The following is a 117,000-nucleotide window of genomic DNA, read 5'->3' as shown; positions in this document are numbered from 1 at the left end:
TTATCCAAAACCTTATCAGCTCTAAGTAAGTACTGTTATTACATAAAGAATACAAATTTTCAGCTTGATACGTTCAGGGGTGTGCAAGGAATCGTGGTCACAACATATTTGACTTTTCTAAGATTAAAAAATCCCACTTCCGGTTTATGAAATTAAATAATTTTTTTTTATTTTCTTCACATTAATACAAGGATTGCACTTGGATATTTTTGTGAAGATCACACATTTTTAAGGGGTGGAAGAAAAATTGAACAAGAGTAAACTGTCACTTCCGATTGACGGATGCTTACCAAATTTTATACATAGCTTGGTGTTATGGTTAAACTTCTAGATATGAAATTTCAGTTGAATAAACCAAACGGTTTCTGAGAAAAACATAAAAAACCCCGATTCTCTAGAGTAAAAGTACTACTTCCGGTTCAGATAAAAATATTTAAAAAATAAAAAGTTATAAAGATTATTATGGAGGATGAACGAATGAGACGACTGGCATGTTAATGCACGTGTTTATTATATGACAGCTGAAGACAGAGTGGGTAGTGGCTCTCCGAACCCAGCCGGGTTGGTCCCCACTCGCAGGAAGGCAACCAAACTCGACCATGTCGTATAAGCGAGCCGCCACATCACTCCCCCCCCAGCATCAGCGATACCAAAATTACAAAGAAACAAATTTTACAATAGAAAAAAAATTATTGTTACACAAAGAAAGAGAAAAAAATTATTGAGTGGGGAGAAAAAAAATTGTTGACGTGGGTCATCCGCTGTGTAGGTGTACCGCCCTGAATGGTCGGTAGATTCGAGGGCGGTGACGTCGCGAGCAGGACGGTGGCTGGTCCGATGGTCGCGCCGATGCGATGCTGCGGCGGCGCCGCTCTTCCGAGGCTGATGTCGGTTGGTGGGGCGGCGGGGGCGGCAGGGGCATCGATGTGGTTGATGATACTCCGAGCTGGACTGTGAGTCGTTGTGGCTCGTGGAGGTGTTGTAGCGCTACCGCCCTTCTCGGCGTGACGACGCTCGTGGGGACGGACGGGGCCTTGATGATGATGATGATGATGGTGCTGAGGTGGTGTATGTCTTATTTTTTATTTTATTTTTATTTTATTTTATTTTATTTTACGGTCAAGAAAAAATTGACCATTTTACATGTTGGAAATAGAGAAAGAAAAAGAAAAAAAAATTAAAATGAAATATAAAAGAAAAATACACATACATTCATATACTACAAAATAAATTACATTATATTAAAAAAATATTTAAATAAAATAGATTTCATGTTATATTTACTAACAATGAATAAATCGACCATGGATAATTCGTTTCCAACTCTGTGCAGTCTCAACATAGCTGAGTTCAATGAGTAATTAGTGGTAAACCTGGGCATATCAAAAAGATGGTTACATCTAATTGATCTACCCGGCACATGGAAGCACACTAAACTCACCAAGTCAGAGCATTTAATAGTGCCATTAAGAAGACCACACAGAACTGAAATATCGTTAATTTTCCTTCTGTCATATAATTTTAGCAAATTAAGTTTCCTATAAATAATAACGTTACTGACATAGTGATTATGACTTTTAAAAAATTTAAATTTGATGAATCTAGTGAACTTTATTTGCACTGACTCTATTATGTTAATTTGTTTCATTAAATAAGGAGACCAAATGGTAGAATTGTACTCTAATTGGTTTCTAACCAGAGTGGTGTATAAAATTTTAATCGTATTTACATTTTTGAAGTGAGTACTATTTCTTATTAAGAAACCAAGTGTTTTGATGGCATTTTTTGTGATAAAATTTATATGAGAATTAAAAGTTAATTTGTCGTCAAAAATAACTCCTAGATCTTTAATTAGCGATGATGATGGTAATGATTCATTATTTATATGATAATTATAAATAATTTTGTTATTTGACCTACTGAACCTGACAACAGAACACTTCTTAATGTTTAAATATAATTTATTAAAAGAACACCAATCGTTTAATGAGTTTAAATTAGTTTGTAAAGTAGCACAATCGTTAGTGTCTTTTATACATTTAAATATTTTTAAATCGTCTGCAAATAAGAGCACTTTAATATCATTAAATATATTTATAATATTATGGGGGATGAACGAATGAGACGACTGGCATGTTAATGCACGTGTTTATTATATGACAGCTGAAGACAGAGCGAGTAGTAGCTCTCCGAACCCAGCCGAGTTGGTTCCCACTCGCAGGAAGGCAACCAAACTCGACCATGTCGTATAAGCGAGCCGCCACATCACTCCCCCCCCAGCATCAGCGATACCAAAATTACAAAGAAACAAATTTTACAATAGAAAAAAAATTATTGTTACACAAAGAGAAAAAAAAATTATTGAGTGGGGAGAAAAAAAATGTTGACGTGGGTCATCCGCTGTGTACATAGGTGTACCGCCCTGAATGGTCGGTAGATTCGAGGGCGGTGACGTCGCGAGCAGGACGGTGGGTGGTCCGATGGTCGCGCCGATGCGATGCGATGCTGCGGCGGCGCCGCTCTTCCGAGGCTGATGTCGGTTGGTGGGGCGGCGGGGGCGGCAGGGGCATCGATGTGGTTGATGATACTCCGAGCTGGACTGTGAGTCGTTGTGGCTCGTGGAGGTGTTGTAGCGCTTCCGCCCGTCTCGGCGTGACGACGCTCGTGGGGACGGACGGGGCCTTGATGATGATGATGATGATGGTGCTGAGGTGGTGTATGTCTTGTGGTGCTGGATGACCGTTCTATGTGTAGTGGATCGCGCATGACTCCACATCCAGCTGTCAAGATCGTCGTCTCATTCGCTCCCCCATTTTTTTAAGCACCTGTCATCGACGTTGTGGCTGGACGTCGGTAGGTAGGTAGGTAGGTAGGTAGGTAGCCGTGTCTGCTCGTTTATTGTCACCCGCGGGCCGCGGCGTGCTGTGTTGATGGCGATGAGGGCGCGGCGGGTAGCTTCCCCGCCTGGCTCGGCGAGGCAGGGATGAGCGGCATGTTGAAATTGATCGAGGCTGCGTGGCTCGATGTCGGGGGTCACCAGTATGGAGGATGAACGAATGAGACGACTGGCATGTTAATGCACGTGTTTATTATATGACAGCTGAAGACAGAGTTAGTAGTAGCTCTCCGAACCCAGCCGAGTTGGTTCCCACTCGCAGGAAGGCAACCAAACTCGACCATGTCGTATAAGCGAGCCGCCACAATATCATTTATAAAAATATTGAATAGGACTGGTCCCATGAGAGATCCTTGGGGAACGCCACTAGTTGGATTAAAGGAGTAAGATTTAGAATGGCCGATTTTAACTAATAATGATCTATTGGACAAATAGCTCCGAAACCAGTTTAGTAATACACCGCTGATTCCGATACTGTTTAGTTTATATAATAAAATCTCAATATCAACTTTGTCAAATGCTTTACTGAAATCAGTGTAAATTGAGTCAACTTGCAATTTAACAGATAAGGCACTAGAAATAAAATTTTCATATAATAATAAATTGGATAAGGTAGATCTACCAGAAGTAAAACCATGTTGTTGTGGAATAATAATGTTATTAATGAAAGGAATAAATTCGTCTAATACTAAACTTTCAAAAAGTTTTGGAATAGTTGATAGTTGACAGATGGCTCTATAGTTCATTACATTATGTTTATCCCCATTTTTATGGAGAGGCATTAAATAGCCAGACTTCCAAGAATTGGGAAATATACCAGTGGAAATAGATTGATTAAAGAGATTAAAAAGAGGATAAGTTAATACATTGGCACAATTCTTGATAAAAATTGGGGGTATGTTGTCAGGACCCGCAGATTTAGATATATCTAAGGCATTTATTTTGTTAATCAATTTTTGAATAGATATATTTATAGAATGTAAAGGTGAAATCAGGACATTATTATTTACAATGCTTGTAAATAATAATGTCCTGTGGTGCTGGATGACCGTTCTATGTGTAGTGGATCGCGCATGACTCCACATCCAGCTGTCAAGATCGTCGTCTCATTCGCTCCCCCATTTTTTTGCACCTGTCATCGACGTTGTGGCTGGACTCCAGTCGATAGGTAGGTAGGTAGGTAGCCGTGTCTGCTCGTTTATTGTCACCCGCGGGCCGCGACGCGTGTTGATGGCGATGGGGGCGCGGCGGGTAGCTTCCCCGCCTGGCTCAGCGAGGCAGGGATGAGCGGCATGTTGAAATTGATCGAGGCTGCGTGACTTGATGTCGGGGGTCACCAATATGGAGGATAAACGAATGAGACGACTGGCATATTAATGCACGTGTTTATTATATGACAGCTGAAGACAGAGTGAGTAGTGGCTCTCCGAACCCAGCCGGGTTGGTCCCCACTCGCAGGAAGGCAACCAAACTCGACCATGTCGTATAAGCGAGCCGCCACATTATTATTTCTATTACATATAAGGGGAGGTACCATTTTCAGTCAACTTAAAAATTAGCGTGGTGTCGATAAAAATTTCAGTAACCGATACTAAGTTTCAGTTTGATAGGACTAACAGTGTTCAAAAAATCCCCAAAATACACACACACAGACACACATTTTTTCTAGATCATGAAAATGTGATCAGTAATCGATTTTGAATACTAATCAGTCAAAATCTCGAGTTCGAATTTTCGCATGATCACAAAACTTCATCTATTGTTACTACGTACATAGATAAAGTAAAAACATGGGATACATTTTTATAAGTAAATTGATCATTTAAGTAACATATTATTCAATTAACATCGTATATGAAAACGTCATGGCGACCGCTAGCATTCGGCAATAGTGTAGCGGCTCTACGACATGGTCGAGTTTCGGTCACCATCCTGGGAGCTGGTACCAACTCGGCCATGTTGCTCGCTGCTGAACTACTTCTTTCCCAACCGTCATATTAAATAGTCGTGTGTACATCACTCCGTCGTTTCATTCCCTTACACCACCTTAATAGCATACGCATACGCGTACAATATTGCGTAGTTATGGAAACGGTACGCGTGTTATTGAAACAAGAAATGTATTCGAAAGGGCGCTTCTATTATTACATATAACATTACTCTGGATAGAACGCGCTGGCGCGACACAGTGCGTCAAAGTTGCTTATTGTATCAACTCTGATGTGCTGCGCTGCATCGCTGCAGCACACTGTCACCTAATGCGGTCAGACCTTAAGTTTTGTAGGACCAGCTCCAGTGTCCGTCCGGTGTGCACCCGAGGAAGCCTGGTCTGTCTTTTTACAGAAGGCAGACAACTGAGCTACGCGTGGCTTCTTTGTTTACTCTCCCCCCCCTTGCCCCCCTGCTTGATCTCTGTATAACTTATACAAAATACAGTCGCAATACATAAACAGATTTATGTCCTGTTTTCATTGGTTTACAATTTCCCGCCCTTGTCCCGTATCACACTCACATACGCACACTGTACGAGAGGGAGATAGAGCAGAGCCGACATCAGCAGAGACCAGACCGCAGACGACGACCTACAGATTCCGCGGATTGAGTAAGACAACGCGCCGCGCTTTACCACTGAGCAACATCACAAAACCGACGCAGGCGGCGTCTCGATTGAGAACCCCTGGCGTCTGTACACATACCTTGCACACGAACCGCATACAGCGGACTATTATATAAACCCGCACAGCGGGCTCAACATCAGTCAACAGCCAGCAGCAGACCATGCTATTCCAACAACCAGTCAGCTAGAAGTAGCCGACCAGCAACACAGCCAGACTCACTCAACCTGCAACAAAAACATGGAAGAACCGCTCCAGAACACAGCCGAATCCAGCCGCTTCTAGAACTTTTAGAACTTCCAGAACATATCCGCTTCAACAACATATTTATACACTTGTATACCCAAACTAAATAATAAAATAAAATAATTCAAACAAACACAACAGTGTTTCGTTAGGCTGGGTACGGTCAACACTTCCTACCCCCGCCTACAGTTTGATAGCAATTTTTTTAAATCGAAAGAGAATGATTATTTGAATTTTAGTTAGACAAACATAAGCTTACAACATTAGTGAATGTATTTTGTGCCAACGGCGTTCCTATTTACTACTGACTGGTAGCAATGTATTAATTCACCGGCAATTGTATTTAGCTTGTTATTGATATTGATTTAAAAGAAAATATTGAGCGAATGAGAGGGTATGCGGTCGAATTGAGAGGAGCGCGTATCTATGGTGCATTGGCAGCAGTGGGCGAGCACCGACCGGGCGAGTGGGTGTGAATTAGTTGGGCGTCTCTTGTGTCGTCGTAGGTTTGGTTTGTCCCGAATGGCTTGATCGTCGCGCTTCATCTCATCGTTTGCGGAGTGGCAATGGGTCCTCGACCCTCGTCCGACGACCCTCTCACCATTCACTCTCCAACGTATGTCACCCCCTCACTCCCCCATACAGATTTTTTACTTACCACTATACTTTTATATGTGTGTATACACACACACCTGATCCATGACTAATTAATGAATGCCAAGGTACCATATTTGTTCATATTTGGTATGAACAATTCTATCTACAATATATACTTATTTCATTCAAATTATAAATCGCCAACTCAATTATTGATCGTTTTTAAGTCAAAACTTCATACATGTATATTTGTACAAATTTTCACTATTTCATTATTTTTAATGATAAGTTTATATTAATACATACTAATTTGCCAATTGTGAGTCAAATTGTAATTTTTAGAAAATATATTTGATTTTTTTTGTCAAGAAATTAAAAGATGTGTAATGTTTTTATAAAAAAATTTGTTTCACAATTTCTGTCAAAAATATTGCAACCAAATTCTTTCAATAGAAATATTTATACAAAAACCATTTTTAAAATCTTTCGATTATTGTCATATTATACTTCTATATATGAATACATACATAATATCAAAGTATATACATATGTATCTATAGTAACACTTTAGAATAAAAACCAATTTTGTGATTTAATTATGTTCCAATAATCATGCTGCCATAGGCGAATATCCAGAGACATGTAATTAGATTACAAGTTATGTATATATAGATTTTTAAATAAAATATTATTGTAATCGTATCAAAATATCTCCGATAACCTGTTTCGTTTTTAAAATTGATGCTCGGTGACATTTTCACCATGTTTAATTTGACATGAATTTATCTCTAGTCATTAGGAGGGTCATGTAGAAATACATAGCTATTAGCACAATTTGCTTTAAGGGTAATAAATCAACCAGTTTAAGATCCAGATCCAGATTAGGAGGACTACATATTTATCTTTTGTTCAAAAAAGTCTATTATCAATCATTTAATAACACATTATGTATGAAGAAATTTCACAACAAATTCGGAAATCCTTTCTGAATGAATTCATATGTATATTTTTTTGATTTTCTATCGAAGATTCATAACCAGCAGCGCAGACTAGTGGTTAGCATATAATGCTTTCGAACAAAATGGTCAAAGGATTCAATCCCACCAATTGCTGCTAGCCAGATCTTGAATATGCGACTTCAAACAAATTGGCAAATTTCTCACAAATTTCAAATTTTCAATATCTTGAATTTCGTTGATTTGTATAAAATGCTGCAAATTTGACCATGGATGTTAATTGATATTTGCATTTGCCTTGTATAATACTTGCAATACTTCTGTACAATGTTTGACCATAGATGTCGTGTTTAATGTAAAAAAAAAAAAAATATATCTGTAGGATCTTGGATGCAGGGGGTTCCAAATGATACACGCGGAGTAGTTTAGTTCGTCGGTTGAGAATGATCTAAGAACTAGAACAGCATTTATCAAAATGAAGACATCTCAATTTTCGTACACGGTTGAGATTCGCGAAGAGCTACGTCTGGACAGTATTACTACACGGATGTGAGACGTGGGCTCTGAAGACCAGGATGATCAGCCGCATCGAAGCTTTTGAGATGTGGGTCTACAGGCGTATGCTGACGATCCCGTGGACTAAAAAAGTATCAAATGAAGCTGTCCTCGGCATGATAGGGAGAGGCACGGAACTTGTTTCTGTCATCAAGATGGAGACATGATACGGGGTCCAAAATACGAATTTTTCCGTTTGATAACCATGGGGAAAATAGAAGGTAAAAAATGGATTGGCTTCGAAACATGTGCATGCGGACCGATATGAGCGCTGAAGAGCTGTTCCGAGCCGCTGAAGACCGATGTGGATATCTTCAAATAATCGACGAGGAGGTCAGCAACGTCCAGATGCGGACATGGCATTGAGAAGAAGAAGAAGATAACTAATATGTTTATATTTATAATAAATAAAATAATCTTGAGGACTATGCGGAATAAAAAACTTTACTTTTTTACTCTTTCCAAACATTTTCTTTTTCCTAACTTAACAATAGAATGAGATCCTCAAACGTAATTCAGTCCCGGCTTCGATATATAAACACAAATATGTACGTATTGTTATTACATATACAAGTCGCCTTTATCATGAATTTCGTCACCGTTTATGTATTTTATTGTTTTTAGAATTGAAGAGTAGTTTGATTATTATTCACCTCTCATATCTATTGTATTTGAAAAGTGAGAAGAAATCAGATTTACACTGATTATCTTATTGTATTAATTAGTTCCCGACCACCGACTTGGATCACTCGGTTCCGGATCAGAGCTACATGTTAAATTCTAATTGTTTATATTTGAATTTGGCGTAATTTAGTACTGTATGACCTTTCTTAATCAGTTGTACTCTTTCCGATTGTAAAGTAATTGGCTATTTTGGCTCGGAACATCCCATGTATGCATGGTACAGATCATCAGCGTACATATGTACGCCACATTCGATCGGTGTAAGTTCGACTCCGTTCCCAACTTCCTCGGTGCTCTCGTGGGTCCCTTTTTAAACACATACTTTCAAAGGAATTGATGAATTCAACGAGTGTATTGTATTACTTTCTCCGAGACTATTTTTGTTCCTATCTTTGCATTTATTATCGCCCTTTCTACAGTAATCGAACGAAAACAATTTTGCTTAATTGAATTAACCCATAAGTGTATGATATCTACAATTGTGAATTATTTACTATTAAATGTAATAATAGTAAATAGCGGCATTGCTTGATAAGACTAAGGAATGTACGTATATTATTTTGTGCCATTCTGGATGATTGAGAATATATTTGCATATCTTGCTGGTAACTCTTTGTCGATTCTACTGTTGATCTTGGGGTTGCATGATCAGAGAGTGACCTAAATTTCTCTGATCATATTGACTCTGTGTGTTGCTCTGCCTCACGACTGCTTGGGTTTGTCATTCGTAATTCTCGACACTATCATAATCCCGCTGTTTTGAGGCTGCTGTACAGTGCTCTAGTTACGAGCATCTTGGAATACGCCTCTATGATCTGGAATCCTTCCACTAAATCTCTATCTATGAAACTTGAACTTATCCAAAGACGCTTTCTCCAACTGCTGTATAAGGAGCAATATGGGATTTACCCATATTTATTTCCTTTACAATTCGTCATGGGTATGGTCAGCTACACTTATCTTGGACACAGGAGGAGTGTTGCCCTCATCAAGTTCTTGTTGTCCTATTTAGAGGCTATATCTCCTGTCCGTCTATCCTGGCTGAGTTGGGCCTTCATGCTCCGGAGAGTGTGATATGGACCCGCCATCGTCCCCCTTTTCACACTCCTCTGGCTAGAACTGTGGCTTTTAGTTATTCTCCCATTCCTCGTGGCCTCCGTTTCTTAAATTCACCAGATGGTGCCATTGACATTTGTCACATCTCTCTTCATTCTCTGCACCATTCCCTAAGTTACGGAAGTCGCGACCATTTAGAAAGGTTGAGTTAGTTTTTTTAAGATTTTTTTTTTACGTCATGTTAATTTATTTATCTTTATTTAAGCATTCTTAATTGTAAAATTTCATATACTTTTTTTCCTTTTGTCCTTTCTTAATATTTTTAGCACACTCGTCGCTTTGGAGCAATCTGTTAGACGAGTGTGCTTGATTAATTGATGTTGTATAATAAAAAATAATAAAAACAAAATATATTTAACTAACGGCATATATGCTTTCGGACATTCGAGTCCCACTAGAGTCCCGCTGCCGGTCAGATCTTTGGTTTTTGACTCCAGGTCGATCGTTTCCTATCAGAATTTGTCAATTTATCTGATTTTCATCGAAACGGTTCCATACAAATTGGTAATGGTGCTCTTGATCACTGTTCGATTCGATATCGGCATGCAGATATTCATAAATGTAGTTTTCCATTAAGGTTTTCAGTATGCGGTATAGTTTTCCGATCGCTAGACATGATAATTTGTTTCACCGTCAATTTGTGTAAATATACAGTATGGCTAATTGACTTTGATGTTATGAACAGATCCCGAAGGATGCATTGGAATCTACACGTGTCGACTCTGCCCACTCCAAAGACATTCAATCAAACTTCACTTTTTGTTGGTAAGTCGATGATATATTAATATTACAGAAATTTTAAAAAGAGTATAAATACATATTACCTTTTTCCGAAACTAAATCTGATTTAATGTGTATGTATTATCAATAGAGACGCGTATTTTGGGCATTTTGCTATTAATGCTTAATTGATGCTAAAATTCGGAATAGATGCTGAAATAACAAACAAAAGTGAAATTTGCATTAAATTTATAAAATTAATAGACAATATAGAAGGGTGTTCTTATGCCTTTGCCCATTTATTATGTGAAGAAATTGAGGGGATAAAACAGAGCTTGCAGTTTACCAAGCAACTGCTTTCTGTCTACTACTGTAAATAGTAGACAAAAGTGTGGATGCTGAAAGATATTTTAGTAAATACAATATAATTATTACCGATCGTCGCACAAATCTCAAAAAATAATCTAGAAATATAGAAACATGTTGAGTTTCAATAAATTTTAATTGGTATTATATTTTTATATTCATTGTAATTTTAATTCCAAAACATTTTTGAATTTTTCTATTATTTTTTAATTGTTGTGTTGTCTTTAAATCGTATGTATGTATGTATATAAATTTTATTAAAATTCATCGAAGTGTTTTATTATTTAAAATCAAACTCTTCATAAAAATAGATGCTAAACTTGAACATTTTTAATGCCTTAAAATGCTAAAATTGCCAAAAATAGATGCCCAAAATAGGGGTCTCTAATTATCACATACCGTACCACTAGTGGATTTTGTATACAATATACAATAGAAACGAACTGCAAATATTTATGTTGGAAGTACGGCTGCAGTTTGGTGGTATTGGCCGCGTTTGTGAAACCTTTCAAATTGTCACCACATACCGATTGTTACCGCACGCACGTAATTGAATAATACACGCGATCAACTTTTTTTTTTGCGTTCAATCTCAAATAACAATGGACGATTTGGACAAAATCGTTCTGCGAAAACGATCCAGGCCAAATGAGTAATGTACATACATGTGTACCTAGACGGTGGAAAATCGTCCTTGTAACGGTTGGATCTAAGCCAACGTTGGCCTTGTTATTATATTCCGTTATATACTAAATCTCTTGGAAAAGCTCTTGGAAAACGTAAATAAAAGGGGGCAAATTCCGCTCAAGTCTACACATGTTTATGTGTACATAAATCACCAAACAGTGCTCGTTTCTTTTTTGAACACTGTTAGTCCTATCGAACTGAAATTTACATACTATCAGTTAATACGATACGACTTTCATTTTTTTCAAATTTTTAAATCCGTCAACCGGAAGTGGTTCGATTTTTCTTCCATTATTTTTTTCGAAATGGTCCTCCAGCTTTTTCATAAAAAGAGAGAGCTTCTTGTGTGCCATAAGATGGAATATTTTGGTATTGAACTTTTCACTTAAAACTGTTTCAACAATGAAATCAGATAAATTGGCAAACTGTGATAGGAAAAGATCGACTTGGAATTGTAAATATCCGTGTCTGACCAGCCATATTTTATATTATTTAATTGATACCAATACAAATACACTGTGAACATTTTGTTATCTTAATTTTCAGAGGAAACTTCTTGCAATCGCTCTGGCTTTCACATATACAAAACGGCGCAATTGTTGTGTATTTTATCTTTTATCTATTTGGTATCCGGACTGTGGCTCGGCGGACAAGTCAACATACCCCGTGGATCTTTCTTCCTGTACGGAGGGTTGATCCTATCGATCTGGTGGCTGCTGAGAGATTACGTCCTGAAGGTCGTCTCATCCAAGAAGTCTAAAAAGCTACAGGTGGTTTTACTTTTCTCCGTCTACCTATGCTTCTTATCCCCCACATACATATGTATACTTGAGATAAATTTGATTGATTGACCGGCGTTTGATTCCAGATATGGATCTATTGCTTGGTGCCGTGGTGCAGACTTAGTAAATGGTGGGGTAAACTTGCAGGTAAATTTGCATCATGAATGTGTCGGCGATAATATTTATCTATTTGCAAATATGCGAGACATTTGTTAATATTTTTTAGTGCGATTTTATATGTATGTGTGTAAATATTATGTTTGTGTATCCAAATCAGTGTAATGATTCACTGTCAGAATTTTGCGTTCATGTTTTTGAATAATTTCAGCGTAACTAAAATTTTATCGCACGGTGAAAAGTAATCAACGGATGCCGCCATCGCCGATACTCCACATGTGAACCACGACTCTTAAATCAATATTTATTTTATGTGGATTTCAGTTAAACAATCTATTTATTAAACTATATAGCTTTGTGGTTTACTATTATTTGTTTTTAATTGCGGTCGGTTGGTTTTTTTTTTTTAACACTTGCTTTTATGCGCGTTTTAAGTATACATTGTATATGAAATTAGGCAAAAATCTGTTTTAGCATGTGCAATTTACATATATGTATGTATTTCTTGGCAAATATATCGCATTCTTCATTAAAGCTCAAAGATGATAACTCAACCGACGTTCATTTCACTGATTTTACAAGTGTTGAGATTTCAACGGGTGATTTTGAATAGGAATCGGAATGTAATTTGAATAACGGACGTTGAAACATGACTTTAGCACGTTGTATTGTCAAATATGTATGCATAAAAGCTTATAAAAATGGATTATTATCTAATACATATGTATTTTGAAAAGTTACTAATGTGCTCTAATAGAATATGAAAACTTATTGTCATATTGTGGAAAAGGTATTAACCTTTGTGTTGGAAGGATGCGATATATATATATGTATGTATGTATGCAGATTCAATACAGTTCTACGGAAAATGTCAATGTACATTATTTTATTAAGCAGTCTATTTGTTTTTATTAAGCAGTCAATTTGATAAAAAAAAAAAAAATGGCTATGATAAATTGTTTCCGTATAACACGGTTCAGATCCATATGGCCAGTTTCTGAACTTTGAGTTCTGTCTATAGTGTGATATCACACCATAGTTTATGGATACAATCGATAACTAATCTGCATAAGTGAAAACACGCCATATTTTTGTTTACCCGAGTGGCGGATATCCATCAAAAGATAATACATTTACATAATATATTAAAAATTATATCGTACGATACGCATAGAGTGTGTTCCAATTTGTTTATAATATTGTTCTTTTTTTTTCATTCAATTTAGGGTTGCATCTTCCGGTTGTAATTAGGGTCTACGTCTTTATCGTCTATTGTAAATGTTTTAGTGTAAATATAAGGGAAATTGAGTATCCTTTGAAATGTTACACATCGCTGTCGTCGTTTTTCACCAGGTAATTAATTGGTGTTATGTATTTTTGAATGTGCGATTGTGTTTTCGATTCGATGTTGTAATTTGTGATTGTTGTCTTTAAGGCGACTTACGAGAAACGCTAGAAATATCGATCCTTCCGGATGTCTCGTGATTCCTTGTGACGGCACTGTCGTTTATTGTGGAAATTTGTTTGGAAAGCAAATAAAACAGGTTCGGCTGACTATATTTTTATATTATTTACATACATATCTCTCGTTACTTTACTTTGAAAAGGTTCTAACTTACAGTTAGAACCCTTTTAAAATAAGGTAACGAAGTCATTTTTATTTCTATATTTATAAATTTTGTTACAATGAAAGTTGACTCATTGTAGACCGCGTGAATTTTCCGAAAACTCTTTATAAGCGTCTTTGTTTGTTTCGATAAGTAACGGAAATTAAATATTACTCCTAAACCTTTCATTCAATTAAATTGGAAATTTGAATAAAGCTTCTTTACAGTTGTCTTCAACTGAATAAATGATTGGATCAGTATTTTTCAAACTGTGGTGATTGCTGTTTTTTAATTTTGTATAAATTTACGTACATAACTATATCTATATTTTAGATCATTCGTCTTATTAACACATAGGATACCACGGGCTATTGCTAAAGAAACAGGCGTGCGGCGGTGAGAATTGGCGCTAATCTTTGCATAAAACTGTAACTGTTTAAAATGTCATATCTCTTTTACCAGTAAACGTATAAAAGTAAAATTTGAAATGCAGTTTCGTATGGACTATCTTAAAATTTCGTAATTGTAAAATCAGTAAAAGTCAAACTGTGAGTCGCGTACTAATAAAATAAATAATTAAAATGTGTATAAATATGGCAAATATACATATTTTATAAATAAACAAAAAAATTCTAACAGCAGTGAACCTTTGTGTAACAAAAACAACAAATGTCGTTATTTGAAACCTATAAATACAATGCAGTCAGATGCAATTCCATATGCGCTTTGAAATTGCCGACATCCAACAAGGTTAATCCTCTTTCTTCGAATTGTGTCATAAATAACAATATCAGTGAGAGAATTTTAGGACATCTGCAAAATCTAAGAGGAACATAAAACAGATGTGAGAAAAAAAAAGGTCCCCCCAAAATGTGTTTATTACCTAATGCAGTGGTTAGTAACCAGGAGTCAAGTGTAGGCAATAAATTACCGAAGAAATATAAAAGGGCACATAATAAACAATGGTGATATTTTCTTCAGAACATGAATATAAAAAAAATCAAACATATTTATTCAACTAAAACACAAAAAAAGCATTCACCCAGCAAACTGCACCCCTTATGTAGATATTCACATTTGATTGATTGGTAGATATTTACACAATATTTATTTAAAAGTTTCCTTTCGATAAACTCACTTTATGGTTTTTGATAGTATTACATATTTTTTTATTATTTACACACACACACACACGTTATTTAAACACAATATGAAATTCGTACACTAACGAAATTTTCGCTGGTTTCGAACCTCTGAGAAGGTGGATGACGATCTGTTCTATTATTTTTACAAACCTCCTATACGCTTTAGTTAAATAAAATAAAATTTGAGACATCTTCAGCATAACCAAAGAAATATTTTGTAAATTTAAAGAAATATTTGGTACATTTGCTATAGTCCAGTTTCTAACCTTCTGGATTTTTCAATATCGACTTTTTTTAAATTATTTTAGTTAAATATCACCAACGACATCTTTTACTAAGCCCCGATATGAATACATTACAAGAAATATAAGGTTCAACGTGTTTTTTCTTTATATGAAGTAGGAGTGACGCAACGCACAAATTTGTGCACACTGTAGCCAAAGGAAGTTTTTCAAACGCACAATTTGTGCGCACGGTATCCTGTGTGTTAATTTCAATGAAAGATTCAATTTGCGTGTGGCTACGCTCCATAGAGAGTTAACATTTGTTTCAAACGGTTGCACATTTTCGAGATATAGTTATTCTTAAGATAAAATCACATTTTCGGTATAAAAACTAAAATTTTAGAGCTAAAATCATAATATAGAAATATAATTACATTTTTAGGATAATCATATTTTTGGAATAAAACCACATTCATTAAAAATAATCCATGGCGGCCGCTGACTCATATATATTTGTATTATGTTGGGTGCACAACGCTTACTGGCCACTGGTACATATGTATATGATTTACGACTGCGCAAACTCTTTCTATGATATATTTTTGTATCACGTTGTCGTCAATCGTTTGTGGCCAATGATACCATTTTGTATTGTTTATGATGAAAACGCGATACAAACATATATCAGCGGAATGTCACAAAAATAAGGGCTAGCATTCAAATGAAAGTTGATAATATTTCAATAAAAAATTTACATCCAATGCTCATTAAACGAATAAATACAAAACAGGTGAAGGGCATCGACTATTACGTGAACAATTTCCTTGGCTACAATCCGATGACTATAAAAACGAAAACCGACACTGGAATTTCAACCCGACTTTATCATTGCGTTTTGTATTTGGCTCCCGGCGACTATCACAGGTACTATATCACTATATACACCTATAATAAGTGCTTTTCATGTACGTTTTCAAATTACGTATATAATAATATGTGTGTTCATTCAGGTTTCATTCCCCGTGCAACTGGACCGTATTGAAACGTTCACACTTTCACGGTCAGCTGCTGTCTGTTGCCCCAAAACTGGTCAAATGGTTTCCGAGCTTACTATCGTTGAACGAGAGAGTCGTCTATTCAGGTCGTTGGAAACACGGATTTTTTAGTTACACTGCTGTCGGTAAGAACACCCCCCTGTGTATATATATGTACATATATATATATATATATATATATATATATATATATATATATATATATATATATATATATATATATATAATTTTTTGTGATTGAGTTTTATGTACGTACAATATGTATGTTGAACAGGAGCTACTAATGTGGGATCGATAATAGTGCACAAGGATCCCGATTTGAACACCAACAAGTCGAAGAAGAACACGGGTGATCACGTGGTATTCAATTCGCCGTATGGCCTCGTCAAAGGCGAAGAGATGGGCCTGTTCACCATGGGCTCCACCATCGTGCTTATTTTCGAAGCTCCGGAAACATTCCACTTCTCGTACAATATCAACGACAGGGTAAAACTCGGATCCAAGTTCGGAACGCTGAAGAAGGTCGACGCAAACGGCAGCTATGGGGCTTACGAGTGTCACGAATGCAACGCCACATCATTTTCTAACATCGACAGTTTCACTAAGTGACATTGTCATCAATCTCAAATTTATTTTTTTCAATTCTTCTTCATTTTATTTTTCATCGCTAATATTATTTGCATTGAAAAAGAAATTTATTCTTTTTGAAATTTCCCCTCGTTTCAAGTATCGAGGCACTGTGGAGATTCAGCACTCGGCACTGTTGCCTCTTATTTCGGAATCAATCAAACATTGTAATGTTAGCCAGTCGTGCGAAGCTCCATATTGCCTTTTTTTATGTAATTGAACACAATAACTGTTCTAAATGTAAGTTTGAATCATTAATTATATAAATGAATTGTTTCAGAAAGGAATAATTACTGCAAATAATTGCATACAATATACAGAATGTGGCGGAAGCAATTACATGAAAACGAACATTTTCATCCGAGAAGTAAATATCAAATAATAAAACCAAACTATTAAGTATAGCATTTTGCTTAGAAAGTAGTTGCTTTGAACATGATATCACTCGGGCGAGCTCAATACTTAAAATTTTGCATAGTTTGAGGTCAATGATTATACAATCACTCTTTCTCTCGAAAGAAATAGCACACTTTTCAATCAATCAATGTCTTCAGATGACTTCAGTGTGCATTTATTCAGTTGTATTGCATCCTGTTTGGAACCAAACCACAGTCTAAAAGATCATGAAAAAAATGTTAATCAGCAGGTCTCATCTGGGTGATATTATCTTCAAAAATGCTATATACTTTTAAATTAAAGTGTTCATTTTCAAGCTACTAATTGCTTCCACTCCAACCTGACGTGATCAAAAAAAATATGACGATAGAGTTAGAGTATTAGATAGAGATACCATCACATTAGCATCGATTCATATCCGAATACCTTACCCGATCTTACCGGCCGATTATGAGTGTTCATTATGAGAAATCATTTTCTCAAAAGCGTGGTGATTCCATCCGATTGCCGATTATATGTATATGTATGTTTGTAATGAAAGCTGACACTCGTATCCTATGAGTGTATGTATGTGATTGAAGTGGGTCTACGTGACGAGCCAGAATGTTAAATTACAGAAAACACAAATATCGGAAGGCAAAGATCGAAAATCGAAAGATCTTAAGTCGAAAGATCAAATTAAGTGAGTATGTACCCTTTTTTTTGATTTTTCGACTTAAGATCTTTCCATTTTCGATCTTTGCCTTCCGATATTTGCGTTTTCTGTAATTTAACATTCTGGCTCGTCACGGAGACTGGATTGAAATATATGGGATCCGGTATTTTGGATATAAACGATGCATCGATTCCACTGAGTAAAGTATATATACATAAATAAATATATATACAGATCAGCTGATAGCTGGAATCCGATTTCACATATTATATTAAATATTAGTATAAATCGATTGTGCATTCACCGTGTGCGCTATGTAAAGATTTACGCATTAATATGCAAATTTTTATATTATCATTTTAATTGTTGTTGTCGAATGTATAAAGAATATGATTTCAATTTGTATGTTTCGGAATACGCTTTGCATTTTTCGTTTGAAGTTATTTTCGCGCTGATTTCTGTTGCATCGTAGTTTAGAAAATAACGATTTCCTGTGATTAGTACAATATTGATCGTAACATATTATATTATATATATATATATATATATATATATATATATATATATATATATATATATATATATATATATATATATATATATATATATAATATAATATGTTACGATCATATATATATATATATATATATATATATATATATATATATATATATATATATATATATATAATATAATATGTTACGATCATATATATATATATATATATATATATATATATATATATATATACACAACAGCAGTCACATAAAACGGAACGCTAAAGCGAAACATGCTTTTGCGTGAAATTTCGGTAATCTTATATAAAACCAAAACCGAAAGTCATTTAAATGATAGTTTGTACCATAGTGCATTCTTGTAACACCAAAAGTGAAAAAAAAGGTCATAAAAATGAGTTGGGGACAAATTTAATGGAGGGCAGATTTTACGACCGTGCGTTGACTTCATGGTTAAATGAAATTTGAAATGAAAATAACACTATACATATACATTTTTAATTTTATTACAGTCACAGATTATTATCTACAAATTATAAAAAATAAATTAATATTTTGTAGCGGCTCCTTTCGATTTTATAACTTCTTTTATTCGGTTTGACATAGAATCTACTAAAGTTTTTAAATTTTCGATTGTGAAGTCTTCGTACCATATATTTTCTATTATTTCTTTCAACGATTTAAAAGTAGTAACATTGTTCTTCTGTATCCTGTACTTGATACACATCCTTAAATTTTCGATTGGATTTAAATCGGGACTATTGCCAGGCCATGGTAGTGTCTTTACACCCATTTCTTGTAAATAGTCCCGAGCCTAAAAAAAGTAAAAAAAAAATTCCAGTTTTTTTATTGAAATTTTGTAATTTATATTCAATGCTATCAAATAAAATGAATACTCACAATTTAGCTCGATGACAAGGGGTAGAGTCATCTTGAAAGATTATATATCATCGGAATATGAAAGGTGGTTTTCCATCGATGGGACGAAGCTTTTTTCTAAAGATTTTTTATATCTTTTTCCATCGATGACACCTTGTAGAAACTCCAATTGTCCAATACTATGGTACGAAAAGTATCCCCAGACCATTTGACTTGGAGGATGCTTAACAGTTTTAAGGATACAATTTTCATTATACCTTTCGCCAACTTTTCTTCGGACGTACGGAAAACCATCAGGACTATAGAGGTTAAATTTTGATTCGTCGGAAAATATCACTCGTTGCCAATCTGATGGACTCCAATTTTCACGTGCTTTCGCTCATTCCAATCGATTGTTTTTCATTCTCTTGGTTAGTAGTAGTTTTTTTTGCAGCTTTCCGACCGTAGAGTCAGTCCAGCTTCTCTGAGTCGCCTTCTTACTGTTGAGTCGCTGATTTCCATGGAAAATTGTGACGATACATCTGTTCTTATTTCTACAGCAGTTTTGAATCGCTGCTGTAAAGATAATCTGGTTATTACACCGTCTTGCCTCTTTGATGTGCGTCTTTTCAGTCCGGTCTCCTTCTTATGTTCAAAACTTCCAGATTCTCTTTTTTTTTTTTCAGTATTCTCGAAACAGTCGATGTAGAACATCCCATTTTCTTGGAAATTGACCGAAAGGAAAACCCTGAACTCGCTAATGTCGTGATTTTTACGCTCTTCTCCAATGATAACTGAGCGCGTTTTGTCATGTTGACGTGTTAAAATTCGAATTTGATGCTTTATCCTCGAAAATCCACACTAAACTGAACTCAAATCTTTGAAAACAATCATATTTAAAATATTTGTTCGTTAAAAACCCTACACATAAAGGGATAATCCTATTATTGCCTCGAAGTCGTAAAATTCACAAGCGTTTTATGTGACTGCTGGTGTATATATATATATATATTAGTTAAATTATCTATTTTAATGTATAGACGTTGATTCTTTCCAAAGTATTATAGTTTTGCATTCGATTGTGTTGTCTTCGTACAGTTTTCGCATTAGAATAGTTTTTCTTTTTCACCAGATGTATTTGGAAACTGTACGTGTTTTTTTTGTGTGTGTAGAAATTTACGTACAAACGCTGAGCATATGTGATCTATTATTTGACTTTTATTTACACTTTTGTATGTGTGTGTGTGTGTGTGTTGATCGAAATTGTTGACACGAGTGCAGCGGCGAATCTGGAGATTAAAATAATAAAAAAAATGGGTAACGAAAATGAGACACCGTGACAGATTTAGATGGAGAATAGACGCGTCTATTTCAGAAGTACATAAGTTTGAATTTACGTACCGTATGAATGTATGCATATAGTATAATAGTAATAGTTATTTTACAACAGTAAAGTCACCGCTCTCTAGTCATAGACGGTACATGTTCCGATGGTGGTGATCAAGAATCCGTCACTGCACTTGTGTGTGTGTGTGTGTGTGTGTGTGTGTTGAAAAATAAATTTTGACTTAAGTTCCGGCATAGCTCAGAATTGGTAAAATCCCAATGCGTACGTATGCATTTATCAAATGCAAACACTTGTTTGTTTGCACCTACAATGTAATGTAATGTTTATGTCCATATATATGAATATACCTAATTTTTTGTACTTTATTTACTGATAGGGTACCAAAGTTGAGTAGGTGACTTATTTTCCAATAAATATATTGAATGTATTTTGTTTATGTACACGTACTTCATTCCATGTCTCAATATTGAAGATGACAAGAATTTAATTTGCAATAAACCAGTGTAATATAACAATTTTGATGTGTGTTTGTAACCAATATGATTTACTTTTGGCCGTTTTTCTAACGTTTTTAACAAAAAAAAATTTTATACCTTTATGCCAAGCTAGTGCTTAATTCATATCAGCAATATAAAAAAGTTCAAAATATATATATGTATGTATGTGTATATTGTATGTAAAATGCACAGTGAAATAAATTGACCTGTATATTGTAGAGGTTTTCAAATTATGTGTGTCGGCTCTTTGAGAAGCAATACTTGAATCATTAGTTTATAAATTTATCTCATTATATAATACGTGGCCTTTACGAGGTAGTAAGTAAGACCAACATTTTGCAATCATTATTCAAATGTAATTTAAATTTTATTTTTGAACAAACGTTCAAACTTGGCTTGCTTTTGGGAACAAATGTTCTTTGAATGTGTTCGCCGGCTCAATTGGGGATTAGAAAAGGCTCATTTTTATTATTACTTGGAAGATTCGCCACAATTTACATATAAGTTAAAGTGAGTTGATCCGACAAGTTTGAAACCCTCTACTTTATCGTGTATTAAAAATAATATATATGCCAAAGATAGAAGAATCTCGGATGAATTATGTAGACTTTATTTAAAATCAAAATTTTCCTTTTACGGGTACAATTTTTCATAACACTGACTGTCCTACAAATATGTATTATATGTAGTTATGTATACATTTGTTGTGTTGAAAATCTGCATATTGTCTGAAATATGTAGGCCTGCTCCAAGAGCTGTCACATATAATTCGATCTATCGCCTAGGAGCTGGCCTATCTATGACAGGGTTCGTTACAATTGAAACTAATTGAACGGAGAATCAAAGGCATTGTTCATATGAATTGTTTATTTTTTTTAGATATAAGTTAACGTACCTACAAAAAAATTATATTTATTTTTGTAAGTATTTCTCAAGTGATTATGTGATCTGATTATAGGAAATATCCGATATAATATTTGCCATAATATTCGTATCGATAATGAGAAGTGTATAATTTCATTATAGTTATTGGTGCTTTAGAAAGAAGCTTAATTTTTTAGATTTTTAAATAACACATACCTACGTATACGTATATATCTATATTTGTGTATGTTTATGTTGAATGTGATTGATTGGAAGTTGTGTATACTATCAGTGATTAATTGTACGTAAAAATGACGACCAAATTTATCACATTTATTGTAACGTATGCGGCCATATAGTGTGTATGTATGTGTATTCTCAATTTTTATGCCATTTTTGTATCTGTAATTAACGATTAAATTATATATAGTTGCACTTTTTGCAAAATGAAATAAATTTTAATTTCATTGTCACCGTTGTTATTATTATTTCGCCCCCTTCCCCCTATCACATATGTATATGTGGATACTTTGCATAAAATATTTGTAATATTTAAAAAAAAACATTTAGCTATGTATTGTTATTATTATAATTAGAATTATTGTAATTACAGATGTTTTCAGTGTGTTCAGCTTGGATTGATCCAAAGTGAACTGTGAAGAAGTAGCCGGTACACTTTCCTTGAAAGACATTGTTTGCTGATTATATCAGGGATGTGGAGTCAGATCAAAGTTACTTGGTATGAACATAAACATTCAACGATTTTCATTAAGGCGTTGTCCTACAAAGCAAAAGAGCAAAAAATAAAAAGGAACCATTTTTTTGGACAAAAGCAACTTGTTCGCCGATCTCTGCATTTCATTTTTTATTTATTTATTTAGCTAAAAATAGTCATACAATTATTTAATAAAACACATATAAACAAACAGACCTAAATTACCATGAATTTTAACAATCTTATGAATAAATGGCAGTCGAAATTAAACAAAATACTTAATAACTATGAAATAATAACAATATACATGAGACTATGAAACTAATGCAACAACAAATCACCTAATCTTTTCCTGGAAATAAATGTATAGGAAAATATATCAAGGTCATTCAAAACTTTATTAAAATGTAAACAGGACCGTCTGAAAAAGGTATTTTTCGCGTAGTTCGTATGAAAAGAGGGGATATATTATAGAATGTATCTTTTGAACGTGAGGAGGAAGACCTTGGAATTTTAAAAATAATTTTGCCCAAAAGGGGTGCACAGTTGATATTATGGGGGATGAATGAATGAGACGACTGGCATGCTAATGCACGTGTTTTATTTATGACAGCTGAAGGCAGAGCGAGTAGCCGCTCTCCGAACCCAGCCGAGTTGGTCCCCACTCGCAGGAAGGTAACCAAACTCGACCATGTCGTATAGCGAGCCGCCACAATATGATTATTTAGAATTTTGTAAAGGAAGATGCTATCTAAGAATTAAATATATATATACATATATATATATATATATATATATATATATATACATATATATATATATATATATATATATATATATATATATATATATATATATATATATATATTAATATATCTGTGTTTATACATCCATGAAAGGTAGACATATCTTTGTAGGAATGCAGTACAGCAATTGTAGAGATGCATTGTATCTCCAAATTTACAGTTACACACCCAGATGTGTGAACCACGACCACACGACCCTTCCCGGAAAGAAATGGTAAATGCGTGAAACCATCCGGAACCCGTGAGCAAACATAAAATGCGGCCACAAGACGACCTCTAAAAGTTGACCCAAAACATACATAAATGTAAAGACCCTTTGTACATTGCATCAATTCATCTGGAGCCCGAGAATGCACCCAGTTCGAGGAATCCATATATTCCCCTGTCGAACTAAAGCCGCAATTAAGTACTTCCAGATGTTTACCCCATCACACTGATGTAATGCACCCTTCTGAATTCCTAGGAACTCGACCAGGGACCAAGATGCAGTTCGACCCTCAGGCAATGACATTTTCACACGGTCGTGTTTTCAACTGCAATATATTCAGTGGCGGCTCGTGATAATTTTTAGTGGCGGGGCTGCACTGAAATGATATCTAAAAAATGTCACCATAATTATTCTATCATGTCATAACAGGACAAAATAAGCACAATTTTTGGCGTACGACCACTTACATGTGGATTTAAGTATTATTGAAAAAAAACTAGCAAAATTCACCACCCATTAAAGGGGTGCGTCCAAACGCGATGAAGATTTCGAAAAATACGCTGGTACTCCAGTAAGATTGCTAAAAAAAATTCGTTCTTGCTGGTTTCGCGACGCGGATTAAAAAAAACCCCAAAACCTTTCAAAAACTTAACCCCTTAATTCGTAACGAAAAACATTAACCTGTTGACAATGCATCGATACATCGGTTGTTTCATCGGTTCGGTGATTACTAGTCAAATGTGAACCTGTCACAGGACAACTGGTCGCTCTAGATCGGTCACTCGTGATCATCCGTCACGCTAAAACTGGTCACGAGAAAACTAGTCACACGCTAAAACTGGTCACACGCTAAAACTGGTCACGAGAAAACTGGTCACACGCTGAAACTGGTCACGAGAAAACTGGTCACACCCAAAAATTTAAAATTGGTCACACAAACAAAAATATTCTCAAATACTTTTTATTTACGAAATTTTTATTATTATCGACTATACATATGTTCGAGCCAAAGGCCCTGGTGGCCGTTGTTTGTGGTCTTCGCGAGGAGTTCGCGGGTATCTGTCAGCCCATCTGACGTTCGCATCGCTCGCATTCGAGAAGGTTCGCATGGCAATCGCTTTTGCGTTCATTTCACTTTGACAGTTCGAATGTCAAATCAAAATTTAATCTTAATTCACCGCGGTAAATGTACCGCGGGGAGGTCTACGAAAACACTGATTGTGTACTAACACTAAGAGGATCCTTTATTTATGTTCACTTGTTACAATAGTAATTATATGTAAAAAAGAAGGTCGTTTTGTTTTCTCAGCTTCGGAGCCAATGGGACGTTGCCGGAGATTCATTCTGCATGTTTTGTACAACAGCGATGATTATGCCATCGGCTTCATCTTTAATATGGACGGTATCTAAAAGTGAATTCGTCATTTTATAATGAACTTGTTACATCTCATCTACATAAATAAATCGTCGGTAACATTATTCGTTTATCTGTGTTACATTGTAAAACATTTTCTATATGTCATCTATATATTATAATATATATATATATATATATATATATATATATATATATATATATATATATATATATATATATATATATATATATATATATATATATATATATATATATATATATATATATATATATTCAATTGTAAATAGGTTTTTGAGCTCTTTCTCCTATTATGCTGTGCATTAACATTAGAATAATATAATACTATGATTACTAACCAAATAAAATAAAATTGCAAAATATAAAATGATCAGTAGATTAGTAGCTATTAAAATATGTAGATATAAGATGTATTGTGAACATAATTTCGTAATAATAAAAAGCATTTAAAAATCAAACCAAATAATATATATTCAAGAATATTGTCCGAGCCAAAAAACCCACATGGCCGTGTTTTGGGCTCTTACGGGCGCGCTCTTCTGTCAAACCTGACGCCCGCCATCCGCCGTCAAGCCGAGACGGTCTTGGCGTGGCTGGTCTACCTTGCCTGACCAGTGACCAGTGACCAGTGACCAGTGACCAGCTGCAGCCAGCCAGCCAGTACTCATCCACAGCCCCCGCCATAAAGGGGCACAGGCGAGAGGCGAGAGGCGAGAGGCGCCGAGAAACTCCCCGGCTCGCCATCTACTCCTTAATAAATCGAGGATAAAACCGAATTGACGTGTCGTCGATCCCATGACTGACATGCGCGGTCATTGTGGCAGTGAACGAAAATTTGGTTCACGTGTGGATCGAAAGATCGTCAGACTGGTAACCAGGAATCGCTTTGCCACAAATAAAATGATTCGAGACACATTAAAAAACGATCAAATTTATATATCGGCCAAAACAATTCAACGACGCCTCAAAGAAATCGGGCTTAGCACAAGGCGACCGGCGAAAAAGCCAATTTTGACCAAACGAATGATAAAATCACGTCTTAATTGGGCTAAACAACATCGGCACTTTACTCTGGAAGAATGGAAAACGGTAATTTTATTATAAATAAGATTATTGTGAAATTATTGTATATAAGAAAAATAGTTAATATGTATGCAAATTTCAAGGTACACTTTTCGGATGAATCTTCTATTCGTATAACAAAGGAAGATCATCTATACGTTCGAAGAAGGGTCGAAGAAAGGTATAAAGAAGGATGCACTATAAAAACTACTAAACATCCCCCATCAATCATGGTGTGGGCTTCAATTAGCGTCGAAGGTCCGGGTCCCCTCTATTTTGTGAACGGTTCCATGAACAAAGAGCAGTACCTAAAGGTCTTAAAAGATACTTTTTTACCCTCAATGCAAACTAAAATAAATAATGGCGATAGATGGCACTTCATTCAAGACAATGCTTCTTGCCATACAGCTAAATCAATTAAAAAATTTATGTCCGATCACCAAATTCCACTTCTTCCCTGGCCTGGTAATTCTCCCGACTTAAATCCAATTGAAAACGTTTGGCACATTCTAAAATCTAAAGTAAATAAACTTCCATGTTCTAATTTAACCACCCTGAAAGAAAATATCCTGTCAGTGTGGCAGGGAGACTCTGATATTAAAAATACCATCACAGCTTGCATTGAGAGCATGCCTAAAAGAGTATCTCTTTGCCTTAAAAATAACGGTGGCATCTCTAAATATTAACTTATGTATTGTTTTTTTTATATATTTTTATTTTCAATAAACTATGTAACAACAAAAATACCAATTTGTTTTAAATTCGTTACCGTATTTCTGATAATACACCATTAAATATAGAATACGTGAAATTTGCGCGTTGTCCCCATTTCACTGACCAGGGACTGTATGTAGGTGTTGTAAATATTGAGTAATTTGTTTATATACACAAATACTTTCAGGCTTCTCTTGAATGTGGAGCAGTTGTTGTTTTGACGAAGACAGATTTTGTACAAATTATTATATTTGTTTAGGAAAAACCGAGTCTACAAGAGAAGTTTTCATTTTGATTATTAAAAGATTTGATTTTATTGTTCATATATGTATATGATCGACTTCTTCGCAACTTAATATCTAAGATTGCAAATGTTTATACCACATACATATGTACAATACCACTTGCTTGGTAATTATACAATTTCAATTTTATGCAAAGTACTTCAAATCGCCGAGTGTTATTAGCATAAGATGAAATGTACAATAAAACAAAAATAAAATATTATATATTTTTTTTATATGTGTATAATATTTTATAATAAAAATATAAAATAATGATTTTAAACTGATTTTATTATTATTTTAAGAATTTTTATTTACATTTTTTTTTTACATATTACACGTTGCAGTTCTTTATAGGACACTTTATTGTATCATAATTTAACTTTAACATGAAATGTATCTTATGAAAAAAAAAATACCTGTGAGAACACCGACAATATTGGCTACTATATTATAATTGTATGATATATGTACTTTCAAATAAATTTTAAAATATATACCTAAATCTAAATTACAGGGACAAAATTAAAAAAAAAACCTTTTATGCACAGTAAATACAATGATTTATTATGTTTTCAACACATTATACATAAACATATTCTTGAATACATAAAATATAAAAATAAGATAGCGTTCAAAAACATTCAGTGAATCGTTGGGATACTCCTCGGTGCCTCCACATACATACACTAATCCGTCAAAAACTGCAGCCGTCGAGCCTGATCGCTTATATTTCATCGGGAGCAATTGAGTTCGTAGCTTTGAGATAAGATCCATGCACCAGACCTATATTTTCATGTTTCGTACATACATATATAAAACATTGCTAATTGTTGAATATCAGTAAATTGAGTAATTGTTGAATATGAGAAGTGAAAAATATGGAATAGTACAAGTGATATTGTTTTGAGTTGCTGACTATCACCGATTTAATTACCAATGTATTGATTTAATTTTATTTAATTACCAATTCGTTGTTTTGGGCGATCCATCAATGGCTGCCGAGTGTTGGTTCCACAATTCTACCCACCTGACGAAGTGAATACAATTTTTTCGATGCTTCATGGGGAGTTTCCAGACGAGGCCATTTATCCAGATGTCGCGACATATTTTTTTACGACCTATATTGGAGGCATTGCGGGACGAACTCCACCATTCCCTATAGAATTGTACCAATTCTACCAATTATCATAGATATTACGATAGAAACACGATTATCCGTTTTCAACACATTATACATAAACATATTTGAACGATAGCTTCAGGAGCTGCAATGTGTGTATATATATATGGGTGACCAATGGCTGTGTGTGTGTGTCGTCGCTCTGTGTGTGTTCAGCTCGCTCTGGAGCACGTGCTGGAACAGGGCGGGGTGGGGAATTAGACACGTCAATTCGGTTTTATCCTCGTTTATTAAGGAGTAGATGGCGAGCCGGGGAGTTTCTCGGCGCCTCTCGCCTGTGCCCCTTTATGGCGGGGGCTGTGGATGAGTACTGGCTGGCTGGCTGCAGCTGGTCACTGGTCACTGGTCACTGGTCACTGGTCAGGCAAGGTAGACCAGCCACGCCAAGACCGTCTCGGCTTGACGGCGGATGGCGGGCGTCAGGTTTGACAGATGAGCGCGCCCGTAAGAGCCCAAAACACGGCCATGTGGGTTTTTTGGCTCGGACAATATTCTTGAATATATATTATTTGGTTTGATTTTTAAATGCTTTTTATTATTACGAAATTATGTTCACAATACATCTTATATCTACATATTTTAATAGCTACTGAACTACTGATCATTTTATATTTTGCAATTTTATTTTATTTGGTTAGTAATCATAGTATTATATTATTCTAATGTTAATGCACAGCATAATAGTAGAAAGAGCTCAAAAACCTATTTACAATTGAATATATATATATATATATATATATATATATATATATATATATATATATATATATATATATATATATATATATATATATATATATATATATATATATACAGTGGCGGACTGGGACTGAAATCAGTGCATGCCAGGAGTCAAAGGGGGCCCCACCCAGGGTTAAAATAATTTGTCCCCCCCCCTCCATATAACAAAATTTTCTTCTTTCCATAACGCTAAAAATCAAGGGAAATTTTTTTTTTTCAAAATTGGGAATAAACAAATTTAGGTACAAGAAAAATGGCAAAAGCAAAATAGATCCATAAATTATATTGTATATTTCGTTTTAACCCTTGTCCTAGGTAAATATAATGCATCATAAAAGAATGCGGCATAAAAGCGGCTTTTACTTTCGGTAGAAAACAATCAGGGACGTCATTTCAGCTTTTTCTTTGGGGGGCAGGGCAGGCAAAGATTGGTCAAATTGAATTTTTTTTCAAAAAATCTTTTTTATATCGGAATAAAAATGGACAATATTCTTTACCTTATTGAGTTATAAAATATGAAAAAAAGTAAGCTTATTTTTGAAAAAGTAATTATAAAAAAATATTATGTAAAAAGAGAAAAAAGCGCCGCAGGCGAAAATTTTTTTCCACCAATCTTTACATAGTCAACATTAATCGACCATCAAACTGATTCTCCAAAAAATATCAATCAATCAACTTAATTTCTACCGACTGTCTTGTCACTTTATCTATGTACATATATGTACGTAATAACATTAGATAAAGTTTTGTTTTGTTTTTTTTCAAAGCACATAGCAGCGATTATTTTATTAGTTACCCAAAAGTAACATACATAAGAAATACACGTAGCATTCATAGATCCATAGTATCTCATTAATCATTAAATTCATAATATTTTCTAAATTCACACTATTCCTTAATTTAGGCGAGTGCCCCCCTATGGCCCCCCCAAATTACGTCCCTGAAAAAAATGCATAATATTTTCAATTAATGTTAATCGAAAATCGGGATTTTGGGGAGGGGGCCCCTATCCTATATTTCTATTTACATGGATGTGTCTAGATTAGGAATAGATTTTATATTCGGAAACTGTTTAAAATTGTGTATTTAAATCTTACTATATCATCGAAGTATAATCAAATGTTATTTTGAAAGTATGAAGTAAATTTAAATCGCTGGTTGATGATGAATCGTCCTATCAAAATTGTTTTGAGCAGTTCAGTTTATATTATTCACGAAAATTTGTTTATTCCCATTTTTATTTCAGTAGTTAATTGTTACATAGGTATTGGTATATACATAATCTTGACGTTGGAATAGGCCCGGCAAAAGGGCCCACGCAAATGTTGAAACTTACATTTCAAGCCTAATAAAAAAAGTTAACCGATCCTTGGGCTGTTAAAGCAGGTATTAGTTATTTGTGTATATCGTAAGAAATTTGTTTTGTTGAAATACCCAAACTTTAGGTCCTAAAGTTGCAATATCCTATACATTTTTACACACGTGAAATAGTTAAAAAGTTATTTAATTTTACTGAGGGCCCATATTTTCTAACAGATAGTGGGGCCCACATGCCATCGGGCATGTTCGCTTGTATGGCCAGTCCGCCACTGTATATATATATATATATATATATATATATATATATATATATATATATATATATATATATATATATATTATAATATATAGATGACATATAGAAAATGTTTTACAATGTAACACAGATAAACAAATAATGTTACCGACGATTTATTTATGTAGATGAGATGTAACAAGTTCATTATAAAATGACGAATTCAATTTTAGATACCGTCCATATTAAAGATGAAGCCGATGGCATAATCATCGCTCTTGTACAAAACATGCAGAATGAATCTCCGGCAACGTCCCATTGGCTCCGAAGCTGGAGAAAACAAAACGACCTTCTTTTTTACATATAATTACTATTGTAACAAGTGAACATAAATAAAGGATCCTCTTAGTGTTAGTACACAATCAGTGTTTTCGTAAAACACTGATTGTGTACGAAATTGTGTGTTGAAATTGTGTGTGAAAACGAATAAAGCTGTGATCGTGCGATTCAACTAATCAAATGTAAGATCAAGCGCGCGAAATCTTAAACAAACTGACAGATGAATGTCGTTTAACAGGCGAAGGCTGCCGACTGTCCAGCCCAAAACGGCAGAGTGAGTGAAAGAGAAAGAACTATCTGCACTTGCAAATAGCTCTTTCTCTTTCTCGTTCCGAAACTCCGGGCTGCGCAGCGCTGTAACACTTTACAGCCAGTACAGCAACATTTTAATTCATCTGTCACCATATAAGTTAGTGGGGTCTTCGAAACGGTCAACATTACTTACAATATCACCCTTTTGGATATGGGTGATATTGTAAGTAACATTTACTCTGTCGAAGGCCCCAATAGTTCGTCCATCCAACTAATAAAAAAAATATCATTAATAAATAAAATATTAAATGTATTATTAAACATATATCTTAGAATTTTATAGGAGGGGCTGCAGCCCAGCAGCCCATTAGGACGAGCCGCCACTGAATAGATTATATATGTAAACCCCCGGAACGGATTCAACAAGCAGTTCAGTCAGACCTTCCACCGAAGACAAACAACTAGCCTTCTTCGCTGCGATTACACTGTACTAAACACTTGTATTACTCTACATACAATGAAGTACTCTTAAAAACTCAACCGAGTTTCCATAGGCCGGAAAACGGTCTCCCGTTAATCACCCGTTCTATATCTTGTTGCAAACATCAAGACCACTAAGTTATCAGTGACTCTCGTAAAATCTCCTAGTTAGTTTATTAATAACTAGTGGTTTTACCCGGCTTCGATCGATATTTGTAATATAAACTGTTTAAACATGGCTAATCTAATGGTAAAAATTATATTAAATTTATTTGAATAGTTTTATTTTATTTTTTGAATATTCATTTGTTTTTGTTTATTAAATTGAACGTCAAGAATTCCACGCGTTAGTGATCCTCTTTTCTATTTCTGCTTCCATGTGGTCATTGAAAGACACAATGTGCCCGAGATATACATAGGACTCCATATACTCAAAAGGCTCACTGTCTACCTTGATGATACTCTTGGCTTGGTTTGTCATAGCCTTTATTTTTGTTTTGTTCAATGTAAGCCCTACTTTTTTACTCTTTGTTGCAAGGTCTTGTAGCATTACTTGTAGGGTTTCTGAGTTGTCAGTAAAAAGTACAAGATGATTCAAATTACATAGATCCGTTTATGTTAATGCCAAATTTGCTCCAATCCATCTCTTTGAATATTTCTTGAAGCACTGCTGAGAATAGTTTTGGTGAAAGTGGGTCTCCCTGCCTTACACCTCTCTCTATTGGGAATATGTCTCCTAATGTTTCCATTTCCACTTGGGCTGAGCTATTTGTGAAGATATTTTTTATTATTCTAATATATTTATGCTCGATATTCTGTCTTGCTAGTGGTTTCCACATGTTAGAATGATGTATGGAGTCGAATGCCTTATTATAGTCGACGAATGCTGCATGCAAGCAGAAACCGTACTCTTGGCATTTCTCGATCATATGTGGTACAATAACCAGATCTGAAACCCGCCTGTTCCTTAGGTTGTTGTTCGTCCAATTTTTTTGTGATGCGGTTGAGGATTATCTTGGAAAATACCTTGTAGACATTAGACATTCGACATTAGACTGGTGGGCCGGTAATTATTGATGTCATCTCTGTCTCCTTTCTTATGAATCAGAGTTAAGGTGCTCGTTGTCCATTGTGTGGGTATACATACATATATTCCGAGATTCTAAGATTTTATTGTACAGTTATTGTTTCTGGCAGTGTACCTAAGCTTCATTGTCTCGTTTAAGATGCGTCGGGTCCAGGTGCTTTATTGTTTTCTGCGTTGGCACGGCGTTTTTCACTTCATCTTTTAGAATTGGTGGGATTGGGTCTTCATTTACGATGTCATTTCAGTATTTCTTCATGTGCCACTTGATAGGAGTAAAGTTTTTTATAGAAGCTTGTTGCAATTTCCAAAATAGATTTCCGTTTAGTTTCTTCTGTTTTGTCTTTCTTTTTCATTTTTGGGATCCACGTTTTGCATTCTAGTAGTTCTTTAAGGGTTTTTTTGATACCTCCTGTTCTCGCTACATGGAAGTTGATGCAATCAATTTTTGCTCTATTTTTGTCTTGTTAATACATATTGTTGCTAATTTTCGTACTCATTATTGCAATCTTTTTTAGAGTCGGTACGCTCGTCTTGTTTGAGAGTAGATTTCTTCTTTGTTGTATCAGTTCTTTTGTTTCTGAGCTTAAGATTGTTTTTGTGGTTCTATACATTTCCCCGATTTCCCTATCATACATATTTACATATATGCAGGCGCGGCTCGTGCATAGGAACTGCGGCGCTGCAGCACCCCTAGAAAAATTACAAAAAAATCGCATTTACAACTGGTGTTTAGATATGTATATTTGACATACTCATTAATAATGATTATGTCAAATATCTAATCATTCTTATTTAAATTATATTCACAAGTTGTAAATATTTGTATACAAATGTGATTTTTTGTATTTTTTCTGGGTGTGCTGCAGCGCCGCAGTTCCTATGCACTATGTATGTATGTCCTGAATGATATTCTGAATGTCCTGAATATATAGTCGATCTCATTGCGGAATTTTCAATCTCCCCTGATCCAGATCCATCGCCTAGTCTCTTTCTTTTTGAAACAACTGTTCATCAACTTGAGGTTGTTTTCTAAGGCCATGTTTACCATCCTTTTGCCATTTTCCGTCCTTTTCGATGATCCATATTTTCCTATTATAGTTTCTTCTCCTTGTCTTTGTTTGCCAATTCTACCATTAAAGTCACCCATGACAATGACATATTTACTAGTATTCTCGAGTGTTTTAGATACTAGTTCGTAGAAGTCGTCTTTGGTTGCATCAGTCTGTGCGTAGATCTGTATTATAGTTAGAGGTAGGATAGCCAAGGTGCCGCTCATTGTTCCATTGTTGTAAATCCTTTGTAAAAAAGGTTCGGCAAACCTCTAACAATGCATTTACAACATTTGAACAATAAGCGGCACCCTCTGGGTCCGGGCTTTAATTATAGTCCAGTCTTCCTTGTATCCTGGTAATTTTTTTGTTAATGTTGCAATTCTCTCCGATATACCGTTAAACTCTACAATATATTTCTTTAGGTGTTTTTTTTTTATTAAGAATCCTATTCCATATAGTCCCTTCGTTTCTCCTTTGTAGTAGAATATATATATGTAGTTGTCGTGTTCCTCTATTTGTTCGCCCAATCTCCTCACCTCGCTGAGTCCTATTACGTCCCATTTGATGTTTTTTTTTAGAGCGATTTCAAATTCTAAGAGTTTTTTAGACTTTAGATTAAAAAATATCCGGATACGGAAATGATTAAAGAATCTGGAGCAGGAACTGAAAAAGGAATCGAAATCGAAGTTGATATCGATATGGTCGTCGTAGAAAATTATATTTTTTCGATAACGTCTCGGATTCTATCACAAACCTTACAGTCTCTTTCGAAATTATATATTAGATGAATTAATGTTATTAGTTGTTTTGTTTCTTCTATGTAGAACCCTCCATAGGCTGTTCCATTTGACACAGTCGAAAGTCCAGCTTGCTCTTCTGGAATTGGCCAGTCAAGGCAGTGTTTCAATACTTGACTTGGATGAGATATTAGTGAAACTGTTCTAGTATATTTCTGGTAATAATCAGTCAAATTAAATCTTGGATGCCCCACCAGTTACTCGTCTCAACGTGAATGGGGCCCTTAAAAATCGAATGTAGAGTGACTTCCGGGTGGGGCTGGTATAAGAGATGACACAATGAAATACAAAGAAAAAATGAAAAAAATAAACAACACATACATTAAACATACACCTATCCCTCGATTTGCACGGTAGATTGGTTATGCAAAATCGCCGTGTAACTTAAAACCGTATAAATCGTGACTATGTAAAATGGTAGATTGGTTCCAAAATAATACATTATATGTACTAGAGAAGTTTGTGTGACGGCAAAAGAAAATAAGTGAAGCAATCACGGTTAGAGATTTCGAACATTTTAGAAGAACCCTGTGACAATAACTACATAATAAGTGCACATATGTACATATGTATATGTACGAGTATAAACCTGTAGGTTTAGTGTTTTTGTTTACTAATAATTATTCGCCTCACTTCGATAAGTGCTTCCACAACTTATTTTCCCTTATCCCCATGAAATTTGTTTTCAGGTACATACATACAATGTATGTACATTCTAAACTTGGACTATTACTTTTCACTTACACACTTTAAATGAAACCGAATCGTCTTGTCTATGAAATTGCGCTTAAGATTATCTTGCACTCCTATGTTTGGTCGGATGAGAAACGTGGACGCTGTTAGTGGCATTCATGAACAGGATAGAGTCCTTTGAAATGTGGTGTTAACGGAGGATGCTAAAGATCTCGTAGAAGGAGCATGTAAGAAACGAAACAGTCCTCCAGCTCCAGTTCATAATAAAAAGAGAGAGCTTCTTGACACGGTGAAGCGCCGTAAGATGGATACTTTGGCCCCAAATATCTCCTTCTATGTACAAACAATCATAGAGGGGAAAATTGAAGGCAGGCTAGCGGTGGCTTGGGGGAAAGAAGCTCTCTTGGCTCCGGAACTGATCAGGACTCGGTCTCGAAAAGTTATATCGGCTTGCCCATGATAGGGAGGAATTCGCACGGGCCATAAACGATATCTGCCCATGGTCCGAATACGTAATCGGCATTAGAGGAAGAAGAATCTAATATATCTGTGTTTGCTGGGAACATTGAAGTTCAATTCAGCAAGAATTTGACAAGTACATACATAGTTGAGTAGTTAATAAAAATGCTTCCCAGATATGTATATACTCCACGCCGTGACTCGAGGGAATTATAACCTAGTGCTCTCCTAGTGTAAGATAGGCACTTGGATAGAGCCAGGGATAGCGGGCGTAAACAACCACATTGTGATAACATATCTGAGAATCCTTTTCTGCAATCACTTGGTGGTACGCGAAAAAATATCAGTAATGGCGGACTTGAATAAACATTATCTTAATTAATAATCATAGTCAACGTCAAATTGTAGAGTCGATGATCCGGCAATCGATACCGTTTTAAATTTACCGCGTTAGCGCTCCAATTGTTTATATTTTGGCATAATTATTTTGATGGCGCTGTACAATATGTTTGTGGTTGCATTATCTTTCTTTTATTTATTGCTTGCGTTCATTGCTTGCAATAATGGATTTAAAAACAAAGCAGTAATTATTATCTCTTTTGAATTTGATCTATTACCGAGTCCTTATCAGGACACGCCTGAAAATTCAGTACAAATTATACAGTCTTCAGTTCTTCAAAGAGGTATTAAGAGAAAATACTGTGGTGAATATGTACGTATATATAAAATATGGATTTTCACACACAGGAGACGAAGACTGTCCTAAACTCAAGTGTACATATAGTTTGTGGGGTAGTGCTGTCAAATGGATGAAATGAAACCTTCATTCCTTTCAAGACATAAAAAAACATACGGACTATAAAACCAACGAACGTGAACGTGAGCAACATGAGAATATGTCCATTCTCAAATCTTACATTCCACATATCTGCAAATAAAGATAATAACCAACGTGCAGTATAAGCTAATTATCGTATTAGTCACCGTAATGTCAAATGTGGTAAAAATCATACAATAGCAGAAACATTCATTTTTCCTTGTTTAGTGAATGTCCAAAAAATTAATAATATTCCTCTTTCGAATACGTTCGGAAGTTGAAGAAAACCTTACACTGTCATCATTTTTTCTGCCCGAACGCATAACGGCTGAACACATATTTAATGCTGACGACTATGACTATTATCAAAGAGAAGGGTATTCATTGGTCAAATTGTTGTGGATCGTGTACTGATGTCAGGTTTATATTCTGGTATCCGTGGTCGGGTCTTGAATGTATGTACATAGCTTCTAATGTACATAAGTTGGAGCCACTGCTGTATTCACAGGCAAAATCTAGTATCAAAGCGCCTTCCTGAAGAATTAAAACTCGTTCTTGATGAGGTAGTGAAGATTATTAATTTTATAAAGTCCTGTGCGAAGATATGATGGGTCTTCATTCTTCTCTACTCTTTTATACAGAAGTGAGATGGCTGGATCTCGTGGTAAGGTGCTTACCCGCTTGTTCGAACTTAGACATGAAGTACAGGTTTTGTTTGAAGACTATCCTTTCAATCTTTCTTCAAAAGTCCATGACTTTAATTTGCTTCAGGCGCTGCTTGCATATTTATCTGATATTTTTTTACAAATAAATAACTTGAATTTGGCATTATGTACAGAACAGCTCGATAACGATCTTTAAGAGGGCTGGACACCAGCGCCTTGTCCATACAAACGTCTTACACTTCTCCCTTCCTCAATTATGGCACTAGACAAATTATTTTTTAATATGCTATAGATATCCACCATTGGCATGCATCTGTGCTTTTATTTTTTTGATTAGTTATTTTTAATAGGAGCTAGGAGCCGCTGAACATCTATAAAATCGCCTCTTTTTTACACCCACGAAAAGAGTCCAGCGTGCTTATTTAACGGTCGATTTAAAAAAAATACGCACACAGTTGCATAGAAAATATCTTTCTCATACCGATAATGAAATTTTTTTAAAAATTGGTCCATTTTCGGAGGAGAAAACTGGAGAATATGAAGCTTCGATTTTGTCGATTTAAAATACGTATTATCTGGTCGAAGTGAAACTGTCGCATTCACTCAATATATGTATGTATATATTGATATATGTATATTGTCGCCTCGCATTCACTAAATATATACATATATCGAAGAAAGGAACGGCAACAAAATTAGGGTTTCGGGTGTACAGCCCTCTTAATGTTGCGGATAAAATTTAAAGTACATATGCTTAAAAAATTAGATGTTTGGAAGCTGTGTATCGAAAATGATCAACCTGAAGTATTTGAAACCTTACATAATTTCTTATCTGAAAACAAGATTCGTTTGTCTCGGGATATACGTGAAAAAAATAGTTGAACATTTACATAATAGGGCTGAATTCGTTTTTTACGCAGTACTTCCCCAATCCCGAAGAAGCAAACAATTGGATTTCAAACCCCTTTGAAAATGAACATTTTCGGATAGCTACGTCAATCCAATCAATCAAGGAAAAGTTAAACTTGATTGAACTTTCAAATGAATTAAGGTTTATTGAACAGTTTGCTGACAAAGCGCTTAAATTTCTGTTGCCTTGTACTAGCACTGAACTCGTTGAGAGAGCTTTTTCTTCATATATTTTTATAAAAAACAAACATAGAAATAGATTAAATGCAGCTTCAGACTTAAAGGTACATATATCTCGCATCATTTGAATCGAATTTTAAAAAACTATGTTCCTCTAAACAAGCAAAAGGATCTCATTAAATTTATTTTGTAAATATTTGTAAGATTTAATTAAGGAAAGAAAATATATTATATGTATTTTGTAATTTTGTGTTTTTATTATAACCATCTATCAGTAATAGAAGTATGACGAAATAGTAGATACATATGTACATATATCTACTACAATTTTGAACATATTATAATTGTGACTCCTCAAATATCTTTTCTCCACAAAATTTCTTAACAAAACATCCATTACGTCTACCCGTGTTCATATTCAATACCATTCAAATACTATATATCTATACACTTGCAATAACAAATTTCATGAAATACAATCATTTTTATATGGTGGTACAATTTAGCGTAATGTACATATGTACTCGCGTACCAAGTGGTACGCGAGTCAAAAAAGATTGGGAAACGCTGATATATGTATATCATTAAATATATTTTTTATATATTTAAATGCCCGATTAAATATATTTAATCGGGCACAACACTAGTATTTTTATAATCTTTTAGCGGTAATTCGATTATTAGTTCCATTGCGATCGCCCAAAAGACAATTTTCGCCATGAAAATTGCGAATACGGGATATTTGGCACTTGAGTTCTCGTTAGTATGATGGAATTTTCGGCTGCCAGATGTTCCATTATACAGATTTTAGTGACTTTGCAATCAATAATCACCGAACCCTTTAGCATTGGAAATGCGAAATCTACATTTTACATTTGAAAGAAGAGCCTTGAAAAAGGCGGAGACCGCTAGGTCGGAAGGGAGGCTCGGTCGACCCGCTCCTTCCTGTCATTGGCTACTCTTAGCGTTGCCAATAGTATTGCCGTGCCCTGAATTAACTCGACTTTTGTGCCCTGATGAAATACTCCGACATATACTGCCTGGTTCGTTATAATTTCGTGGATACATACGCAAAATGTGGATGCGTGTGAAAAGAAAGATGAGGCGTCAATTTGGCACATCGCGTACCCATTTTGATTCATATTTAGATGCATTTGTATTGAACCACAAACGAATGCGTGTATATTCCATTCGCAATATGTGGAATATTTCCGTACGCCGCCCAACCGTCCGAAATTAGATGCGAACCAGGCAGTATTTCATCAGGGCACGGCAATACTATTGGCATCGCAAAGAGTAGCCAATGACAGGAAGGAACGGGTCGACCGAGCCTCCCTTCAGACCTAGCGGTCTCCGCCCCTGTCGACAATTCCGACTTTTACCAATTACATACGTATGTAAGTGGTAAATAAATGTAAATTTGAATTTTGATAATGATTAAAATAAAAGTGAATCCGATGTAGCGCCCTTGGCAATCGCCCCCCGCTATGGCACTGATCGGTACACATACCTCGTTATGGATAAACACAATATAAAATGGTACCTACACACACAGTGTGTATGCAGACAACGCGTCTGCTGCGTTTGTCACGTGCGAAACTAGCACAATTGGCAACTACCGGAACTCGCCTGATCCTTCGTAGCAACATCTCTCATTTGTATCCTTTCCTCTTCCTATTTTAATTGCACCTTCATCAATTGTGAATTCATTGTCTGCATTGTTGCATACAATGCATATAATGAATTCTTACGTGCGCTGATAAAGCACATATGCAGAGTAAGCTGCCACTTATCAATGTCTGTACGCGTATATAAGATGTCACTTAGCAGCCTAAGCCACACTATACTTCAATCCTCTCCCAACGACGTACGTAAGTAATTACAATTCTTTTTTCTTTTTTTCCCACCTACATACATACATATAATATCACCATCACGCCTGCATTATTAAATTTACATTCGTTATGCACGACTTGGATAATTACTATTCATTTCTTTTCTTTCAGGAGTACTCTACTCGAAGCATTCATATATTGTACAATCAATTGCAGATTCTTCAGGTGAGTTCGTGTTACACTATTAAATATACGGGGGGCTGGGGTACATATTACACATAGATCAAAAAATCTTTGGGGAGTGAATACAATAGGTTATTAATAGCTAGTTAATAGTTAATACTTACCTTACTACAAAGTCTTGCGGTTTTCAAGATAATCCTATTAATATAATAAGGGATGATCTTGATAATGATAGTATATTTAATTTGTATTATTCTTACTTTATCCATGTGCGTGTAAACAATAGATGAAGTTTTTTTTCGATGGATAGCGAGTAACTTTTACACAGAAATTCATTGATAATAGTTTATGATAAGTACGTGTATTAATTTGAAAATATGCGATTGGAGGCGGATAATGTGTATGTATACATATGTGTAACTAACGGACCAAATCAAGTTAATTCACTGAGCAAATTTTATTTTGATTTTTAAATGCTTTTCATTGTTACTCTAAATTATGTGCACAATGCGTCTTATATCTATTTACTGATCATTTTCTATTTTATTTTTGTTAGTAATTATAGTATTATATTATTCTAACGTTAATGTACAGCATAATAGGAAAAAGAGCGCATAAACCTATTTACAATTTCACTGACAAAATAAATACTGGCCATTATATAAGTTTGCTTTTATATTATACTAGTATTGTGCCCGATGTAATTAATATCATCGCATGGGTTATGGCATATTAAGCTATACGTTTAAAAAAATGTGTCGGTCCTGTTTTTTTTAAATACCTTTTGAATATATTTAATTGTTTAATATGAAAAGAAAAATGGTAAAATCTACCTATTTACCTACGTAGAAACAATAGAGAAAATAAATAAATCAATTAATATAATTAAATACACTTTCAATACATAGATGGTGGTAAATGCTCAGAGACTTCACTTAACTTGATTTTGCTCAGAGGTTTAACTTGACTCGCCTAGAGGAAACATTGGTAATACATACAGAAGTCTTTTTATTTTGCTATTTTATTCGTACGTTTTTTTGGCATTGTTTTAGCTGCGACGTATATATGTAAGTCGAATCGAAATGACTAGTATTGCGAGCATTATCTTACACAGACACACAGAATAGCGATATTATATATTATATTATAGGCAAAGGAAAGCAAAGTTTACAACTTAGTTGTCCGCCCCTGTCGCAATCAATACTATGTATTAGTAAAAATTATATTTACAATCATAAATATTCATTCAAGTTGGAATCCAATTATCAACTTTCAAAAATGTAAGTTCCGAGTTTCAAAAAAGAGGACTGCTTCTAGAGCGCCGTCTATATTTCTAATCATAAAATATTTATAAATTCTGTATTTCTAATCATAATATATGAATTCAAAGCATTCCTTATCTGTCGGAGTCCAATTGTATACGCCCATCTAAGAAACAAAGTTGTAAATAGTCCCTAGTTTCAGATCGATCGCAAGACTGTAGGATACTGAATCGTTAGCGAAGTGAAATATACTTAGAAGAGGCTTGTAAAAAAGAAAATCATTGTATAATTGTCGTTGAAATATGTACGAAGTACTGTGCGTACACGTGCACGCACACGAAACAGATCAATTAAATGGCCGAGGCAAGGGTTTAGTACAAGAGCACACCAGTTAGATTCTGGATGAATCCCGAACGAGCCAGTCGCACCCATTATTATATGTATATATGTAATACATATGCGTATACACAAAACGACATGACGATCCATTCACAATCACATTTGCAGTGTATGTTAAGAGAGACGGTCCACTAACAATATTTGTACACCTCCAGCAGGTAGACGAGATGGAAAACCAAAGTGTGGTGACTGTGGCGATGGTGATGGCGATGATGGTGGGGTGTGTGTTGGGCGATGCTTCAGGATCGAAACTCTTGAACGAGTTCTCGTGGCAGGACTATTCGGTGCTGGTGGGGATGTTGGTGATTTCGTGCTGCATCGGACTCTTCTACGGCTTCTTCAGCAAGAAGCAGACGAGCAGCGATGACTTTCTGCTGGGTGGGTCGTCGATGGGCACTGCTCCTATGGCCATGAGCTTGGCTACAAGGTAACAACACACTCGCACATACATAATTAATATTCAATATCGCAAACGACACAAGTGCGTTGAACTAACCGTTAATAATACTCCTCCTCCTCCTCCTTTTTTAATTAATTAAACGCTCACTTCTAATTTCTGACAACATACTATTGTAGTCATGTACGAATCCTCAGTTTCAAACCCAAGATCGCCAAATTCGGTATAGGTTCGGTAGCTCAATTTAAACTTACTTGTGAAGGTGTCTAGAAGTCTTTTCAAAACCTCTGTGGCTTATTACATATCTTACTAACACTTGAAACTATCGAGTATTTTTTATCTTTATTTTTAGATTCTTTTCTCTTCTAAACTACGTCATATGTACATAGATTAAGCTGAAACTTTTGTATATTCATACGAGGATTCGGTATAGTGAATTTCGCACAACTCTCACACGTGAATTGAGTTTTTTTTTTTCTGAAACCGTTTGATATGAGCTCAGGGTGCATTAACTTAGGAAGTAGGTGGGTTTTGAAAAGGGTAGGAGCCTTTCCAAGACCACGGTTGCTTACTATCTTACTAACATTTGAGACGATCGAGTATTTTTAACCTTTCTTTAGATTCTTTTCACTTCGAAACTACGTCATATGTACATACATATGTAGATTTAGCTGAAACTTTTGTATATTCATACGTATTTAGATTCGGTATAGTGAATTTCACACAACTTTCACACGTGAGTTTTGAGTTTTTTTTTCTGAAACCGTTTGGTATGCCGAATTGAAATTTCATGTCTATGAATTTCAGTTTAAGATTTAGTAACAATAAAGGATTCGTCAACTTAAAATTGTGCTTTAGTATTGATCACATTTTCTTCCACTACATACATACATACATACATACAAACAAATATTCAAATGCTTGAATACTTCATATAAAAAAATAAATAAAATACTCAATTAAATACATTAATGCAAATATTCAAACACTTCACCATTTTACCATTAATTAATCTCCAAGATAGCATTAAATAATAATCCATATACCATTTTTTTTGTTTGTTTAAATGCCACTAATATACATATATGTATGTATGTAGATTTTACTGTAAATTGGTAAAATGAAATGCGATTAAGTTGCGAATCTTCACAAAACTGATTATTATGTTACTTAATATTAAATTGAAAATTACATATATATGTAGATATGAAATACTTTTTAAAAAAAATCAGAAATCGGTACTAGATACAAATCAGTCAAATTCTTCAGGATGAATTTATTCACGATCACAAAACTTCATAAAAAAGTAAAAAAAAAATATTACTTCCGGTTTACGAATTCTAACAAAAACTTTATCAATTCTAAGTTAGTACATAAAGAATACAAATATAAATGTTCAGTTCGATACGTTAAGTAATGTGGAAAAAATAGTGTGGTCACAACATTTTATGACTTTTCTAAGAGGAAAAAGTCCCACTTTCGGTTTATTAAATTTAATGGTTATTTTTTATTTTCATCACATTGATACAAATAATATAGCTGAATTTTCTCGTGAAGGGCATACGTATTTAAAGGGTCATTTTGAAAAAAATAGTGGAAGAGTAAACTATGTATTACTTATAAAACGTGATCAGTAATCGAGTTGATCAGAGTTCGAATCAGTCAAAATCTCGAGTTGGAATTTTCGTATGATCACAAAACTTCATCTATTGTTACTACGTACATATATGTATGTACATAGATACAGTAAAAATTGGATTAGAATCTTTAGAAGAAGTTAAAAATAGTGTGTTGTTTTTGTTTCTGAGTACATATGTACATTTATCAGCACGTACGTTCCATTCCAAAGAAATCGTACATATTATCTTACATACATACATATATACAATTGAATGGCAAAACGAATTAGCTTTTCACGATTTGAATAGCTGGAGATTGTTTTTAAAATACACCCATCTACATAAAGAAACACCCAGTGCTTTAGTTCGATAGTGTTTTTAATGTATGTATATACATGTATGTGTAGCGGAAAATCACGCAATGTTGTCATTTTTTAACGATTTTTTTGACTGAAGCGAAAAAAAGTAAATGAAATTCGGTAAGAAAAATGTCTCGACTACATATTTTGAATATTTTAGCGAATTTTTGCATACCTACTCATCCAACATGACTTGATCCATATGAATAATAATTAGGTAATTAACATTTCAAATATTATGCGGAACTTGTTCAATATGAAAATCCATTAATAATCAAGTAAGTAGATAAACTCTAATGGCTGATTTTTTAAATCAGAAGGCGAGTAGATCTAGGAAGCCGTGTTTAGAATAGAACATATGTATTTAGCAAAAGAGTTGGCACTGTTTTGATTTGTACGCATCTTTCAGTGTTCATATCTACATAGATATTTAATCTTTTTCCTCCACTTTTGGTGATCACAGCTCAGATTTATGCATGAATGTACATACATGAAACCATTTTTGGTCCGGAAAGTAGCTGGAAACAGTGATCGAAGGGCCAGTTGAGCTGTGGACGCGAACGCTCAAATGCGGCCTCAATTGGTGAACCAGTAACAACCAAATTTTCTTCGTAAAAACTGGTATTCGTTAGTTAGATGGAACTAGATTATTCTCAACAACAATTGAAAAATTTCCTATCCCCGGGTTTCCGTATTTATTTTTCATTCATTCGCTGTACTAGTTGAATGTAATAGTGTTTATTTTTTCAATTCATGTCAAACTGTCATTACATACATACTATTTAATACATATGTACATACATACTAGTGACAGGCCAGATGAAATATCATCGAGCGCAAAATTAGACTAAAATTTTGAAATTTATATTCATATGATCAACTTTTTGAGAGTCTATAAAAAATATATTGAAATGATGTCAGTAGGAGGATCACAAGCTCCACACCATTCCCATTTTTTTCTCTGGTATTTATATACATGTTATGTATATTCAGTGGCAGCTCGTCTATATGGGCTGCGGGGCTACAGCCCTCCCAGTATAGTACAAATGCATGATTTTTTTGCCGTCAGGCAGGGTCCCTATTTGAGCGGGACTGTCCCGAGTTCAGCAGACAAATCCCGAGTCCCGCATTGCCTCTGAAAATCCCGACTTGACAAAATTTGTATATGTTCAAAAATGTATGTAAATAGAAATGGTTTGACTTCAAAAGTAACAAATTTCAATCCATTAAAGTCTTGTCCTTAAACCAAACTTGAATTGAATTGAATTTTCATCAATTGTAGAACTAACAAAATTATTTAATATTATTTGCAATGTTGACCTTTTATACGAAGATGTCTGTTGAAACAAATTTTTACTGAAACAAACGAGAACAAAAATGAGAAATAGACAATATTTTTTAAAGATCATTCCGCTTGCAATAATGTGTATAAAATTGTAGCACACATCCTTTCATCTCCATATTCTGTTGCAATTTGCGAAATAATATTCAGTTTAATGAGTGCAACCTGGAGGAGGGAGAGAAACAGATTATTGTTAGAAACCGTAGAAGCTGAATTAATGCAAAGCTGGCGAACATATTTTGAAACAAGTTAAAAGCTAGGAAAAAAACTTTTAATAAAACTTTTAATAAACCAAATTATAATTCCTGTAATTGTATCCATTATATTTGAATAACTGTGATTTCTGTGGATTATTAAGGGACTATTTTTTACATGTTCTCTTCTACATACATATGTATGTACTTATTTACATACATTATAATTTAATTAAAAATATTTTTTTGGTAATTTCTTCATTAATCCTTTTTGATCGTTCGAAATAGTGAATATCCTGATCTATAATGTTGGAAATCTAGCAACCCTGGCTGCAGGGCTGCGAACCTCCCAATATAGTACATATGCATGCTATTTTTGTCTGTATTTGAATTATCACGAGCCGACACTGGTTATATTATATTATATATCAAAGAAAGACTTGGGGTATTACACACAATATAATATTTGCCATGTACATAGTAGAACGAACTAGGCAAAACACTAGTAGGTGAATATTTAGATAAAGCAGCGTGAAATAAACTTTTTATCGTGGATCTTTTTATTAATTTTCTGATCTGCTAGAAACGATAAAAATTCTAACCCACCACCCTCCGAGTCATGGGTTAGAATGCACTGTGAGTAGAAATACATATGTACATATGTATTGGTGTAGTCAAATTAACAGTGTGATGGATATCTATAGCGTGAGAAGACAATATTGCAAGTTGACCGGACCAAGCAAGGCCAATTGCTAGACACGTGAGCACGTGTACGTAATTGATTGTTTTGATTGCTACGTTTCAGTTTCATCACGGCCATTGAACTACTCGGGAATCCAGCAGAAATGTACCAACATGGCTCCCAGTATTGGCTGATATGCTTGGCGTTTATATTTGTCATGCCCATCACCAGCAACTTCTACTTGCCGGTCTTCATGAAGCTCAGGCTGACTTCGTGCTTTCAATATTTGGTAAGTGTACCTACTTCACATTACATGAAATCGATGTAAATGATACGTTACATACATGTGATTTGTCAAAGAAAACACATGACAAAAACAGTTAATTAACGTCTTTATTATCAACTCGGATAAACAACAGGCTCTCTTTCCCGCTATTTGTCTATGTACCAGCGTGGTGTGTTTCGGAACACATGCATGCTCGCGACCATATTCCATCGTCACGTGTTCGTAAACCAAATCCTACACTCGCCTACTCCTGAAATATTAGGGCAAAATCACACTGGGAAGAACGGCACGTCGTGTGCTTGGCTCCCCGCTGTGGGGGCTCTCCAATATTTCTTCAAATATGGGATACACCGTTATAGATCACCGTCAAGCTAGGATAAAATTTTACCGAAAACACACCAGAGGGTGATTTTGGGACGGTATATGCTGGGCGTGCCATGAATATGTGCACGGCATGCCACATCTAAAAAAAAATCACACATTCCTGTGTGATTTCGCCCTTATTCGCCCTCGATTGACAATCATCGTCTCCCATACTCTGCAATGCTTCATTTCCACTCTTAACATTTTTCATCTTTTATTATTTCAAGCATCAAGACAAATTAAAACAAGATTCAATTTAACAATAATTTATTGCAATCATTAGACATATTAAAATTTAATCATAAGGTACTTCACCAGTAACTATAAAACAACAACGTAGTTACATCAAAATCTTGAAATATTTTTAATTTCATACGTTTTATATGTTTTAACATAATCAAGTTAAAACATTTAAATGAGGAGATATCTTACCTCAAAATATAAACTCATAAATAAATACTAAACAGAATATTTTTAATCATCAAAATTGTCAAATAATAAACGTTAATACCTCTTACATCTACATTTCTACTCATAATCTAATACAATGACAATATTTAAATCTTAAACATCTTAAATTAAGAACATGGATAAACACACATCGCGTCCGTTTTTATATACATACATATATATTATTATATGATGAGTATGGGGTATTGTTACAGAGAATCTATTAAATTATTTTATCAATTGTAGGAAAATATACATATATTTAATTGTTGGAAAAATAAAAAAGTATATATGTATGTAATTTTTGAAAATTGTGTGGCGGCTCGCTTATACGACATGGTCGAGTTTGGTTGCCTTCCTGCGAGTGGGGACCAACCCGGCTGGGTTCGGAGAGCCGCTACTCACTCTGTCTTCAGCTGTCATATAATAAACACGTGCATTAACATGCCAGTCGTCTCATTCGTTCATCCTCCATAATTGTTTACATGTTATGAAAATTCTTTGAAATTTGACGTTTAGGTCGCGTGGCATACCTACATACATAGGTTCTCTGCCACTTCGTTCATTTTTTTCCTTTTTAAAACATCAACGTGCATAGTATGTATTAGTTTTCTCATAATAACACTTAGGTTGGTTGCTTTTCAGGAATTGAGGTTTTCAAAAAGTGTCCGAATTGTGGCCAGCGCCCTATACATCTTTCAAATGGTCCTCTATACATCAGTAGCAGTCTACGCACCAGCATTGGCACTTAGTAATGGTAAATATTATATAAAGATCTATGTACCATTATATTAATAAAAACGGTAAACATTTCAAATATATTAATATTTTGCTTGCGAAAATAGCTATATACATATGTATATGCGAAAATAAATATGTATGTACATGTCTATGCGAATATTGTGCGGTTTAAATTTCAATCTACATATGTTTTTACAAGGTTCTTCTATATTTCACTTCACTCATTGGTCTGACAACATATTATATTACATCCTACATTCTTCCGATCGTTTTGAAACTTTGCAATTTTTACGATTTCAGATTTTAGCTTTGAGCGACTGTTTTATCTCAATAATGACAGCATTTAGCGTTTACATGTAGTAAATATAAAAATATATAAGGGAAAGATCAAACTGTGCATTGTTTGCAACATGCTACTTATTTAATTTGATTTGATCTAAACATATGTATTAGAATTTCTCATTGAAAATAATATCATATATTAGGAGAAGAAAAAAATTATAATTAAATAATTTATATTTTATAAATAATTTCAGTTACTGGCCTCAACACGTACATTGCAGTATCTTTAGTATACGTAGTATGCATATTTTATGCATCACAGGTAAATACATAAACATCATATAATACAGAAATACATTTACAATACTAAAATCATAAAGAGTGAACCAATGATTACAGCGAAATTTTTCTTAAATATAAAAACACATTTTATGGGGTAAACTTTACAGCATCATACCTTACTTTTCAAATTAGTTGAATCTCACGATCGTGAAGGCTGATTTACAGCCATTTTATTCAATTTAAATCATAAAAATGTTCAGATAAACGAAACCGTGGTGATCATATGAACGATATTGCATTTGACTTAGGTACACCTATTTGCCGTACCGAGCTTTCAGATATATGTAGGTACAATAAAGTTTTACTCATAAAATATGCGTTTCATTGAAGAAAAACTTTCAATATAACCATTGGTACACGTGTATACATATGTACATATAATATATGTAATATTAATTTAATTGTGTTTATAAATAGGGTGGCATGAAAGCAGTGATCATGACTGACACATTCCAAACAGCAGTCTTGGTAGGATCTCTACTTCTAGTGCTGGTGTTCGGAGAATCAATGGTAGGAGGCCCAGCAGTCATATGGTCTCATTCATACAATACTGATCGACTCGAGCTGTTCAAGTAAAACTCGACAACCATTCATTTGCCTTGCTCTTTTCTCATGAGTTTCCTCTCAATTGTAATAATAATTTTCGTGCAAATATTTCAGTATGGACCCCGACCCTACGGTACGTCACAGCTTCTGGTCGGTGGTTATCGGTGGCACATTCTATTGGACGGCCATGTTTTGTGCCAATCAAGCTTCCATTCAAAAGTATCTCTCGGTGCAAAAGATATCCCAAGCTAGAAGGTAAGAGCAACACTTGAAGCAAGCTGTTTTCAACCTATGTGATGACATTTTTCAAGTAACTATAGTGTAAAACTACTAAAGTTACAAGTGCACTCACTAAAGCCCTTTGGTTATATAATACATACCTAATAAAGATAAACTGTCAATTTCAGTTTCTTTCAAGGTTTTAAAAAGCTGATCGAAAGCTAACTTCATATGTACATACATGTAATAAATTCGGGAATTGTTACTCGCGCCAATGTTGCAATATATCGCATTCGTATTAGACCGAACGGCGGGAATTAGAAAACGGTGTTGCCAGTCGTAAAAAATACTGCTTGAACTAAAAACTTCGGCTCAGTGATTATTTCGCACAAATTGATCCCGCATACCGGGCATACGTCACTAAAATCTCGAACCCAAAAAACTCCGTCAATCGAAAGGTACCCGTGCGAAATATTGTATTAACGAGAACTCGAGTGCCAGATGTTTTATGATCGAGATTTTAGTGACTTGCTGACTTTCATGGATTTTTAATGCAATAATGTGCTTGTAAAAATATTTATGTACATACATAATTCGCTATAAAATATTAAACGATATATCGGTAATGCTTTGGTCGGGGGCAGGTTGAACTCAAATTTTTATAAAATATTGTATTGTCATGGGAAACCCTAAAGTGAATCCTAAAGGGAAAATTTTAAGTTACCTTTTGTGTACATCATAATATTATCAGCATATTTATGTATTATACATATATTGAATACTCACACGTACACGTTTGTTATTTTATTTTCAGCGCACTGTGGTTTTCATCGATTTGCCTTATATTTGTTTACACTGTAAACTTTTACACTGGGATGATAATGACGGCGCATTACAGAGACTGCGATCCGATAAAGGTACATTCAAATAATTTAATTATGAGTAAAAAATATATAATATATGCAAGGTGCTACAGATTATTTAGTTGAAAATGAATACTTGAATTTTAAAAATTTATATTCACTACAAAAGAAACCTCCATGTATTGTTACTATGTACATAAAGCAAAAAAGCAAATTACATAGGATATGATTAGTGTAGTCATTTATGAATATTACACCAATCAGATAAGATATACCGGAAACCAAGCAAATCTTTGACCTTTCATCGAATTTCTGAAATGGTTTGAATGAAGACTGCACAAAGTTATCTTTGTGCATACTATATGAAAGAGAAGGCGCATTTTTATCGACCTTAAATTATCTAGGAGTTGAAAGACAACATCTAAGAATGAATTCAATAATTTTTCAGAGATTATGCCAAGTAGAGTGATTGCTGAAATTCGACAACGTTCTGAGTTCATATTTTCAAAAGAGTGACTTTGTGGTAGAATGCTATACTGTTGCATTTAGCTAGTGAATGTTTGCTTTTGTGATTAAACTTTACATTGTCAAGATACTAATCGTTTAATTTATAGTAACACTAGTGTTGTACCCGTTGATTTCAACGGGTGACTTCGGGAAGGAATTGATACACGAATTAAAATAAAGTTATATATCGTTCACCCGTTCAAAAATAATGAATGTGTGTGTGTCACTCGTCGCTCGGCCTGACGTCACACGACGCTTCACCCCCCCACTTCCCGCGTCTCCTCAACCACTTCATTCTAATTGGCTGTGTTTTGACGGTCTGACACAAACACAAATACCCACACACATTGCGTCCGTTTTTTATGTATAATATATTATTATATACAAACGTATTGTTTTAGAGTGGAATAATATCTGCATCGGATCAATTGCTTCCACTGTATGTTCTGAACGTGATGGGTCACATGAAAGGAGTGCCTGGGTTCTTCGTAGCAGGAGTGTTTGCCGCTAGTTTGGGGTAAAAATTGAAACTTCACCGTCAACTGTTAGAAATTTTGATTGAAAATAACACATGTTTTTGATTTTACAGAACGGTAGCGGCAGCTTTGACTTCGATTTCAGCTGCTGTTTGTCAAGATTTTATCATTTCCGCATTCAACATAACTTTACCAGACTCCAAAGGAGCAACGGTAATATATATTCATATAACTCATACAGCAGTCATTTCAAAATAACTCTTTAATAGTGTGCTGGCAGCACCAGATTAAATGTAAGGTTGGCAACACTGGTAACGATGCTGAACCTCTTTGCCCTTCGAATTTGTAGCCAGCACTTGAATCTACCTCTATAGGTAGATCGCTTTCAATCGATCTTTTCTCTGATTGACTAATGGCTTTAATTTTTTTTCACGTGTTACATATGAATTTCCAATAATTTACAGGTGGCCAAATGGATTTCTTTGGTTGCCGGCTTGATATCGTTTTGCTTGGTGTTTGTCGTCGAGCGACTTGGTTCCGTTTTACAAGTTGCGCTGAGTTTCAACGGTATGGTTGGCGGTATCACTTTGGGTCTATTCACTCTTGGCATGTTCTTCCCTAAGGCGAATTCAAAGGTTTGTATTTTAAATAATATAAAACCTTTACAAATGTATCATAATGAATCAAAAATGAATGATAATATTAACGGATAAAAAATGTTGTTGACAGGGAGCCGTAATAGGATCCATCGTAGGTATGATTCTCGTTTTGTGGATAGGAATAGGAGCTCAGATAGCCATAGCGAGAGGCGATATCGTAGAAGAATCCAAACCAGTATCAACTATCAACTGCTCGAATTATAACCATACTGAATATGATGATAATCAAGAATTTTCAGCCTTGAAAGAGTAAGTTGAAATCTTTGGTCCCCACCCCCTGACAAAGTTTTTGTATTTGCAAATAGAACGATATCTGAAATTAAACTTCGTGTATATTAACGTTTTGAACATTTACAGAGAGGTGTTCTTTTTGTACCGAATCTCCTATTTGTGGTATTCGGCGATAGGATGCGTGGTAACCGTTGTGCTCGGCTGGATCGTCTCAATGTTCACATACTCCAAGGAATCTCTGGCCGTCGACGTGGACTTACTGTCACCTCCTATCGTCCGCATGATTGAACGTCTGCCGTCAATAATGAAGGTACGTTCTTCAAATCGCTTAGTTTTTACGAAGTGCACATTTGAACAACTGAACTGTGCTTTTTCTCCTGTCTGAATGTTAATGAAAGTGATTACGTTTGCAGATAAACTTTGGGTCCAAGGGGAAGCACACGTTCGAAATCAACGGAAACTCAGACGCCGTCAGGACCATCTCGAGCACCCTCAAGACAAATGAGGAAGAGCTGAGCGGAAATATCAACTGCACGTTTTCGATCGATGACGAGAACAGGACGTAGAAAAATCACTTTTCCGATTGAGCGAGACGTTTTTAAACTTTATGTTTGTATATATAATATTATGGGTACCCAAAAAGGACGGTTTTATTTAAAATCCCTCCCCCAACGTTCGTTTGTAAAAATGTGGCTTTGATCTAAAAAGGGCTGTTTTCACTTTAGTGTCAGTATTAATTTTTTCTCATCTAAATTGTGTTGTAAAGATCTGAACAATAGATAATACAATTGCGAGTAATAGTTTTCCATCCGATTATATAAGGTTTTTATTAGTTTCACTTCACCAATCGGTCGGTCTGGTAATATTCCTACATTCTTCTGATCGCTTTAAAAATTGGCGAGGTTTGGCCGCGAATAGATTTCTATTGCTTCCGCTGGTTCGATGGTGAAATAGAATCGTAATAAACACGTTTTAAGAATACAAAAATTTTAGAGACAGTGACAGCTAGCCCTTCGCCAGTCTTATATTTTTGACTTTCCGCCCCCTACTCGTTTTGTCAGAATTTAATTGTGTATCTCACCGGTAAATGGATTACTAGTCACAGGACAACCGGTCGCTCTAGATCGGTCACGAGAAAACTGGTTAGCCGATTTTAGGGTGTGACCAGTTTTAGTGTGACGGGTGACCGATCTAGAGCGACCGGTTCACATTTGACTAGTAATCACCGAACCATCTCACCATGTCTCGATCAATTCTAACTTCTTTGAATGCTGGACCAATAAAATCTTGTCTTATCAGTTAATTGGCAACAACACATGCAGTTATGCGCTCTTAATCACTTCTAGCCTTGTCTTCTATGTAAACAAAAAAATTCTCAAATAATTTTGTCATACAATGCAAAGTGCTTGTTTAACACGAAGTCTTCCTTGTAAAAAACGTGGTTTCCTCCGGATGTTGATTCACATTGCCAAACAGTCGGTCCAGATTTGTCCAAATCGTCAATATCATTAATGTCAAAATGCGTCCTCCTTTTGTGGGTATACCTTTTATAATATAGGGGAATTTGCTTAAAATGGTATATGTATTTTTTTTAAAGAAAAATTTTTATATTGTTTTGATTTTCTGTGCAAATTATTGCAGAACATCGTGCATGTTTTATCGAACACCCAATAAATACAACAAATTTCTGCCGCTTCTACTACTATACATAGGTACATATGTAGTACTATGAAATTTGAAAATATACTAATATGTTACTACCTAAATATGTCATCTTAAGCAGAATTCTTAGTAATAATGTATAACTTTGGTTGTGATGCGAGAAGCAAGGACGGGTAATGTGATTTACCGAAGAGCTTAGTTACCTCAACACGCATTATGTACTTGTTTGCGCACAAGCGTGTACACTTATACACTGCAACTTATTAATTTGTAAGATTTCATTGATCTCAATGTACATATTTTAATTGATTTTAAAATAAAAATTTATTTTTAATATATTATACATATATCAAAAGTATATTATTATCCTATTTATTTCGTCACACGTAAAGCCGTCCGTACAGACGTTACACCTACAATGCGCATGCGCAGTCTTTCAACTAACTGACATCATATTGCTCACTTTATTTTATAGTTGTATAATGAAACCGCACAAATAAACGCAAACATGAAAGAGGCGCACTTGTGTATCTGTGATATACTCAATTTGGACAACCAGAACCCTAAAGAAGTGTTAAACAAGTGACGATACAGTTGGTTGCTCAGTTGTAATAAAATCAGCGTACGGGACCAGACCCAACGCCGGCAACTGATCTCGACAGCCGGGTGACCAGTGAGTTTCCTGGTGTGGCATACATTTGATCTGCACGCGCAACCTTTGTCTCGCGGTGTGGCCAGGCTTACAGTTCCTCACATATTGGGTTATATACCTACCAATTACTGGCGGCTCCAGGAGGTTAAAGCCCCCTACATTTTTTCAAAAAAAAATTTACTTACTATACCATCAGTAACATATTATGCAAGTAGAATGACTTTTTTTTCTTGGGTCTTTTTTTCTCTGCCTTGACTGACTGCAATACTTCTGAAGCTGGCGAACACAGGACCACGGAAGATAAGCGAATTAAAAAACCAGTTCTGTTCACTGTGTAGTGAGCTGGATAAAGAAACACTTGTCGACTCTTGACAAGTCACCAACAATATACGGAATTTCTTTTTTTTTTTTTATTGGTTAGGAGAAATGTGTGTGGAGCAGCAATACATTAATTATACATTCGCAAAATAAAATACGTCATCTCTCGCTGGCGCAAAGCAATGCAAAAATTAAATAAATGTTAAAGGAATTGGGATAAACAGATGAACATGGCACTGCAAAAAAAAAAAACACATCCATCGAGTAACATATAACACGGACTACTTTGAATATTTTTTATATAAAATGTTATCAATGTGGATTGGATCCATCTTGCAGAGCCACACCCAAACGCGCACACATGGAGAATAAATAATAAAAACGCTCAAATATCGCAATATGTGGTTATAATTAATGTATATTTATATTCAATAATAATTTCAAACAATGAGTGTTATTAATTATATAAATGCACATGTCTACGTTGAAAATTGTTTATGCATTTTGAAAACACATGCGCAGAATACAAATTAAATACATACATCAGAATTTATGTGGAAAATTATAAAAGTAAACGCCAAATGCAACCTTATTCAAAAAAAAATATGCTATATTAAATGAACGCAGTTTCGCCCAAAGGTGCCAACCCACGCGAATCATTATTCGCACAATACAAAAGCAAACCAAAACATATAAAAATGTTTACTATTTAGTTGGCTCTTTTGGGGCAAAATCACTTTCGATTTTATACAGGAGAAAACCATATATATACATACACTAAGTAAGATTAAAAGAAATGAATCGCCACTAACCGCTGAAATGATGATTAAAATAGAAATGCGATTTTGTTTTTAGATTTTTCAACTCTATGAGGGCATCTTTGGCGCAGAGACTAAATTTTAAATATCTCAAAATAATTGCGCAATTAATGAATTTTCGTTGTATTATTTAATGATAATTTGTAGTCAATTATCCGAATCTTTAATTTCAAAACCACGAGTTAAAAAAAACAACAAAATGATAAATTAATTACATATTTCAGTGCCGTTTCTGGCTGCTCTTTGAACTATGAAGATGCCCTCCATATATAAACGTATATATTATTATAAAATTATTTCCAATTCCAACCGTTAATTAGCAAATTATAACATTTGGAATTGGCGATTACTAAGAACGATGAAAAATTAAATCTGCAAATGCACGTACGTGTATAATATGATACAATGAATGCTTTTAAAATCTATCGTACAAAGTATAAACTAAGTATAAGATTACATCTACGTACGACATTACCATTTATGATCTGGAGCGTCTTATATTAATACGTTTAGATCACGTAAATCTCTCATCGATGATGAATTGAAGCTCCAGCCAGTAAAATTACTCTCTAAGCGCCTTAATTTATATTTTTGTAATTAAAAATCAATCAAAAATGTAAAAAATATATATCATAGCATATGTATGTATATTGAACCATCTCGCGTGACCATTCCCATAAGTATTTCAACATTGTCGTGAATCGCAGCAACCACTTGTGCCTACAATTTACGACACACACACATATTAATACAAAAAAAATTAAAATAAACGCCAGCATCGGAAAAGCACGAAAATAAAAGAAAAACACACACCGACACATTTAAAGTTACATAGAAAATCAGACATACAATTACATGATGAATTTGTTAAGACGAAATAGAGCTTTTTTCCATTAATCACTAAAACACATAAATAAAACCTATCCGTAGATAGATATAATACATACATATACATATGTATATATATATATATTGTAAATATTCAATCTAATAAAGGATTAAGGAATAATCATCTTGTTAGTTTTTTTTTTTTTAAGTAGTTATATTTAAAGTTTGTTTTTCTAATTATTATATTTTATTTGTAATAACAATACCATGTTATTAATGTTTTATTTTTACTTCTGATGCCTAAATATAATTACAGCATTACAAAAAAATGCTTAAAAACATGAGAAATACTATTTCAATAGATTACAAAATATTACATAGTCCTTATAAAATAGATAATCCATAAACTTCACTGTAGGCCTTTAATTGCTATTATTTACACATAGGCAGTATAGATTACTATAATTATACATAAAAAATATATATATATATATATATCACATAAGACAAAATAAAACAAAAAGAAACAATAATTTTACTCAATTGTAAAATATCGTTTTTTTTTTTTTTAATCTAAAATATATATATGTATATACTTATACGTTACGGGAATCTGTGAAGTGTCCATTACACGGAGTAGGCGAAGAGTCCGTAAAATGAACTAAGCATGGACATCTTTTCGATCGACAGATTCAGAGTAACGTATATATTTATACGATAATAAGTAAATTCGGAGTGAGCAGAATTTCACGTCATGGAACATTTCTACGGCAAGTCTTACGTAATTTAAAATAATACTTTATGCGTAATAATATTTCATTACATACAATATAAAATATATTTAATTTAATATAATATTATCTAAAAACAAAAAACCAATAATAATGAAAAAAAAAAAAAACAGTTTTGTTTTGCCGAAGACTAAAGTGCTGAGAGCCGACAAACGAAATTGTATAATAAAAAAATTTCAGTCTTCGATTGAATGAAAAGTACGAACTATGTTTTACGATTCGCGAGAGATTCAGATAAGAAATCCAATTAATTTACACATTTATTACAAAAATGGAAAGTTGGCACTTTAGCCTTGCATATATAAATACATATGTATGAAAAATGACCTAATATACATAAAATACATATATATATATATATATATATATATATATATAAAATGCGCCACTACACAACACATAACATGATACAGTTAAAATCAAACCAAAAAAGTTCGTAATTATAAAATCTACTAAATATATTACATGTGTTATGAAACATCCCCAGATTAACTTTATATTCTTTTGATAACCAAACCAAAGACAACATAAACATTGGACATTTCAAGACACATTTAAAAATCTATATATAATATGTATAGTAATAATAATAAAAATAAATGCATAAATTAAGTTACGAGCAAAAACTATATATTAAATTAATATTTGACTTGGAATGTTATCGTTATACTGAATATGTGTGTAAATGCGTGAAAATATTAATTATAACACTACTTGTACTTATGAATTGCAAATGTCAATAGAAACAAACGGACGAGCAAATCTTTCAATTTTGAGAATGATTTTACCATCGAGAGTTCTTCCACATTAAAAAAATATAGTTTATGCACATTGAAATTCTCACTTACAAACGACATTCATATATTTTTCAAAGATTATTGCATTGTCGTTCAAAGAAATGTTAATATTTACAAATATATTTATTGCACAAAACGAATAACATAGAAACATGAAAGATGAACATGTATTGAGCATTTCACTGGGATTTTTCATGATATAACTGGGATATTAAATACAATTAAATAGTAAGTACCTGGACCATTGCACAAACAATGATTATATAATGATAAGTAAAAAAAAAAAAAAAAAAAAATGGGAACATTACAAACGAAAAATCGTATTACGTATACGTAACAGCAAATGTGTAAATTCAGCAGACATATGCACTCACTAGTCGATATACACACACACACACACACACACACACAAACATATTAATTGCGGTCACCAGCGAATGTGAACTAAAATTTACACTTTTACTGCGACATTATACACTACACACTATGCATAATCAATATTTGTTAGTTTGTTACGAGATACGTAAGTACGTGTATAATAAAAAGAAATTAAACCTTAGATAAAATAAATAAATGCATATAAAATCACATTGTAAAATGAGCTAACGGTCAATTTCGAACACGGCAAAATTGATGGCATAAATGTATTCATATAATAATTAATAATAAAGTGTAAAAAAAGCTGCACTAAATTGAATTAAATTCGAGTACGTCGACGGATACATATATAAAACCTTATAAAATATATAATCACAATCATATAATCACATAAATTAAAATAGCACGCACCGACAAGTGCAAAAAAGAGCGTCGCCAACGGACGCGGCCCCAAACGGACACCTTTGCCGTTTGAACGTGAACCCTGGGTTTACACACACCATAACTAAATAATAATCAAAGTTCCCACAAAGGTCTCATTTTCTTCTTTCAAACAGGGGCTGCTGGGGGAGGAGGGCAGAGGAAGAGGAGAATATCATCATCACCATCATCATCATATAAAAGACGTTATTATAAAAAACACGTAGCAGTCTTTCGCGAAATCCTTACTCGTTAATTCAGCTAAAGCAGTCACAACATATAAGCATGAGTAATTATACACACACATATATAAATATTTTGAATTTAAGAGAATAAATCTCGATTTGTCATTTTGAAATAAATGAAATTCAATTTTACACAAGCTGGCTGAATGCTGGATCTCACGGTACAAATTCGTCACCTTTGAACACGTCAACCGTCTCTGAATATATAATCATTCTGTAAATAGATGTAATGTATTATATATGAGTAAAAAAAAATATGTAATAGGTCAATATTTACATTACATCTCTAATGGTTATCGGATAAAATCGGAAATGTGGCTACAAGCGTTTGTTTCCCGCACAACTGAACCAACCCACAAGTGTTTGTTAAGGGCCATTGTTTTACAGTAACTCAAAACAATTGTCGTTTATATCTAAGCATTTTTAGATAGTGCGACAATTTGGTAGTCGTCAACGACTGTAAGTTCCCTTAATTTGTGGGTTGATGAATCCATCAGGCGGAATACATGGTTTGAAAATTCATCCCCAATACTGAGCCGGGCCCAATCGAGAACATATTGCAAATGGGGCTCGGAACTTTTACAAAATACTTAGAAAGTGAAAGTTCACCAGCTTGCAGGCACATTCGATTGTGTTCCGATGAGCTGTCAAGATTGGAAGAGCTGCGCTTACGTAAGGTTTAGAATGTATTCGTATAATATATATAATATATAAAAACGGTGTTAGATACATACATATGTATATAAATAGCAGCTATTAAATATGTAGAGTAGATGTTCAAGTAAATCATCGTGGATACAATAGCGAAACGATAAAATATATAGATATATGTAGTATTATAGAAATAAATAAAACACACTGTCTGATCACACTAGGAACCCTTCGGAACCGTTCACTCTAATCTGCGCTCGCATTGTTTGTACACTGTTCATAATTTTTTTCTGATGTCCGACTAGCGTGATGCCGAGCAGCGTCAGCTGCTGCACGGTAAGGCTGACCACCGAGTCCATGTCGGTGATGTTGGCCGCGTGGAACTTCTCCACGTAGCGGGCCATCTTGATGGAGTTGAGCCAGTCGTCGACGCAGTTGAAGTGGGTGAGGTCGGGCGCGTCCCCGGCCAGCGGATTCGTCGACCTGTTCTGGGCGATCTTCCGCAGCGTGTCCGGACACCGTATCAATTTATCTAAAGTCTTGACTATACTTAAGAAGGAGGGGCGATGCGTCCGCTCCTTCTGCCAACAGTCGAGCATCAGCTGGTAGATGGCCTCGGGACAGTCCATGGGGGCGGGGAGCCTGTACCCCTTCTCTATCGACTTGATCACGTCCTGGTTGCTCCAGTTCCAATACGGCCGCTCGCCGAACGACATCACCTCCCAGCACACGATGCCCAGCGACCACACGTCGCTGGCGCTCGTGAACTTCCTGAAAGCGATGGCCTCGGGTGCCGTCCAGCGCACGGGGATCTTGCCGCCTCGGGTCGTGTACGCGCCTTCCGTCGTCGACTCGATCTCGCGGGACAGGCCAAAGTCGGCGATCTTACACACCAGCTGCGAGTTGACTAGCACATTGCGCGCCGCCAGGTCTCTGTGGACGTAATTCATCTCGGACAAGTATTGCATACCGGCAGCGATTCCTCGCAACATTCCAACTAGCTGCAAGACTTGGAATTTGCCGTCGTTGGCTCGCAGGAACGTGTCCAGCGATCCGTTCTCCATGAATTCGGTGATGATCATTACGGGGTTGCATTTGGTGACGACGCCCTGGAGGAATATAACGTTGGGGTGTTCGAACTGTCCCATTATGGAGGCCTCGGTGAGGAAGTCGCAGCGGCTCTTGTCGGCCGAGCCCGGTTTCAGCGTTTTGATGGCCACATCGATCTCTTGGATACAGGTGGGAGGGAGTTTCAGCTTGCCGCGGCACACGTCTCCGAACTCGCCGCCGCCGATTATGGCCTCGATGGTGATGCACGAAGCGTCTATCTCGCGGGCGAACTCTTTCACGGCCTGGTTGGGATCCTCGTACGTGTGTGGGTCGATGTAAGTGCGAGATGAGGCACCGGCAGCCGTGAACAGCGGCGTTGTGACGTTCGAATTCGTTTTAACGGGCATGTTTTCGAGTCCCGTGTACACCTCTCCATTTCTGTAGTCCAGAGTGCTGCAGTCGTTGGGTTGCTTCTTGTTGCACTCGTCGTTGGCCCTAGACCTCAAGTGCAAAACGGTCAAGATTATGATGACGACGAATAGTATGACTAAGCCGACCATAGCGCCGGCGATGTACTTGACTTGTATGTTGTCCTCGTCTCCGATGTAGGCCGGCCCGAGAACTTGTCCCGTTCGGCTGAACACGACCGGACTGTATTCGCCCCAGCCGCGTTGCGACTTGGCCCTCACTTGGAATCCGTATTCCGTCTGTTGGTACAAGCCACCGACGGTGATTTGCAACTCGGAAGTCAAGATGGTGCTGAAGTTGCTGCCTTCTATGTCCTGCTTGGCGAACCAGCGCACCTCGTACGTCTCGACCACGTCCAAGTCCGGCTCGGACACTTCATTCACGAGTGGAGCGTCCCAGGTGAGCGTCAGTTCCGAACTCTTCACAGAAGTCACTCGCACCTTTGTGACCGAGCTGATGACGGACGCTTCGGTGGTGACGGTGACTTCGACGAATTCCGAGTCGTGGTTTGAAATTTTGGTGACGCCGTTTTCGGAGTACACCTGGAATCGGTAAGTGGTGATTGGATTTAGGCTGGAGACGGTGACGCGAGTGTCGTTGAATATGTCTGTGGACGGCTGGAATTGTACGGGCGGGGCGCAGGCGTCGCATTTGAGTTTGTAGACGACGTCTAAGCGTCCGCCCAGTTTAGTGGGTTGTTTCCACGCGAGGATGACGGTGGATTGGTCGACAAAAGTGGCTGTGAGGTTGAGGGGAGCTGACGGCGGTTGGGTGCACGCCATGCTCTTGGGGTCCGACGGTGATCGGAAGTAGTGGGGGTCGCACGCGCACTCGCTGACGGCATAGTCGGATGATTTAGAGTGATGGGGGCAGGGGGCGCATTCGTCGTCGCTGGTGTGGGATTTGTAGCGGCCGGGGGGGCACTGGCGGCACGACTGGCGTTCGAAGTCGGGCTCGTAACCAGCTCGGCACTTGCATCCGCCGCTGGGATGGGTCCACTTGCCGTCGCCTTTGCACAGGTAGGTGGGGGCGTCCACGACTTCAGCGTTGGCGACGCACGTTCCGTTGGCCTGCTCAATCAGGGTCACCTCGCGTCCCGTCGGAGTGTGCGGGAAGTGAGCGAAGTTTATCACCACTTCGGGGCAAGTGATGTAGTATACTTTGATCGCCAGCAGGGAGATGCACGCGCCTTGGTCTCGAAATGCAAAGTAGACGCCGCGCTTGGTAATAGCGATGGAGCGTACCTGAAAATGTATCATCACTTCATTATTCAATTTACACTATTCACTATTTATACATATGTATGTAACTTGAGCATACAATTGCTCAACTGAGACTCATTCATTAGTGTACAGTAGAACCTCGATTTGACTATAACAGATAATCGAAAAAATCACAATTGACGCGTACATTCAGTATGAATCATTTTTATTTGTTTATATGTTCACATATATCATGTCCAATATCTACAAGGTATTTTCCAAGATAATCCTCAACCACATCACAAAAAAAATTGGACAAATGCCAAGAGTACAGTTTCTGCTTGCATGTAGCATTCGACTCCATACATCATTCTAACATCTGGAAAGCCATACAGGATATCCATCATAAAAATTAATAACAAATGGCTCAGCCCAAGTGAAAATGGAAACATTAGGAGAAATATTCCCAATTGAGAGAGGTGTAATGCAGCTCCAGACCCACTTTCACCAAAAATATTCTCAGCAGTGCTTCAAGAAATATTCAAAGAGATGGATTGGAGCAAATTTGGCATTAACATAAGCGGATCTATGTAATTTGAATCATCTTGTACTTTTTTTACTGACAACTCAGAAACCCTACAAGTAATGCTACAAGACCTTGCAACAAAGAGTAAAAAAGTAGGGCTTACATCGAACAAAACAAAAACAAAGGCTATGACAAACCAAGCCAAGAGTATCATCAAGGTAGACAGAGAGCCTTTTGAGTATATGGAGTCCTATGTATATCTCGGGCAGATTGTGTCTCTCAATGACCACATGGAAGCAGAAATAGAAAAGAGGATCACTAACGCGTGGAAAATATTCTGGTGCCTGAAATACATAATGAAGGGCAAACAATATGCCAATGCAATCAAAAGAGGAGCATGGAAAGCAGTATGCTAAGGTATAAGAAACAGTAGACGTATAAGAAACGAGCAGTGGATCTTAGAAAAATTACCAAAGGTGAAGATGTTAGTAAATGGAGATGGACTTTCATGGTCACATGACAAGAGACAAGAAAGTGAAATGGTCAACATCTATTACAGAATGGACTTCACGCTATAAAGCAAAAAGAAAAAGAAGCAGACAGCGGAAAAGATGGTCAGATGACCTGAAGCAAGCTGCAGGCCCCTTATGGGCAAGGATGGCAAAATAAAGAAACATATGGAGAAATCTGAAGGAGGCCTAGTTTTTAAGATTCAGCAATAAAGGCTTTGAAATTGAAACATATATAATAACACGAAGATCAATATTAAATTATTCTTTATTTTTGCTCAATAGCTGTTCTTTTTGAAGCTACCAAATCGCGAATACTTTCCATACAATAATGGACCAAATACTGGCTGTCCAGACGATCGTTTTTGAATGCACTTCCTCATTTCCTGATTTTTTCATAACCTTACGCCCTGGGCTTCCATCTTCTGAGGTTAAAGGAAAAGTAAACTTCATGGTTTTTTCACTTTGTTTTTTTTATATCCGAGATCGTTGATGTTCCAACACCATATTTATAATATTTGACAAAAAATATCTTAAGTCACCGCTTTTAAAAGTATTAATTATATCTAATTTGTCTTTTAATGATAATACAAGTTTTCTTTTCCATATTGATAATATTAAAAATAAATATTGAAATGGCGATCAAATTTTCAGGAAACAAACTTCCTTCAAGTATTGAATTTTGAAGAAAACTGACTCATTTCTCAATCTTATTTTGGAATTTTTATGTTATGAATTTCAATGCAGCAAAATCGTAAAATAATCGACAATCTAAGTAAGTAGAGTCAACAAGATCGTATATCTGGATTGTACTTTAAATTACAAGTGGGAACACACGATTGAAATAAAATGCCGAATATAGAAAACCAGGGCGACTTATGTTCAGTTAAAGAAAGTCAAATGTAGCTTTTAATTATCCTTGAAAATCCACATGAGGTCAGTGAGATTCTATGTGTTCTCAGTTCTCTTATACAGAGTGAAAGTGTGGATCCTTACCGAAACTATTATGAAATAAATTAGCATTTGAAATGTGAATCTACAGACTAATGCTGCATATAAGCTGGACAGATAAGGTTACAAATGAGTGTGTATTGTCTCGAATGAATCGCTAAAACCACCGAGGGACGAAAATTTGAATACTTTGGTCACGTAATGCGACACCCTGAGACATATCAACTCCTGCATCTTATTATTCAAGGGAACATCTGTGGAAGAAGAAGGACGTTCTGGCTGAAAAACCTGAGGCAATGGTTCAACCAAAACACCACTGCACTGTTCCAGACGGCGGCCAACAAAATCATCATTGCAAACATGATTGCCAACGTGCGGTAACGGATAAGGCACTTGGAGAAGTATAGATCAAGCAATCGGGTTTTTAAATAAAATTCAATATTATACAAAAATTATTGTTATTGTTGTAAGTACATTTAAAAAAATATGACTCATTGGAAAGAAAAGCTTGATTTTTAACATATTGTATATAAGAGTTGATTCTGTTTGAATGCCAACAAACGTAAGAAAAAAAAAAACAATGCAATATTGTATGTGCGTTTGTATAATTTACAGGTAAAATTATAAAGTTTAATAACACTAAGCATTATATTGTTATAATATACAATCTTTTGATTCGTGAATTGGTTTATATTTGACAAAAGTGTGTATGTGTGTGATTTGAGTAATAAGAAGAACATAGAAGCAATCTAATATTTCGTGGACAAAAAAGTCTCCAATTGAATGAGTCATGGGACTGTAACAGAAAACCCACATATGATGTGAATAAAAATACTTTCAAATGAATTATCCATAATATTTTTAACTGTTTTAAAGACTGAGACTTATGCGACAACACTTATACTGTAGTGGAAGTGTTGATGTTTTTGCCATCTTCTCAGGTTCATTAGAAGGTCCAACTGCACTTTGCTTGAAAACCAGTAAAGAGTTGTGTGTTTTAGTTGTATTCGGTAGCAACAAGGGTCGTTGTTGAGTTATGGACAGTAAATATGGTTCAATTTCTTAATAGTATGTGATTAACAGGGAAAGTTGAATTGCATGTTTGTCGAATTGGATCGGACAAAATTACTTTTTATTATTTACAGGCAGAATTAATAAAAAACGACACGCAAGTGGGATATAAATAACAGAACATGAAGTAGGCTGTTGAAAAAGTACGTTTGAAGAAAATGACCATTCGAAAAGCTAGTGAGCGTTATTTTGTCTCCAAAAGCATGTTTGGCGATCGACTTAAAGCTTTTTTAAAGGGAAACAAGTAAAAATGAAGCCGTTTCTAGGAGATTTAAAACATTTTATGATCAACAATAAAAACAGTTGTTTTAAGACTGATAAACACTATGTCCGATACAACCCTACATTGAAAGGCATTTTTCAAATACCAAAAGTATTGGTTTTAACGGTGTTTTGTATTACATATTACCAGCAGAATAGACTAGTGGTGGGCATATAATGCTTTGAACAAAGTGCTCACGGGTGTCAAAACCTACTGGTTTCTGACGGCCAGACCTTGGATCTGTGACTCCAGGTCGATCATTTCCTATCAGCGTTTCAATGAAACGGTTTTAACAAATTGGCAACCTTACCCACTTTCTCGCAAAATCTCGAATTTCACTGAATTGTTTAAAATGCTGCAAATTTACAATTTTGTATTTAATTTTTGTATACTAATAATACTTCGAAATGTACAATGTTTCTGGCCAGGGGGGCACCTGGTATAAATTAAATATAAATAAGTATTGAGGTCTAGTTTTATTGAACTCTATGCTTTGCAAAAACGCTTAAGCGTCTGATATTAGACTACCTTCTTCCAGATGGTCTTAGGAATGAAAAAAAACGTAGTAATGGAGATATATTTTTTAGTGCCAAGGGAAAAACGAATCAAGGAAGATTGGAAATCGCTGCTGAGGCATACAATATGGAGACCCTATTAGTCACCATATTGTAGGCTTATTTCATATATTTCTTTATGATTCCCACTGTCAATTGTATTTGTATGAAATTTAGACATATCAAAAGACGAGAAAATTAAAATGTGTATTGCAAGTGTGGACTTTCACAGAAATTACAATGAAAAGAAAAAATAGAAGTATTCGAAACGTGGATTTACATAGGATATAGATGTGTGTTTTTTGTCTTAAATAAAAGAAATAATAACCAAGAGCATCACAGACTAGAATTTGAATACTGTCATGTAATCCAACACCCTGGGACATACTGACTCTTGCTCTTTTCTCCATTGAAAGGAAGATTCTGTAGAAGGATATATCTTAGCTGAAGAATCTGTGACAAGTGGCTCAATTGTAGTATCATTGGCACTGTTTTGATGTTTTGTAATAGCAAGGTACTAATAGAAGGAATCAAAATTCAAATCCTTTCACCACATGTGTTTTTGTTTGTGCATATTGATTATAATACACACCATATGTACGTTTTTTGACTACAATAAACCGACCTTTTTAGACTCACTGGCTAAAAATAATGCAAGTATATTCTTGAATGATTACAAATGTTAGACTGGCCGCGCACTAGGCAGCCAGGCTGCCGCAGCCAATCTAACATACGGTGGCTCATTGGAGCCCGCGCACTAGGCAGCTAAGAATTCTTGGCTGCGGCAGCCATTAGATCGCGTACGATTGCACGGCAGCCAGAGCGTGCAAGGTAGAATGTATGTGGCTGCCTTCAGTCTCCGCGCACTTGACGTAGCAGCCAGAAGTTTTACGCTGCGGATAGCGAATAGAATCCCAGAGACTGTGTGACCTTTCAAGGATTATCTGTTAATGGATTAAATCGTAAGGCAATATGGGATATGTCTTCAGAAGAATATAGTGATCGAGATGTGAAAAGACGAAGATGGTAGGAAATCACAAATACAAAGTGTGAGGAAAGCTTGGTTTTATTAATCTTACATACATATATGTTTACCATCAATGGCACCAATGCAATTGGGAAAATTTTCATTTTTATTGAAACCATTTTTCTCCATTCAATTCTGGAAACGCTGTTCGTTTGAATGAATGAATCCAAAATCTTCTCTTTGCTTTGCGTTTCCTACGAAACAAGAGGTAAAGAATTATTTCTTCTACGCTTGACGGAATGGTGACTACTGGTCGTCGACTCTGGCTGCTCAATATTTTGTCTGCGGCAGCCTGGCTGCCTAGTGCGACAGCTGCCGTGCAATCGTACGCGATCTATTGGCTGCCGCAGCCAGGAATTCTTGGCCGCCTAGTGCGTGGGCTCCAATGAGCCACCGTATGTTAGATTGGCTGCCTAGTGCGCGGCCAGTCTAACATTTGTAATCATTCAATAATATACTTGCATTATTTTTAGCCAGTGAGTGTAAAAAGGTCGGTTTATTGTTCTCAAAAAACGTACATATGGTGTGCCTTATAATTGTAAGAAAAGACATTATTTAATATTGAAAAGTATTTTTTCATGTATGATGAATAAAAATGTTTTTTTGTTGTTGTCATGATAGTTGATATGTGATAGGCAAAGCATCTGGAGTTGAGACACTGGCTTGTAGAAGGCAATGGAAAAGTATTGTATGATTGATTGCAAATTTTGGTGGAGTGGAGTGGAGTGGAGTGGAGTGGATTGAAGATGTGAGGGTAAATGAAAGTTGATGTGTACCTCAGTGTTGACTGTGACCTCAGAGTTGGCGTTGAATCGTCCGTCTCCGGCAGCAATGCGGCCGATGAGTTTGTAAGTGTCGGGTTGCCAGGGGGGTTGCTCGCGCGTGGCCACGTCGAACTCGTAGTAGAGGAGGCTGAAGGTCTCCTTGCAGGAGAGCGCGTTGCCGGGGAAGAGGGAGCAGTCGCGGATGGTGAACTTGACCTCGATGTAGATGCGGTTGGCGTCGCGGCGCTCGATGAAGGGCGTCCACAGCCAGTTGTTGACGTTGTGGTAGGCGACGTCGCACACCACGTACGAGCGCCAGTTGATGCCCTTGTCGAAGTCCGTGAACGACTCCTCCACCCAGCCGGAGGTGGCCGCCGTCAGTCCGTACGGGAAGCGCGTCCACTCCAGCTTCTGTTCGGTGGTCGTGTCCAGCAGCACCACCTGCTCCGCCCTCACAATAGCAGGCACCCTGAGCAATAGCAGGCGCAGGCACAGCCACAGCCACCACCACCACCAGCTTCGGCCGCCCGCCATCGCCGCACCACCGCCACCGCCGCCGCCGCCGCCACCGACAACAGACACGGCGCTACTGCCAACCGCACCACACCACACCGCACACCCACGCCCACTGCCGACAACCACCCACCAATTCCCTCCCTACATACACCTCTTTCTTCCCTCACTTACATCCCCATCTACATATATCTACTATTTACAAAACCAACATTTTTCAAAACGAGTGTAGCACTAGTGTACGTAGATATAGAATAACATATTAACATATTCTGGAGTACCTCAGGGGTCCAACTTGGGGACATTATTCTTTTTAATTTACATTAATGACATCTCAAAAATAATTAAGTATTCAGACTATCTTTTATTCGCCGATGACCTTAAGCTTTTTATGACAGTTAAGTCTCATGGTGACGCAGCCCTTCTCCAATTGGACTTACATAGATGCGCTGTCAAGTTGGTCTGTCGATAATAAATTATTTTTTAGCATTCAAAAATGCTGTGATTTATCCATATCGCCTAAGTGGTGTTGAATTAAAGTTTGTAGATGAATATTGTGATTTGGGGGTCTTGTTCTCGAATAATTTTCAATTTAAACGACACATAGACAATATTTGTTTGCGTGCAACAAAAATGCTGAGATTCTTACTAAGAGTTAGCAAACCTTTCCAGAGTACGTTGGTGCTTAAAATTTTTTATGAATCTTTAGTACGTAGTATTCTAGAATTTTCTTCTATTATATGGAATCCTACCCATATAACTCATTCATTGAAGATTGAGAGAATCCAAAAACGGTTTCTCAGATATCTTTATTTGAAACAGTGTGGTTATTATCCTTGGCTATATCCTAGTGCATTCCTATTTAGGGGCGTTAGGTTTCAACTCATTGGAGTCTCGTCGGAATATGTTACTGGTAAGACACTTTTTTAAGCTGTTGAATGGGATAATACACAATCGTCAGGTTCTAAAGGAATTTAGGTTTAATGCACCTTGTAAATTCAGGGACTTGAGAAATCGTGATTTGTTTGTTCCTCCTGTGGCTCGCACAAATATGTTGTCAACGGCTCCTATATCTAAAGCGATATATCTGCTTAACAGGATTTCTGGTGAAATTGACCTCTTCAATATAAAATATACTAATCTGGTTGAGTGGTTGTTGAGGAATGCCAGTGATTGATTTTGACTATTATAAATATTAATGATTGTTATTACTTTATCTATGTTTTTTCTTTTTTTTTATGATTTTAATGATGTTGTGTTAATATTGTTATTATTATAAGTTATTGTTATCATGTTATTATTACTGAATGACCGGCCACAGCGACGCGTTGGAGATCTCTGTAATGTCACTGTGGCTAATATGTTAAATAAATAAATAAATATTGTTGCGTAGGGGGTGGGTGGAATTCGCACCACCTCAACATTTATTGGGTTATAGAACAGGTGGTCGAGTGAAAGGTTTCGACCGTTTCCCGGCCTATGGAAATTCAGTTGAGTTTGAAAGAGGATCGTTTATTTGCGTTCAATTTGGTACAATGGTTATTGTATGTACAAAGAGGTTTCTTCGGAGAAGTGATCTGTATGAACTCCAGAGGCTCACTCTGCCGGTGGAGGTTGCTGCGTTGCTTTATAAACGTTTTGGGTTCAAGTGTGTCGTGTGCACATCTTTTGTTCTTGGTACTCGCGCTGCCCTAGTTATGCTGCGAGCGTGGTTTTATGGGTTCATACGCCTGGACGTAGTTCGTGGTTCAGTGTGTTCTTCCTTTGTTTCCCAGACACGTGTATAGAAACACGTGTCGACCTTTTGACGAGGCGAGCGTGTGCCATGCGTTAATGACTTTCCTGGATATGTGTCGCAGTGACCTGATGAGATCATTTCAGTTGTACTATATGCCTACAGGGTGATTAAGAGGGCTAGACCCCAGCGCTTTGTCTATACAAACGTATTAGATTTCTCCCTTCCTCAATTATGGCACTATAGCAATTATTTTTTATTTTGCTATGGATATCCACCATAAGCATGTTTCTATTTTGTTTTTTTTGATTAATTGATTTTATGATTAATCAAAAACAATCCTCCTCACGTTCAAAAGATACATTCTATATACCCTTTTTTTCATACGAATTACGGGAAAAATATCTTTTTTTTTTTTTTTTTCGCTGCGCTGGAGGTGGGGAATCTTCGAAAGACAGCCTACAGTCCGAACTGCAGGGTAGTGCCGGATTTTTACCGGCTAAACCCCACCCCCGACCTCCACTCTCTGGGACTTCTGTGTATTACTTCAAAGAGTGGTGGTCCATTCATTCATTCTTTGTTTCTAGTCTTCTTTCTTTCGAGAAGAATGAATATGAATTGGTGAAGAAAACTAAAACAAACTTTGATAGCGAAATAGCAGACTTTAATAACACCAAATAACGAAAAATTCGACTTTAGATTTATTTATAGTAGTTCAGTTTTTGTTAATAAGCTAATGATTAATGGATTTAAAGTTAAAAAGCTGAATTTTAAATAAACATTGCGACAAACAGACTATTCGTTTGAAACTTTTAATTTACAATAATTCTAATATTTTAGTTTTGTTTTCAAATCTTGGAACTTCAGCATCAGTTCGATGCTTTCATTTTTTGTACCTAGCTATCACTTTAGTTTTTTTTTTTAATTTTGAAAATAATCTTCCCTAATAGTAGAAATATTATAGTTTTTCTATAGCAATCCAATGCAAAATCAAATCAAAAGTCTAACTCTTTCTGAAGGAAAAAAGCATTCGTTAATTTACCAAATACATTACATTTCCGAGCAGTTACATATTTGCACGTATTGACCCAAACTTATTTATAGCAGGAATTTCAACATCCTCGTCTTGAACTCGGTATGCAAATGACATTTTACTTTCATTGTTCGCAGACGATAATAAAAGTCAATGGAGCGGTTGTGCGCGCACGTACATGCGCATTTTCAAAAATGCATTAAGCACGGCGTTCATCGACTTCATTCGCTAACCGACAGAAAATTTTTAGTCCGCAAAGGACGGTTGAAAATCGTTGATTTGAAACAGTTTCGGGGAAAACCAAACATGAAAAGATTCGAAATTCTAGGAAATAGTACTATTATATTTTTAGTAGAGAATTTTTATGCAAAAGTTTCAGTCCAATTCATTGAGCGACTGAGAAGATAATTAAAAAATAAGAGAACACTTTACGGAATGAAGTGACAATTTACAACCCAACTATTAGCATTTCATCAACCAATTCAGTTTCAATGTTATAGAATTAGCGATGATTAAATTAAAAAAACACAGAGTTATATACTAAAATGCACACTAATAAAACACATGAAGACGATATCAATCGATTTTAAGTTTATCAAATCAGTCAAAATCTCCTTCACATTTTCTCACAATGGCGTCGTCCACACGCACGGTATCTACACCCAATATTTACGAAATTTTCCATAGCCAGTTCCTTAATAGCAACCACAAGTTGCAATATGGGAACTATACCACACACACACCGTAGATACCGTGTGTGTGGACGACGCCAATCATAAAAATTCATCTATTGACACTACATGGATAAATAATTTAATAAAAACACTGTACAGTGTGATAATAATACAAATAAAACTATCTATTATGTATTATGTCATTGATTGAAAATTGGAGAATCATATTAATTGGATAAAAAGATATTATTCAAAACAATCCATGAAATAATGAATTATAAGCAACGAAAAATTCATACGATAATGGTAGAAATTTGTCGTGTTACGACGATCATTGATGGAGTGACGCCGTTGGCGCGATGGAAGCGGCCGGCTCTTCCAGAGCTGATGCCAATGCAAATGCTAACATAAACATTAATCCTGATGACAAAGTGAGAGCTGACGATGAAGGCCATCAGCTTACCAAGGTAATTTATCACAACATTGATCAGAACTTGCCAATTGTGACAGTCATCCCCCCTCCTGTCTCTTTGCTTTATAAACAAAATATTATTATATGAATCACTTTGTTTACAAGTGTTCACACATGATATCCATGTACATGTATGTGTTTACTTGTGCGTTTATTTATATATATATATATATATATATATATATATATATATATATATATATATATATATATATATATATATATATAGGCTTCAGCTTTGCGAGAGTTGGAGAAGGCTCGGGTCAGAGAATGTCAGATGGAAAAGACCGTGAGATGGTGGACCGTTTGCACGGCAGGTTGGCGCAAAAAATGGAGTAAGGTATTTAAACTTATAATATATATATAACTAGACTAACTTGGCCATTTCAGACACTTGATGTTGGAATGTTGATTTGTTGTTATTCTGTTAATAAAATAGGGAGACATGAATTTAGATTTTTTTCAACTAGGTATTATAAAATAAGCCAATGAATGCAAACAACTTTCGCATTAATTTATTTCAAATTGTAAATGTTTACATTGATTTATTCTCTAATTAGTACTGACTGTTTATTTGTTTTAAATAATGTTGAACATTAATCGATATAATAAAAGTCTCTTTTAAGTACTTTTTTTATACTTGTAGTGTTTACCATGTCAATATTAGCCTAACGATGAGATATTTTATTTTACATACGTTTGTTTTTGCAGCTCCGTCAAGAGAATGAAGAACTCCGAAAACAAATAAAAAATTACAAATTGCAATTGAACGACGTAACCCAAGATTGTTCTGCTCTAAACAATCGGTTGGAAATATTCGATGCTCACAATACGTATTTAAAAAGCGAGATCAACAAGTTGCTGTTGAAATACGGGGACGAAAACAACGAGCATATACAAGACATGTTGAAAACGCCTGAAATCACTAATCAAAATACTTACACTTGTATGTACTTTTTTTTAATGTATTGTTTATACTTTTTGTTGATTTATTTGAATCGTGTACTTTGTTAACCGATTTTTCAGGTCCAAATTGTAGAAATAATAAAGATCGAGATTCAAAAAATGTCGAGAATACGATTAGCACACCAGAAACAGGTGATTATAATATGTATTTACATCTACATATAATGCCTAAAATGTGTTTATTTGAAAACACCTCTAAATTAATGAACGTTAATTTGCATAGATCACTTTTGAAAATTGGTATTTAGGTTTAAATTATCCAAAAAGATAAAATTCACTGATACTTGATTGTGTCTCTATTTTTTAATTATATCACTTATTTTTAATATGCAATTTTAATTTCAGAAAATCCATTGTTCTCCGAGGGTGACGAAAAGTATTCATTAATGATGGACGATACTATTAACGATGGCAAAAATGTTGAAGTCCTAACTGAAATGTGACTATTCTTACCATTTTATTCTTATGAATCGTTTTGCAATGCGCAATCTATACAATATATATTTTTAATATCTGATTTTGATTGAGCAGACCAATTGATCAAAAATATAGTATATAGAAAAAGAAAATTTATTACGTTTACATATACATATGTGTAAATGTGGAATTCATTTCCAAATCGAAACATTTTATTAAAATTTACTTTACAGCCAAAGTTATTTATAGACTATTTATTGATTTGTTTCAATGTTCTCAATTAAATTTCGCTTTCAATTAAAAAAAAATATTTTTGTATGTTTTAAAAGGTGAAATAATCAGGCTCGGTATTTAAAAAATCGTCTATGAAGAAATTAATGTAATTTTTATCTAAATATTGTGCGATTACAAATATCAATATTGCGTTGCGTCATATTGAACCACCAATTCACAAATGAAATTAAAAACATTCCTAATTAATGATATAAATGTACATTTTGCGCGAATAATAAAAGAAAATTGTTATTTTTTTTTGTGATTGTATGTGGCAGCTCTAAATAATAACGATAACAAAATTTTTCAACAACGACTATATTTTATTTTTGCAGGATTTCTAAAATATTCTCAGAGCTTCAAACCTTGAAGGGAGAATTTGTCAAACACAATGAAGGTGCCGATTGCAAAGAATTACCCGAACTGTACGTTTTATATTTTATGTACTTAATTATTATACATATATTTAATTTTTAATAATTAAAATTTTTTTCAAGGCTTATGACTGCAGATCAAATATGCCAACTTAAAATTTACACTTTAAACAAACAACTCGAGAAAGAAAAGTCAGATAAGAAAATATTAATCAAGAAGGTTCGTTTGTTTTTATTATTATTCATATAAATTAGCCAAATGATCGATCAGATAAACTGCTTTGATATTTAAAATTACATTACATTAGCGTATTGAAGAAAATGTTAATTTTTGCATTTACAGTTAGAACAAGCTAATTTGGAAATCTCAATGCTACATGATAAAATAAAGGATGAGAAATCGGATGAACTATTACACGATGAAACATAAGATGTAATCCTTTTTTTATTAAAATTTTATATACATACATTGCATGCACATATCTGTATGTATGTATATTAATGGTATTTTATTGCATATTTCAGGATATATTTTAAGTACGCTGTCCTCAATTATGTGTACCACTCTAGTCATTTTATTTTATTTATTATTCGTTTGTATTAAGGGTGGGTTTGTTGTGTGGCAAACGAGGCTGTTGAACAAATAATGAACAAAACTAATAAACGTATAATATAAATAATTTAGTGTTATGTACATCTCTTATTACGAGGGTAAATCAGTAAGTAAAGGCAATTCTTAATACATATTGATCTCTTATTTCCTTATGAAATGCTAAACATGAAATGTTTATTCAATTGTGAAATGTGTGTTTGTTTTAAGTAATTAAGAGTGGGCAATAGACAGCAATAAATTGTGCAATATCAATAATCTTCCAGAAAACGTCTTGCGAAATATCGGTTTTGTAGAGTCAAATCTTTCGAATTTGCCTTTATTTATTGATTTATTTTGTATACATATGAGGGGTGTCCAAAAGTAACCGGAATTTTGATTTAAATAAAATATTTTTCCAAATTTAATCGCCCTCGGGATTAGATATTAAACGTAATACTCAAATTTTTTTCTCAAATGTCTCGAAGCATTTTAGAAATCCTCAAACGTTTAATGAGAAGTAATTTTGGGTGTGATTAAATTGTAAAAATTAGTACTTACACGTTTTTCGTAACCTTTGAGTAATCGTTTGTATATCGTAAGTTTATAATTTGTTTCGTATTTTAATAATAATGTTTATACCTGAAATCTAATAGCACAAAGCTAGTTAATTTTTACATTAACAGCAATGATCTGATTTTTTTACATTTATCAGTTTTATATCGATTTATATCATATGTATGTATATTGTTACCAAATGGGTGTTGCCAAAAATAAGTTATTATTAATATGTGTGGGAAGAGTATCATAGTTGATGTTTTATAGAAAGGTTTGCAATAATGATTATTTTATTTTAAATATATGTATATAAGTTTAACTTTTCAAATGACTTGTGATCTTGCAATAAATTGATAATATTTAGATTTATTTGTGTCATATGATGTTTCCTAGTTGCACTCATTTATCGACGAGTGAAAATTCCTGTTTTTCTCTAAATGAAAGTGTTATATTATATTATGTATGTATATTAATTAACTCATAAGGTACCTGATATGTGTAATGTTCTCGTTAATTTATGTTTACGTTTGTCGGCCGGATCCTTTCTCCTTCACGCGTTTAGATTCTTGCCTATTGAAATAACACAAGATCGTTGAGTTATTGATTTATTTTATTATAAAAATTACATAATGTTAAAGTAATAAAAAACAATAAATATTTGTATATGTAAACAAAATTGCAGCATACATACACATACTTTTCATATTATAAAATATTAAATTTATTATAATACTAAGTTTAGGATGTTAATATTTGATCCCGGTCTATTTAATTAATTGTATACGTTAATTGTAACATTGTGTACGGCAGAAGTGAAAATCAATAAATAAACATGCAATATTTTACTGGATATCGAAAATTTGCAATCATCTATCCACAATCCTCCCTCGAGTCTTTTACAATATGTATATAATATTTGAAGATTCAATTTCAATTTATGTAGAAGGCTTCATTATCAATTTTTTATCAAAACGATCTTAAATATACCTACATATACACAACAATGCAATCATTGTACGAAACTAATAATATCAGAATATGCTAACATTATATGTATGTATTTTTTGTTGTTGTTTGAAACTATGTATCATTCAGATGCACAACACTCGATTTATTGGGATAAAAAATAACTAGGTAATCCAAAGTATTCAACATAATCATTACAATTAATCAATGGACATACATATAAAATGTATCTTATACTATATAATATAAACTAACACTTATTCTATGTTTGTCTTGAAAACTAACCATACCACTCTTTTCTGGCCTAAAAATCTATTTAGATCTAATTGATTTTGACTTTGACTCGAGGAAAACTCGTTTAGGGGGTTGAATGACTAAATTCAACCCCCTATGAATTCCAGCACCATTGCCTAGGTGACTAACCACAAGAAATTTTATTATATTATCGATAGAATGCGAACAAAAAAGCAATTTATTTAGTCTAATATTGAGTGAGGCTTGGTCTTCCAGATATGTATTTAGATGATTAGTGTAAAATTAACTTATTGATCCCAGTAAATGTTTATCATCTGTACTTACATATGTATATGTGTATTTATAAGTGTTGAAAAAGTTAATCAATAATAAACTGGGAATAGTAAGATGAAACACATTGTTTATAAATCGCTTACGAGTAATAGTAAACACAGTGATTTAACATTGAACTGGCGTGCCGTCTGCATTAGTCTGAGTGGTCGGTTTGCAAACCTTAGTTCTCCCTTGGGAACCGTAAACAACGTTGCACGAAAACGTGAAATATCCGCACGTGGACGACTTGGTGTAGAAGGTGTGTTCGAATTTTTTGTCTTCGATGGGATTGTCCTTGTCCGAGTTGAAAGCCCCCGTCACAGATTTGGTCACAGTGACATAACTGTCGGGACTGCTTCTCAGATTGTATCTGTTCAGCGGTCGACTCCCGCCGTATATCTTTTGGTTGTAACCGTTCGAGTTCCAGCTCCTCAAAGATGGCTGAACTTTGGCTGAAGGTTTGCTGTACGTGACGTTTTTCGATCCCGGAGTCAACGTCACCGTCTGAGCTTGGGATTCGCCGTTCTCGTTCGCGTACGAGTAGGTTTCGTTTCCGTGCGATATTGAGCTGACTCCTCTGAAGCCTATCGGGATCGTGTAGCCTTGTGTGCCCGGGATCACTTCGCCGGGCTGGAACACCATGCGTGCCTTCTGCTGGCTGGCCGACGAGTCTTGTATGACGTGAGCTCCGCTGTTATCGAGCGATCCTAATAAGATGTGTTGCCTTTGTCCTCTTCCCGTTTGTTGTACGACGACTTCCTTGGGTTTGGTGATGTATTGCAACTTTTGATGGCCGAGCTCTCCGCCCGAGTGAAATTCTCCCTCGTAATCCTCGTCGTCGTCGTTTTCTTCGTCGTATTCTGGGTTGTGCGTTTCTTTGACGGACTTGTCTTCGAAGTCGTCGTTGTCGCTCTTCATCGACGACTGTCTAGATATCATAGGATTCACCGGTGGATTTGTATATGCCTGCTTAGCGCCGATGCCGATGTTATTGGTGTTGAAAGTTTGAGCTGAGCGTTTTGACTCTGATTCGCTCATGCTTTCGTTTGGGCTACTTTCGACATCCGTATCGCTGCTCGTGTTGCTCAAGCCGTTTTGATTGCTGGAATATGGAGTTGCTTCTCTGTCTGACCTCAGTGTGTTCTTATTGAATATGTCGAATGTTTTAAATGCTGTCCTATTCCTCGGCAGTCCATCTTTAGAACCGGATTCGGCTTGGGCTGCTCCGTTGTAACTTATTCCGTATTTAAACTTGCCCTGTATTTGTGTCTGCGACTGTCCCGAGTGTCTTCCCGACTGAGCGGACGCCGCCCCGCCTCCGTAGAACGGTCCATTCATCTGGTCATTGTTACCGTTTTCCTGATATGGTTGGAAACCTATTTGGGCTTGGGACGATGTACTCCCTGGTCCATTCGCTTGAGCGTCAGCCATACCACCTTTTTCGTTTGTTTGCAACTGTGTGTTTGTTCCGTGATTCCAACCGCCGCTCTGTGCTTCTGCTTTTGTTATACCTGACTCCATACCCAATTGTAGCTGCGCTTGTGACTGTCCGAATCCGGCGTTTCCTTGTGCGCTGCTCATCGCTCCCATTTTTCCAACTGAGATTTGACTTTGAGCACCCTTTTTGCTGTCTGATGTTTGGGCTTGCGCTGAAAATGAACCAGATCCTGAATATGTACCGCTGATCTGAGTTTGCGCCAAGCCATCTGCATGTTTTCCCATCGACGACGCACTCGCTTGAGTTTCATTTTTTAAATGTTGTATGCTTGCTTCAGCTTGAGAGTTTTCATCGTCTCCGGCGGCGTCCCCACCGTAAACTGTTCCATAAGTATCGGTGCTGGTCTGGAGTGGACCTTGTCCAACAACTTGAGTTTGAGGGTACCCACCATAACTGTCTCTACCTGTCAATGTTAAAAATTATATTTGTGCAAATTTAAAATACTTATTAAATTTGACTACAATTCATAGCAATAAATTATTTTACCTGGTTGTGTGCTTGAAGGGCTTCTCGATTCATATTGAAATCCAGGTGGATAGCTAGAATCGCCGGGAGACACTTGACCACCTCCTTCTTGGCCATTTACATAGGTTTGGCCTCCGGGATACGTTTGCCCTGTTTTAGGATCGATGATATTGCCAGGTATCAGTTGAGGTCCGGGCTGATATACACTACTTCCAGATTGTGGGATTGGACTAGACGGAAGATGATCCCCTGGATACGCTATTTGGCCCGAATTGTATCTTTGATCATAGGCTGATTGACCAGATGAATGTACTTGATTTGGCTGTAAATTATAACCAGGTTGTTGTAATGTTTGACCTGGTGTTAATTGTTGTCCTGTACTAAAATCGGTAGTTTGTCCAGAGCCTGGGTACCATTGACCGGATTGTGTTTGCCCTGGATATTTTGAAGTTGGTTGACGCTGTCCTGGGTACAAATCTCCAGGTTGAGTTTGTCCTGACCATAAGCCTGGAGATTGTTGACCAGGGTAAATTTGACCTTGTCCCGGTTGTAGCTGTCCTTGTCCAGGTTGCAACTGTCCTTGTCCAGGTTGCAACTGTCCTTGTCCAGGTTGCAATTGTCCTTGTCCAGGTAGCAATTGACCTTGTCCAGGTTGCAACTGCCCTTGCCCTGGTAGCAATTGAACTTGTCCAGGTTGCAACTGCCCTTGCCCTGGTTGCAATTGACCTTGTCCAGGTTGCAATTGGCCTTGTCCAGGCTGAAATTGTCCTTGTCCTGGTTGCTGTTGCCCTTGTCCAGGTTGCAATTGGCCTTGTCCAGGCTGAAATTGTCCTTGTCCTGGTTGCTGTTGCCCTTGCCCAGGTTGCAACTGTCCTTGTCCAGGTTGCGATTGGCCTTGTCCAGGTAGCAGTTGATCTTGTCCAGGCTGAAATTGTCCTTGTCCAGGTTGCAACTGTCCTTGTCCAGGTTGCAATTGGCCTTGTCCAGGCTGAAATTGTCCTTGTCCTGGTTGCTGTTGCCCTTGCCCAGGTTGCAACTGTCCTTGTCCAGGTTGCAACTGTCCTTGTCCTGGTTGTAGTTGTCCATATCCTGGTTGCAATTGCCCTTGTCCTGGTTGCAATTGCCCTTGTACTGGTTGCAATTGCCCTTGTCCTGGTTGTAAATGTCCATGCCCAGGTTGCAAATGACCTTGACCAGGTTGCAATTGTCCTTGTCCGGGTTGTAATTGACCCTGCCCCGGCTGCAATTGTCCCTGTCCCGGGACTAATTGTCCATGTCCAGGTTGCAAATTACCTTGACCGGGTTGAAACTGTCCTTTTCCGGGATATAGCTGTCCTTGTCCAGGCTGTAGGTATCCTGAACCAGGCTGCAATTGATTTTGTCCAGGTTGAAGGTACCCTTGTCCAGGCTGTAACTGTCCCTGTCCGGGTTGTAAATGCACTTCTCCGGGAAGCAGCTGCCCTTGTCCGGGTTGTAACTGCCCTTGCCCAGGTTGCAACTGGCTGTGTCCAGGCTGAAATTGTCCTTGACCTGGTTGCAATTGACCTTGTCCAGGTTGCACTTGACCTTGTCCTGGTCGCTGTTGCCCAGGTTGCAATTGGCTTTGTCCAGGCTGAAATTGACCTTGTCCAGGTTGCAATTGCCCTTGTCCAGGTTGTAATTGGCCTTGTCCAGTTTGAAATTGTCCTTGTCCTGGTCGCTGTTGCCCTGGTTGCAATTGACCTTTTCCAGGTTGCAACTGCCCTTGTCCAGGTTGCAATTGGCCTTGTCCAGGTTGCAACTGCCCTTGTCCAGGTTGTAATTGGCCTTGTCCAGGCAAAAATTGTCCTTGTCCTGGTCGCTGTTGCCCTGGTTGCAATTGTCCTTGTCCAGGTAGCAATTGACCTTGTCCAGGTTGCAACTGACCTTGTCCTGGTTGTAATTGATCTTGTCCAGGCAGAAATTGTCCTTGTCCTAGTCGCTGTTGCTCTGGTTGCAATTGTCCTTGTCCAGGTTGCAATTGTCCTTGTCCAGGTTGCAATTGACCTTGTCCAGGCTGAAATTGTCCTTTTCCTGGTTGCAATTGTCCTTGTCCAGGTACCAATTGACCCTGTCCAGGTTGCAATTGGCCTTGTCCAGGCAAAAATTGTCCTTGTCCTGGTCGCTGTTGCCCTGGTTGCAATTGTCCTTGTCCAGGTAGCAATTGACCTTGTCCAGGTTGCAACTGCCCTTGTCCGGGTTGTAATTGATCTTGTCCAGGCAGAAATTGTCCTTGTCCTAGTCGCTGTTGCCCTGGTTGCAATTGTCCTTGTCCTGGTTGCAATTCTCCTTGTCCAGGTTGCAATTGACCTTGTCCAGGTTGCAACTGCCCTTGTCCGGGTTGTAATTGGCCTTGTCCAGGTTGAAATTGTTCTTGTCCTGGTCGCTGTTGCCCTGGTTGCAATTGTATTTGTCCAGGTTGCAACTGCCCTTGTCCAGGTTGCAATTGACCTTGTCCAGGTTGCAATTGCCCTTGTCCAGGTTGTAATTGGCCTTGTCCAGGCAGAAATTGTCCTTGTCCTGGTCGCTGTTGCCCTGGTTGTAATTGTCCTTGTCCAGGTCGCAATTGACCTTGTCCAGGTTGCAACTGCCCTTGTCCAGTTTGCAATTGGTCTTGTCCAGGTTGCAACTGGCCTTGACCAGGTTGTAATTGGCCCTGTCCAGGTTGAAATTGTCCTTGTCCTGGTCGCTGTTGCCCTGGTTGCAATTGTACTTGTCCAGGTTGCAACTGCCCTTGTCCAGGATGTAATTGACCCTGCCCCGGTTGCAATTGTCCCTGTCCCGGTTGCAACTGACCTTGTCCAGTGTGTGTTAGTGGTGGTTGATATTGGCCAGTTTGCGTGTTTCCTTGACCATTTTGTCCAGTTTGCCATCCTTGACTGGGTGTCTGTTGATAAACTCCTTTGACATTAGGGTAACCTGAGGAATCGTGACCGCCACTAGGCTGACCAAGACCACCAGGATACGTCGTCGGTTGATACCCGTCGGGAACTTGAGAACTTCCTTGTCCTGGATATTGACCTTGTGGATATGTTCCACCTGGATAAAAAGTCTGCTGTCCGCCTGGAACTCGACCTTTTTGATCGGTGAGAGAATCTGGTTTGAGTTTTCCATTACTCCCAGCTGTACCAGGATAGAGATCTCTTCCCGCATTGGGATCTCGTGGATCATAACCATAAGGGCCTCCATTTTGGGCATATTGACCTCCTTGAATGCCTAAAGCTTGATTTTGAGTCCTGCCTGTGTTGTAACAGTCATCACAACTGGCGCCGAATGATTGGCTCTGAGCCTGGCCCATTCCACTCGTCCCACCTAGAATTAAAATAATTATTTACATTCATTTGATTTTTGAAACTGTCTGAAAGTAATTCTTATAGAAATGCCTTTTTTTATTTTCTACTGTAATCTGAAAGACAAGGGTGTGGTCTACTTTTCCTAATTATTTGAAGAACTTTTTGACCGTGGCAAAGAGGTTCACGTAACAAGAAAGTAAATGTTTGGAATATGTATGTAGTTGGATGTGTAGCTATTGAATGTTTGATGAACCAAATTGTTAAAAGTTCAACTCACTAACTGCTGCTCTGGAGCCATCTTGTGTGGATTCAGCCTCTGCCTTGCCGGGAGTCGAACCATTCGAGCCAAAGTTCAAATACTGGGACTGAGTCTGTCCTCTGTAACGTCCCCTAACACCTGGCTGATATCCATAACCATTTCCGGCATTCCTACGCCTCCTGACCCTCACATCCAACCTCTTAACGGTGACGAGCACCGTCCGGAAGTTCTTGCAAAAGTCTTGCACGACGGACCCGGCCAGACGCCACACCTGCAAACACAAAGACAATGCACATTTTTGTGCTTTCGATCCATTTCCACGTTCGCCGTAACACATTTAGTGTTGTGTAAAATTTTTGGGATTTGGGTCAGCTTGAAAAAAATGACCTCGTGTCGGTTATCTGGGGTTAAGACATCGTCTTCGTTTTGAGTCAATGACTTACGTCTTCCCTTATCAGTGTAATAACGCGACAAATTTCAAATTTTAACAATTGAAACAGCTATTGATGTAACCTACTTACGAATTATAATTTATATATGTAGAAATGAGTGAGTGTATCGTTACATAGTACAAGATCTTTCAACTCATTTCACCGATGATTTCGACATAAACAATTCATTCTTTGAAAAGGGTTAGTTTAATCTGCACAGTGGTACATATTTTTTTATGCAATTGATTAAATATTTGCACAATTATTGAGTGACGCTTGCAATTTTTATCGCTTTGTTATGCATTCACGAAATCATAATCAATTGTATAATGAAAATAAAGTGGCTAAAGCGCAACATTGTCAACTTTTTGATACAAACATATCGATATTATGTAAATGTGATAATCGCCTTATATATACGTATTATGTTTTACACATTCAAAAATATACAATAATATTTTAAATTTCGCTTATTGGGCTATTTGTTACCTGAACTTTGGAAAGTCGATTGGAAACTGGATAAAGTAAAGACGGTCGATTGTCCGATGTGTCATGTACCAAATAGCACATTCGATTAGGGATGTGTCTGTGAGCTATCACTTTCTGCAAATTAAAAGTTGTTAGAAATCCATGCATATATGTATTTGTATTTTAAAAATTTTATAACTTTCGACATAGAAATGAAATTTCACAGGGAAATGGTATGGTATGGTGGCCTGGAAGGGATTGGATGAGGCAGGTGAAAACAATTTCAGATAAGTTGACTTTGTAATGCAATTTAGTTTCAAATATAGTCCAAGATTTGGTTCATCTGTAGGAGCCAGATCTAATTTTAGATACAGAGAAATGTTATCAATGCTATATGTACATACGTATGTATGTATGAACGAAATCAAGCGTGGGTTGCACTAAATATGCGTGAATTTAAAATGAATTCTAATTCAATGCTAAATTTGTAAGAGTTCAGAGTTCAAATCGAAAATATGTTTATGATTGTTTATCACATATGGGCATTATTAGATAAAATATAACCAAAACAGAATGTTATAAATTTAGAGAAAAATTCATGCGTAAACGTCATCTGCCATCTAGTTATTTTCATAAATGACGATTCTAACCATTTGTGAGATTAAAATTGTTTTTTTTTTTTTTTACCTTTTCTAAGTCAAAGTAAGTCTCAAAGTTTTCCACGTCATCGCCTGAATTTGGAAGTAAAACTGGAAACGTGACTTTGGCAACCTCTAAATCTCCTGGGATTTTGGATTTCCATTTTTCCTGTTGAAAATAATTACTATGTTGACAAATTTGGTTTTACATATAAACATAAGTGAAAGAATAGTTCGTTGTCAATAACTTGCGACCTAAATTTAAAAATTTACCGTCTATGCATTTTGTTTTTAAAAATATCTGAAACTCCAGAATATCTGTTGATATGAATAACAATATAATATGAATTATTGTTACCAGAATATCAAAGACAATGATTTTTAAGACCTACACTGAAATTAATAATATAAATAAAATTGGGAAACAATACATAAAGCAGCATTAGTTTGTATTTATAGTGAACTTTTTTGCTTTTTTCAATTGAAACAATTTACAATGAAAATACTACTGTAGTTATATTTAAATTTAATTGAATGTAATCGATTTTTGTATATTTTCTTTTATTTTTCCGAACTACTACATATGTACATACATATGTATGTAGCTGACTGGTATTCTCTTTTTAAAATGTATTATATGTACATATATCTCAATTAGTGAATATACGTATATTTAATGTCGTAAATACAAGTAGGTACATATGTATTATATGTATATTTGTAAATCTCCCTTTCGTGAAATCCAAAAACGTAGCGCTCCTTCTCACTTCCTGTTTATTAAATTTAATCATTTTTTTTATTTTCATCACGAATTTTCTTGTGAAGAGCACACATGCTTAAGGGATCGAAAAAAATCGAGCAATTGTAAACTACCACTTCCAATTGACAGGTTGTAACCAAATTTTATATATAATATGTATAACTTGGTATTAAGGCAGCGGTTTCCAAACTTTATGTTACTACGCCTCCCTAAAAAAATTTTTTTTTCCGCGCCTCCCTACCTTTTATTTTTAATAGATATATTAATATAGACAGGTTTTATATAATAAGCCTTTATTTAAAAAAAAATTCTGAACACTACAATAGACAGAATAATAAAAAGGTTTTGCTATAACATAAACTTATACGAACACGTGTACATATATTTATTTTTATATTAAATTACTAATTAAACTACATCTAACACATCAAAATTTAATGTGAAGGATGTTGTTGTTTATTGGCACAAAGTTTATCAAATCTTGGGGGCAATATGGAGAGTGCCACTCGTAACTCCTTTTCGACTATTAACCTGGCTCGATATTTGGTTTTCATTGCAGCTAGTGCCGAAAAGCCCGTTTCGCTTAAATAAGACGTTACAAACGGTAGAAGCACTTGCATTGCTTTGCAATACAAAGATTCATACTCTCCACTAAGATTCATCCAAAATTTTATTATGGTTTCATTTTGAAACTTTTGTTTTAGTGAGCTATCGCATAATAATTCTATCAATTTTTCTTTTTCGATGGTTGTCAGCTCGAGTTTGTCTTCTTTATTGTAGTTAAATGGATTCTGTATCCACAAAAACTTTGAGAAATCAAGGTCTTTGAAATAATTGGAAAAATGTAGCACTAAACCATCCAAGTGGTCAATAAAACGATTTTTACCTTCTTTAATATTGGCTGTGGCCCAGAAATCTTTGGAAAGTGAAATAAATTTGATTTCCATAACTTCAACTTTTTAATGAAAGCTTTTACTTTGTGTTTTTGAACAAGTGGATGTATTTGTGATCCCTGCATTGATTTATTTAAACCGCTCAATTTTCCAAAAATTTCAACCAAATAGGCAAGTTTAACAATAAAATTATCGTTCGTCCACAAATGTGCCTCTTCATGTTGGTTTTCTTCTTGAAGGGTTGCTAATTAAATGTGTATATAAAAATTAAAGAAAAATAAAAATAAACATTCATGCATTGAATTTTTACTGTTAAGCTACGATATGAAGTTTTATTTATTTGTAGATATTATGGTATGAAAATTATTTTTTTATTAAAAAGTTTTGGCGCCTCCCCTGGCAATAGCGCGCGCCTCCCAGTTTGGAAACCGCTGTATTAAGGTTAAACTTCTAGATATGATATCGCAGTTCAATACGCGGAAAGGTTTTCGACAAAAACATAAAAAGCCTCGATCGAGTCTAGAGTAAAAGTACTATGTACTTCCGGTTGAGGTAATAATAATTAGGTATAAAATTTATAATTTCTATTACATGTAAAAAAAAATCAGTCTGTTTCGGAGATAATATAAAAAAAAAGACTTTCCCGTTCATGAAAATTTCCATTCCAAGCCTTGATAAGGTCACATTGACGAAGAAATTCAACAATATTGATATCACGCGCATTTCCCAAATTCGCATTCAATTCTTCAAGCTTTTCCAAATTTACTTAGAATGCTCATACTTTAATTACTACTATACATATATGTATATTCTATTGGATTAAAACTATTGCAATTAAATTAAGGAAAACTTCCAGGGGCGTCATTTCAGCTTTTCCCAGGGGGGGGGGGGAGGGTGTATTATATAAAAAACTAGCTGAACCCAGCATGCATTGCAATGCCACAATAACGCATGCAATTCCCGTTCCCATTTGTCGGAAAAATGCAGGCGGCGAACACATTTGAAATTATTCAATTGTTTGTTTATTTTACGCCTAATAACGCAGGTCGCGACGCGAAAACATTTGAAATTATTGCGTTGCAATGCCACTCATTCCCGTATTTCCCGTTTCCGTTCCGGCTTTTGGGCGATTTTTTTTTCAATGTAAGCTTTCCGGACATGCATACAACAAATCCTAAAAGTTGCATCGTAATCGGTTGAGTGGTTTAGGAGCCTATACGAGACATACAGAAAGACAAACAGACATTCAATTTTATATATTTGATTTGAATTTTGAATGAGACTATTTATTTAAATAATTTTATTGTTTATATTTTTTTACCAATGAAATGAATAGTACAATAATTAAAAAAATCTATTAAGAGATTTGGTTTATTGGTTTAGTATTTAAGTATTTTAATTCATAATAGTACATTAAACAAGGTGGATAGTTCCGTTCAAATCTAAAGGGGGCAGCTGCCCTCCCCACCCCCACCAAATGACGCCCCTGAAAATCTCCATCTATGTACTATGTACATACGCAGATGGAGTGCAAATACACATGTACATACATGTATTGAAATGCAGATTAATGCAATAAGAAATACAAAAGAATCTGAGCACATTTGAGAGATTTTCATGGAACAGTGGATGGTTTAAAGATTACATACATCTCACGAAAGCATATATTTTTTTAAATTCTGTTGGGCAGGTTTTAAATGCATAGGAAACAAATCATGTCATATTATCACTTATGAAAAATATGTCGCATTGTTATATTGATAGAGACCATGTACCCAACATACATATATCTCATTCGCTTTACATTAAATGGCAGGTATTCCTAGCCCTAAAAGTATAACAATTTTCTAGTACATTGCAATATTTATTTTGTTTTATCAAATTTTGACCTAGACACTTCTTACATTAAGGTCCAGAATTTAAACGTTTTATAATTGTAAATATCTTAAGTACATGCACATGGAACCTTTTTTGAAGGAAGGAAATACGCCCTTTTTAATAATGACAAGATTCTGCGCGCGCACATTAATACGGGAGGAAAAGCCTGTTCCTCTTGTTCCTGTTGTATCCTGCTCGCTTAAATTAAGTGAGTATGTACCGTTTACCATGCACCCTTTTTTTTGATCTTTCGACTTTCGATCTTTGCCTTCCGATATTTGCATTTTCTGTAATTTAACATTCTGGCTCGTCACGGAGACCGATATATAAATATATAACGTATATAATTTCATAAATTCACTAAAAATTTTTTTTTACTATCAATTTTTACTTTATATACATACGTAGAAAGAATAGATGAAGTTTGTGATCATGCAAAAATTCGAACTCGAGATTTTGACTGATTCAAACTCAGAATCGATTACTATGCGTGTGTGTTATTATGGAGATTTTTTGAACACCGTTAGTCCTATCAAACTGAAACTTAGTATCGATTACTGAAATTCTTATCCATACACGACGTAAATTTTTAAGTTGTCCGGAAATGGTACCTCCCCTTAAGGTGGCTTCTTTTTTTAAGTTTTTGAATTATCTCCCAAACCGCCAACCGAATCAGACATGTAATAAAAATTATAAATTTTATACACATACGAATTTTTTTCTTATAGTCCTGATAAGCATGCAAATACATAAAATTAGATGTAAAATTTTCGATGATAGATTTTCAAATTGTATACTAATTTAATAATACATATCTAAATAATCTGATTTTTTTACGAATGATTCTCGATGCGATTTTAAAGTAAAAAAATTCAAAATCATCGGAACCCAAAAATATTTAGAATTTTTGATAAATTGAAAAATATTCATCAACCGAATAAAATTCTGAAACTTTTTATTTGTGATTCATCTGAAGAAAAGCCCCCCATTATTGATGAATAATTTTAGTACTGTGTGTAGTACATTGAATATATGTATTTATCTATTAAGGATATTGGTGAGTAGTAAAGTGTTGCTAATCTAGCGTACCTGGTGTTAGTGATCGATTGTTACCTGAGCGGTGGTGAATGTAAGGAAAGACAATGATAGCAGCAGCAACGATGAGGTGCTGCGCCCCCGAGACCACATGGCGAACAGACGATCGCGCTCTGCCCCTCCAGCGCGGCGGCTTCTCTTAATAAATACTCACTGAACCCCTCCCCCCCCCCCCGACTAGGCGAAATCTCCTCAATCTCGCTCAATCGAACGCCAACTGAACGAAACTGTTCTCTTACCACTTACTTCATTTCAATCACAACAAACACGAAGACACTAGTCAATGTAGCTACGTATTGTAAATACTTTTAATACTGCATTTACATTATAACTCATTTTATTTACCAATACACATGTACATACCTGCCAGTGCGGTTTTAGGGGGGGGGGGGGCTGGGTCGACAAATAAGTTAGGGCGCCGAACGATGCGCCTAAGGCGCTTTAAAATTTAAAATTAGAGCGCCAAAAGCCATTCAAAATTTTAGATTAGAGCGCCATCGGGTGTAAGGCCGGCACTGATACCTGCTCGCTAACGATGCGGGCAAATCTTCCACCTCTGATGGGCATCCACGGGTGCCTAACCTTTTTCAAGTCTTGATATCTATATATATATAAAATTGAATTTCTGTCTGTCTCGTATAGGCTCCTAAACCAATCAACCGATTACGATGGAACTTTCAGGATTTGTTGTATGCATGTCCGGAAAGTTTACTGTAAAAAAACCCGGATAAAACCTCTTAATAATAATATTCGTAATTACGATTTTACCGACGCGAAAGTTCGAAGCGCCATTGTGTAGTCAAGGAAATGTGTTCGTTGGTAACCACGTTACCAGTTGGTTTATGACGACACAGCGTTGAAGAGTCGTTAGTAGAGCTCCATCCATCATTTGAAACGGGAATGGGAATTGCATGCGTTATTGTGGCATTGCACCGCATGCTGGGTTCAGCTAGTCCTTTTATAAATAGGAATAAGATTAATCAAACACGGGAGCTTACTTCTTCTTTTTGTGCTAAATCCGTATCCGGACCTTGGGCAGACATTATTGATAGCCCGTGCGAATTCTACCCTATCTTAGACAAGCCGAAACAATTTTTCGAGTTCGAGTCCCATCCCTTATGTTCCGGAGCCTAGAGAGCCTCTTTCTCCCAAGATATTCCTTATTCCATATTCATTTCTGATCCGTACAGCAACACTCCCCATACATACGGGGGCGCCTTGTCTTCGAGGGCAGCCGGAGTACTGCCCTACACACATTTCTCCTAACCAAAAAATTAAATTAATTTCGTATATTGTCAGTGACTTGTCAAGAGTCAACAAGTGTTTTTTTTTATCCCGCTCACCACGTAGTAAGTATAACCGGTTTGTAATTCAGTTCGAGGCAGTCGTTTATCTGCCGCGGTCCCGTGGTCGCCAGCTTCGGTTTGCCTGCTACTCTGGCACTTGCAAATGGTAGTGTGTGTAGAGTGTACACAGTCAGTCGAGGCAGAGAAAAATGATCCGTATTTCCGTATACAGAGGGTCACTTTTAATTGGCTACGTACCGGTCTCTTTGGGGCAGAATGCGCTAGCCCGGTCGTCTATATTTTCTATACGATTCGAAAAATACACGACAACGTCAATGTTTTAAATCGTCAATCACAATATGTCAATTGTTTCATTTTTATCATTAAATATTTTTAATTAATTACATTTTTGCTTTTGTAGAACATATAATGAACGAATAAGTCGATAATTTGCTAAAAAGAAGGCATTTTCCGTCAAATATGCTACTGAAGTTCGATTTTTGGGAAAAAAATATTTGTAGGGGGGGGGGGGGCAACTTTATCTTCCTCCTGCCCCGCCTCTTTTTAAAGTCACGAGCCGCCCCTGTATACATAGCAACGCAGAATTCGAAAACGTAATTTAATAGAGGCATTTATTTGTTCATTCATTAACTAGCTACCATTAATTCAATCAATTCATTATCATTACTTTATTTTCCCGTTAATATCTCCTTTGCCGTACTAATTCGAGAAAATATTAACCATTCAGCACACATCACTTGACTACGCATAGTAGAAACATGCTCTCAAAAATTATCAATAAAAAGTTATCCAACAACTTTCATGCATCTCATAATTAGATATCGGACATTTTTGCCCATTTTGCACATTGACGTTCATTGTTAATTGTTCACTGTGCTTTGTCTAATTTTATGAAGAACCTTTTTTTTTGCACTCTAGCTTTGTAAATAAACCAAAAACGCCCCGATTCCTGGAAAAAGCACGCTTCCTATCCGCCCTTTACTCATAGTATACATACATTTTAGTATAACAAATTGCAATTATCGGTCTGTGTTTCGATAATATTGAATCGACTATTGAATTTTAATTTGCTTCCATTCCTTCTTTAGAAACACCATTTTTTTATGAATTCAAAAGGGGTGGTTAAGCAGCAGAAATTGCTCTTAAGCTAAACGAAACAATGTTAGTGATGCAATGGTTATTTCAAAATCTTCCTGCTGGGGTTAAGAAAAACTCAAATATGAAGAAATTCATATACAGAACCTCTTCAGTTGATAAAGACCAACTCAAGACATTAATTGAATCAGAATCGCGCACAATTTGAAAGCTTGCACAAAAGCTATCTGGATTTCACATTTGAATTTCATAAACCGCAATTGTTTCCCTAGCAGCGTATTTATATAAAATTGAATGTCTATTTGTCTGTCTGTCTCGTATAGGCTCCTAAACCTATCAACCGAATACGATGGAACTTTCAGGATTTGTTGTATGCATGTTCGGGAAGCTTACTGTGAAAAAAACGGGAATAAACCTCTTAATAATAATATTCGTAATTAAGATTTTACCGACGCGAAAGTTCGAAGCGCCATTGTGTAGTCAAGGAAATGTGTTCGTTGGTACATAATCACGTCACTTGAAATGGGAACGGGAACGGGAATTGCATGCCTTCCCACAATCGTAAAATGTACAAATATGGGTCATCGTAATACAGTCATGCAAAGACAGTCGATTCTATGCAAATTCAGCGCAAAAACAATGTGCAGGGCAAAAAATTGCAACGTTTACAGAAGATATGCACATCCGCAGTTTGCAGGTCAACCCTGACCAACGTATCGATAAAGTCGTTTGTGGGAATATTGTTTTCGTTTGCGTAGCGATCGTCAACCTTTCGTGCGTGGACCGATTGTGTAATTAGCATCGAGCTCATCATCAGCTCACAAGTCAAATTGGACGCGTAATAAAGTAGTCGCAAACGCGGGGTCACCCAATTGGGCAACCGTGATGTCACTGCTCCACACAACCATTCCAAATTCCACACAAACTTAACCTTTTCGACTCCAACGGCGATCAAATACTTCTCGACGATGGTCCTATCATATCATACATATGAACATGATGCTTCCTGCACTCAATCATGTCAATTGGATATGCTGCAAACACTATTGTACATACATACATACATAGATAGGTATGTATAAATCTAAAAGCCCTCATCAAATATCTATCGTATGTGTCGTATATTATTTTAAGCCCAGTCTCTATTATTTACCAATGGACTCATTAAAGATATAGGTATGTATTATACATATTTAAAATCTAAATTATTATAGTCTGAAAATTCGGTTGCCTTGATAATACAATTGACCCATCAGTTATACAACTCGAATAAATGAGCAATTTACCAAGTAGTGATACACGGAAGAATATATATCTACATATGTATATTGCCTTAGAGCTTGTACCTATTAAATAATTTAATTATTTAATATTTTGAAATAATTGAAAAGATTAAAATTTAAAAATAATTGAATTAATTATGATTTTAAAATAATTGAAATATTTAAAATGTTAAAACAAAATAATTTAAATTTCAAATGAAATATGTAAGTTAATTCAAATTTTAATAAATGAGTGAAATGATATACATATGTATATGTATATTTTACTTATATTGTATTATATACTATGTAGTAAGATTTACCTGTAAAAAGCAGGATTTACCAATTCAATGCTTTTACAGTAAAATATTATATAAACTTGTATGATCTTTTGTCATTTATATAGAATATATATATATATATATATGTATATACAGATAGGTAGGTATGTAGGTAGTTTTTTTCATATTGAGCAAGTAAATGTAAATATTTGATAAAAATTCGACCGCATGCGGATCGAATACAGGACCAACAGACTTCATTTAATTTTTTTTATTTATTTAATAACTTAATATGTCAACACCCATGCGATGATATTTCATCGGGTACAACACTAGTGTGGAATGGAATCTTATCTAGGGCCGGATCGGCAGTAAATCAGGTAATTGTATTATTAGTCACATCACGATCGCCCAAAAGACAATTTTTGCCATGAAAATCGCGAATACGGAATATTTGGCACTCGAGTTCTAGTTAATATGATAGTTATCGTTAGTATGATGGACTTTTCTGCTGCCAGATGTTCCGTTATACAGATTTTAGTGAGTTTTCATACATATATAGATAATCACCGAACCGTAAATCAATATAATAAGTGTATTTTTTTTTATTCTTATAGTGAGTAGTCATGTACACATAACGCTCAATTACAAATAATTATACCACGAATAGTGGCGAGCACTCGAATTGAAGAAATCAGCAGTGTGTGTGGGCTGTTGAAAGTTGAAAATCGCGAGCCGAAGTTTGAGATTCTCCGACGAATCCCTGGTACAACGGAACAGACATTACAATTTTTGAATGCAATATCATAACGACACGCTTGCGCTAGTTTATACAGAAGCAGATGCGAATGACGCTCAATCGATGCGGAACCATGCAAATGCACGCGCCTCTGAATAAATGACCTAACATTATTGTAACCTACCTACCTTGGCGGAGCTGACCGAGACCACTTTTCCGTATAACCAATTGACCCCTCCAATAAGAACTCTATTGTTACCATTCATTACATAATCTCACTCCCCTCCCCCCCCTATAACACATCATCTTATAAATGGTGCAGCATCCCCCACATATCATACATAGCAGCAGTGCCTAGCTTGTACACAATATTACTATCAATCAACGTTCTAATAGAGACATTTCAATGATAACAAAAGCCCAATTCAAACAAAATGTTCTTTGTTGACAAACATTTGGAATAAGCTTTCAATTTGAATATTTGAGTATTTTATGTACACATTTCTTATACATTATGTAGTTCGTGTCCATCATTTATAATTTTTGATAAGGGATTCAAATTTATTTTATTGATTTAAAAATACATAATAAAAAAACATATATTTGTAAGAATTACGTTTATTAAATAAATATGTATGTATACGAATAACAGTATATAATCATGATCAAATTAGATTGTATTAAAAAATGTTTAAATATTAAATTAATAAATGGAGGTATTCAAACAAAAATTGTGTACATATACACATATGTGTATATGTACGTATGTATGTATTACAGCAAATGCGTCAATTCAATGAATGTATACATACTAATTTGTTCAAAAGCAATGAAATACACCTGATTTATATTTAAATATCCAAAAAGGTATGTAATCAAACTCTTCAATTTATATTTAAATTGCATAAATTTCACATCAAATAGTACTAGAAGCATTGCTTCCTAACCTAACCCGGACACGAAAAACGTGATAGAACTAGGAACAAACTACACAACGTTATCAAATATTACACACCAAGATTAAGCTTGTTTGCAAACATGAAATGTACATATGAATACACCGATTAATAAGTGTATACATTTTCCAAATTTTACGCATTCACTGTTTTACGTACAATTAAAAAAGTAGACAAATATACATATATTCAATAAAATCTGTAATAGTAGTTGCTAAGATATATTGTTATAAAATTACACACGCACACAATTTATAAGCTCCATAAGGAATCATGATGCAACAGTTATTACATATGTAACTCAACTATGTATTATATGTATTAATGTATAGTGTGTGGGGGGTGTAAAATTTTAAAATTAAATTTAACACGTGATTCTTTTCGACTTTCATTCACCCTTTAAATCTATGCAACTTTACTCCCTTAGAGAAAGAATAGAAAAAATACCGGCATACGTATACCACCCTTGTATGGAAGAAGCGATGGAGGAATGTGAAGGACATTTTTTTTTTTTTTTGAAAGATAAATTAAAGTAGTGTGTACTCCCAAAAATATACTGGGAGACATTCGAGTATTCCTTTTGACACTTTACATAAAAATAATTTCAATAATATTAGCAATACACCAAAGTGTCTAATTGAAGCAAAAGTGTCAGAGCGAGAAAATTAAGCGTTTTATATTAATATTTCTTAAATTAAATGAATACACATAATATTATACTTCATTTTCTTCAACGATATACAAAAGAAGAGATTGAACAAAAAAATAACTGGGACACAAGATCGATCAATATTCCTACTACAATATATACATAAAAAATCAACAGAATTTGAGTACAATATAATAAAACGTAATCATCTATGAAATGATTTTAAGGCACATATCAAAAACGATACATTTGGTAAAGGTGTGTTTGTAAGATTCACCAGCAATTATATATATATATATCATAATATTGTACACCTAGCGATACATTTTGACACATATACATATATTCTGATTGTACATTTTTATTGCATCAACATATCCATGTATGTAGATATATATTTCTTAGATATCATTTTAGTTTAGAATTAAAATAATCTCAAATTGGCATGGATCAGTAAAAATCAAAACGAAATCGAACATCGAAAAAAGCCAATTAAATTTGAAAGTTTAAAATATGCATTAAGTCATATATATGTATGTATATACTGCTACCAATTAGTAATAAGAGCACTGTCGTGATGCGAACATACATATGTACACGCGTACTAATGCGTATTTAACTCGAAAATCCCACCGGTCAATCACCGTGTGGTCTCTCATCTATTCGAACAAGGATATTCTTCGTTGTACATAATATCAAAACTTTAAAAGGCTAAATCTACATATGTATGTATAATCAATAAAATGCAAAGAGCTGCTGCAATTCTCGATTGGTACTTATTCTACGCCAAGGCCTCTTAACCTACACATTCATATGCATTGAACTGAGGCAACATTGCATTAAATGTAATACTTTGGTTTCAAATCAATTTAACAAATTTTTAAAATGTCGCCAAATTCTTATTCCATTTTATTTTATTTTCATATAATTTGATTTAACAGCACAGTACAATAATACCGAACTTGTTCATTTCAAATGAGAATACCTGAAAGATGAGCTGCTATTACATGTTATAATCTCAACACACACGCACACTGAATAGCAATGTTAATCGATCCATAGGTTAAGAGCCCTTGTTATATATATATATATTATTATACATAATAATGGTATTATTTCTAATCAAAATGCTAAAAATTCAACGACAGGCGATAACAGGATAATGAATGCGAAAAAGTTCACAATCGAATGAGAGCCGACACGGCAGGTAAGAAAAAGATAAAAAAAAAATGCATTTGAAATCTACAATGCAATATATAATATGCATCCGTCAAACTGCACTTGGGTATTATAAGGCTTACACGTATATGTATGTATATGTTTGTGTCGGATTTCATTCGAGTGCATCGTAATATTTAAATTTATGACAGCTACTATGTATGTATTAATAATATATGTATGTATATAAATATTGATAGAAAAATATGCGTGTATTTAATATTCACGCGCATTGTCACAACGACCAAAAACATTCGTCAGTAAAATGAAACAGAAGTTAGATATTTTTTGTAAAATAATTAGGTAAATTTACAAGCACCATATTTTTTTTAGCTTTTTCATATACATATGTATTATATATTCGAGTGCTCATAAATTCTTTTGGACATAAACCTTTTTATACATTATTCAAATTGAATGGAAAATTTTAAATACATATGTGTATGCACAAAGTGTGATCAAAAAATGTATGATAACTAGGGATTGCAAAAATACCGAAATTTCAAAACAAGAACGATACCGGTATTATTATTTAAAACATTGCTTCCGATATCATGAGCACTGCTTTCATGTTTATTGAAAAATACGCCAAGCTCAAACATTCAAATACAGGATATTCGGGTACAAAATTGTTAAGTGGGTACGTCTCAAGTATGAAAGGATTATAATGTTTCGTAGAAACTAGTTTTTTTTTGCAATTCCGACCTAAGCTTATCTGATGCCCAATCATTTCTCACTGGAGATGCAAACGAAGAGTCAACCATCAGCTGGGGAATTAGTTGTTGTTGAAAACAAATGATATATTTTTTTCCATACACTAATTAGAAAATTAGGCCGTCATTTAAAAAATATCTTATTTCAAATAAAATTGAATAGGTTTGCGAACTTGAGAGCGAAAATGTTGCCGAATATTGTATATTTAACTACACTAATTAGAAAATTAGGCCGTCATTTAAAAAAATATCTTATTTCAAATAACATTGAATAGGTTTGCGAACTTGAGAGCGAAAATGTTGCCGAATATTGTATATTTAACTACACTAATTAGAAAATTAGGCCGTCATTTAAAAAAATATCTTATTTCAAATAACATTGAATAGGTTAATAGGCGAACTTGAGAGCGAAAATGTTGCCGAATATTGTATATTTAACGATATTTGTTTCGATATCGTTTTTGTAGTTTTTAGCCATGGAGATATGTAAAAATCGATACTATCAGTATTTCTTTTTTTAATACCGGTTTTACCAAAGGCTTATTTTCGTTCAAATATCGATACTACCGGTTTCGGTACTTTCGGTATTGCAATTCCTATGTATATCTTTATTGGTAACAATATGTCGATTTCTCTTTCAACTACTCCCATTTATTGCATCGCACAAATTACTATAAATAGATTTAAGGCAAAAAGGTATTGGATGAAGAGGAGCTGATACCCGAAGGTCTGGTGGAAGGAAACCAAAATAATTAGGCAAATGGAAGATCAGATCAAAATACAATAGGCAAAGCTGTCGTTCTTATAACTGTGCTATTGGACGGAGGGAGGATCGTTTCATACATTTTCAAAATGTTAAAACTAAACTATGTATGTAAGTTGACTTGTTGAAATTATTATGAACGGAAGACAGTCGGACACGAGATACATCCGACTCAAAGCTACTGAGTTGAGTCTGATTGTGGCCACAAACCAGTTTTACAATATTTATGTTTTTTTTAGCAAATTTTTTGATCACACTTCGCATACATATATACAAATATAAGCGATACAGTGAAGTTTCGATGGTTTTGAAATAAACATGAAAAATTTCTATATGTATAACACTATATACATAAGTACACTATATATGTATATATATATATATATATAATTTCTAGCAGTAAATATTTAGTATGTGATGGTGGTGTTTCATAATAGGTTTTGTTCACTCGTGGAAATTGTAAAGTAAAGTTGGTGTTCCGTTTCGTTGAACATGCGGCCTGAGAATGAGCATGTTTTGTTTTATCGACGGAAGCGGCCGAGGTACGCCTTGCAATTGGGACAGGAGTGATGGATGTCCATGCATTCGTCGATGCAGCACGGAATCAGGCAGCAGCCGAACCAGCATCTGAAAAATACGGTCACAATGCATTTTACAATAGAAGCGTGCGCTTGCTTTGGCTTTGCTTGCCAGTGGTACTAGTGAAGTGCCAAGTGAATCGAATACAATTAAACTATGACTTTTATACTCACCCCACTAGAGCGATAACGATACCGGATATGTAAGCGATAATTCCCGGTTCGGTTTTCGTTTTCGTGTCGATTTCGGCGTGACAGCTCGGGCATATGGTGTGAGTAGGTTGGGGTCCCACGGGAACCACCGTCGTCACTATAGCTGGACCCGCATCTACACAATCAGTTGCCAAACAGAGTTGGAGTTGAGTCGCACACACATACATATGTTTGCTTTCACATTATAACATTTACTAACAGTTCTATTATGCAAAACTACATTCATATACGAAAAAAATAGCAATAAAACAACTTGCGCATCAGCTCTTACATTAATGAAATACTTGTACGTACATATATCATCCCCTGTATATGTATATATGCATAGGGATTCTACATGTATTGACAGTATTACTTACATATATAAAAGTGCAACCAAAAACAAAAAAAGAAAAGGACCGACGTTACACTTACAGATAAATCGCTCACGGGACAAATAACTACGCGACAAATAAATAACGCGACATTACGCTTACGGAATTATTAAAATAACGAACAAAGACGTTATTTTTTTATGCAAGAATCATTCCAAAACTCAATTAAACGTATCGTGACGAATTAACACACTATCCTACCACAGATAAATAAATAAAATATATACAAACCAGTTTAATCTAAATTTTATCACCAAGTATAAATATAAATTCTTCGTATTAATAAGAATTTTCGTTCAGTTACAATAATTTTTTTAATTGGTGTTAATTATAAATTCTTTATACGATAATACTGTCCTGTGGGCGATTTATCTGTGAGAGTAATGTCCACGAACGAGTTGTCGCGCGAGTGAAATGTCGTGCGCGTAACGTTGTTGAGTGAAAGGTCTGTGAGCAATTTGTCGCGGAACCGTTTGAAATTCACAATTGTCTGAATATCACTTATGAATGTAAAAGTTGGACAGAAAGTACAAGTTTTGCAATAATGGGCTAATTTACAATAAAGAAACTTATTAGGGCGAAAACACACTGAGTGGTAGGGCACGACACGTCCTTTTGCTCACCGCTGTGACCGTTTCACAGTGGGGGGTTCCCCAAACCGCATTCGGGTGAAGTTGCACGTGCAGAGTTGGTATGTTTGGGAGGTCGCACGTGTATGCATATTCATATGCAACAGAGATCAGACAAGTTTCTCCTACATTTCTTCCAATATGGGATTCACCGTTAACGACCTCTGTCAAGCAAGAATAAATACAAGGATAAAATATCACCGGAAACACTCCAGGGGGTGATTTTTGGGACTGTGAACCATGTATTATATATGCTGCAGTTTTTTCGCATGTTTTCGTGCCACTTACCACTCAGTGTGTCTTCGCCCTAAATGTTCTCGATCATGTGTAGGTATATACATATGTATGTATATTGGCGTTTCCCAAACAGCAGTGCGCGAAAAAGTATTTATTATTTTCATCTTTTGCCAAACGTTGCATTCAATGGTTTCCTACATATATTAGTTTGTGTCGAATAAACTAAATCTAAATGGAAAAAAAATTAAATGGATACCATGTTTACTGGAGAATTATTCAGTAATAACAAATAACAAACACGAATAATGACATGACAAACGATAGCAAAAAACGCAACAGGAATAAAATCGCCAGCTACATATATATATATATATATATTTTTATACAATTGGTGATTAGTCGCAGTAGTGTACGGCGAAGAATCGCAAGTCGGCATGATATTTACCGTTGTGTTGAGGAGGCACGTATGGACTGGAAGGTGCTACTCCACCGACGGCCTGAGCATAGCTCGGCGGGGGCGCAGACGGGGGCGGAACGTTGAAGCCATAGCTCGGAACACCCATCTGTTGATTGTTGTAGTTGTAAGACGGAGCCGCCTCTTTGTTATTCATGCTTGCTGAAAAATTTGCAAACAAAACACATTCATCGAGTACGTTATTATATAAACAGTGACGCACGTAACCCCAGATTACATACATACATATGTTAGCCTCAACACAAAAACTCCTCTATGCAAATTATCATATCACATTCACATTCTTTTCATATATCATTGGATTTCTTAAATGTTTCAGAAAATACTTCAAGTAATATTTGGGGTTGGTTAATATGTTAACGAAAAACCAATAACCATCAAACTAATCATGCTGCAATGTGCAATTCGCGGATTGCACATACACTGTGAGGACGTAAAATATTTATTATTACTTTTATTCAATGATTTCTTATTTATGTAACTACATATAAAATATTACTAGTGTTTTTACCCGGCTCCGCTCGGTATTTGTAATATATGTAACCTGCTTAAACATGGATAAATACTAACAGAGTCTCTTTAGAAATTATAAATTAGATTACAATATACATAATTTAATGGAACGTCTTTAATAATATTACTGTTAAGTTTTGCTATCCATAACATGACGTTGATAAATACTGTTATCGTCTAAAAAATATAATAATTTCCATTGACCCTTTGAATGCTGACCAACGCTGATCGGCGTTTTGTCAACAAGTCCGAGAGCTTGAAATATGTAAAAAGTAAACAAGAATACTACCCGTTAGCATTGAAAAAAAAAATGCATTGAACATTGTAATTCGTTTTAATGTTTATAAAGACTGGTTTACACCGGAATTTCTGCATTTATAACCATAGCAGAATTTCTCGATGGAAATCCGTAACTGCCGAGTATTTTAAATTGTGGCTTGGCATTTAGATTGCATGAGCATTACATTTTAACAACAATGAAGAAGAAGGAACGAGTTTTGGAAAAATACATTCATTAATAGGCTTATTTTATATTGTTTCAATATACATACATATGTATATATTGGATAGTCTAAACACACCTTTACAAAACTCGAAATCCTCGGCGGTAATTATTAGCTACAATTTATATACCTGCTTTCTATTGGATTTCTAAATAATTCTGGTTGGAAATTTTCAGCGTGGCGGGCTTTCATAAACATGAAAATTATTTATAAATTATACCATCTCCCATATTGGAGAAAATGCGACAACCAGGGCCACTGATATTTTTGAACCCCCCCCCCCATTCATTTTAAAAATTCAAAATCATAAAGAGAAGACTTTAAAAAAAAATATGTATTATACAAATAAAAATATTTGATATTTATTTTCTTTGAAAATTAGTAAAGGCTTTTTTTGGGGCCTCGGAATGGGCCTTTTCTACCAAAATTTACAATTTACAAATTATTATCATTGTCCACAATATGACCGTGAGCCAATAATAAATGACATTAATACACCTATTTTATTCCAAAAACTGTTGGTGTATCATATAGTAAATAAATAAAAATATATGGCTTTGTAAAATCCTAATGAAAAACCATATAGTGAAAAGCATGGTAAAAAACGATGATAGTATTCTGGAGGCCAGGGGTCCAGATGAAGCACGGGCTTTTAAAATTTAGGGGCCCAAAAGGTTTTCAAATGAAAATACTAGACAATTTTCAATGTCTTCTTAAATTATTCATATGACTATTTAAAATTGTCTAGTCGAAATTTAATATGCGACAAATTGCGTGTCGAATTTTCACCCATCTGTTCTCCTTCTCATGACATTCGTTAGTTTTCGGTAAAAATAATTTGCATATGTACATATGATACGTATCTATCAAAACGATGTTCAAATAAAATGTCTTTGAAATATGTACATATGTAATTGCATACTTTGCGACTTTGAAGGCGAACGAAAAGAACATTTAAATTACATATGAGTTATACATAATTACCAATTTAATGTTAATAACGAAAATACTAAAAGAGGGGCCGTTTTCTAACATTTGTATGCACGCCCCAATTTTCCTACTTACGTCAATGCTGTACATACGTATGTAGAATTAGTAAAAAATAAATCAAGTATTCACATATGTAGCCGAAGTACTATCCTTTTTTTTCTCATTACTAATTTACTGTATGTACATATGTTTGGAAATGAGACATAGCATGAGAAAGAAAATAACAAGAATGGCCAATAAGATGAAATGGCGGGCCCCATACATCCTGCTTTTATGGAGATGACATATAATTATTAATTTATTAACATACATATATAAATATAATTTCTATATACATACATATGTACGTACCCTGATAAGACTAATTATTTTGCAACAAATAACAAATTTAGACTATCCAAATTTGTGAGATTTGTGAGAAGGGATGATCATGATGATGATGAATCGCTGCAACAATTAAGTTAGATAAATTAAAAAGTGAGTTGGATTTAGCCATAAGCGATAAAAGTAGTCGTAAAAATCGAGAAAATCAAATATATGTATATATATTTTTAATGTGGTCGGATAATGTTGAACCCACGACCTTTCTACATACAATCGCAGCTATGCTGTGGCTATACATATATTTATAGTTCTCATTAAACAATTAAAATCTGACAAAAAGAGAGGGCCGAAATAGTCTTAACAAAAAAATGTTCATTTTTACAATTGTGCGGGTTATTATTAAAGTGAAATAAGTCATTTAAGGTACCAAAAATACCATAATTTTACAAAGCAATCGTAAAATTCCACCAGTATAGGAAAGATTTTACAGATCTACAACAAGGCTATGAATCATAATGTATGTACATATATTTTTATGTAGTATCAAAATAATTTTAAAACAAATTTACGCAAAAGTTCGATTATCTCAAACGAAATATTATATGACTTTCATAATAATCGGAACATACATATATACGTATATATGTATGTAGTTAGGAACTTGAAAAGTGCGCTTAAAAATGCATTGTTGAATTTAATCATTTTCATTGTCACTCTCAATTTCATCATCTCTGTTGCTATATTTATCCATACACTGTTAATTTGGTGCAAAAGTTTCTTGTTTTCTTTATAAAATTTTAAACATGATATAATTTTATTATAATTAAAATACACCTCAGACAGTGGAGATTTTCAATTTATTTATTTCGTCCACTGTCCGCTGATCATGGAAAATATTCGGTGCTACTTTAGTATGCGGTTTACCTTTGAATCGCAGTCCACTATTTTTTTTATTACAATTTCTGGTTTGCCCCATAATGTTATTGAAGTATTTCAATCAAAATATACAAATTTGAATTGAATAGGGCCAACCTTAACTTAACCTTGTGAAAATATTGATGAAATAAAACTTTTAAAAATAAGATATCTTAGCAGCCAACACCTTTTTATTTAAGGGTCAGAATAGGTGGTTACATACAGTTAAGGTTGGCCCTATTATTCAGGCTCAGTGTCACACGCGAGAACTGAAAAACGTGAAGGCAGATCGCACACTAAAGTGGATATGTGAAGGTAGACCGCATACTTAAGTAGCACCAAATATTCTTTCTACATTGGCATTTTGGCCAGGTATTGCAACTCCAAGCATCTCATCTCGTAAGAGAACCGCGTGAAATTATTGTCAAAATTGGAAAAGAGGACATTATGGGGAGAATTGTGTTAAAAAAGAGACGGCTGTTGGCAGCCCTAGGAGGAAAGGAACATATTTAAGGCTACTGACCACTAAACGTCAAGATACGATTATAGAAGAGACTTTTCTTGTAATAAAAAGAAAAGTCTAGTGAAATGAATGAAAAGATTTTTGTGTTTTGGAATATTTATTATTATTAATATAATATATAATATAAATATATATATATATATATATATATATATATATATATATATATATATATATATATATATATATATATATATATGTATATAATAATAATACTGATGCTGATGCTGTCTCTTTGTCTCTAGTAATTGAATATAAAATGTACGAATTGAACAAAAGTGATTGAAACTCGATATATGACACATTTTGGATAAATTTCCGTTTTGAAAGTTTGATATGGTTTGATATCCTCATTTCCAAATTGGCGACAATTGCGTAATAACAGGCAGGCAGGCAGGCAGGCAATAGAAACATGAGAATGAGCGAGGACCTTGACGATGGCGTGAGTGTGTATGGGCGTTACCAAAACTAATGTATTTTATTTTTAGCGGTGACCTCAATCGCGTGGGCTTGCCGTCCCTCTCAGGAGTCGGAGTCGGGGACACGGAGGGAGGGAGGGAGGGGAGGAAACGTTACCTACGGCGCTGCGCCCCCTTGGACAGATCCAGAGAGAAGAATGCGGCGAACGATGACAGAACACGGCAAACACACGACAACCGCACGCCCCGCCCCGCCCCTCCTTTCACGACCTCACCGTATGACGAGATACGGTAAACTGACTTCAACATTTTATTATACGACCATGCTCGGAATCTCTCAACTATTGCGATTGCATCATTTTTTGTTTGCAATTCACTCAATTGTGTTTACAACTATTAACAAAATTAAAAAATATTTTTTCACACCACCAGTTAAGGTGACCATTTTTTCAAAATTCAAAACCGGGACATTTTTAACAAAAATATATTTATAATGTTTGGTGATTACATTCCAAATGTGAATCGCTACCAGGATAACCGCTGCTACGAAAATCAACTTATTTTCTTGAATGCTCTTATAAAAATTTGTCTGCCACGAAAATTCGTCGCACAGGAAAATTTTCGTACAAAAACTCGTATAACCCTCCCTCATCGAAGTGGGGTATTGAGGTGCCCCAATTTTTACGTTTTTCGTAATAACTATGTGGCTTTCAAAGCTATGCACTATTTATTTCTTATATTCCTAGAATGCTGCACTACAAGAAATTTATTTTAATAGATTTTTTATGATTTAGAAAAGGGGTACATCGTAAAAAAATACATTTATACATTTCTACGTTCCAAAGTATGATTTAACGGCGGTAGCGATAAGTCATGTTTTTGACTGTTCGCTTGCATATTCTTGTTGATTGATGAATCAGCGGGAGAGAAAGAGGCAGCTATATTTTCTCAAGCTATTGTTTTCGTCACCTTTGGCGCGTGGCTATTGATTCATGTAGTCGCCTGTTAGTCTTACCTATGTACGTTTGCATGTCGATGTTTGTCGTTATTTTTTAATACAAAAATAGTCAAAAACATGCTATAGGACTAAAACTTTTTTATGTTAATGTATAAAATGATTAATAATATAAGGGTCTTACTCGACCCCGGTTTGGGACACTCGTTCGATCTCGACGCTCCGTCCTTCAAAGAATAAAAAAGCATTTGATGAGCAATATTTGGGCAGTTTTCTGTACGGCAATATTCCTGTGTGACGAATTTTCATGCGACAGGAGACCCGCGCGAGCCTTTTTTCGTAGCGGCGGTTATCCTAATAGCGATTCACATTTGGGATGTAGCCCGTTTAGCATTTCTAAATACTTCAATTATTTACAACGAAGATTAAAAATTCATGGACGCACATTTATGAAAAAAGTAATTCATTTTCTTGAATGCTTATAAAATTCTACACGAGACTGGTTAAGATTATATTAAATGATTAGCAAACATTTTAACGTTTCAACATTCAATTTCGTTTTATCACTGGACGCAACAAGCGTCAAGAACACTTTTAAACAAATCTGCAAAATACCAAAATATATCCATACCTTGATTTTCGCTTGGTGCTCACTGTCGCAACTAGACCTGCGATCGTGATTGTAAATTAATTGTGACTGATGTATCGAACTAATTTATGTTGAATGTATGTACATATGTGTGCGTTTGACTCATCCGAGGATTCACGCAATTGGGCATGTGCAGTGGTGTCACCCTAATGGCCTAATGGTTTCCATGGGTTTCCGGAAACCCGTAGTTAAAAATCAAAAGTTTCCGGAAACCTGTTAGAAATGTAAAATTTCATATAATTTTTTTCAAAAATTATACAAATCTTGAAAATTGTTGTCGACGGTTACAATTTCGAAAAGGTCGCAGTCGATTACATAGCAGTTCAAGTTCGGAACAAAAGTACGTTTATTAATATCTACTATGTACATATGTATGCATTACTAGAAGATCGTTCAATGTAAATTTTGAGCTGTAATTTGGGTATTTTGAGCTCATTATTATTTAACATTTAAAACAATTTTTGTCGAAATATTTTGGAGGTATTATTACGATTTTATGTTGGTGTTTGAGTAGCTGATTTCTGTTTCGAGTAGCTGGCTGGCGCTCGCTGTGACCGTGAAGTACTGCCTGCGCCTCGACGCGGGTCGGCACTACACTACAAATGTATAACAAACACTATTTCAAATTTTATTTGATGCTCCAAATTTTATGCGCAACACATTGCGTGTCCAATTTTCATCCATCTGTACTCCTTCTCACGACATTCAATACTTTCACGTACACTAATAATATGTAATTGTTAAAATAAAATGTCTTTGAAAGATGTATATAATTGCATACTTTGCGACTTTGAAGGCGAGGAAAAGGAACATTTAAATTACATATAAGTGAATTACCAATTTAATTTTAATAATTAAAATACTAAAGGGGGCCTTTTTTTAACATTTGCACGCAGGCCCAAGTGTCCTAGTTACGCCACTAATATACATACATTAATTGTTTTATTGGAAATTGTAGCTACTGACATTGTATGTATGTAGATAAGTTTGTAAGATTATTTCAGTGCATCAACCAGTATGGGTTGACGACAGTTGCGTAGCCAGGATTTTGTCAAGGGGGGGGGGGGGTTGACAGGAAAAAAGGCAAAATAAGTTAATTAATATAAAATCACAATATAGTATGAACAAAATTCAAATAAAATAAAAATAATGAATACTTTAAAAAATTACGAAATTCACAGATCCAATCCAATGGAAAAGTTCCGTTCACTTGTGGCTGTTGTCACAGGAGGTGTTGCTAGAATTTGTAAGTATGTAAATATTGGGGAATACTGAAGGATTGCAAATTGCAATTGCAGCTAGTACGTTTTTTGGTCGATTTTCACTAGTACTTACTATATATTGTCACCACATTTCCAACTCTCCAGATAGAATGCAAGGCCTACAAAATATATCTTTGTTGTAAATTTCCCCCAAAGTCTTTATCTTATTTTTTAAAACACTTGATGGTTGAGAGCTTTTTCCATCAGGAAGCAAAAATTGGAAATTTTCAAGTATTATACATAACAGTTGGGCTGAAAAGTTCGTAGGCTAGCATAGAAAAAATCTTTTTTTTGTTAGAATTTGATTTTATTATTCAATATAGTTGCCTTCAAGGGCGATACAACGATTATAGCGGTCATACAATTTTTCGATACCATTTTTATAGTACGATTTGTCTTTAGCCTCAAAATAGGCTTCAGTTTCGGCGATTACCTCTTCATCGGCGCAAAATTTCTGTCCAGCGAGCATCCTCTTGAGGTCTGAGAACAGGAAAAAGTCGCTGGGGGGCAGATCTGGAGAATACATGCAATTTTGCCATCGTTTTCATTGATTTGTGACACGGTGCATTGTCTTGTTGAAATAGCACTTTCTTCTTCTTCAAATGGGGCCGTTTTTCCGCGATTTCGTCCTTCAAACGCTCCGATAACGCTACGTAAGAGTCGCTGTTTATGGTTTTTCCCTTTTTAAGATAGTCGATGAATATTATACCATGCGCATCCCAAAATACTGATGCCATAACCTTGCCAGCCGACTTTTGCGCCTTTCTACGCTTTGGAGTCACTTCATCACGTGCAGTCCACTCGGCTGACTGTCGATTGGACTCCGGTGTGAAATGATGGAGCCATGTTTCATCCATTGTCACATATCAACGCAAAAATTCGGGTTTATTACGATTAAACAGCTCCAAACACTGCTCAGAATCATCAATTCATTGTTGTTTTTAGTCGATTGTGAGCTCGCGCGGCACCCACTTCGAACGGAGCTTTTGCATACCCAAATATTCATTCACGATATGTCCAACACGTTCCTTTAATATCTTTAGGGTCTCAAATATCTCAATCAACTTCACTTTACGGTTATCCAAAATTATTTTGTGGACTTTTTTGATGTTTTCGTCGGTAACAGCCTCTTTGGGGCGTCCACTGCGTGCATCGTCCTCGGTTCTCATTTCGCTTCGTTTAAACTTAGCAAACCACTTCTCAACGGTTGATTTTCCAGGTGCAAGGTCCGAATAATGTTTATCAAGCCAAGCCTTGGCTTCAATAGTATTTTTTTTCGCCAAAAAGCAATGCTTTATTAACACACGAAATTCCTTTTTATCCATTTTTTCAAAATAATAAAAGTTGCTTCACTCAAAATGCTATAACTCACAAACTAATAGTACGACAGCTGTCAAATTTATACACGTGTCTTTTGAAGGTTAGGGTTAACTAAAAATCATATGGATTTAATACTAGTAGCGCCATCTATGTGTCAGCCTATGAACTTTTCAGCCCACCTAATATGTATATGTTTATGTCCTAAAAGTCTATCATGTATTTGTGATAAAAAACTATCCAAAAATGGTACAAACGATCAATTGCGACAGGAGTGGGATATTTTACCGCCGACCGCGATCCGCCAAGGGGGGGGGGAGTCCAGACCCCCCGGACCCCCCCTTCACTACGCCACGGGTTGACGATGCACTGAAATACATCTTGTATTGTATTTTGTTATAAGTATTTATATTGTATTGTATTTTTATTTGTATTGTATTGTATTTTTTATATTGTATACCCCACAACCAGTGGCGTAGCTAGAAATTTTGGGCCCTGATGCAAATATTACGCAAGGGCCCCTTGATATTTTTTTTTAAATAAGAAATAAAATAAGTTTATGTACATATTTTACATAATAAATATTCATATAATAGAGAAAATAATAAAATATTTCAGACATAATCTCACTAATTTAAATTTTTCTTTCTTGCTTTCATAATCACTAATTAAATTTTTAACTTCTAATTCTGCCGCTTATTTATGTTCAATGGCCAATGGTTCAATGCAAGATTATTTTGTCTTGATTGTCCGATAGAGTTTCTTTTCGTTGTATTTAATCATTTTTAATTTACTGAAAGATCTTTCAATATTCGCCACTGTTATTGGTAAAGTAAAAAATAGCATAAACATGACATAAGCTTCCAAAAATTCACTTTCCAAACAACTGTATTTTGTTATAAGTAATTATGAAAATTGTTTTATGGTCATGTTTTCAGTGAAATCGTTTTTCAATAATGAAATTACTTGAATGAACTAGTCATTAAATTGATCTGAGAAAACTTCTTGATATTTTTTCCTTAATTTTAAACAATTTTCTAGAATATTTTAATTATGATGATTCATAATATTGCGAGGTTCAAGAAAACTGAAATAGTTTTTCACTGACTGTATTCCTTGAAAGCGACTTTTAAGTTGAACGTTTACCTTGTTAACAATATTATAAAAATACATTTAGTCTGAATAGTTATTCACAGTTGAAGTAATTGACCATATATTTGTAATTGACCATATATCTAAATGTGTCATACGCAGCTTAGCATATATAATATATGGCATCAAATATGATCCATATTTACTTGGCTTTTGTTGAAATACGTGAGAAAGTATTTTGTCACTTTCTGTTCTGTTCTGTTACAATATTCAATATATTTAGATAGAAAATAATATTTTTTTCATATTGAGTGTTAAAAAATTTGGGCCCTTGTCGAGCATGGGCCCTGATGCTTTGCATCACCCCGCGCAATGATAGCTACGCCACTGGTATATATATATATTTTTTTTTTACCTCACGTATTGTCTAATCTAACTGTTGTAACGCACGTTTCGATTTTAAATACTTATAATGTACATGATAATTTTAAGAGTAAAATTTACTTTTAAAATTATCTGTTGTTATTTATAAGGCTTTACAATATCATAAAAGAAATGTGGTTGAAGTGAGGATGGATGACAAAGTTGTAGAAATAGTCGATAACATTAAATACTTGGTAATAAATTTCCCCGAATCGACTTGGGCAAAAACATTCCTTATTTAAGTTTTCCGAACAAAAAACTTCTTCCGCAGAAGTACATACACACATACATACATACATACATACATACATACATACTTCATATGTACGTACATACATACATACATACATACACAATTGCATTGCACTACAAAATGTTTCGACGCAGACAAAAGTGATATACATACATATGTATTATTTTATAATTGGTAAGTGACTAATTCATCGCAAGGGAAGGGAATAAAATGCGTGCAATTATGACACGATACGGGACAAAACGTTCCCTCCCTATTTACATATGTAAGTTTTCGGATTAAAATTTTATCTTCCATTGCACTACAAAATGTTGCGAAGGAGACCAAATGTGATAGATACAGTATACTCTCGATTATCCGGGTGCGGATTATCCGGGTGCGGATTATCCGGGTGCGGATTATCCGGGTGCGGATTATCCGGGTGCGGATTATCCGGGTGCGGATTATCCGGTTTGCGGATTATTCGTGCTTGAAAAATATTATTTTTTTTGTTGAATTAATCTGTTAATTTAGTCTGGCTGGTTGACTAGATTTTTTTATACATATTATATGTTGGCAACACTAGTACTAACTAACTACTAACCACTAGGCCACTTATCCGCTTAACTATGAGCGTTTTTCTTAGTAAATAATGAGTGTTAAAATTATGAAACGAAAAATTGTGTTGTAAATATGATATTATATTCGAAACCAAGCCAAAATTTGATGATTCGGATTATCCGTGTTTTTCAATTATCCGTGCCCTTCCTCCCCAGCATTAGCCCGGATAATCGAGAGTATACTGTACTCTTTTAGTTATAGTTATACCACGAGAATATCATATGCGTCGTTCAATTATGCCACGACTTGGACACTTGGACATTGCTTATTTTTGATGAGCAATGTAAAAACCTACATACTTCCGGGATGTTTTTGCGTTCCAAAATATCCAACACAGAAATATTAGTGATACTCTTTTTACTTTATCTATGTTTTTTTTTTAGTCTGCAAACGAGATTCTATTTTTTTTTTTTTTTTTTTAAATACGAAAAAATTAAAATCTACAATATTATTATTTCCTTTCCATCATTTTTTTAAATTTTAATAAAATACATATACATATGTATTTAACGTTTAATAATAAATCTAAGTTATTTATAACCTATATTATATTATTGTAGATAACAAGTATGTTATACATTTTGAAGTTTATGGCAACATTCATTTGGCTCGCAACGGCCGTGAACGCGCGTGTTACGCTTTGCGTTTGCGTTTGTGCACAATATACCGAGAACACCCGAGCGACAGACGAGAACTGCCGAGCTCGCAGCGGCAACTCATTTCGGGCGCGATCTCAGCATCTGACATCTCAGCGCATCGACACAGGTACAGCGAATGATTTCCATCATCATTACCCCTTCATTTCTATCGACATTTCAGATAAGTCACTCGCTCGTTGAATGTACTTTTTTTGACATTTTCGACATTACGTATGTATTTTGAATCGTCGTATTGTTACCCAAATGCTAAATTCTACCTTCTATGCGACGCGACGCTTAATTCTTTTCACATACATATGTACATATGTATGTACGTATTTGCAATGCCGTGTTTTATTCAATTTTACTGACTGGCGATTTATCCAACTAGCACAGCCAGTTGGAGTATTCTTATTCTTATTAAAGAATACGTTTTTTTTTATTTAATTTTTATTTTTATGTACAATAGTACATATTTGTCATGCAACCGTATCGTATGTATTAGAAAATAAACGACCGTCATTTTTTATTGTATGTATGTATGTATATTAAGATTTTTTTTTTGTTTTTTTTTTATTTTCTAGCTCTGGCCTCCGGACTAGTGAGAAAACAATCGGGTGAGATATTTTTCCTGATATTTATGTATTATATGTATGTAGGTACATATGTATGTACGTATATTAAACAAATTTTAACTACAACCGAATTACATATACATACATAGGTACATATGAACGTACATGTACATATGTATTTTAATATTTTCACTTCACTACCTACCACCAATTTCATAGTACATACATATGTATGTACGTAGGTGTGTGTGTGTGTGTGTGTGTGTGTGTGTGGTGTACCCGTGGATGTATCTTTAACAAACTTTTTTTTTTTTTCCAGAAATTGCTGAAGATAACGAACGCGTTTTGATCGGAAATGGACAAAGAATTGGATATTGCCAAAATATCCACAAAACGTGCTTACCTCACCATACCTAACCCAACCTAACCTAACCATCACCGAAATCAAAGAATTCGACAGTGCCAAAATATCCACAAAACGTTCTTACCCCACGAAACCTAACCAAACTGAACCTAACCATCACCGAAGTCAAAGAATTCGACATTGCCAAAATATCCACAAAACGTGCTTACCTCACCATACCTAACCCAACCTAACCTTACCATCACCGAAGTCAAAGAATTCGAAAGTGCCAGAATATCCACAAAACGTTCTTACCCCACGAAACCTAACCCAACTGAACCTAACCATCACCGAAATCAAAGAATTACACATTGCCAAAATATCCACAAAACGTGCTTACCTCACCATACCTAACCCAACCTAACCTTACCATCACCGAAGTCAAAGAATTCGACAGTGCCAAAATATCCACAAAACGTTCTTACCCCACGAAACCTAACCAAACTGAACCTAACCATCACCGAAATCAAAGAATTACACATTGCCAAAATATCCACAAAATGTGCTTACCTCACCATACCTAACGCAACCTAACCTAACCATCACTGAAATCAAAGAATTCGACATTGCCAAAATATCCACAAAACGTTCTTACCCCACCAAACCTAACCCAACCTAACCTAACCATCACCGAAGTCGAAGAATTCGACATTGCCAAAATATCCAAAAAAAGGTCTTACCCCACCAAACCTCACCCATCTGAACCTAACCATCACCGAAATCAAAGAATTGGACATTGCCAAAATATCCAACAAAACGTGCTTACCTCACCATACCTAACCCAACCTAACCTAACCATCACCGAAATCAAAGAATTCGACAGTGCCAAAATATCCACAAAACGTTCTTACCCCACGAAACCTAACCAAACTGAACCTAACCATCACCGAAATCAAAGAATTACACATTGCCAAAATATCCACAAAACGTGCTTACCTCACCATACCTAACCCATCTGAACCTAACCATCACCGAAATCAAAGAATGGGACATTGCCAAAATATCCACAAAACGTGCTTTCCTCACCATATGTAACCCAACCTAACCTAACCATCACCGAAATCAAAGAATTGGACATTGCCAAAATATCCACAAAACGTGCTTTCCTAACCATACCTAACCCAACCTAACCTAACCATCACCGAAATCAAAGAATTCGACATTGCCAAAATATCCACAAAACGTGCTTACCCCACCAAACCTAACCCAACTGAACCTAACAATCACCGAAATCAAAAAATTGGACTTTGCCAAAATATCCACAAAACGTGTTTACCTCACCATACCTAACCCAACCTAACCTAACCATCACCCAAGTCAAAGAATTCGACATTGCCAAAATATCCACAAAACGTTCTTACCCCACCAAACCTAACCCAACCTAACCTAACCATCACCGAAGTCGAAGAATTCGACATTGCCAAAATATCCACAAAACGTTTTTACCTCACCATACCTAACCCAACTTAACCTAACCATCACCGAAGTCAAAGAATTCGACATTGCCAAAATATCCACAAAACGTGCTAACCTCACCATACCTAACCCAACCTAACCTTACCATCACCGAAGTCAAAGAATTTGAAAGTGCCAAAATATCCACAAAACGTTCTTACCCCACGAAACCTAACCCAACTGAACCTAACCATCACCGAAATCAAAGAATTACACATTGCCAAAATATCCACAAAACGTGCTTACCTCACCATACCTAACCCAACCTAACCTTACCATGACCGAAGTCAAAGAATTCGACAGTGCCAAAATATCCACAAAACGTTCTTACCCCACGAAACCTAACCCAACTGAACCTAACCATCACCGAAATCAAAGAATTACACATTGCCAAAATATCCACAAAACGTGCTTACCTCACCATACCTAACCCAACCTAACCTAACCATCACCCAAGTCAAAGAATTCGACATTGCCAAAATATCCACAAAACGTTCTTACCCCACCAAACCTAACCATCACCGAAGTCGAAGAATTCGACATTGCCAAAATATCCACAAAACGTTCTTACCTCACCATACCTAACCCAACCTAACCTTACCATCACCGAAGTCAATGAATTCGACATTGCCAAAATATCCAAAAAAAGGTCTTACCCCACCAAACCTCACCCATCTGAACCTAACCATCACCGAAATCAAAGAATTGGACATTGCCAAAATATCCACAAAACGTGTTTACCTCACCATACCTAACCCAACCTAACCTAACCATCACCCAAGTCAAAGAATTCGACATTGCCAAAATATCCACAAAAAGTTCTTACCCTACCAAACCTAACCCATCTGAACCTAACCATCACCGAAATCAAAGAATGGGACATTGCCAAAATATCCACAAAACGTGCTTTCCTCACCATATGTAACCCAACCTAACCTAACCATCACCGAAATCAAAGAATTGGACATTGCCAAAATATCCACAAAACGTGCTTTCCTAACCATACCTAACCCAACCTAACCTAACCATCACCGAAATCAAAGAATTCGACATTGCCAAAATATCCACAAAACGTTCTTACCCCACCAAACCTAACCCAACTGAACCTAACAATCACCGAAATCAAAAAATTGGACTTTGCCAAAATATCCACAAAACGTGTTTACCTCACCATACCTAACCCAACCTAACCTAACCATCACCCAAGTCAAAGAATTCGACATTGCCAAAATATCCACAAAACGTTCTTACCCCACCAAACCTAACCCAACCTAACCTAACCATCACCGAAGTCGAAGAATTCGACATTGCCAAAATATCCACAAAACGTTCTTACCTCACCATACCTAACCCAACTTAACCTAACCATCACCGAAGTCAAAGAATTCGAAATTGCCAAAATATCCACAAAACGTGCTTACCTCACCATACCTAACCCAACCTAACCTTACCATCACCGAAGTCAAAGAATTCGACAGTGCCAAAATATCCACAAAACGTTCTTACCCCACGAAACCTAACCCAACTGAACCTAACCATCACCGAAATCAAAGAATTACACATTGCCAAAATATCCACAAAACGTGCTTACCTCACCATACCTAACCCAACCTAACCTTACCATCACCGAAGTCAAAGAATTCGAAAGTGCCAAAATATCCACAAAACGTTCTTACCCCACGAAACCCTAACCCAACTGAACCTAACCATCACCGAAATCAAAGAATTACACATTGCCAAAATATCCACAAAACGTGCTTACCTCACCATACCTAACCCAACCTAACCTTACCATCACCGAAGTCAAAGAATTCGACAGTGCCAAAATATCCACAAAACGTTCTTACCCCACGAAACCTAACCCAACTGAACCTAACCATCACCGAAATCAAAGAATTACACATTGCCAAAATATCCACAAAACGTGCTTACCTCACCATACCTAACCCAACCTAACCTTACCATCACCGAAGTCAAAGAATTCGAAAGTGCCAAAATATCCACAAAACGTTCTTACCCCACGAAACCTAACCCAACTGAACCTAACTATCACCGAAATCAAAGAATTACACATTGCCAAAATATCCACAAAACGTGCTTACCTCACCATACCTAACCCAACCTAACCTAACCATCACCGAAGTCAAAGAATTCGACATTGCCAAA

The 117,000-nt window shown here is 35.5% G+C and overlaps 7 protein-coding genes across 11 annotated transcripts; 3 read left to right on the top strand and 4 right to left on the bottom strand.

The window, feature by feature from the left end:
• The first annotated feature begins 6,190 nt into the window (after positions 1–6,190).
• On the top strand, positions 6,191–17,742 carry LOC143921851 (phosphatidylserine decarboxylase proenzyme, mitochondrial-like). 2 transcript variants are annotated; one of them, XM_077445179.1, is made up of 9 exons: positions 6,191–6,373; positions 10,351–10,430; positions 11,985–12,208; positions 12,307–12,367; positions 13,564–13,690; positions 13,773–13,881; positions 16,104–16,237; positions 16,324–16,493; positions 16,643–17,742. In XM_077445179.1, the coding sequence occupies exons 1-9, from the start codon at positions 6,324–6,326 to the stop codon at positions 16,975–16,977; spliced, it is 1,290 nt and encodes a 429-aa protein (XP_077301305.1). In that variant the 5' UTR covers positions 6,191–6,323; the 3' UTR covers positions 16,978–17,742. The 2 variants fall into 2 exon arrangements, with proteins under 2 accessions (XP_077301305.1, XP_077301310.1); XM_077445184.1 differs by lacking the exon at positions 6,191–6,373 and adding an exon at positions 8,738–8,809.
• Positions 17,743–32,194: 14,452 nt separating this feature from the next.
• Positions 32,195–32,792, bottom strand: LOC143922795 (uncharacterized). The gene is made up of 2 exons (XM_077446125.1): positions 32,489–32,792; positions 32,195–32,427 (listed from the first exon to the last, which is right to left on the bottom strand). The coding sequence occupies exons 1-2, from the start codon at positions 32,790–32,792 to the stop codon at positions 32,195–32,197; spliced, it is 537 nt and encodes a 178-aa protein (XP_077302251.1).
• A 7,574-nt stretch (positions 32,793–40,366) lies between these two features.
• On the top strand, positions 40,367–54,329 carry LOC143922548 (sodium-coupled monocarboxylate transporter 2). Its single transcript, XM_077445819.1, has 15 exons — positions 40,367–40,393; positions 40,529–40,582; positions 42,357–42,628; positions 46,918–47,083; positions 48,539–48,650; positions 49,171–49,238; positions 49,676–49,830; positions 49,919–50,059; positions 50,838–50,940; positions 51,795–51,910; positions 51,983–52,082; positions 52,334–52,504; positions 52,599–52,777; positions 52,886–53,069; positions 53,173–54,329. The coding sequence occupies exons 3-15, from the start codon at positions 42,369–42,371 to the stop codon at positions 53,323–53,325; spliced, it is 1,908 nt and encodes a 635-aa protein (XP_077301945.1). The 5' UTR covers positions 40,367–40,393; positions 40,529–40,582; positions 42,357–42,368; the 3' UTR covers positions 53,326–54,329.
• Positions 54,330–60,393: 6,064 nt separating this feature from the next.
• On the bottom strand, positions 60,394–69,288 carry Eph (Eph receptor tyrosine kinase). Its single transcript, XM_077445881.1, has 2 exons — positions 68,716–69,288; positions 60,394–63,081 (listed from the first exon to the last, which is right to left on the bottom strand). The coding sequence occupies exons 1-2, from the start codon at positions 69,235–69,237 to the stop codon at positions 60,535–60,537; spliced, it is 3,069 nt and encodes a 1,022-aa protein (XP_077302007.1). The 5' UTR covers positions 69,238–69,288; the 3' UTR covers positions 60,394–60,534.
• Positions 69,289–72,974: 3,686 nt separating this feature from the next.
• On the top strand, positions 72,975–76,675 carry LOC143922242 (uncharacterized). Of its 2 annotated transcripts, XM_077445466.1 has the most exons (9): positions 72,975–73,125; positions 73,360–73,470; positions 73,842–74,076; positions 74,157–74,228; positions 74,442–74,535; positions 75,122–75,211; positions 75,284–75,380; positions 75,504–75,593; positions 75,686–76,675. In XM_077445466.1, exons 1-8 carry the CDS (start codon positions 73,018–73,020, stop codon positions 75,588–75,590), a joined length of 894 nt encoding a protein of 297 aa, XP_077301592.1. In that variant the 5' UTR covers positions 72,975–73,017; the 3' UTR covers positions 75,591–75,593; positions 75,686–76,675. The 2 variants fall into 2 exon arrangements, with proteins under 2 accessions (XP_077301592.1, XP_077301593.1); XM_077445467.1 differs by lacking the exon at positions 73,360–73,470 and having other exon boundaries at positions 72,998–73,125; positions 75,686–76,673.
• A 226-nt stretch (positions 76,676–76,901) lies between these two features.
• LOC143922241 (uncharacterized) lies at positions 76,902–89,645 on the bottom strand. The gene is made up of 6 exons (XM_077445465.1): positions 89,555–89,645; positions 84,960–85,079; positions 84,294–84,407; positions 83,392–83,644; positions 79,825–83,133; positions 76,902–79,741 (listed from the first exon to the last, which is right to left on the bottom strand). Exons 1-6 carry the CDS (start codon positions 89,627–89,629, stop codon positions 77,967–77,969), a joined length of 5,646 nt encoding a protein of 1,881 aa, XP_077301591.1. The 5' UTR covers positions 89,630–89,645; the 3' UTR covers positions 76,902–77,966.
• A 6,048-nt stretch (positions 89,646–95,693) lies between these two features.
• Positions 95,694–106,866, bottom strand: LOC143922240 (lipopolysaccharide-induced tumor necrosis factor-alpha factor homolog). 3 transcript variants are annotated; one of them, XR_013261574.1, is made up of 5 exons: positions 105,370–105,492; positions 100,996–101,166; positions 99,272–99,425; positions 98,257–99,146; positions 97,375–98,040 (listed from the first exon to the last, which is right to left on the bottom strand). XR_013261574.1 is itself a non-coding variant. In XM_077445463.1 (4 exons), exons 2-4 carry the CDS (start codon positions 101,159–101,161, stop codon positions 99,041–99,043), a joined length of 426 nt encoding a protein of 141 aa, XP_077301589.1. In that variant the 5' UTR covers positions 101,162–101,166; positions 105,370–105,492; the 3' UTR covers positions 95,694–99,040. The 3 variants fall into 3 exon arrangements, 2 of the variants coding, with proteins under 2 accessions (XP_077301589.1, XP_077301590.1); XM_077445463.1 differs by having other exon boundaries at positions 95,694–99,146; XM_077445464.1 differs by lacking the exon at positions 105,370–105,492 and adding an exon at positions 106,799–106,866 and having other exon boundaries at positions 97,383–99,146.
• Positions 106,867–117,000: the final 10,134 nt, after the last annotated feature.

This window comes from Arctopsyche grandis, chromosome 2, assembly GCF_051622035.1.
Source record: "Arctopsyche grandis isolate Sample6627 chromosome 2, ASM5162203v2, whole genome shotgun sequence".
NCBI lineage: Eukaryota > Metazoa > Arthropoda > Insecta > Trichoptera > Hydropsychidae > Arctopsyche > Arctopsyche grandis.
This window is presented reverse-complemented; position numbering and strand designations above follow the sequence as displayed.

What these genes read in the sequence shown, in the direction of transcription:
- LOC143921851 (XM_077445179.1), top strand. Translation starts at nt 6,324, where the DNA reads ATGGGTCCTCGACCCTCGTCCGACGACCCTCTCACCATTCACTCTCCA. An exon ending in CTCACCATTCACTCTCCAAC is followed by an intron (nt 6,374 to 10,350) that starts GTATGTCACCCC and finishes TGTTATGAACAG; the next exon opens with ATCCCGAAGGATGCATTGGA. An exon ending in TTTTAGTTACACTGCTGTCG is followed by an intron (nt 16,494 to 16,642) that starts GTAAGAACACCC and finishes TATGTTGAACAG; the next exon opens with GAGCTACTAATGTGGGATCG.
- LOC143922795 (XM_077446125.1), bottom strand. Translation starts at nt 32,792, where the DNA reads ATGATCGAGAAATGCCAAGAGTACGGTTTCTGCTTGCATGCAGCATTC. An exon ending in GATGGATTGGAGCAAATTTG is followed by an intron (nt 32,428 to 32,488) that starts GCATTAACATAA and finishes CTGACAACTCAG; the next exon opens with AAACCCTACAAGTAATGCTA.
- LOC143922548 (XM_077445819.1), top strand. Translation starts at nt 42,369, where the DNA reads ATGGAAAACCAAAGTGTGGTGACTGTGGCGATGGTGATGGCGATGATG. An exon ending in GCATATTTTATGCATCACAG is followed by an intron (nt 49,239 to 49,675) that starts GTAAATACATAA and finishes GTTTATAAATAG; the next exon opens with GGTGGCATGAAAGCAGTGAT. An exon ending in GTGTTTGCCGCTAGTTTGGG is followed by an intron (nt 51,911 to 51,982) that starts GTAAAAATTGAA and finishes TTGATTTTACAG; the next exon opens with AACGGTAGCGGCAGCTTTGA.
- Eph (XM_077445881.1), bottom strand. Translation starts at nt 69,237, where the DNA reads ATGGCGGGCGGCCGAAGCTGGTGGTGGTGGTGGCTGTGGCTGTGCCTG. An exon ending in AGGTCACAGTCAACACTGAG is followed by an intron (nt 63,082 to 68,715) that starts GTACACATCAAC and finishes ATACATTTTCAG; the next exon opens with GTACGCTCCATCGCTATTAC.
- LOC143922242 (XM_077445466.1), top strand. Translation starts at nt 73,018, where the DNA reads ATGGAAGCGGCCGGCTCTTCCAGAGCTGATGCCAATGCAAATGCTAAC. An exon ending in AAGGCCATCAGCTTACCAAG is followed by an intron (nt 73,126 to 73,359) that starts GTAATTTATCAC and finishes ATATATATATAG; the next exon opens with GCTTCAGCTTTGCGAGAGTT. An exon ending in GTTGAAGTCCTAACTGAAAT is followed by an intron (nt 74,536 to 75,121) that starts GTGACTATTCTT and finishes TTATTTTTGCAG; the next exon opens with GATTTCTAAAATATTCTCAG.
- LOC143922241 (XM_077445465.1), bottom strand. Translation starts at nt 89,629, where the DNA reads ATGTGGTCTCGGGGGCGCAGCACCTCATCGTTGCTGCTGCTATCATTG. An exon ending in CTTACTTTGACTTAGAAAAG is followed by an intron (nt 84,408 to 84,959) that starts GTAAAAAAAAAA and finishes TTTAATTTGCAG; the next exon opens with AAAGTGATAGCTCACAGACA. An exon ending in TGGCTCCAGAGCAGCAGTTA is followed by an intron (nt 83,134 to 83,391) that starts GTGAGTTGAACT and finishes TTTTAATTCTAG; the next exon opens with GTGGGACGAGTGGAATGGGC.
- LOC143922240 (XM_077445464.1), bottom strand. Translation starts at nt 101,161, where the DNA reads ATGAATAACAAAGAGGCGGCTCCGTCTTACAACTACAACAATCAACAG. An exon ending in CGTGCCTCCTCAACACAACG is followed by an intron (nt 99,426 to 100,995) that starts GTAAATATCATG and finishes CTGATTGTGTAG; the next exon opens with ATGCGGGTCCAGCTATAGTG. An exon ending in ATCGTTATCGCTCTAGTGGG is followed by an intron (nt 99,147 to 99,271) that starts GTGAGTATAAAA and finishes CGTATTTTTCAG; the next exon opens with ATGCTGGTTCGGCTGCTGCC.